At 39.2% G+C, this 126,036-nt stretch overlaps 1 protein-coding gene and 1 long non-coding RNA gene across 4 annotated transcripts; one reads left to right on the top strand and one right to left on the bottom strand.

The window, feature by feature from the left end:
- Positions 1–3,155: 3,155 nt before the first annotated feature.
- LOC134161159 (uncharacterized) lies at positions 3,156–20,272 on the bottom strand. 2 transcript variants are annotated; one of them, XR_009963850.1, is made up of 3 exons: positions 19,854–20,272; positions 10,875–11,008; positions 3,156–3,393 (listed from the first exon to the last, which is right to left on the bottom strand). It is a non-coding gene; the product is annotated as an uncharacterized LOC134161159 (long non-coding RNA). The 2 variants fall into 2 exon arrangements; XR_009963851.1 differs by lacking the exon at positions 3,156–3,393 and adding an exon at positions 8,630–10,762.
- Positions 20,273–20,485: 213 nt separating this feature from the next.
- LGR5 (leucine rich repeat containing G protein-coupled receptor 5) lies at positions 20,486–110,899 on the top strand. 2 transcript variants are annotated; one of them, XM_062613735.1, is made up of 18 exons: positions 20,487–20,958; positions 57,968–58,039; positions 73,706–73,777; positions 75,360–75,431; positions 87,075–87,290; positions 89,984–90,055; positions 92,616–92,684; positions 95,444–95,515; positions 96,308–96,379; positions 96,493–96,561; positions 96,702–96,773; positions 99,089–99,154; positions 99,368–99,439; positions 100,336–100,407; positions 102,246–102,371; positions 106,184–106,329; positions 107,304–107,387; positions 109,168–110,899. In XM_062613735.1, exons 1-18 carry the CDS (start codon positions 20,750–20,752, stop codon positions 110,256–110,258), a joined length of 2,724 nt encoding a protein of 907 aa, XP_062469719.1. In that variant the 5' UTR covers positions 20,487–20,749; the 3' UTR covers positions 110,259–110,899. The 2 variants fall into 2 exon arrangements, with proteins under 2 accessions (XP_062469720.1, XP_062469719.1); XM_062613736.1 differs by lacking the exon at positions 87,075–87,290 and having other exon boundaries at positions 20,486–20,958.
- Positions 110,900–126,036: the final 15,137 nt, after the last annotated feature.

Raw genomic sequence — 126,036 nt, forward strand, 5'->3', positions numbered from 1 at the left:
AGCTTGACCCAGACAAGATCCCAAGATTTAATAATGGCACGCCTAATTTCAGGACCATAGCCCCATTTCTGGATGATGACCCCTCCATGACTGCTACCTGTCTGGGAAACACTAACCTCGATTGTAGGATTCATAGGAGAATAAGCAGAAATATCTCCATCTTCAGAAAGAAATATATAGTCCATATACCGTTTGCTGTGAGTTCTCAGTATAAATACAAACACACCTAATCATATACACAGGTACACAAATGTCCATTCAGGCATGCTATAAACTAATGAAGATATTTTTCCTATGTCCTGGACAAAGAAAAAGGCAAAAAAACAAGAGAGGCAGATATTTCTATTTCTAAATACTCTGGAAGAATTTTGATACTTCAGTAACAGGCCATTTCCTAGACTGTACAAATAATTGTGCAAAGAATCATATGCAGAGCAACAGCATCAGGGTTTGATGTCTACATAAAGCAGTATTCTGGCACATGCAGCTGTTATGGTACACTTGAGAGTGGACATACGGATTTTCAGGGGAATAGCAAGCCAAAGCTGTTAAATAATAGACATGGTGTTGAAGCCAGTCATTCAGTCCCTACTAGTTCAAATGTTCTTCCATTCTGACAGGGCTTGGAACCCAAGTTGTACTGAAGAATGCCATTTAGCATCACTGATTAAATTAATGAAATTAAGACTGGAGCTGTAAAAGCAAATGGAAAAATGATGCAGACTAGGGTTGCCATGTGCTGTTTGTTGTGGAAAATACCTACAAAGCGACTTTGTGCATAAAATGGGCAATATATATATTTTGCCAGAAAGAAAAAAAGTAGCTCTAGATCAACAGGAACCACTGGGAAGGCTAGAACTTGGACTCTAGGAATTCAGCTCTTCAATGAGTTCTATTCTACAATTATTCTTGTTCAGAACAACTCCTTTCCTACAAGTCCAGACTATTAAAAAGAACAATCACTTCAAAAGACAGTCACCTGATTGCTGGGTGTTAGCTCCCCTATGGATAGTACAGTGCAAACACAGTAATATCTGCCCCGCCTAGAGAAATGCAGCTTAGCATAGATCTGTAAACAGATGTTAAAGGCAAAACCAATATATTGTTCCATCAAGCAGGTTATATTTCTAATTGTTTGCTTTCCACTTCTTTTCTCATTTCAAATTTTAAACTTCCTTTTAGAAAAGTAGAATCAGGATCTACTCAATGTTCATATTTTTGTACATTTAACAGAAAACAAAAGTTAAATCCTTCCATGACACAGCTGCATAGAACAGAGTAGAAGAAATCTTCAGTGTGCTTTGGAAGGCATGGGGGGAAGGGGAGGCAATAGACTTTCATTGCGTTGTTCCGGACAGGCAGGAAGAAAGACAAGATGCAAGGGATGTGGTTTATTTTGGCTGCAGCTTTATTAACTCAACTCCTCTGGGAACTACCATCAATAACTTGTACAGTATAGGTCGTCATTCTTTCCATAATCATTCCCACCTGCTGGAGAGCTGCAGTTGGCCTCCTTTCTCCCATCACTCCTCCTCCCCCCACCTTCCGCCTCCACAGCTGGTCACCAGCTCACTACTGACCACCCATATTCCCTAAAAAGGGTAAAGGGGCTGGAAGAAGCAATTGTCTCCTAGCTGTTAGAGACTCCAGCGATTCCTGCTCCCCCTCAGCTTCTTACCTTCCCCTAAGTTTTGGTTTATCGGATACTTAGATCTTCATGGAACAAACACTTGTATTGCACATCTGCCTTCTGGAGAAGACAGCAATTAGCTCATCTGAGCTTCTCCACCCCTCTGCCCTGTTTCCCAGAGAATTAACAGTTCATATTTGCTGCTAAGCACAAAGCTGTTATCAAATTCTGTGTCTACAGACTCAGCAAAGTGCCTCAAATAGAAATAAATGCCATTTATCCAGAATGCTGATTATCACGACGCTTAAGATTGCTGCAACAATGTTTACATAGATTAACATTTGAAAATACCTTTTAAAATAGCAAAGGAAGTGGGCTTTGCACTGGGCAGAGAAAGTGAGAAGCAGAGAGCACTCTAATTTCCAATTTTTTTATATATATGTATGTGTATCAGATGATCTCTCGACCTCACATTCTAATTTTCGTTCTTTAACCCTAAGAATGGGTATGATAACAGCAAAGAGAGAAAACTGAGGGCTTGGAATGACAGGGACAATGTGTTTCACAAGAGCCAAGACTGCATGGAAGTGGGGAAAAGCCTACTGACTGACTGTACACACAGTCAACCCTTTGGGTTGCTCACACATGAATTTTATATGAAATGTGTGTCTGCATCTCTACCTGCTCCCCGCCATCCCTGGCAGGAAGATGGGCTCTATGTGTGCAAATCACATGTGGAGGAATGAAGGATGAACAAATGCAAGAATTACACTCCTATCAAAAGTCTGTCCTTTAAGAAAATAGCAAATACACAATTGAAAGCATGCACAGAAGAGGTTTTCTGATATAATGCCATTTATCAGGTAAAAGACCAAAAATGTCTATGGAAAATTCCATCTGGTATTCCAATGGTACGACCACTGCATCTTAAAAAGCAATCAGTCTATTTTTATACTTCTGTTCTTCTAAGACTTTTTTATTTGTTTTGGCAATGTATCTACATTTTCTATGAATTATCAGTGAATGTAGGAAATGTTTTCTAGGATCTTCAGTGCAACAAATGTGTTTGGAAATACTTATATTGCCTAAACCATTAAAATGCGGCTACATGCAGTAGCTCTGCTATCACTGGCATGTCATTTTAGATAATTATCTCCCTTCTACAAGTAGCTAATGCAGACCCACTGACCCCTTCTCCCTTCTGAATTGATTCTCTTTCATCCTCTCTTACTGCTTCAGTAACCAAATTAAAATAATTAAAAGCTATACCAGTTGTAGATGCAGTGTAAGACCAGAAATGGGTCTGTTCCCATTGACTTCAGAGAAAATGGGTCATCGGAACGCACGATGATGGCTCCAGGAAAACAAAATTAGAAGGACCTTGCATTTCTGGTTTGGTATTTTATTTTTTTCACAGCCAATTAATAGCTAAAGTGCATAAAGGAAAAATGTGCATATTCAGATGGAACACATTTTCATCTGGCTTTTATATTTTCTAAATTAATTCCCTTGAACATGAAGTATATAATTGAAACAGAAATTATATATTCATTGCTCATAAAAATCTATCATGCGCAAGATGCTGAATGTTGAACTGCTTAGAGAAGTTTACTCCTGCATTTTTCACAAGAAGCTACATCATGGGAACTGATGAATCTTTTCTGGAATCAGGGACATTTGCCTCCATTCCCGAATGCAGAAGAATGGAAATATGGTATTCTATCATTTTGCTACACTTGGTCCAGGTCCATTCAATTTTTTTCCTGTTTTGGAAACATACAGACGTGGAAACCAATGTCTGCCTGGCCCAGCAGGAGATAGTAAAATACTTCACAAACACCAGATGGGATTTTAACAATGTTTGTAAAACATAAAATGCTCGAAGCACTCTCTGCAAACCTAAAACTGAACATGCTTCATCTCATTATAAGCCTTTTTTTTTCACCTAGTGAATTCCTTTACATTCTCTGTTAGAAGACTGACACTAACAGAACTCTGATGTCTAAAAGGAAACCCAAAAATCAACCTCTTTGGAAACTAATATTGATACATAGGATAAAATACTTGTGCGATGTCACCAGTATAAAACCTATGTAATCATTACAATGTGACTGCATGGTGTTAATGCTGGGGAAAAAAAAAAAAAAAAAGATTTTTTTTCTTCATTCTTTCTGTTAAATAACTAAGGCACTTGTGTTTTTTAAGATATTGTACTATGTTTATGTTTCTAACCATCAGATAATACTCTAAATGTGAAAAAGCAGACTGCCTATCCATCATCACATCAAAAGAAATAATAATGAGTCCTTACTCCTCCAGGATTCAGAACGTTGTTGAATGGAAAATTTTAAGATATCTCCTTTTGCCATGATACAAAATGATTTAAACTGAAACTGTAGGGGTGGGGGTGAGCCAGCCGCACTGAATTTCTTATAAAAAGGGAAGGATTTCAAAAGTACTGAGAAGAGTTACTTAGCCAATTTTCTGACTAATTTTCTGTTTGGTCAGTTTTCCTTTCAAAGCTTTACTCTCAAAATATAAGGCAGTAATAGCCCAAATAATACACCTTAAAAAATGAATTATATATTTAGAAACAATCAAAAAGAACAATACATGTCAAAGCAATACTTAAGTTCATAACCATTCTCAAATTTCAACATATTGCCCTGACAAGGGACGGACAGAATCATCAAAATCTTAAGTCTCCCAGGAAGGAAAACCATTTTAAACTGTATGAAACAATGAAGTTAATTTACAATCAATACAACATAATCCTCTAGAAGGAAACCTTGTCTATATACAACCAGCCTACCTGTTCTCTTAAATCCAAACAGTATTTGAATTAACTGAATATTTTAAAGTATAAAGGACAGAAGTATTCTTATTGCCCTTACTAAACATTTCTGCTTTTAAGATACCTGCACTTTCCCAAATGAAGGAAATACAACTCTCATATAATTTGATAATTTTCTGCCTCCATCAGAGAAAGCAGTTATTCTAAGGCTGTATCTGTAGCTAGGTGATAGGCATAGGTGTACGCTTTTGTGATTCAGAAGCCCTGGTCTCCCTGACTTGGTAAGTTGCAAAGTCAAACTTTACAGTTTCCTTCTGACAGCAGTCTTTTGCATTCCCAGAAGCACAGTGATCTGGGGAAATGACAGCCAGTGATTCAGGGCTCCTGGAGGTTCTACTTCTCTCTTCCTGACAGAATACTGTGATGTGAATGAGACAGTAGCACTGGTATTGCTCTAGAAGTCAGGGTTTGGCTGCTGAGTGCAAATACAAGGCTGGCTCTGGATGGGAGAGGCATTCCAAATTCCTGCAACCCAGCAGCAGAACCCACATAGGAGAAGAGGACTTTCTTACTCACCCTGAGGGCACTTTTTTGGTTGCTTCTTCAGGAATTAGGTACCTCATTTCAATGCAATTTCAGCAATCTTCAGCTTAGTGAGCTAAGTAGTGGTAATGAAAAATAGCTTAGTTGAGAAAGATTTAATTCCAGAAATGCCTATTGCCATCTGAAGTGCAGCAGTCTAGATATTTTTGCATCAGGTTTACCAGATTCTCTCAGTTGCAACTTATATTTACCATTTAATTTTAAAGAGGTGTCAAAGGAATTGTGGCATCTTAGAATATGCCCCTTTTAGTTGTGACTCTTGGATGACTTCATGCACAAAAGTGGAGGGTGTCAATTGAAATAAAGCCACAAATGAGTTATGCATGGTCATCTTTAAATCAGAAGAGTATTAAGTGCCTTCAAGTATCCTTATCCCTTCACATTGTAGACCAGATTTTCATAAGGTGAAGCCTGACAGTCATGTATTTTATGACTTTTGCACCAGCAAGTGCCGTAATTGCATCTTCAAACACAGCTTTTTTTCAGACAGGTATTTGGGTGATTGAGGGACCAGTGAGATCTTAGTCAAGTCACTGTGAACCTTTCCACCAATTTCAGTGGGATACATGTTAACATCAGAATCATATTTTTAAGAAATGAACGATTTCTGTAGATAGTTGCATAAAACAAGCAGCAAAAGGCTGGAGTCAGATATGTCACGACCTCTGGCTTGCTCTATGAAAATCCCACACTGAAGGTCATCCAAGAAAGAACGATTACAGGAGAGCCAGTGCTGGTATAATCTTTTTGCAAAGTTGCTTGTTCTATTAATTTAGTAGCAGATATTACTATAGCTACTGGAATGCTATGAATTATTAATCGATGGGATTTATTCTCTTCTCCTGTGGTGTATTATTGCACTTCCTGAGGGTCTCATGTGAAGTGCAGTTTGTGCTTTTTGGTTAAATATTTCTGAAATGGTAACACAGTCAGGATTAAGAAAAGCCAAAATAAATTCTACTTATGAAAATTTTATTTTGGTTAAGTAATGTATATGCATTGCCTACACATTTGGCTGCATCCATTTACAGACTAAATCTGCCTTCATGGAAATTTACGCGCAGAAACAAGGGACAAACTTTAAAAGCTGGAATGCTTCTATACAGATCTTTTTACAAGGGTTCCATAATTTGAGTTACTCAGTTTCACATGTGGCACCCCCTTGAAAACTACAGCAGTCGTGGGTCACAGAAGAATTGGGTCCTATGGATTCTGTAGTGAGAAAGATATAAACAGTCAGTGTCCTGAGCGAACGCGCAGAATAAAACCTATCTTACTATGCAGTTATGTTTTAAAATATGCCTTTGTAAAACTGTGGTCTTTCAGCATTTTTATTTCCCTGTGACCTCATAGATGTTGTATTAGTTTTATTCCATTTATAAATTAAAATATGCTTGTGCTTCCTTTTGTAAATGTCAGCCCTCCAAACTAGGCCTGAAATGTAAAAGTCAAAATAGGTTTTCTCAAGTTCCTACTCATCAGCATCACCAGTAAAAAACGGTCTGCAGCTTGAGCTCCATTAGAAATATTATTGTGCAAGACTGACAACAAATCTCATTAAATATGTTGGCTCTCTAGCAAGAGAAAAGCAGATAAAACATATTGGCAAGAGCTATGCCAGCTTTGGAAGAGCTGTAAGCACCATGTGCTCCAGCTCCTGCCTGCCTGCTGCTCACACATAAAGGACAGACCACAGGCTGCTTACTAAGGCCTGCCTGCTTGCGCACCACTTTGTATTTGGGCCTGCACTGGGTTCCTTTCTTGCTTTTATGCTTCAGGGTTCCTAACCCTGTGCCTTCATGAGACTTAAAGGAGTCCATAACTATAGACCATGAGCCTAGTGGCCTGCTGGATTACATGAGAACTGTCATCTAGAGAAGACACTCATCCCTAGAGTCAGGCACCGTAAGCTGGCAAAGTTCAGCACACAGTAGAAGCAAACAATAGGAGAAAAAATATATCATTTTTAGTGGGCACCTTTAATTCTTTCACAGTAATTGTCCTCAGAGCTGCCTGCAAGGTGAGGAGTAGGCTCTCAATTTCAGTGGGAAATGGGAAGCTGTATGTGCATTTGCCTCCTTTGAAAACGGCTATCTGTATGTTAGTTCTGATGCGGCAAGGAAAAAATAATTAAAAAAAAAAAAGAAAAGTGAGATTGAGATAATTTTCTTTTTTCCAATTTCTTTTTGGACATAGAACAAAACTGCCAATTATTTGTGCTAGTGCATGTATGTGACCAGATGCTGCTTCTCAAGTAACACATCCTACCCAAGCTCCACATTAAGGCTCCATCCATGTTTAGTGCCTTCAGCTGCATTAGGTTCTCATTCCTGTCTTCCCTTTCTCGTCCAAGGGAGAGTATATTAGGCTGAATGAGTTCTGAATTATACTGCTTTTAATGGGCCTAAATGCTAACTGCCCTTTCTGCGTTTCAAAATTTACATCTGGAAACAATAATAAGGCCACTTTAAGTATATGCTTATAAGTAACTTTATCCATGCTACTTGAAACTTAGAGAACATTTTCTTTGTATTTCTATTTAAATAATTTGACGAAAAGAGCTCTCAGACGCTGGCTGATCTCCTTATCTTGGCTAAAGGGTGCAGTGCACCCTTTCACCCTCCAAATGTGATGTTTCTGTCTCTTCTGGAAAAAAAATGTTTCCCTTTGAAGTTACTGAGGCAAGCCAGTGGTGTCGGCTCACCCGCCTGCTTGCATAAAGCCTATTATTCATAAATTGGAACACCTACTTGATGACTGTAAAGGCACAAGCTACAGGCTGGAATTCAGTCCATTTCAGCAAACATTCTCCCATGTTATTATTACAGCAAACATAACGTGCAGAACAAATTATTTTAAAAGAATGTATGCTTGTAAAGCAGATACACCTAATATAAAATGAAGTTAGGAAAAAATAGATTTCATAAAATATACACTGTATTTTAATGAACAGTGCGTGCTTCCCCCAGGATTTATTAGGCAACATATGGAAGACTTTTTCTCTTGCATTTTGTGATAGGATCAAATAAGCTAAAACTCAGATAGAACTGAGAGTAGGGTAATGATACTCATATTTTTACATCAATTCTTGAAAATCCAAGCATTCATATCAACAGCATAATCTGTTCTCTAGTACACCGAAAATGTGCTATAAAATAAAAAGCCAAATAAATCTAATTGCCCTTTTTTTGGTTTCAGAAAGCAATTTCTTTCAAGCAATGGCTTTGAATTTTCAAGTGCATCTGTGCTGTGCAGTACTATTTAATGCAGCCCCTTGGCTATTCACACAACCTTAGCTAACCCAGCATTATATTGTCCTGACAGATGTATCTACTGTCTCAAAGCCAGCTCAGGTATATCAATATAGATATACAGAGGCACATAAACACCCCTGTTCTGTGTCATGGTATAGCCATTTTGAGAAAAAATTCCCACTTACTTAAATTAAAAGTAGCAAAACAGAGTATGAACTGAAAGATTTGCCCCTATAGCTATAGAGTTAAGATAACTGTGGAAGGGAATGAGTACAGGAACTTACATTTGGCTCAAAGTGAGCTGACCTCTGCACTGCTCACAACTACATCTGAGCTCAATTAATAATGTTTTGGGTTTTTTTTTGTGGCATTAAAAAACAAGTCTTGAAACCTCACCCCTCAAATCCCAATAACGTCTGTCATGTCTCAAAGCCAGGTATAAGGGAAAGGGAAGTTCCTAATGTGAGGATGCTTCCAAAGCAGGTTTTTTACTCCATTCATTTGCTTGCATAGAGTTTAAAGCGGTAAATTGTGTTCACCAACAGTGCCTCGGTGGGTTGAATGCAAGTGAATTGTGCACAGCTACCTAATAAATGCTATTTATATGGGGCTTTTCTAAAGTTACCACATAAAAGCAGTGACTTCTAAAAATCTATATATGTATCATACAAAATATAACTGTATCTGCATTCTGTTGTCTTGGCAATGTCTGGGTGACAGCTGAAGCTGCAGATGGTTCACAAACCTGAAGGAATATTGTCCTTTCTCTGGGTACTACTATCATGCCCATTTAAGTATCAAAAGGATAAAAAAGTTACAGATAATATATAATAACTAAAATTATTTTAAGTAGATATATATCATGCTGCAAAGCAAATCTAAGAACTATTGTGACAAGTATTACAACAGCATCTGGAAAGAATGGCACTATTATCTACATACCTTCCTTCACTCTTTAGAAGACAGGCACAGTCAGGAGCACATGCATTACTGTGCTCCTGATGCCATACTGGCATTAATCCCTTGGAATACTTAGTAGGTTCAGCTTTTTCAGCAAGTATCACTGAACAAAACAACCTGTAAAACATACACCAACTTCAAAGACAGTTTTGCCAATGACATTTTCAATGCCTGTTTCTCCGGGTAAAATAGAGGCACAACTTGTAAAAAAGAATCACATGAGGCTTCTCCAGGTTATTTCTGTAGCTTCTGATTATGATTTTTTTCTATTTCCTTAAAACTGCCTAGTAAATCAAGGGTATTGTGACCTGGGAGTACTAATTTGGGACACAGTGTCCTCACTAGGACTATCATCAGAGATGAAACTACCAGGATGTTTTTTAACCTTTCTCCTCATATCTACTAACACTGTAGCTGAGTTCATCACTGCTCACGTGTGACTGATTTGGTCACCCTGTTTCTTAAAAATATCAGACTGTTCCTTCAGAATTGTCTTTTGTATATGGGGAAAAAGCCCATCTTAAAATATGTTTCATAATAATTCTGGTATAATGCTTGTAGAGGCAGTTTTCCTGAATATTAGTAGGAAAAAACATAGTCTTTTTTTTGACAGTTACCCTTAACTGAAATCACAACACAGGCCCAAACAAACCTTTCATCTGGCATGTTCATGGCAGGATGATGGAAATCTGTTGTGGCAAGTTGAACTCACCATTTTTTTCACATAGAATTCAGACTCATCAGATAAAAAAAAACCTCCATATCCATCCGTGGCCTAGAAAACTGAGAAAATCACACTGGGTACTGGAGTGAGGGAAGGGAAGGAAAGGAAGTATTCACAAAGGCTAAGTTTAGCCTTCAAAGACCAAACTTGCTACACTGCTTTCATTGTTGATAGAAGGAAATAAGGTGTACTGGGGGAAAAAATCAAGAATACTTAGATTATGGCTTCTACTCTGAATCAGCTTCTAAAAAAGCCTCTCTCTTGTAAATATTGTATTCCCCTTTTTCTTCTGGCACTGTAAGCTTCTCTTTCATCTAATCTGTGTACTACTATTCAGTACTTTGGGGAAGGATGGATAGTCACATTCATCCATTCTCTCCCCCATGCAGTGAATGGTTGTGTCAAACAGCTCTGGGGTAAACGTCGATCACAACCAAGACAGGGTGTTAAAAGCATTCCCTTACTTTCATACAGCTCTTCCCTCATGGCACAGGCATGTCACAGACTATCACTTGAGCCCTCAGTCTGAGAGATGGTGTCCAAGATTCCTCTTGAAATTAGCTGTATGCGGTTTTCCACAGCTTTTTTTAATAGCTATTAGTTGGCACAGGGGACATGCAGTCATTTTCTTTAATGCTGAGGAGCTCCCTAATCTGCAGCCTAGTATTCTGCACCTGTATTACACCTCTCCTCTTGAAAAGGCCTGCTGGCATACAAAGGGTGACAGTGTAGAAAATGGATCCAGGCTCCTCTCTACACCGGTAGAGTATCACTTTCTACCTTGGAATATAAAAGGCCTGTCAAAATGAACAAGGGATTAAAGGCTATATTATACAAAATCTTTTTCACAAGTTTAAACTTTCACATTTAGGACAGAAACACAGAACAATGTATGATGGGAGGACTTACTGAGGTTATCAGGTACAAGCTTCAGTTCACGGACCAACTTCAGGTCAGGTTGCTCAAGGCCTAATCCAGTTGAGATATGAAAAAAAAAAAATCAAAGCACCTTGCAAAAATCATGCCCTGGAGTCTGGGGGCAGCTGGAAAGAATGAGAAATGAAATATTGGTTCTCTGTTGAGTTTTACACAGAAGCTAGGATTGGGTAGATTGCACCCCTACTTCCCTATTCCCCAGCTCTTTTAGTACTTGAAATCACAAAAAGTAAAAACTTGTTTCTGTCCACTATATTCTCTCCTGGTTTATTCGACGCTGTTTCACTATGAAACTATTATTTCAGGGCATCTGTTCATTTCAAATGCAAGTTTTACATTGCCGTTGTATTTTAAGGGCTAGATTAAATCTATTTTAATATCCACCTGGCTTTTTTTTTTTTTGCTTTTTTTTTTTTTTTGTGTGTGTGTGTGTGTAAAGTGTAATCGTTTAAAATAAGCTACAACTCGCGTCTTCCCGAATCCATCGTGTGGAACGGAGTCTTGGAGGAGGGCCCCGAGCAACGTCGGCAGCCAGCAGAGGGCGCCCACGCTTTTAGCTTCGTCTCGTCCTACCGAAACCGGCGAGCAGCGCTTCAAGGCAACATCAGGAGCGGAGCTACAGCGCAGGTAAAGGCAAGAGGGTTTAAGAGATGGTAGCCAAGCCGGTTTTAGTCCAAGCAGAAGTACATGTATCTTGGGTGTGAGCGCTTTTGAGTGTGAGGCTTTTGGCAAAACAAAAAATAAAACCCACACCTTCCAATAGTAAGCAGTAAAAAAATTATTTGGTGTGAATACACAATTGCATGGGAATCCATTCAACTTCTTTACAGATCAACTTGTAGATACAGAAGGAATCTTTTAATTAACCCTTGGCCTCATATGCCTTTTTTTTTCTGCCACTACTTTTCCAAAAGTCAGAATAATGTCTTGATCTACTGCTTCATTTTCTCCAGTTCAACCATGGCTTTAGACTCCAGCCTTGCAAAAAAAAGTACATGCCCTCACCTTGTCCACATGAAAAGTCCTAAAGAAATTGTGCAATGTACAAGAAAGACATATATACCTATGACTTTTCCAAAAAGTAGTGTGTCCTTTTAATGTCTTACTGAAATCTAATTGTGTTGTTTGGGTTTTATTTGAAGTAGCTCTATTACACCTCATGTTAATTACTCTTTGTGTAAAAGCATTAATAAAAGGTACCATATTTTTCATGTGTTATGGGTCTGTTTTCACAGAAATTTCTCTGAACAGTGGCAATTCAGCTGAGCACAATTCTAAACTTGTTAGATTTTACTCTGGCAAGGTAGTGAGATAGAAATTCTCTGCTGTGAGGGTGGTGAGACATTGGCACAGGTTGCCCAGAGAAGCTGTGGCTGCCCCATCCGTGGCAGTGTTCAAGGCCAAGCTGGACGGGGCTTTGAGCAACCTGGTCTGGCAGAAGGTATCCCTGCTCATGGCAGGGGAGTTGGAATTGGATGATCTTTAAGGTCCCTTCCAACACAACCCATTCTATTATTCTATGAAATAGGAAGAATAGCCCTGCATGCTAAATGCACTGAAACTATCACAAAAGCCTCTATTATTCAGACAGACCACATTAAATAATAAGCTGTATTTAAGAAATATCTATATACTTGATGTTATGTTTTCTTTGTATCTATCAACCCACAGTAATAATAAGAGATTAGTCTCACAAGACTTAGTCTCACCAGACTATTCCAAAGTTCTACACCTCAAAATAATGTAATGATAAAAATTACATTAATGTTGAATTTAATGCTGTCTCTCAGATACGTATTTTCAAGAAATATTAAATGAGTTCTTACTGCATGGAAAAAGGTTGGTTTAAAAAACGCAGTGGGAAAAACTTCGCTGTTGTACTGCTGAACAACTGTAAAACCAGAGAAAATCCTAAGTATTAAAACTCCAGTGTAAAACATACAAGAAAAAATCTTTGATCACCACAGTAAATCTGAATTTAGGATTTAAAAATAGCTTATTTAGTCTAACTTTTCAAACTGTTTTAAAGTTGTTCTCAATTTGTAATTAAGTTGTGTGAAGTTAGGACAGCAAAAAAACTACTAGTCTCAAAATTAGTAGTTACATTTTGAAAATGTAAATAAATAGAAATACTGCATTCTAAAGGCTCCTGGGGACAAACAAGCTTAATAAAGAGTATCTGATTTGACTCAAATTCACCTGTGAATATGCTTCTGCCCTAAAAAAGTTGAATACAATGACAATGTATACACATATACGTATACATGTCAATTTAGTGTACAACTCTGACACTATGGAAGGGGCAGATTTTGTTTTCTGTTGCATATGGCTCAAGCTGCAAGGAGAGGATTGAAGGATTGAAGTCTGAAGCAAAGTAAGAGGACAACTGAATTCTGCATGGCCACCCATGAGAAACACAGCATCCTTTGTGAAGTCGTCTTCTCTCCCAAATAATTTCAATTGTATTATGTTTCCATGTTCAAAGAAAGATTGCCTAAAATCATCAGCAAACAGACCTGACACTTGTGACTTCTTCTCATAACATTTTCTAAAATTCTGCATAATTATTCTTAAGTGCATTAAGTATGTAATTGTTCTACAGATGAAAATGTCTTCCCTGAAAAGGAAAACCTAGAATGGAAATTAAAGTGAAAAAATACAAAGATTGCTTTTGACTTGGTGTTTTTGAAATCCATTCCAAGTGGTCAAACTTAAAAGTAATTATTTTTCAATACAATACAATGATTTCTCCTTTTGTCATTTTCTTTTTCTTTGTATTTTTTAAATTCCATCTGTTTTTACCATAGTTCACAGAAATGTTTCAGAGACAAATTAACCTTGAACAAATGCTGCTTTCTATACTGCTGCTGCTTCTGACAGATTCCAAGTGGCATTAAAGCAAAATTATTAGTACTGATTTACATTCAACCTTCTGTTTCACCTTCCTCAAGGGCTCATATATTGAGCCAAATGCCGACCAAAAAATGTATGCAAAGAGGATATACTAAATCTGGGCTTTTCATATTAGTCCTTGTTTGCCAAAGTTTCCTCTTTCCTGCATATAACATCTCAGGGCTCTGCTCTACTATAGCAGCATCCCTAACCACAATCAATGCAAGGATACTTTTGCATAACAACCTCGATTTAACTGTTCACAAATGCATAAAATAATTAATACAGATGCTTTGAACTACCTTTTGGAGGAGAATCTATCACTCTTAATCATCTTGGAGATTAAGTTTGGGTGGTACAAACACTCACTCCTCATCTCCTACTGTCTTCAGTAATTACTAAAGAAAAGTAGCCAAATCCTTAGAGGCCTGAGTTATTAACAGAAATACTGGCTTTCATGGTCCAGGATTATAAACTGGGAGCAGTATCTGTAGAAGAAAGGGCATAGAAACTTCAGAGTTGTGTATTTCAACTGGCTGAGTTCACTAGAGGTATCAAGAGTTCTTACCTCTTTCTCTTGTAAGTTTTTTTGTGGGCCACCTTCCCTCCTCTTATCTGTGAAGACCTCCATGTCATTCCCCTGCTCTAAACCTCCTGTTAGTCCCAAGTGTCCCTATTCTGTTTTTTCCAAATACAAGGGCTCTTTCAAATCATCCTCTCTCATCTTTCTATAAAAATCTGTGCTGCAATCATTCTTCCTCCCTTTGCTCCCCTGTCTAAAGCTCCTCCTATGTTCAACTCCTTGGCAGCTGTAGGCAACCACAAAACATCCCACTTCTTCTTCTTGCTGGTTGCTCTGTCCAAATTCTTGATCTGTTCCCTTCCTCCACCTATAGCAGAGACCCTGCATAATTGCTACCCATGCAGAAAAAAACAGCATTTCTTGTACATCTGTGACACAGGGGTCCTAGGGGTCCTGTGTCACTGGCAGGCTCTGGTGGAGACTTCGTGCATGTATTGAAGGTTGCAGACCTGTATTTTGCTTCTTCCCTCCTTTATGTCATTTTACATTACTGCAGATGGGACTGCATCAGCTTAAAAGAGTCAGAAGAGGTGGGTAATGTATCCTGCCAGTTTATCGCTGTTGTACAAAGTGAGGATGAAGCACGTAAGCCACAGAAACACAGACACTTCTCTAGTTAAGTATGTACTGAAAGGCTTTGTTGATTAATACTGCACTGGGAAATATGCAAACAGTTTTCAAAAACTTCTTGAAAAATTAAGTCTTATAAGGCATTACCTGTTTGTTTTCCCTAAATCAAGAATAGTAAAAGCACTGATGTTAGGATTATAGACATGTTTGAAATCTTTTGGTCTTGCTAATGAAAATTTACTTCCCTTCTCTCTGCAATCTGTGTTTACACCTCAGAAGACAAGCACAGAGAGACAGAAATCAAAATACAGACCTCTCCCACTTCTGGAGGGAGGAATTTGCAGGAAAACAAGGTATTACACCACATCTAAAGCCTTCTGACAATTTGTCACAATTACATACATCTTTCTTAGATACATTTCTTCCTTTTGCATGGCAGCTGATCCAAAAATGACTAAAACTATTACCACCACCACAAAAAAGAGAAAGAAGGAAAAAAAAAAACATTATTGTGACCTCCTTCAAACAACTAAAACCAATGTAATCTCTCATTATAAAGTATCATGCAAATATACTTCAAAAACCACAGGAACCCCAGGGTGTTTGCCACACAGACACAGTGAGAAGAGGAAGGACGAAAGAATTGGACAGAATTTCTATATGAGCTGCTAAATTAAGAAATGACTGCACGCATGCACATGGTATGTATCAACTCTTGTCTTTTACCCAGAGAAGAATGCAGATCACCACAGCACGCAGAGGACCCAGAAATACATCATGCATCTCCACATGCATATTCACATTTTGCAAGTGTTAAGGTAAAAAAAAAACAAACTGCAGCCCTCTATGAACTAGAGTTAACTTCCTCACTTTTGTGCAGTGAGAAAGTAGAGTCCCAAGACTATGCAATTCAGAAATGGTCAAAGGGATTCATTCATCACAACATAGCCTCCCAGAAGTCACATCCTTCTTTCATCATCTTTTCTGAGAGACATTTGAGCCCACTTGCCATTTGGGTTCAAACCTACTATGTGTTTTTCTGTTGTGTGTAAAACCAGGACATATCAGTTTAGAGACCTGTTGCAATGGTTTACCGACTCTCAAAAGGCACAGTTAAGACCACAGTATGAAAGACCTGACCATAGGAAGTCTACAGTCAACCTGACCTGCCTTGCTGCCACAATCCCACCTGGCATAGTTCTTAGGAAATTGTCACAGCTCTTGATATGATTCTTGAGACAAGCTTTGAATGGGCAGTTAGATATAGCTTGAGAAGAAAAGAAGAAAAAAAAAAAGACAGATGAGCCAAAAAGAGAGCTCTTGTCTGTTTTCAAGTATTAGTTGTCTTGATAAAAGCTATTACTCCTCATCCTTCAAGTACTGTTAGACATAGCTTACATGTCCTCTTTCTTCTCTTGGCTTTCCATGAGATATACAAGGATAAGATAACACATCACTAAATTTTAAGAGTTAAAAAGCATCATTTAAAATATTGCTTAAATCACACAGTCCCTGTGTTGGTAAAATACCCACTTAATGTTTTGCAGCCTGGCTGTAATTCCCTGAATGATGTCACATCCACCTAAACACAAAATAATAGAAGGGTCTCTTCATGCAGCTTATTTCCACATCTTCACTCTAACACATGGATTTTATTTCCTAAACAGAGAATTACTGTAATGATCAACTTCCATTCCCTCCAAACAAACATTCAGTAAATCTGCATCCTATGTATTTACATTTTTTCCTGATTTCTTTTCCCAAATGCCTTACTATTACAATGTGCCTGACTAATCCTGACTTTTCTACTGTTGTTGCAAGCTTTACAGTCAGATATTTTCAGCCTGAAAATAATGTTCATGTCAGCATTTGATTCAAAATTATACAGATAAGTCAACTGTCACTGTATGCATTGTAACAGTAATAATAATACTATCTTTATGCTTTTTTTGTTCTTCCCATCAGCAGACTTCAAACTACTGGAGAGTGAACCCAAGTAAATCTTAAACATCAAATGTTTTATCTTGGTCCTACTACTGCACCAATTCCGGAACTGCTGAGGGAAGGGTGCAGGGAGGTGGCAGTGTGCCAAACAAAAGAATCTACATAAAAAGATGATTTTTTAAGATGAATGACATCACATGCCTTAAATAGCATGAAAACCTCAACAAAACCAAGTTGATGTCAGTGTTGTGACTGACAAGCTGTAGCTGTGTGGTAAATTAAGCCAGGGTAATTAAAACTCCTGTATTTGTGTCTGGTTCTAGGCATGACCCTGCCCTAACCATCCTACATTTCAGGTACCGGCATTTACCACTACATAAAACTGAAATAGTGCTATCTGCCTTGGTTTGAAGAACACTGCGTGGCTTAACATGTGTTAGCTAAAGATTCTCAATAAAACATGATAGATACATTATGCAAATGAGTGTGAATCTATACTGGTAAATATGAAAACAAACAAACATAGTATATAAATAACCTTCTGTTTTATGTATAAAAGCCCTATAAAGATAAATCTTAAAAGACATAAACCGTTTCCCAGGACTAGCCAAAACAAAGGGACAAATCAGGTGTCCTGCAAAGAGGAAAGGATCCTTCTGCACAGGTCACTGGGCACTTGCAGTACTGCTCTACAGCAGCACAGCCTAAGGGCTAGTGGAGCTTAACACTTGCCTAATGAACCCTTTCAACATAATGACTTCAACACATCCAATGAAGAATTTTTTCTCCCAATGGGAAGAAAAAGAAATCCCACCCTGCACAAGAGCCTTATTCTCCCCACAGCCGAACCGCATGGTTCTACAGCTTTCTAGGAATATGCTCTTCATTCATAGACAGCAAAGGGAAAAACAAGCTATATTCAACTGTGAACTACCTTGTCTTTTGTTGCTGTACTTTGGCACTGTAGCGCACTCGCCTGAATATTTAAGTACTAGTTGCTACCTTTGGTAGTGCAGGACCTCTTCATATTTCTGCTTTAAACTCTATTTTGGCTGGGACAACCAATCGTTTCAGGATTAAACATAAGTTTCCATTGTTAAATGCTTTAGCCACTCTCTTTTTAAAATCAGTTCATCCAGTTTAAGCTTACAAAACAGAAATAAAGTACGTATTTTGGATACCAAATTTTCTTTTTACAGTCCTGTTATTTTAAAATCATATAAGGTCTAAAATCTGTCATGCTGTAAGTAACAATATAAAAGATGCATGTTAAATATATATCAGTGTATATATATTCCTGACATATGAATTGGTATGCTTTTTGTGTGCTAACAATATGTAATACAACACATCATTTTGTTTATTCGTAGGTAACATTCCATAAAGATATCTTTTATACTGATAAATTGGAGGGTTGTCACATTATACATCGATTCAGAAGACAGTTATTTTCACTTGAGTATCAGGAAGACAGGAAGATTTTCAAGAGAGCACTCTGCTGAGATCCTGAAAGGATTTGTTTACTACCTTGGTGAAAGCTAAAGATCGCTGGTGGCTGTACCATAGGTGTCAGTCCAAGTGATCAGGACATAATGCTGAGATGTCAGAACCTACAGGAAATTTTACCGTCCCAGTGGCCTTTTGGAACAGTAACAGCACCTCCAAGAGACATTACCAAACTGACAGATGTTTTTCCTTTTCTCTTTATGGAGATCCAGAGACCTATGAGAAATATGAAAAGGAAATAACTGTATGGCCTAATTTAAATGTACAAAGGTAGGAATTATCCATATCCATTCCTACCAAATCCTTCTAATCTTCAAGCTACTATTCTTTCAAAAAATCTTTAAGTAAAACTAGAAAGAAGTACATTAAATATTTCAAAGAAAGTCACCAGCTGAACAAATGTATTAGTGCAAAGTACACAACATTCAAAGGAATATTTTTACAGCTAAAACCTCACTACTAATTAATCTATGTCTAACTTCAGATATCTTGTGCAAGCTGATAAATCTTCAATATAAAATGAACAAACAGTATACACTTTCCTTCCTAGAACAAACAAAACATGCATGCAATAGGCTCAGGTTATATAAATACAATTTTACTACAGTTATGAAAAATATTTACTTATTTGTTAACTACAGCTATTCTGATGTCTTTTGGCAGTACATGTTAAGGACTCTAACAACAAGCAGTACAAATGCCTAATAGAAACTATTTCACCCCAGAAGAAAGTAAAAGTATTTACAATTTATTGAACCATTAGTATGTATCTATTCAACACAGGCCAGAACTTCTTGAAACCCATGAAATTTAGTGATGAAAGTATTGCTACTTCACAGTGATGTAAGATGTGTAAGAAACAATCAAAAGGTTTTAGTGGAACAGGTCTCCTGGACAGACACCATGGTACATAAAAACTGCTTCCTGCATAATTTTTCTCCTTAGGCGTTTATTTTGGACACTCTATGCTTTCACCCACTGTTTTTATTATCTTAGGATAAGGTGATGCTTGGGGAAAAGCTTCCCAGAAGCCACATAGGCCTAGATTTACAAAACATTCAGACAGCAGATTTCTTTATTATTTTAAATAAAGCACTTGAGCTCCCGTACAAGGTCCTTCTGCAGCTCAGATTGGATCAAATGATGATCCAGGGGTGGGAACAGGGGTTATGAAGTGGGTGGAATATAAAAGCATGCATTCTGCTGGTCTTTTCATTAAGCTCTCCCTCATTGCAGGCTTAATTGTAGATTCAAAGACGGTGTAGAAGAAACCTTTAACTAATGCTCTCCAACGCACACTGCGTAGCCTGACCAACAATTCTGTCACCGGTCTAAACAAGAATTGGGCTGGGACTGGGTTATTAAACAGGCTCAAGTCTGGAGCTTGTGGTCAACTTTGTTTGCACTGAGAACTGATTTGGAGGGGAAAAAAAGGTTTGAAAAACTGCCATCCTCACCTTTCCCTCACCAATGGCTTTGGCATACTCGGTCACAGAAGAGCAGCATGAAGGCCACTTTCCGCACAGCCTGAGGAGTGGAAACCTCTGGCAAGACGCCGGGTGAGGGACAGCTCAAGACCTCTCAAAGGCAGCCTCGCAGCAAAGTCAGTTTCCCTTGGCAGCCGGTCTCCTTTGGAAAACTGCAGCCTCTTGGCAAGCCTGCGAGGTAACCGAGCGGTGCGAGGGAAGCGAGTGATGAATCCCCATCTCCTCACAGAACCATCGAGCACTCAGCAGCTAGGACCGCTCACCAATGAGCGGGTTTCCTGCCCTGGGTTAGACCTCCTTTCCAGCCCAGAGCAGCACCCGAGCCTTTGCGCTACCCCCTCAGAGACCGCTCGCTAACCCCAATGCCTCAGCCCCATTGTCGCTTTGACTTCAAAGCGATAGGGTGAGGGGACACGCACTGCTCAACCGGCCGCCCCGCCGCCTTCCAGAAACGTCCACCGCGCTCACCCCTGCCCTGAGGGGCGATCCCCGAGGCTCGGCGGCCGCGGGCTGGCGAGAGAGAGCGAACGAGCGAGGGCGGGCTGAAGCCTCTCCCCCTCACACACACCCCCCTCCCGCCTCCCGCCCGCCGGGCCCGCGGCCGCCCCCACCCGCTAGCTCGTACGGCGGCGCGGGCAGGGCTCTCCGCGCTACGGCGGGCAAGGCTGGGGCGGCGTCAGCGGGCGCGCGGTGCCGGCTCGAGGGCTTTAAAGCAGCGTGTAAGCTGAGATGCTACTACAGACAGCGGCGCGGGAGCGGCCGCAGCAGCAGCTCCCCGAGCCTACGCGGCCGCCCGCGTTTCGCCCCCGCCGCATCGCGGGGCATGAGAGCCACCGACCCGCAGCTCTAGGTACCCCCCGAGCCCCATGGCGACGTCCCGCGCTGCCCTCCTCCTTCTGCTGCTCCTCTTCTGCCTGCCGGGGCTGCGGCGGGGAGCGCGGGGCAGCGGGCAGCGCCCGCGGGGCTGCCCGGCGCCGTGCCGCTGCGAGCAGGAGGGCATGCTCGTCCGCGCCGACTGCTCCGACCTGGGGCTCACGGCCGTGCCCGCCAACCTCAGCGTCTTCACCTCCTACCTGTAAGTGTGGGCAGCCAGCGCCGGCGGGTCGGGGAGGGGGCATCGGCAGCGGCGGGGCCACCCCGCGGGAGGGCCCGGACCGGCCCCCGGTGGTGACAGAAGGCGCGCGGGGTCGATGGACTGCCGAGCCTCTGCCCGAAAACACCCGACTTCAAATAAGTTTCAATCGGTTTTTAATCAGCGGGCGGGTTTGTAGGTATCTCGCTATCTCGGTGCCGGGTCCGGTGCCTGGAGGATCGCTGTATGATACGCCGTTTGGAGGGTAATTAAAAGCGATTGCAACAGCAGAAACTCGATTCGATCTGCAGGGACGTTATCTTCACCTTTGCTTCCCGGGACAGGGCTTTGAACTGCGGTTGCTGCTGATTTAATCTTTAACAGATCTCCCCTCGGGTTGAGGAAAGGCAATAAATAAAGCGGGCTCCCGGGAGGCGGGCAGCGCTCGGAGGCCGGTGCGGGCAGGTGCCTGTGTCCGTAGCCGGGCCGCAGCCCCCGACCTCGCCGGAGCTCTCCCTCAGTTTCCAAGTACCCGCCGCACTGTGCGGGGGGGCATCCCCGCTGCTCCGGCTGCGGTGCTTGCGGAGAAACTCCTCTGCATCTCGGGCGTGCCGAATTATAGCATGTAGGGACAGGGACAGTGAGAATGGAGGAGCTTTGGATTAATAAAAACACTGCCCCACAGTCCGGGGAAACTTTTCGTTTCTTTTATTCTTTTTGGCAGAAGGGTCCTCATTTAGCCTCTCTTGGTGTCAAAAGTGCTGGTGCGCTAAAAGTGTTTCTCTGGTGCTCTCCTTACTAGTTTCATGCACTTCATTGTGGTTGCATGTCCTATAGCTTGTTGAGCTAATGCTAATCCTCTGTGTCCAGCACACACGTCTGTTTCTGAATGTGTTTGTCCACCCGTGTATTTTGACGTGCTGTTGCCATGCTTGCTACTATGGTTACTGTAAAGATGCTTTCACAGTGCTGTGTGTCAGGCGTACTAAACTGGTAATTCTGAACTCACTTCTCTGTTAATGCCATACTCCAAAGGACCTAAAACATATGCTGCATCTGAGAAAGTAGATGAAACTAAACTAGAAACACCCCTTCTAAGACAAGTACAAACATGACGAGAAGGTAGAAATTAAGTGCAACCAAAAAAAATAAGGGTTAGAAAGCTTAGTTTAGTGAAAATAGCACTGGTTTAGAAAGAGGATGTGCAGCTAAAATACTTTTCTAAATATTATGCATGTAAATACTCTCCTGAAATTTACCTAGGTAGAACAGTTTTGGCTTATTTAACTATAAACATTTCAAAATCAAAGCTATTAGTAATGTTAAAAGGCAGGAGTCAGCATTACTGAATGACTAGTTACAGTAGAGCAAAATGTAGTGAAGATAAAATTTCTAAGACACATATGAAGTCTGCCAGAGGTTTCAAAAGCAGCAGGTCAGGATTTGGGGTATACACAAGACACAATGTGTTCTGGTGCTTTAGAAAGTCATATGCAGAAAGATAATGAAGGTATAAAGGCACACTTAAGTTGTACATACCCTGTGTCAAGAATTAGATGCCCTAAATTCTTGGTTGCTTAGAAAAATGCTAAAACTCGAAAGAAAAACATTAGAGAACCCACTGTTTGACTGTTTTATGAAGAAAAAGAGAACATAAATATGCACGATAATGTCAAAATACGACTGCTGTGGTCTTCTGCTGTTGAAAAGATACATACCTCCAGGAAGCTACTTCTCAGTAGGATTGTGATCTGGTCCTCACTTTTGTTTTTTACATCCTCTTGTCCTTCAGGAGAGGGATGTCTTTCTGTTGTCAAGAATTCATGCTGTTCAGTAGCATATGCCCAGAAGTAAAAAAACACCACTGGGACAGGCAGACTTTTAAATGACCAAGGCTGCATACAGGCAGTATTAACAGTATAAATGACTAGTTCATACACATAGGCAGTTACACTTACCCTCTTCCAAATTTACTAGGCTGTTATCCTTGGATTGATTAGTTATTGAGTAATTATGCAAAATTCTAGCTCCTGCCTGCCTTCCTAAAGAACTGTCAAGTTTCATTGTTTGTAGATGGCCAAGCAATAGCAAATCTTAAAACATGCCTGCTTCTTATAGAGATGTTTGCCTCCCTGAGACTGGTAGTGGCCCACCAGAAACTCCTTGGTTTTGTTTTTTTTTCTTTTGGTTTTTTTTTTCTTTTTGGTTGGTTTTGCGTTTGGGTTGGTTTTGTTTTGTTGTTTGTTTGGGTTTTTTTTCCAGAAAAAACAGAAATATCTTTTTGCACTAGGACAGTTTTTACTTCAGATCAAAGGAGGAGGTTAAAATTGTGTACTCACATTAACTCTCTAGTGAAAAACCGTATCTTCTTTAGTTGATTCCACTCTTACACAGTAGATATATGTGCAAAAGTGGTCTGTAGTATTACCTTGTGTTACATTTGGGCATTTAAAGATTTTTATTCTAAATTTCTGTCATTTTTATCTAATCTGGGTACTCACATAGAAAAAAAAAGTAAATGTTTTCTTGGCGTGCAGCGGAGATTTTGTGAAAAATTGAAATCCTGAGGCCATCAAGGTTTATGTTGGGACAAATGTGTGCAGAGCATGATATATTATGGTGACTGAATTTTGTATGTTTTTTATGATGGTGCTCTTGCAACAGAGCTAAATGTAGTCTACAGATGGACCTGATACACATTTCTCCATTCTCATTTATATTCCCAGGGAGCAAGTCATGCCTCTCATCAAAAATCTTTTAATTTATGATTGTATGTCTGCTGCCATGAACTGTTAGACTTTTTAAGAGCAGACAAGGAGAATCCAGGAGTTTCTTTCAATTCCTTTTTTTTTTTCTTTATTTTTAGGCTAAATAATGTGCTCAATGTATTTAATGCAATTCATGTTGACATAAATGAGAATTCCATGTGCTGGTGAAGGGCAGCACTGAGTCTCTGTTTCAGATTAAGAACATGTCACTTTCCTATCAGTGCACAGTGAGAAGAAGAAGTCAAGATCTACAGGTCTTTTGCACATGGGACCCTCATTAATTCTCAGAGCAAGCCTGTGAGTGACTGAAATACTGTTACCATTTACTGTGATGTGGAAAACTGAGGCAGAAGGGCTTGCTCAGAGTTAGAGGTAAAGTTTATGACAAAGCCAGTAATTAAAGACAGAATGCCTTATCCAAACACCATTCTTTAACCACAGGCTCACGCTACTTCTCCTAAATAATTACCCATTAAAGAACAGTGTAAAATCTGGCAACTCCTGCTCAAGAATATCTAGTATGATGAGTACAAAAAAAATCTGGTTTTGTATCTCATGTGATGGCACTATATAAGGTAGCTCTTAAAGATTCTGAGATGTTATGTGCCTGGATAGCACAGAAAAGTAAATTTATTATAAATTGCAGGAAAGATGCTCTATTCTTTGTGTTCAGAAACTCTCAGTAATAAACTCAGTGGAGTATTTTAAGGGGAATATTAAGCAGAACGTTTTCACAATGTTACCATCTTAGATTGACGTAGGCATGTATAAATATCGCAACATATGGTATGTTGTTTTTTACATTATAGTTTACTTAATGAGTTATTTTGGGATATGTGCTATTTGCATTTTGAAAGTTTAATTTTGAGTACAATGTAAATATTCATGAAACATTTAGGGAAAATCTGATTCATGTAATTTTAATTATTATTAGAAATAATTTGTTAAGAAAAATTGTATTTCAGAATTATGATAGTATTACAGCAAAACCTATGAAGAAGAAATCAGTGCATATTATCATGTTCCTAGCATATTAGTCTTCAAATAAATTTTGGCCTTGTGCTTCCTTTGTTGCCACAATATTGTGTCTGATGATAAATATTCCTGTATAGCACAGTCAAAGCTCTATTGGGTGTCTGAAAGTGTTTAAGACTACTAAACAGAAAAAGCAATATACAATTTGGAAGAAAAAAATTATTTACTTTTTGGTGGTGAAGAAGTACATTCCCAGAAATTAACAACACTTCTGAAATAAGATAGTTGTTTCTATGTTAGGAATACCCAAAAAGCATTAGGACCAATGCTTTGGGGTAAATTTGCAGTATTTTAGTCATTCTGATCTTGTTGCAAATGCAAATCTTGTCTGAATCTTCATCTAAGATGCTTTGGGAATGACTGTAGTTTTTCAGTGGGATCAAGCAGCAAGGTGACTTCCTACAGAGAAGTAAGCTTTATAAAGTCTTACAACTTCCATATCCCTTGACAAGATTTAGGTGTTTGGTAATTAGTAAAATGTCTGCCTTTCTTAGAAAGTACTTCTTTACATAGCTACAAACTTTATAAACCATTTTTGTGCCTTTCAGGGTGAAGTAAATAATTGCCATGTGGTTTCAGTTAAAATCTGAGTCTTGTACCAGTTGAGGATGAAGGTGAATCCAGGTTCTGGATTTAGAATTCAGTGTTAAATATCCCGTTTGAAAATAAAACAGCATTCCCTCTCTACTCATGGCAATAGTGGGTATATGAAGGTAAAATCTACGCACAGATAAATTAGAGGTTCCTAAAAACTGAAGAAATAACAAGCTATGTAAAGTTCATGTTTGCCAGTTTTCAAGGGATTTGCTTTGAATTTCAAAACATGACGTGTCAATTAAGAGTGACTTTGTGAAAAATTTGGATTTAAAAAGTAGTTAAGAGAGAGTATCACTCTTCCCACTTGAGAATACAGTGCTAAAAATAACTCTTTACACTGCTTCCTAAAGAGCCTTGTGCTGCTCAGAATGGGGGAAAAACAGCACTCGCACACTAGGTCTTTCCATTGTAGCATTTGCTCTGTAGAAACGCAACATAAATTGACAGGGAGAATTGGGAAGCTGGTAGAGTATAAGGAAGCTGGCAGCGTGAAGGCATCTTCAATTTGGTTTGGTATCCTAAGTGCACAGGACAATTGGCTGGGCAGAGGGAGCCTGACTCCAGCTGAGAACGCGTGCACTGAGCTGACCTCCCAGTCAGCATGCCAGCAGAGATTAGACTTTCCCCAAGTGCTCCCTTGTTAACCCGGTCTTTTCTCCAATGTCATTTGTCTTTCAAATGCTTAAAATTGCTACCAGTTCTGCAGCAGCCCAGATTGCTTTCTTTTATTCTATTTGTTGGCCAAAGTAATATTTCATCTGCATGCATTGCTTTCTTAATTCTCTGTTGGTTATTTAAATGGTCTCAATTAATACAGTTTATGGCATTTTATCTGACGTCCTTGAACTGTCCAGCAGATCTGATTCTTTTCCCAGTAAAAATCATGGTAAATAAGGTGTGGCTCCTTGGCTCCAAGTAAACTGACTAAGGGCAGAACATGATGTGGTGTTTTCAACATACCAAACCTGCGTCAGACTTCAGTTAGAAGAAAATACCCTTTAAAAAGAATGAGATGTGATCAAAGCATGCTTACTCCTCAGAGATTTAGCGAGTCATGTGGCAAATCCTTATGCTACATGCTCTGTACTGTTTACTGAGAAGACCTGGGAAACTTCTGTACAGTTTTACTGTTCAGATGTGAGAAATTTAATGCCTGGAGAATTATAAAAGAAATAAATGTTGTTGGGGAGGTGTAGGGCCTGAAACAATGTTGTTGTTACTTGTTGAAGTAGTGCTACCTTCTTGTCTCTCTTGGAATCGAGGTTTAAATAAAAAATGCATAAAGCTAAGACAGTGAAAAGCTTCAACTATACATGACAGTAACTCGAGGTACCCCTGATTTTAGTCCCAAGAAGCATGTTTTTTTTTCTAAAAACCTATAGACAACACCATGGAATTTTTCAATTGGAGACCTTGGAATGAATATTAAAGCAGCAGCACACAAATAGAAAGACTGTCCTGAAAGTCTTTGCCATTTAGATGAAAAAGACCCCGTAAGCTACTGCTTGGAGAGATGCGATCACTCAAGCTTAGAGAGCACAAGCCACTTAGTATTATGTTAGGCACCAGCAATACCTGGAACTCCAAGTGGAAATGAAATGGAATAGCAGTGGAGATCCCCAGGAATTGATAGAGTGTGTCCCCAGCTTAATAAGGCCTTTGCTTAGACACAGTCTGAGTACAGATACATTCTGTATCACCTTACAGTTTTCATATTTTGCTTTTAGCTATGAGCTTTGGGCTTTTGGTGTGGTGGACATAGCACTTAGCTCCGTCTGAGAAAGGACGAGCTGTATTTTCATGGCTAGACACTGCTGCAAGAAATAGCTATTCTGAAGTGCAACATTATCCAACAGTGACAATTACAGTAATCAACCACTCCAAAATAAGATTTTATTGGTAACAAATGGGCTCTTAGTTTGGGCCCAATTGTATGATTTGGCTCCAGACCTGCAAATACTTACCCAGATGCTTAACTTTAGTGTCAGGAATGGTTCCACTGTAATCACATGCACAAACGTTTGTTGGATCAAAGCCTTGAACAGCTCTAAAACGATTACCCCCTTCCGCAAATATCAACTCATTGTGTGGAATAGTTCCACTAAGATGCTCTGCTGCACTGTCTAATTACGCAGCCTAAAGCATTATGCATATCAAATTGCTTAAAAGCCGTTCTTTCAAAATTGTCCAAAATCGTACATAAAATGAATATTTACTTTAATCAGGAGCGTGCTGTTGTTCAACAGTGTTATGTAATTGCAATGAAGTGATTTTAAGGACATGTTTTTGGTAAAAAATTGCAACAACTTTTTGCATTACAGCATAGAAGTATTGTCTTTTTGTACAGGGGATACAGTATTTTGTGTGTGATATGTGTGTGTGTGGAGTTTGAGCAAATGAAAAACAAGCATCAGGCTAATGCAGTACAAACAAGTACAGCTCCCACCACAAAAAAATCTGTCCATCCTTTTGCAGACATTTGAATAAATGCTTGCTTTCTTACTGAAAGTACCCATGCTTATTGATGTTACCCAACTTAAGCATTAAGTGCCTAAGTAATGCTGAAGTATTTGCTGGGTTGTGACTTAATTTGTATAATGATTGTGTCTAAACTTAACCTTCTAAGTGTTATGATTTTTTTTGTGTGTGCTTGTTTCATGCAACTTTTCCCATGAAAAGTGTACAATAATTTGATGCTATATTTATGAAGGGGGTTAGGAGGTAGAAAAGTAAAGCTGGGGTTCAGGACTACTACTTCTTCCTTTTTTTCTTTTTTTTTTTTTTCCCCCTGTTAGTTCCTCTTAGTTAGTCTTAGTTAGTTAGTCTTCTCTGTTTGAGGGTGGAATAGTTACAGTTCTAGTATTACACAGAAACAAAACTCCCAGTTTCTGCAGCGGTAGGCAGCTTACGATGCCAGTTATACTATGTCTTCTGGATCCTGTGATAATATAAATGCTAATCTAAGTGAATGAGAGAACAGATGTGAGATGATGTCAGCATTAAGAGAAGTGTAACTGCACTGATTTGGCATTCAGTGAGTTTTGTAAATGAGTCTCTGTGTACCCTTAGGGGAGAAATAGGTCATAGCTGGCAACGGAAGCAAGTAAGAAAGGCAAAACTCTTTCTCACCCATCACTGAAAGTTACCTGTTCTGAACCACCTTGATGAGTAACTTGCCTTTGGGCTTGATCCTTGATCAGCTTGGCATGGAGGCTGCCTCAGAAATTAAATCTTTCTCCTGTGGTCTTGCAAATGATGAGGTTGCAGTATGTTTGTGTTGGGGCCAGATCAAATTGTCCAGTGTCCAGAAATGAGATTCATCCTTTTGAAGGCATAGAAACCAAAGTTTCTTAAACACCCTGGTTCACAGAAATTGCTATTTTGGAAGCATGAGGAAAGGGCAGGAACTGCTTCTGGGAGCAGGAAGTATGATCAGATAGCTATAGCTGGCATTCAGGTAGTGAGTTCTGCTCCTGGATAGTAATGAAGTAGTTTACAAATTAAAGCAAATCATGCAACATTTTTGTAGTCTTACTCTATATATGTGATGGCTGGAGCAACTACCTACATCTGAGTTTGACTAATTTGGTAGTGGCTGATAAATGCAGAAGATCTGTAGATTAAAAACACTTAATGAGGTTCTAATTATGATTACGGCATGGTAAAATAAGGTGAAATCCTGGCGGATTTTCTCTCTTCATAATGCTGTATATCTGTCTTTCAGTTTTGCTCATGGCTGTCTATGCGGCTGTGATACGTAAGATTCTTACAGGAAGAAGTGAAGTCTATGCAGACATCTGAAAGCAATATTTGACCTACTGACAAGGAAATAGAGGATCCATATGCTTCATGCAGTGTGGAAGTATTGTCTGCTATCATGCTGAAGTTGTGTAAAGACAAGGATTTGGAAGAGGGCTGAAAGAAGTGCAGGTTCAACCTTGTGACCTGACAAGGGTCTCAGGGAGTAAATTCCAGTCCTGCTGTCCTTGCATAAAGCCTCACTATACTGACTCTAACCTGCAGCAGGCACATACAATTACAGGAGGATTAACAAAGGAGCAAAAAATGCATTGTGACGAGAGATGGCAGGTAGCTTGGGAATCCATATGAATCAGTGCTATAGAGTAGTGAAATGGGGCTCTCATCAGGCAGCTCAAGCAATTGTAAACCCTCTGGAGAAGTGGCAGTAATGCAAATTGCAGTTTACGTTTGTGCCATGTGTCTGCAATGAGCCTTTGTAGGGTAAGTTACCATGGCATAGTTATTACCAGAAACATTTGTGACTAACTGGCTCTAGCAGAGATAACACCTCAGTATACGGTTGTGGTGGGGTGAAGAGTAAGGGTTTGCAGTACTGCTGTTGGGTGATCTTAAAAATTGAGTGTGGTGCACTGTGGAAGAGTAATTGGTAGCAGAATAAAGGGCTCATGTGGTGTTATTTAGGCCTAGCACTGAAAAGGGACAATGTGAAAGCTCATGGTCTGAAAATAGCATCTGGGAAGGCTAAAAATTCCTCAGCATATGGAGGCTTCACGTTGCCTCTTACCTGTTGCCTGTACATATGTAGAGTAGTGTGAAGTCCTGAGTGCCAGAACTTTACTTCTTTCTGGCCAAGACAGAAGATGTGAAAAGAAAGGGCAGGACGAGCATCTTGGAACACCCTATCTACCCAAAGGCCAGAGACAGTACAGAACAGAGTTGAACACATTCTTGAAATCTAGAAATACATGTTTTAGAATAAAACAAATGCTTACTGAATACTGATGAGACAAAAATCTTTCATCTGAAATAAAAAAAATTGTGTAGAAACAGATATATGTGGAAGAATATTGTAGCACAAGTATTTCAAGGATTATTTGGATGGAATATTTAAAATAAATCATTATAGGGAATGGAGAAAAAAAAGACCCAGTGACAGATTCATCTCTGCATGCCATTACATGTGTTTCATTCTAATTAATAGACTTACGCCAAGAAAGAGTTCAGGTAGTTTTTGCTCTGCTTATGCTAATGCAGCTAACTTAATTGTGTAGAATTGGTGCTGCTAAAATAAATTCAGTTAGAAAAATTTGAAGCTTTTGGAAAAGCATTAATTGATATAATTAAAATGAAGCATTCACTTCAGTTTTCATGTGCCAGTTCTTGACAGAAAAGTTTCTGTTACTTCTGCGCATTGTGTCTGCCTTTCCGAAATAAATAGAAGTCAAATTATTTTTTATAGGCATACAGCCAAGTGATCATTATTGTCTTGAGTCTGGATGTAGATTCTGGCAGGAGAGTTGTGTTGTGTCAGGGAGATATTGTCAACTGTACAGACTTCCCAGCAGTTTGAGGAAGGAGGGATTTTCTTTCCTTTTTCAGCCTTGTTGTTGATAGCACTCAATGAAAAGAGCAACAGATTTTTTTCAGAATGCTTGCATAGTGCTATGAATATGTTCATTCCATTTATCATAGACAGAAAGAACTGTCACACCAAATAGAGTTATCAAAATGTCATTTCTGTACATATTGGTGCCTCAGCTGTTCTAACTTCAATGGCTGTCTCTGGTCAATCTGGGAAGAATCCTGTAAACCTGAAGCCAGATGTGGTCTGCTTTCTACATTTATCATCAATCATGGACACAGCATCTTGTAGTCATGTTGCTTTGTGTTCCTGCCTGTCTGACCATAGAGCAGTGCTGCAAGAGCATCAGATTTCACAAGGAAATTGTAATATCCAGATTCACTGGATGGTATTATTTAGTGTTGTATGTCTGTGTATGAAGTATATAGGGAAATGCTGCGTGCTGTCAACATACTGCTAGTTTAATCTCTACTGATAAAGGCCTGTGAAGACTAATTATGAACCAGTTTGTTTCCCAATGAAACTAGAACTGAAACTCCTTTTAACGATACAGATTGAGCTCCTGCTATGTCACAGTTTTATTGTAGAAGTTTCTGTTGGGTCATGGTGAGTCTAATCTAAAGCAAATTACTGTTTATCCAAATATCACCATATATTGAATGAGCACACAAACAGATTTGTTTTTTACATTTGGTGAATGAATAATTACTTAAGTACACAATGATAATAATTAATTTGGAATGACATTCATTAGTGGTTTTGATTATCTCAGATTGGAAAGTTTCCATTAAAGTGTTCACAACTTTTATAAGACAGCATTAAGGTGGTTGTTCAATAAATATGTACTGATCAAGATTAGACCAAATGAAAATAAGCACTTTGTGCATCATCATGTAGCAATATGAATTTGGTAAACAGATGGATGTCCTAGCCACAGGAGAATAATAGCAGAAAGACATAAAGGAAAACAAAATACACCTTAGCAGCAAGGCTTTATGTCTATATTCTTTCAGTCAATAATACCACTACTAGCATTAAAGGCAAATTAAATATATGTATAGCTGTAACAGAGTGAAACAAAGTCAGACATTAAATAAGCCTTCTGTTTGGTCTCTGTCTTTAAAATGGTGTTTATCAAAAACAATTCCAGCAACTAAAACATTTGGTAATCTAACATTCATTATTAGGTTTAGACATTAATCTGACTTCTGCTAGCCTAGTCCATTCACAATGAAATTCCTTGGATCACTAGTAGCCAGTGTGACTCTTTAGAAGATGGGTCTAAAGAGCTGACAAAGCAACTGGTGTATTGTACACTGCTTCATTTGTGGAGCAGCTCCTGGCTTATTAGGCAAACTGAGGTCTTCAAAAAGTGTGACAGGTAAACGCCTGAGTCAGTCCACTTGGGTGCAATTAGAGCAGGCCTGTTGCTACTGCAGTGACCTTGGGTGCACTTTGGGAAGGCATGGTTCAAGACCTGAAAGAAACAGCTCTGGGCTGCACCAGGTGGGAAGAATGACACAGAACAAAGGGAACTCAAAGTTTTTCTTTATGCACTATGGCACCATTATTGACGAAGATGAAATATGATGTGGAATTTCTCAGTAGTTACAGTATGAGAAAGAGGCTTTGAAGTTGTATAGTAATTCTGATTCTACAGTGCTGCTTCAGAGCATGTAATTCTTGACTATTTTAATGATGTCATATGTATATGTTTTTCACTTCTAGTTAAACAGGACAGTTTTAAAATATTTTGCCATGTGTCAGGGCAAGTGTAAAGCAGTAACTGCTCACAGAGATTGATCTCAATGAACAGGGTTTTAAATGTGGAGAAAGAAACTGCAACAACATTCAGATAACCATCTTTCCTTTTACATAATCATCCACCAGGATAGATAATGCAGCGCAAGTAAAATCAAGAGTTTTATTTCCTTTGAGTATTATTTCTTTAATTTCTGTCATATTGGTAATAATCTTGTTGAAAGGGTTTCTCTGACTGACAAATTTCGTAAAACTGCATAATTAAATGTTCTGGTAGGCAAGATGATGGTTAGGTTTACTGCTGGCATGAGATCATAAACTAATTTTAAAATTGTAAAACACTTGCAGAACAGATTACATTGAAATCATATATTGAGTATTAACATGTTAACATAAGACACAATATTGATGGATAAAAATTCAAAGTAGGCAAACTAAAATACACATTAGACCATGGAATAAAGTCTTCAATCATGACATGAAATAGAGCTGCAGTTTGCTCTAAATAAATAACACAGTGCTCTAGAGAAACACGTTTGAAGTGTCACCATTTAAGTAATGTGTAAGGTTGAGTGATATTAAAATGAATAAAAGGTTGTTTTTAACACCAGTTCTGTACCTCGTGCTACTTTTTCAGTATTTTACAAAGCACATGATGCATTTGACTTGAAAAGATACTAATTAAGAAGAATGCAGTAAGGGATACTGGAGTAGAATTTATGCGGCTTCTAAAATCCAGGCCTGGCAGGGGTGGGTAGAGGTACATTTTGCCATTTTAAAATATTTTCCTTCTGAGGTTACTTAGGACAGCAGCACAGCTCACGAAGAAAGTAGAAAAGGCCTAAGGCTGCTTTTTAGAAAAGCAGTCAGCTCACAGATATCCTGGGAACCATTCCACTAGTCAGAGCTGTCAAGGAGCGAATGTAAAATGTCTTTCTCTGTCTTCTGAGGAGGTTTGCTATACACCATTATCTCATCCTGAGGGGGCTACTTAGAGACAAGTGAGCCCCATTCGAATTGGTGCACAGCTGTGTCAGTGAAGCTGTGTTCCCCAGTTCTGTTAAAAATAATGAACATCTGTCTTAACTATCATTTAGTTCAGTAGCAGAATCGTTGGCTCTTCTTGGATCTTAAAAACTTGTGTCTATGACAGTTCTTAAACTGCCACATGTAGAAGACCTCAGTATAACTACAAGCTTTGCTAGTTCTTGGTAAAGTTCTCTGGTAAAATGACTGGATTTATTATATGCATTATGTTTTCTGGAGACATAAATAAATGCAGACTAGCAAATGTATGCATCTTCAGGTTAATGATTTCAGCTGCAGTGCTTCTGTACAGTGCAGATCCTCCATGCCCTCATTAAGTCTTAAGCTTTAAGTGTAAAATATAAGAAAAAAAATAAAGAGAAATTAATGTATTTTTTATTCCAGTATCTGAATCCTTCATTCTGTCAAAGTGGAAATACTTTTGAAGTTCTGTTATGCATTCAGTTTTTCTTTGGTTACCAAGTTATCCTTTATTCATGGAAATGGCGGTTACACACTTTTGGATACAGTTGCAGATCTAGCTGTTATTATGTGCAGAAGGGAAGACAGATCATGGTGTAACTGGTGTGACATCCGGCAATCAGCTGGGGGGACTATTACCTCCATATTATCTACTCAGTGCCTGGTCCCTTCTTAGTAAGTCTGTGTTTGCTATTTGCATCTCTTAAGTGCCTATACAGCTTTTAAGATCTTTATCCTTACCATCTTTAAGCTATTAAAGTAGAAAAGAGATGTCTTAAAGCAGACAACAAACCTTTCAAGCTTCTCAGCTCATTATTCCAGAACTAGAAAGAGGCTTTTCTTAAGGTTTTTCTAACTGTTGAGTCTGAATTGCATCTCTCACTTTTTAAGACATTAACTAATAAGATGAAGAAGATTATTTGCTTCTAAACTGCAGTTGGTAGACTACGTACAGATGTTGTGTGTACAGGCTGGAAAGAGGTTCTGGTAAACATTTTAATATTTATTTTTACATTCATTTTTATATGCTCTATCATCTAAACATGCCTGGCAGTCACTGTGGAAATCTACAAACATATACAACTACATTGATAACAAGCAAAGGTATGACTGCAAATGTATGGACAGCGGAGAATAAGACAGCTGCCTAAATTTGATCCTCAGATCACTGACTATATTTCTGTCATGTTCCTAGGTCCATCCTCTTTGTGAAAGTAGCTATTGACAAGTAAATCTGAAAATAGAGTGGTCTTGTTATCACAGTGAACTGTGTAAGCTCTTATAAAACTATGGAAGAGTCTACAAATTATAAAGCAATTAAACCAGGGGTAATCAGAATTGAATTACTAAGCAATCTGTATTCTGAAGGACAAAATAAAAGATTGCAGAATGGATGAGACCAAGGTAATTAAATCCATATCTCATTCGAACAGCAGCCACACCTAGTTGCTTTGGAAGATATTTAACTGTTACCTTGTAAGTGAAAACAAATCCCTGCCCTATTGTATTTTCATATAGTTGGGAACATTCTTATTCCTGAGAGCGAACTGACCCTTTCTAAATGCTGTCAAAATACTCATTTCAGCTACCTCAAGACAACAGGGTTTTTAGATACAGATAGAGGGTTTTTTAAAGTATTAAATATTGATAGCTTTATTATTACAGGAGTCTATCATGAAGAGGTTTGTTTCTCATTTTGAAGAGGAGATTGTATTCATCTTCTCTCTAAACAAAAGAGCCTTTTTTTTTTTTTTTTGTATGCTCTTATGTTGTTTTTTAAAATTCCTTTAGAGTTCTTAAAATAAATGTTGAATGTTCAGTGAATAGAAAATTTGTGGGGGGGTTTTGCAATTATTTGCTTACCAAAGTAGAAAAATCCAGAGTAATCAAAAATCAGTTCCATTGCAGAAGCCAACTTTGAGCGCAAGTTTTGTTTTTCACTATCATGACTGGGCCTGGAAGGCAACTGAATGAGAATATCGTGGACATTTTAGATTCGGTCCAAAGATTATACTTGAGGATAAGTAATGAAATCTTGTAACATTAGTGCTCTAGTGAAAAAGATGAGAAAGATGTCAGGAAAAGTTTGATTTACATGCTTTATTTGCTGGTATGTTTTGTCTATATACTTCTGGTCCTATCAGCACAGAATCTTCTCATACAAAAGTGTTAAGAAACCAAAATGGACTTTTTCTTCAAGCTGTGAAAGGTAACAGGTTTAGGAATTGCTGGATCTATGTGGAAAAACAGTTCAGGAAAAGTAGACTACCAAAAATGAACTTCCAAGGTGCCAGCGTGTGCGTGCACTGACTCCTGACACTTGCTGCTGAAGCTCAGTTGCCGGTTTCACTTAGCCGGGCAGGGCACTGCAAAAAGAACCTGCTTTCTGCAGCTGAATTCCTTGAGTAGGAGCTGCTTGTCTTTCCTAGTTAAGGTCCTGAATTTACAGAATTGGAGGAAGATAGCGCTCAGAATTTTCTGGAAGATTTGAGTTGGAATAGAAAACTCAGACAAAATGAGTCTGCAGCAGAGACAGTTTTAGATGCTGCCCATGTTAGCTTCCCCCTGATGAAGTTAGTTGTTCCCACTCTGCTGCTCTACGCTTCATCTTCTGGCTGTGCTGATTCAGCTGTTTGCTGGGCTGTGCTCCTAAGCAGACCTGTGAAATAATCCAGTTTAAAAAGAAACACATTTCTAGTCTTTGAAAAATATATATCTCATTTCACTGATCTGTTTTAGAATGTAGCCACAGAAACAGCCAAACCAGCACAGCTGAAGGGGCAGGGACACCTGACTGGGAGGTCAGTGAGCAACTGAAGGGAACTGGAAAACTTTTCTAGTACCCTTGTACCACTGCAGTTTCCAATGCAAAAATGAGCATACAAAAAACCATAGGGATGAGATTTTCTTGTCTTTGATTTAGTTGTAGTCGTGTGTTCATTAGCAAAAGTCTTTTGCCTTCTTTGATTGTGTATTGTTGATAAACATAGCACTTCGTAAAAGTTCCATTTGAGATGCTCAAAATAGGAAGAATATAAATTATTCAGACTATTCCAGATGAGTCTAGAATTCAGCAAAACTGAACAGGAAAACATTCTCAGAGAACTTGAGTTCATTTGCATTATTAGTCAACCCAGAGTAAATATTTCACCCAGGCATTGCTCAATAAAAGCAGCCACATAGAGCAGTTCTTGAATTTGTGAGTCAAATAAATACGAAGTTTATACACCAAATAATTTCAAAATAATGACTGGGTAAAAAACTTTTCCAAAACTAGAGGAAGAAAAATAAAATCCTTTCTACTCCATATTGAAGTACCCACGGCTAAAATGTTTTGTGTGCTTAATGGCAGACTTCACCCAAGACACATATATCCTCAGCCTGTACACCACACAAGACCATGTTTAAGAGGGTGAGCTTACAACTGAAAATTCCAGCTTACTGTGAAATAGCTATGAAAGATATCAGTCAGAGCAGAACTTCACCAAATTATTAGCAACAAGCCTCTAATAATTGTTATTAACCCTATGGAGAGCAGTGTGTCTTGTGTTTATATACTTGACATCTTTCTGCAAGAATAATTGAATTCCTTTAGACACCGTGTCACTATTATGGTGCAATAACAGAAAAAAAACCGCATTGTAAGAAATGATTACAGCAGCCAATTTCAAATATATTTGCTTGTTTTCCTTTAATCCGTATGCAGAATGGGAATATTCTTTTCTGCCTTCCAGCTGCCATTGCACTTCACATGAGATACAGAACATGACAGCATTGATCAAACTTAGTTGTTACTAAGGTTTGTATTGTAACATTTTCAAACCAGTTTTGCATTTCTTGGTTACCGAACAGCAAATAACATTCTAAGGAATTATATTAAACTTATAACAAGATAAGTGGAATTGTAGTTTAAAACCTTGCTTCTCCTACCTAGTGTTTAAAGCAAAGAAAACTGGTTATATATACTTCTGTAAAAAGCATTTCTTAAAATTGACTTTATTTGTTTTACAGTTCAGAAAACTCTGCAGGTAGCCTTAAGAGCCTGTTCAATTCATTATCATTAAATCAACAACCAGAGCTTCTTTCTGCCATTCCTTGGCAGGATTAATGGATTTTGGCATGATTTGTGCATTTAACAGTGAAAGCTCTTGCTGGGTAAGCCAGCAAGCTTGACTAATTCTCAGTTGTGCTAACTTCATAAACCTATTTTCAGGTTTTAACTTTGACTAAAGATTAAAGGTAATGACTTCACGCTGCTACCTTTGAATATATGATACTCTAATACAATTACGGTTAATTTATAAATAAAATGTTGAATATATATTGGATGGTATACATATGAAAATATGTCATGGATTTTTTTACAACGTCTGTAAACTGTCATTTTTGTGGTTTAAAATGAGATTCCACAAAGCAGTGTATTAATATTAAAACACTTGCATATCTTTAAATTCTTAAAATAATAAATGCTACACAGGATTCTTACACTCTATAACAGGAACAGATCTTTGTATTTCAAAACAACTTCCACTTGAATTAGAAAAGTGAACAATTATGATTTGATTTGATTTGATTTGACTTGATTTGATTTGATTTAAAGTTGGCTTGCTCAGCAAAGCCTTTTTAACCTGTAAAGCATTCCAGTTACGATCGGGTTTTTCACCTTTCCAGACAACCCTAGAATCAGTATTTAGAAAAGCCAAAAGAAAGGAGAAAAGAGAGGAAAAAATATTTTCAGCCTGTCTGACAAGACTACGTAAAAAGCTCGTGATCAAAGGGTCTTAAATACACGTTACTGGTGTGACAAACAACATTTTTGTCCCTTTATTAGATTTATTTTTCTTCTGAAAACTGCAGTGGCCAGTGTATAGTTTGTGAAAGAAAGCTGGCAGGGTTGTATTCTTTGATTCCTAATTAACACCTTCAGTCTCAAAAGAGAACTAACAGAAATACCATAAAATGTTGCAGCTGCATTGTTATTCCGCTTGGTTGGTTTGTTAAAAGTCGGCTGGGCATTGGCAGCTGCAATAAAGGAAAAGCTCAATGGATGTTTTGTATTGTGCCCACTCAAGTGAAAGAAGGCAACCATTTTATTTTCAAATGGGCAGCTGCATAGTGATGTTTAAATGGAGCTAAATGTGAGATTTACTGTTAATTTATAGTAATTGGTTATAAATAAAGTAGCAGCATAGCTTGGCTTTCATCTATTAAAGCCATAGAATGCAAATTGAAGGGAAATGAGTTATTAAGGGTAAAAAGTGAACAGTAAAATACTTGAGTGATAGAAAATGCTGCTTGAAGCAGCTACTTAGAAGGAGTAATGGTATGCAGTTTTGCAATGTAGTGCAGCAGCCACCTTGGAAGCAACTAGCCAAGTCTTCTTTAGACTGTGTTTTCAGAAGTAAAGGTAGGCATTGCTTTGTCCCACTATAGTGAAAACAAAATTTTAATGCTGGGATCATAACCAAATGCAACTCTGCCTGGAGAGCATAGGTTTGTATTTTGGGTAGTAGAATAAAGGGGTCATTTAACTCTGGTCAGATAAATCTCACTCACATTCAAAAAATGCAATTAGGGAAATGTGTAAATCTAGATGTTTCATCAAATGCTAGCTAAGGGGTTACCAGTTCTTTCCTTGCACAATGACTGAACTAAAGAACTTCAGTGTCTGTGTAAGAACCATTGTCCCAGCCCCAGAGCCTGTTGGAAGCAGAGTCCAGACTGGCCGTGGGAAATACCTACATATTTGACACAGGCCCCATTTCTGAGAGAAAAGGGGGTGGAATAGAAAGTATGGAGATTTTACTGTTGCATTCTAATCAGCCATGATCTGCCTAATTTGCTTTGATCAGGAAGATAAACTAATTTTCCTATAGGCTGGATAAAAGTAATTAGCAATCCAATGCTTTCATGTTTTTTGAAAAGGGTAAAGAAAAGAGCAGAAATTGTAGTGGTGGGAGCAAAGTACCCCTTTTTGGCTCATCTGAAACCATTGTGAGTTGAAAATAGGATGGTGCCGTAAGAGAGAGGCCCTGATTAAGGTGGTTTTATGGGCTGAGATGTCATTGTACACCATGATCTATAATGGTACGCAGCTAAACGTTTCTGAAGATTAATTTCCCATGAGTTTCAGTATATTTAGATTCTGTTCTCTTTTATGGAAAAAGCATATCCCATGTAGACAGTATGTCTGCTGTTCTCTGAGGATGCTGTTTGATTTCCCAAGGCATTTGGTGTCTTTCTCCACAATTGCGTTAGAATAATTCAGTAGTTGATTAAGTCTGGATCTGCTGCTACCATAAGGCTTTAGGGTGAGGGTTTCTAAGGCCACATAGTGAAATCAGAACTGCCATAGCCAAAGCCAAATCAACTGCATATCCCTGTCTCCTGATTCTGTTGGGTAACAGCTGTGAGATTCTGTGGGCTGAAAAGGTGACTGTTAGCTTGACACATGTGCTCTCATGTAGTATACTTCAGCCAGGTTTTCTGGGAGCTGTTACTCCTTGGCTTTTCTTTTGAAGTATAAATCAAGATGCCCAGAAAGACACTAAGATTCACTGTAAACCCCTTAATATGCAGGCATAATGAAATGCCAGAATACAGAACTGCTCTCTTTACCCAGACAAACAGTACTCATTCAGCTAATCTCACTGAAGTCCATGGGCTGCGGAATCCCCCATTTTTAATTCCTGTCTTTAATATGAAGATTGTTTGGGAAATATGTATTAGCCATGTTAACCAGTATTAAAGTAAGAAGCTTCCAAAGAATATGTGTTCCCGTAATTTTTTGTGTTTGCTGCCAGTCAGGAGTCTGGTGCCCTGTCAGTAATTTGCATATTATCATAAGCAAACAAATCTCTAAATAGTCCATGAAAAGAATTCTATTCAGCTATTAGTTATCTCACTTTCACAAACTTGATTTACAAGGGTATAGAAGCTATTTCAGGGGGCATTAGGGGCCTAAAACATCCATTCTTCTAGAGGGCAGACAGGCCTTCCATAGGCATTAAGGCTTCACATTTCTACATACTTCTGTGCTATGCAATAATGCAGAGGAGAATCATGTAACCTTAGACTGTACTAAATGAAGGTTAAGGATTTCATCTTCCCCCAGGTTTCCCCATCTTCTGTATTAATTCAGTAGTTCAGCAGGCAGTTACAGCCAACATGCTTAATAGTTTTGTCTACCTACCTCTTTGTATTTTGGAAGTTATAGTTGAAGAATTAGATAAGCATAAGGACCCTATTTATCATTTGTGTTATGGTGGTATTGCAGTCCACAGCCATATGAGGTTGTAGATCCACTGTTTCAGGAAGGCAGGCTCTATAAAAGCTTTCACAGTAAAACAAAAAAACCTGCTATTTGTGATGAATGGGAAAAACATTTTATGGTGTGGATAGAGAAACAGGGGCATATGTTCTATCTCAAAGGCGCTTCTATTAAAAAAATAATATCCTTTAAAGACTGAGTTTGGAAAATTAATTTCCCCTGCCAGCAAGATGCATTGAATAGTATTTTTTTGGGGGGGAAACCCTATGTTCCCATATGATAGCAGTCTTAAACTAAAGTAGATAATAGATTTTTCTGTCTTTCTGTGTCCTAAAATCTGTTGGCATTGTGAACATCTGCAGTCTTCGTATTCCAAAACCTGTGATGTCAGATGCAAAGGGTATGTTAGTTTGAATGTGAGAACATGGTCACAAAAATAAAAATTGATGGAATAGTCGTAAAGAAAAGTAGAAGCATTCATTGAAATACCACTGAGAGTTGTGGTTAGCCTGGGAATATTTATTTGTTTTGCTTAAGGAGGCAGCACCACCTTATGGATACGAGATTCAGACCTATATTTTCTTACGTTTCCTTATTGCATTGCTTAGTGCCACAGCAAAATTGGTTCATCTCCCACCCTGTGGTCTCCTCAACTTCTAATAGTAGTTAATTCCTTATATTGTTCTTTGTAAAGTATTGCATAATTGAATATTGCTGTACAAAAAGAGCAGGAGGAAGGAGCCAGCAAATGCATAATTACATCAGCCCAGAAAATTCTTCCCTACCTTCCTGCCAGTACATATCCATCATGGGTATGGGTGGGCAGAAGTTGCTCCCCTGGCACTCCCAAGAGACCTTTAAATTGCATCCCATTTTCTGTAGGGTGTGTGCTAGAGTGCAGATTCCTACAGCTGCTGTTCACAAACCTGAGGAAGGGTGGGGAATTGCTTTTGTCCATCTTTTTGAGTTTCATGGAAATCTGTTTCCTAAATTCTTAGAGTTTTTCAGAGCCATGAGGAAATCAGAGGATCTGTGTCTCTTACAGGAGGAAAACACTGACCCTAATTATGAAAGCTGGCCAAGGGTTTTAAAAGTAACATTCTCATGACGATATGGAAATGCAGAACTCTGATATCACTTTTGTGATATCAGTTGTATCTAGTCCCAAAGGATTCAACACACATATGAAGTCACATCTACATAGAATTTTTTTGAAGATGTGTGTGAGCTCTGCCCATGTTCTGAGCCATCTGGAAACCATCAGCAAAGTGCTGACCTTACATGAGCACTAACCTTACCAAAATGGATGGCTTGTATCTAGATCTAGAGACACCTAAGAATCTGCATAGAAGAGAAAGCTTCTCCATCTCATGGTACCTAGAGGAGTCTAACTGCAAGACAGAGACTTGTGTGAAGCTCAGCACCCTGTGCTCTACTTTCATGAAACACATGCTGCGTTACAGAGAAAAATTTCAAAAGTCTTTAAGTGTTGTTACAGCCTACTTTGCATTCACATTTGTTAGCGTTTTCCTAATTTGTATTAAGTCATCCTTAGTGAGTATTCTGTATTTCTAGGAAGACCTACCTATTGAAATTATTATAAAAAGAAAGCCCAGCAATCAAGTTACAGGTCCTAATGAATACTGATGAAAGTAAAGACTCATAAAGACTCTCCCTTTCCTGCAAAAGAAAACTAATTTCTTTCATCAAAAGAAAAGCTTGAATAAGCAACCAGGCATTAGAGTATGCTTCAGATGTCAGAAAACTTAAGTCGTATGGGTGCAGAGAAGTAATGAAAGCAGCAGATTTCTTCATCTAATTTCCTTGCACCACCACTAGTGTAAATATTGTGCATACATTTTGTTATGTAATTTAGTTGCTCTTGGAGTCAACTGAACTGCTGTTCAGCTCCAGATTCACAAGCTTATCTAAAATGCACCTGTCTAGAGCATGCAGTGTCTCACTTCCCTAACAGTCAGTGTAGTCCTAGTCACTGGACTAAAATAAGTCACTTATCAGAAGATGACAAATCCTTCTAGATTTCACTGACTACACCAGGAACCCAGAAGCTTGTTACACATGCAGACAGCTAACTTAGGGGTGTTTGGAGCTGAATCTCAGTCTCAGAGGTCAATGCAATTGCCTAAGCACAGGTAGATATCGAGTGACTTGATATGTCTTACAGTATCTGAGCTGGCCTTCAGTTGTCTGTTCAAAAGGCAGTAGGTTGTGTTGTAATGTTGTATTTGCAGGCCCATGTGGATGTCTCAGGTAACTGAGGATAGTTTTGCGTTGCTCTAGATGGCTGTGTTTAGCAAACTAGATGGGGTCTCCATTCTTTAATATATGTGATTTAATATGTGATATAAATCCTTGACTAAGCTTCTCCCTTTCAACAGTACTAGAAGGAAGGATAATTTCTGTGTATCCTTGTAAGGGATTTCCAGTGAACTTCACTGATCCCAGGCTGGGCGCTCTTGACATTCACAGTAAATTGTCCAGTGTGAGGGAAAGGTCAATTTGTTCAAATAATGAGATCTATCTGGGCAAAATCTGACGTGGTCCAATTTATTTATATTTTTTTAATAAAAAATCTGATTGCATTGTGTCACTGGCTCTTCAGTATTTGCCTGGAGACTCCAGTGTGTGATCTTGTTCTGTTTTTCTTCTTCTCTGTGATGCATAAACATCTTGACCTGATTATTTTGAGAATAATAATAATGGTGAAATCCTTTGTGCCCATCTAAAGAGCTCATACCTTGGCTTTGGTATTACTTATTGGATGCAAAATGAAAAAGAAAAATAGAAAGAAGAGTTCACAAACATTATTGAGATGTAAGAACAGACTGAAAAAAAAAAGGTTTGTATGTGTAAGGGACAGAGGTCCTGAGGGTTTAAAGTCTGTCCATTTGTTTTATTTGGAGAAAGGTATATTAATGCAGTATTATTGCAAAATGCAAACACAAAGCAGTATGTAATATGTTATAAATTATTAGGCATTGTAAATGTATAAAACTTTTCTAAAACATCATAAAGTTAAAATGTTGAATAATGATTTTTATAAAGTTCTTGTCTTTAATTTCAATAAAAAACAAAGTCTTCTGACAGCTGATTAAGGGAAATCTTAGATTGTTTCATTAGATAAAGCAATCAGGTTGTGCTTTAATCAGTTTCATTGTTGAATTAGAAGAAAACATAGCTTCCAGTCTTAAAATAGTAACATAATTGTAAAGTTGTCAGTCTGGGGTTCCTATTTGAACTGATTACACTTGATAAAAATAACAAGCCATGACAAATAATGGGGCTAGGTTTCAGTAATTCAATGAAGAATGTCTCTACCAAGTCTTTGTGGCAAAATGTCTTGTTTGCAGGACAAATGCAGAGTTGAAATAACAACCCATGAATACCACTGGTGAAATGGCTATGTACACAAGGTGAATGCTAAAGTTTTCCCTTCTGAATGGACCTTTTAATCCAGGCATTATCTAGGCTCTGAAAAAGTCTTCAGTGGCCTTACGTACAGATTAATGGGAAAAGCTGAGACTCAGAGTTAGGCTATTTGCAGAAACAGTTTTCAAGATTTACTGATGGTTGACAAATGCCATTTAAGCTTTCAAAGCCATCAATATGCTATTGAAAGGGATTTAGAGGGAAATCCTCCCACTATAGAAGACGAGGACTTTGAAGGAGCTCGGTGGAAGCCCTTGGTCTCCCCACCCCTTCAAACCTTTCACTGGCTTCCTTCAGCATATAGAGCCCTGAAACGCGTGGCTGTGGAAAAGGGGGGGGAAGTCCCTTTCAAAGGCGTTTGTATATAACTGAATGTGCTAATCTGCTTTTGTTCAAGCATGAGAACTGAATGGAAGTGTTTCCAGAAAAAGTCTCTTGTGCTCATGGTCAGCTTTTCAATAGGCTTTCTGCTAATAGATTTTTAATATGGGAGCTGGAAATGGCAAAATACAAGTTTGAAATTTTATTTAATGGAAAAGTTGTCCAGAAAAGACTTTCTGCCCTATAGCATTTGTTAGCGATCCTACCATTTCCTTCTTTTAACACTGACTTCTAAAAAATGTAACCTCATACATTATACATATGACAAGACAAATCACCTGAGCTTTGAATTTAATTATTTAAAATAACGCCTTGTCTTTTTTCCACAGACATTTAAAAGCCTGTTTCTTTGTTCTTTCTTTTCTATGGTTATTTACAAGCTCATTTTCAAACCACATGCCTTTATTAAAAACTGTTCATTGTGGGATTAGGTCAGAAGAAAAGACACCTTAGATGCTCCTGTTTTTGTTAAAGGGGTTTTAATTTAAGATCACAGTGGCTTGAAGTCCTCGTTTCTTCTTGTGCTGTGCTGAATCTGCAGATGGAAATTCTGAAGAGCTTAATAAAACTGCATAAATAAAAAAAGGAGCAGCATCCTCTGGACAGTTCTAGAAAAAGAATCCCTCTGGAATCTCTAGTGGATCATGCAAAGATATATTGGGACTTTATTCAGGAAGTTTCTGACAGGTTTGTGTTTTTCAGTCCAAAGTAGTGCCCACAAAACCCCCTTTGCGGTCCTTCTGATAGCAACAGTATTAATGCATGGAGAGCCATGTGGTGCTGTCTTCTTCAGTCTGCCACAAGTACATGAAAGTTGAGACCCAAATGCCACCTCTCTAAATCTTCACACAGCTCCCCACATGGGATGGTTAAATGAAGCCAGCATGTGGGCTGAGGCAGTCTCTGAGTGTGGTCTGAATCCCACCAACTCCAAACACCTCATTAAAGGGAAGAGAAGGCTGACTGGATTCTGAGGAGTGTGTAAAATAGGATGACACCTCTTAGCAGAAGACCTGCTTCTTCTGTGAGTGCCTTGACTTTATTTCTGTTCTGTATTTCATTTCTACCTGCACCATTTTCAAGCTGGCATCTATTTTGTCACCATTTTGGGGAGGAGTGCAGCAATAGCAGTATGTGGCAGGTACTGTCTTGTGAACTCTTCTGCAAGGTGGGACCAGTGGTCATTAGCAGTTGCTGTCATGTAGGAGGTGGGTGTTGCTGTGTTCATTTGTGCTGTTTGTTCATCACAAGGCAAATTAAGCCTCTAAGAGATCTCCCAGAGTGTTTTAAGCCTATTAGTTCCAAAATGTTGATTCATCTTCACCCAGAAAGAACCAGAAAGGTTATTCCAGGTAATCCTGTTTTCCTGGTGGAGCTGACTGGAAAGCTGAACTTCACTGAAAGAAAAATTGAGCAAAGGCTATGGAGAAGAAAGGGTGAGAAACAGAAAATGAGGAGAATTCACACATCACTTTGGAAGTAGAACATCAGGAATGGAAAGTAAAGTAGTCAAATAATTGGAGCAGGTATGACAACCAAACAGAAAAGAAAGAAAGGCTGTAACAATGAACAGTGCAGAAGTGAAAGAAACCGAATAAACCATTTCCTTAGATTTTTTAAACCTCCGCTCTTGAAAAACAGGTATAAGGATTATTTTGTTAGCAGAAAATGTTACATTTTCCTCTCTTTGGTGACCCAAACCAGCAGCATCCCACCTTTGACTCAGTTGATTTTAGGAACAAAAAAGGGCTGGAAAAGTACATAGAAGTTTTCCCAGTGAGCCCAGTGGTACTATATTTACTACTTCAGGCAAAGTGAAGTGCTGTTGCATCATTTCTACAACTGTGAAATACTGCCTATTGGGTAGAACCTGGTATTAGGCACTCGTAGGCCTGGGATGACATCCTTCTCCCATGGGAGTCAGTGGAATTTTTGCTGCCAGTGTCAGTGGAGCCAGGTGTTTACCCACAGGAAATGTTCTAGTGCTGACATTGACTTGCTGTGTTACAAGTTTTAAGACATGTAAATAATAGGGTGACTGATTCTTTCCAGCATTTTTATAGCATTTGAAATAACTAAAGAAAGATCTTGGAAAGTTCATTTCATGTGCAAGAAAAGCAAAACAGGTGCAGTATAGGGGACACACTCCCCATACGCACATAGGTGCAATACAGTTGGCAGCAACAGTTTACATTTGTTAAAGGTTTGTTTTGACTACAGATGGTTTGTAATATTGTTCAATATTGTCTCCAGGAGACCCAAACCTGATGTTTGAAACCTGAAATTCATGCACAGCAGTGTATTTGAGTGATCAGCACCAGTTAATTGCTTGCCCTGAAGAGATTTTCTGTTGATCATCATAACAATCACAAGAAGTGGTGGGTCACTGGCCTCAGAGTGAAGTTGCCAAAAAGTGACTCTGTAAACACTATGAATAAACGGAAGGAAAAAAAATCATTTATTCTGTCTGGATCAGCCTCTGCTGCCTCTACTCATACTAAATATTAGCTTACCTCTGAACAGCCCAGCCGATCTCAGTAGAAATAGTCCTGAAGTATTTTGCCTCCATGTATTAATTGTATAGCTCTGATACCAGTAATTTAAATTACTGGAAAGGGAAATAATTTATCCAAAAAGAAGACACTTTTATACTAGAAGGAGCACAGCCCTTTTCCCTGAAGATTGTGCTGGTAAAACCACATAAGAAGTACATACCAGCTTGATCAAACAAGTGAGGTCTCTGCCAGAGATTTCTCCTTGGTAGGGTAAATTAGTGCATCTCAACCCTGCTCCTTTGCCTGGATTGTTTAAAGCTAGATTGGGTATTTCAGTACTCTGCTTATCTCAAAGCAGCTGTTCAGTTACAAGCAAAAAAAAATGTGTGGAGACCAGGTACATGTGACTTCAGTATAAGATTAAGGACCTGGTCTTTATGTATATTCAGATTATTTTATGCCAACCTATGGAAAGGTGTCTCATGATGAAAGTGAGTTTTGACCATTTAAACAAAAGAAAAATAGTCCTGATGGAGAAATACAGTGGTTTTAAGTGCATTATCTTTGTAAGAATCAAACGATACATATTTTCTGGCACTTACAATTGCAGTTTGGGTGTTCAACCTGTCAGGGAAATATCTGACAGCTCTGTCATTCCTCTGAGCTTTGTAGGAGGTGTTGGAAGAGGCTGTCAGCCAGATCTGGAGGCCCATTGTATTTCAGTGAACAAGCTCTGTCAGACATAAAGGGAAGATGCATGTATAAATAAAATCCACAACTTTGTACATCTGAAGATTTACAATCCTTGCATCCTAGGTATAGGATCACCCTGCATTACTCTAATTCAACACTGCCAAGTGAAAAAAAAAAACAGTTCTGCTTCACCTTCCATATTTGTTTTTCCTCTATACTTTCGCTTGTGGTAGCACAAGCTGCAACAATGTGGTTCAACAGCATCCTCAAAAGGAATGGGCAATGCTGGGCTGATGGAGAGATAAGGAGAAATTCTTTTGGCAGCAACATCAGATGAAAATGAGTATGCTGGTAATATGACCTCAGTTGGGTTGTCCACACAATAAAGAGAAGATTCTGCTAAAAATTATTTCAGCTAAGCAACAACACAAAAATGATCAAATAAGTAATTCAGTGTGGAACTCTAGTAGTTGTGATATAAAGAAGCATCATTTTCTCTGTGAAACTCTTCAATTACTCTTCAACAAAACAAGGTACATCTAAATTATGATTGACTGATGACTTGACTTTGCGAGCGAAGATTTGGGAAGGGCTTTACCCACGCTTACTACAAGCACGATGACCAAGGGCATGTGAGATAGGCAAATCTGGTTGGAAAAAAGGGTGTTTAAGCAATCAGGAAGTTTCCGACCAGGACTGTCATCTCCTGAGGCAATATCAAGCGACCAAAGTCCTGATACGCCCACATGCAAGGTTGGATCTTCAGCTTCCAATGCACCTTGTCACCTGCCGTTTTGACCCTCACCTGTCCATTACAGACCCTTGCCTGTCCATTACAGACAAGTGAGAGGAAACCCTTCCAGCCTGCGCAGTGAATTTTTTAGGTGAGGTGCAGAACTGGCCCCACCCTTTACACCTGAGGTTTATCTGCCACGTCCTAGCTAGCTGCCCAGTTTGAAGTTAGGAGTTTTCCTCATAGGAGAAGGAAAACTCCTAACTTCAAACCCGGGCAGATGGAGCTCGTCTAGCCTTGTAAGGTCTTCCATCTAAGAGAAGGGCACTCTTACAAAACCTGCAACCTGAGGACTTTGCTGTCACATCTAAATTATAATAAAAGCGGAAGTGACAATGCGGTGTTAAGACAAGTCCCATCATTCAGGAGGGTTGAACTGCTCAAGGATAGGAAGGCTCTACACAGGGATCTGGACAGGCTGGATCAATGGGCTGAGATCAATTGCATGGGGTTCAACATGGCTCGGTGCTGTCTGCAGCACTTGCGTCACAAAAATCCCATGTAACAGGTGAGGGGAAGAGTGGCTGGAAGGGTGGCTGGTGGAAAAAATCCTGGGGGTTTCAGTTGAAAGATGGCTGAACATTAGCCAGTTTCTGCCCAGGTGGACAAGAAGGCCAGTAGCATCCTGGTTTGTATCACAAGTAGTGTGGCCAGCAGGACTAGGGAAATGATTGTCCCCTGTATGTGGCACCGGTGAGGCTGCACCTCAAATCATGTGTTCAGTTTGGGGTCTCTCACTACAAGAGAGATAGTGAGGTGCTGGAACATATCCAGAGAAGGGCAAAGAAGCTGGTGAAGGATCTGGAGAGCAAGTCTGATGAAGAGCGGCTGAGGGAGCTGGAGTTGTTTAGTCTGGAAAAAAAGGAGGCTCAGGGAAGACCTGAATGGAGGTTGTAGCAAGGTGGGTGTTGGGTCTGTTCTCCCAAGTAGCAAACAATAGGACAAGAGGAATTGGCCTCAAGCTCCGCCAAGTAAGGTTTAAATTGGATATTAGAAAAAAAATTTCTTTCACAAAAGGGCTGTCAAGCACTGGAACAGGCTGCCCATGGAAGTGGTGGAATCACTCTCTCCGGAAGTGTTTAAAAGGTGTGTAGATGTGACACCAAGGGACATGGTCTAATGGTGGACTTGGCAGTGTCAGGTTAATAGCTGGAGTCAGTGACTCAAAAGATCTTCAAGTTTTTTTCCAACCCAAATGATTCTATGATTCAACACCAGTGCATAGGAAAATAGGAATCTGTAGAGTAAGAGTAGTGAAGAAGCTAACCAGAATTTTACTGAAAACTCCTCTGAAGTTAAAAAGAGCAGTTGGGATCAAAGAGGTGGACTCTTGTCTTTGCTGAATGACATTTTTGCCATTTCCTTCTCCAGTCCAGAATTTCACCCAGTCCAGAGTATGTGTATTTTGCAGGGACACACTCTGGGAATACAGAGCTGATATAAATGACAACTGCTAAATTACATCACACAAAGGAGCATTGTGCAGAGACCCTGCATTGTGAAATTTTGAAGTTAGTCATAGCATCATCCTTCTGTACCTGGGATAATTAGTCGTTCCGAGAGCACCTGATGTGGTAATGTAACTTCCAGCACTGGACCCAGCTCACTCGTCAGTACCTCAGGGAACTTTGCACTGTGTAATGTAGGATATATATTTCCTGCTCTAAATGCAGGTGTGTTGTGCACAGATTTCCAGATACCCAGACTTACACCATCACTGTTAGAATGTGTTAGTAACAGATGCTCTCAAAGCTGTTTGCATTTTCATTTTTCCAGTCCATGCTGTGGAACTTAGTTGAGGCAAATTAAGATGAGCAAAATAATTAGCTTACTGTGTATCTTGTTATGAATGAAATCAGGGTAATCCTGGTTCATTTCTACGCTAAGCAGTCTCACTGAAGTAATATTGGATATTTTGGTGACGATGAGTTTTAAAATGTCTTGTGTAACATGTAATCTATGCTGTGCGTAACTTCCAGTTGAGCCCACAATACTTGATTTGGGAAGTCTGTACTTTATGATTTTAGGATTGTATTTGTAGTCTGCCTACACTGAGATATATTTTGAATTAGACTCTGCTGTAGTGAAGGTGTAGTATGCTAACAAGCAAACTATGCTGTGCTTTTTGTGAATGCTCTCCTCACATATAAATTACTGTAATTTAGGAACAACTTCATTGAATTCACAGGAATGAAATTATAGACCTGGAATTAGAAGAAAATTGGACTTCCAGTTTAAAATGGATGAATGTGTCCATCCAGGGGAAAAAAAAAAAAAAAAGAAAATAAGGTGCTTTCCTGTTTTGTAATTTTTTTAACAAATAGTTGTAAAAGCTATTTACAGCTTCTAGAATTGCAGAAAACATCCTGAAACTAAGAGAGACCAAGGTTTGGGTTTTTCTCCCGGACTTGGTCACTTCTAATAAATATTTCTCAATTTAACTCTACTGTTCTTCATCAAAAATAAGATAAGCAGTATGTGATAAACAAACAGGTAATGATGAAAAACAGAACAAACATTCTAGTAGTTGTCCTCATAATTTACAATAAAAATGGATATTTTTTTCTGTTATGTATTCAGTATTTGAACAAGATGAATTGTGTCTGCAGTACTTGCATAGTTCATTTGAATTAGTGCAGCAGAAAGAAGTAATAACTCACAAAGTTAAATAATACTAATGCAATCTGTGGGCATGGGAGAAAGAGGAATTCCATTCAGTCCTCTTTTAATTGCTCCTGCTGGCTTCTGTATTATGAAATATTTTTTTAGTTATTTAAGCTTTAAAATATGTGAGTTGAGTACAGTAAATGATTGACATGTTGGAATGTTTTTGTTACTTACCCTGGTAATTATTACTTAGCAAACTGAGTCTTCATGCCAAATGGACAGCCATGAATCAGCTTTGAAAGTAAATGGATAATTTCATGTAGGGAGCATCGTGAATTTGACATACAAAAAAAGCAGAGAGCCAGAATCTTTGTACCTAAAATGAAATGTCAGGTACTTGCCAGATTAATTCAGCACTGTGTGTGTTTGATCTGATCTTTGATCTTTACTTTCTTTTTGACCTTAATTGTTTGCTCTGCCCTGCTCCCTCTGCTGGAGTCTTGGATAAACTGAATGGCAAAATTGTTTCCTGAAAAGATTAATCATGCACGTACTTGTTTGCTTTACAAATGTTCTGCAGCCTAGATTTAAGTAAGTCTTTGATGGCTGTTTATATGACAGAATTGCCTACTAGGTTCAGGAATAATGCATGCTGTTTAAAATGACTTTGTTACAGAGCTTCTGCAATAATAAGCCATATTTTTCCATCTGTGACATTAGAAGAACCCACTGGCCGGTGCTGGGAGTGCAGAATTTTGGTCAGAGCATTTTGTTAGCTCGTGTTGAATCCAGACATGGTTATCAGCCTGGTTTGCTAGGATCTGATGTTTAGTATTCTCCCAGTGGGTTATGGGCCAGTACACAACAGACAGAGACAGAGCCCTGCTGACCTTTTGAAGCTTCCCTACATTCAAGGCACCTGATCCTTCCCGTCAATATGTATTTGCAGTTGCAGTGTAAGCAAAATGCGCTGCTGGAACAAGCACCACTGGTGTGCCAAGGAAAGGAAGGACAGTGTTATGAGGTAATGGGACTACTTTACATTTACTTGCGTAAAGCATTTTGTGAAGTGCACAGGCGCGCATAATTTCACTGCAGGGTCTATTCTCATGTGACCACCCAACATCATTTGCTTTTTGCAGGGCATGTTTTAGTACAAGGTGTAGGATCTCTAGAAACAATAAACTTCAATGTCAAGTAACAGAAATCTTCTGTAAAAAATGTGTAAGAAGTAATCCTGGTTTAGCCTTGCATCACTTCTATATTAATTTTTAAAAATAGTGGAACAGGATACATTGATGATAATTTGCTGTTACAAATAATATTACATGGGATAATTGATTTTTAAATATTTAATTTAGCGTTTGTCTTTATGAACGTGAAGAAGGGCAGAAATATCCATGCTATTGCCACTTGTTATTTACTGTGAATACCTTGATAGAGGGATTGCCTACTCCGTATAATGTCTATTATAACTCTCTTTACTGCTTCTTCCTGCAAATCTACCACTTTTTTCCTGGAAATTTTCCAAACACAAAGATGCAGTGCTTCAAATATGAATCATTTAGTGGAAATGTACATATTATTCATAGTTTTCTAGAGACCTTCAAAGAACCACAGATGAAGTTTGAAGCTAGTTGTGAGAAGAAATACTATGATTTAATTGTCAGGAAGCACTTAAATGCTTATTTATGCATGCTTATACTCTGCCCTGTGCTGCTCTGCATGGGTGTACTAAGCATACAAATTCATGACTACCAACTTTCATATTGATTTTGGAAGATAATATAATCTAGGACCATTAAAATGAAAATAGAAAATATGGTCATTGTTTTCTGAGGCTATTGGCAGTTTTTAAATCACCATTTGGAAAACCAATGTAAATGCCACGGGGCGAACAGTGTGAGCTAATGAAAAGGGTACTGCACAAGTCATCAGCATTTGGTTTCTCCATGGTGTGTAACCCGCTATTTGACTGTGAGCATGTCACTTTGCCATTAGGTGTCTTAGTTTCCCTTCTGTAAAATGATGGTAATTATTATTCTGTTTATGTACTGAGACCATTGAATGAAAACATGCTATAGGAATTTATTTGTAAGAAATAGGAATTGCTACTACAGTGTTGGCAAATAGATCTCTCTACTTGAAGTAGCTGTAGCAGATGAAGTTATTTTTAATATCCATAGTGAATCATTTGTGTTACTAGATGGCGTGCATTCAATAGCTAGCATAGTCATCCATCACAGAGTAAATTATTCTACAAAATTCATTGTCTTTAAAACTGTATTATTATATTAGTCCTGCAATGGGCAGACAGTTTGTACAATTCAGTATAATAGAAGTTGAGCATAGTAGTAGATTAACAGGTTGGTGAAAGCCAATAGAAGCCTTGTGTATATCCCAAGATAGATTTTTGTTCTCCTTTAAAAGGCATAAATATAATATGGAAAACGGATCCTCCAAGATGAATAGTCACTGAAACATCTCTTGCAATAACAGCTAATAACAGGTTAGTAACTTGGCCTGCAGACTCATCTACTGTATGTTAAGAGCTAGTTCACTTAATTTTTTTTTCTGGCTTTTGAGAATTCATTGTGAACTACTAACTCTTCAGATGGTAACTGAACATTTTCCCAGCATGTATGTGCACGGACAACAAAATTGGAGAGGAGAGAGCCCTGTTGTATTTGCCTTCTTGGACTCTGTTTTGCAAGTGCTTAGAAATTGCCCATATAGTCATGAAGAAAAAACAGATGCGTGGTGCACTTTGCAATATTTCCTGTTCTTCAAAGATTTCATCGCACATAGGATTCCCTTTGCAAGTCACCAGAGGGATGGCATGGTGATTGATGGGCACAGAGTATAATTGAGATATTATTATAGTGAGCTATGTTGGCATTGCAATCATTGAAGCAAAACTTTTTATCTTTTGAAAAGGTATAAGTTTCATTTGCAGTTATGTTACTTTTACAGCCAGCAGTTGGAGAGAGGCTGCAGGAGTGCCGGTGGGAGAACAGGTAGTGTGTTCATGTGGCTGTTCAAAATAGTGTATCACCTGTCCAGCACAGTATGTCAGCTTGTGGTGCAGGTAGCTTTCATAAAAGTAGATCTGGTACTATTGCTGTTTACATTGGGAGCATTTTAAAACTCAGAATATACTCTTACAGTGCTGCTCTTACTGATTTCAGTGGTGTTTGCATGTGCTGTGGTACTGTGATATAGGAGTAGTTCTGTTACACTAGTTTATTTAAAGATTTTCATTATGCTAATAACCGTTCAGTTTTTCATCACTGTAGCTTGTAAGAGTCTACCAAATTTGACTAGAAATGTTTGCAGTTTCAGCTGGTTTCTTCCAAGTATACATGTACAGGCACACAAAGGAAATTGAGGAATGGATCTGATATAAAATCAGAACCATTCCACTGAGGATAGTTAAAGATCTAGTACTTTGGTTTTAACATTTTTCAGCATTACACTACAAATTCTGATGTGCAAGCAATTGCAATCAGCAGATTGCTGATTTTGACAGGCTAACACTGAAAGGAGAAATCAGAATACCCATTCGATGCACTTTTTGAAAAGAAACCATTGCAGGTACATGACAAAAGACATACCCATTACAGTTGTTACTGTTCTTCATAGTAGTAATATGTAAGCCTAGAATTTACCAACTAGCTCTTCCTGGCTGTTAGCTATGCTTGATCAAGGTAAGAGCCATAAATCTCATTCTAGCTATGTCTTCTTAGCAATATGGTCCAAAGGCTGGCATGTTTGCCGAGAATCACCTTTATTTGAAGAACTGCAAGGAATGTCTGCTCAGCAGCCTGAACTTGCAGTATTGCTCACATGAGACCCAGCAACTGATTTCATTCCATTAACTTTTTGTTTCACTTCTTTGAACATCCCCTCAGAATATCTGTGTTTCATGAAACTTCTCTCATAAATCCCTTAGTTACTCCAGTGAACAAAAATTGGATTAAATGCATCCATGGTGATTGTGACCCAAAAGCGTATTCTGAATCTATAACCTATAAGCACAGATGAACTGCTTTGCCAGTGAAAGCAATGTGAGGTTTTTAGGGAGAAATAATGTCACCTCTTTAGCCAACTGGTACAGCTGGAAGAATTAGAGAGTTTTGATTTTTTGTGCCTGAAAGTTACTTAGCTTTTCCAGCTGCATCAGCTAGCCTCATCAGAGGTATTGCCTCTCTCTACAGTATTCTCCCTTATATTCTTAAACCCTTCTAGCTACAATAGTAACACATCACTGATATAGACTGGAATGGCCTGTGTATTAGTTACCAGTGTGTTAAAAACTAATTTGGATAGATGTTATTGAACAAATTTGACATAATCCCTGAGCATATTTAAAAGACGTGATGGTGTAGTGGTGGACTTGATAGTGTTAGGTTAATGGTTGGACTTGAGGATCGTGTGGGTGTTTTCCAACCTAAATGATTCTGTGATTCTATGAAATATGCATAGGTAATGTTTAGTAGTTCTGTTGCATAAAAACAACCTTGTACTTTATATCCCAATAAAAGAATAATCTGGAAAAAAAAGGAACCTGTCTAAGAGAATTAGATTATTTAACTGGTAGGTATAGAAAGAGCTAGCACTTGCTAGCTGAGGGGGGAGAAAAGAGGTTCTCCTCCATCACATGTTGTGGAACACATACTTTACCACGAGTGGAGTCCAAAAAGGACACTAGGATTTGGAGTTCACTATTGGCCCCCACCTGTGGGGTCTAAAGATGTTTTTGAGAAAAGTGTGTGTGATTTTCTCATTGTACATCAAAGCGCATAATGAAAGCCACCTTCTCTTCTTCAGATCCTTTTAGGCTATTGGGGTCTGGTCTGTATATTGTTTGTGACTTGGTGTCATCATGGGGTCCTGTGGGTGATACAAGCAGACAAGTACTACCTACTAGAAATTCATATGCAAGAAAAAGGCTTAAGGTTTCCCTGGTCAGGCAGAGCAGTGGTTGGTGCTGCCTTGAGCAGTGGTTAATGCTGGCTATGTAGAATGACCTAAATGTCTGTCTCTCTAAAGATAAATCACTCCCATCTTCCACCAAGGCTGTTTTTTTAAGTCTAAAATGTGATTTGGTATGTTTACAAAAAAACCTTTAAGACATGTTGAAAATCTCACAATTAAAATGATACTGTTAAAATATTGAGCTTATCTTAATACTCAGTAGTATATGATTCACTACGTGGATGAGGGTTTTTTTTGCCAAATAAATCCATGGGTTTGTTCCTTTGCCAGAATAAGTCCTTTGAGCCTTTATCAAAGTGAAATGGTAATAACCTGCTAAACAGTATGAAAGAATTTGGGTGATAAAATAAAGACTGAATTTAATAAGTACACGGTTCTCAAATTATACCTTGATTTTGAAGTGAATGTGGAGACCTTACCCAACAGTGATTTGATAATTGTTGTAAAGTATTAACACATTTCCTTTATTTCAGAATCTCTATGTGAAGCATGTTTTTAAATTATATATTTTAAAATTCAGCAAAAGATCAAACATCAAAATTAACTATGCTGACTAAAAGCATATATTCTGTAATGTGAAACAGACTGTGAGTAATAAGAACTAGATGGAATAGGAATAAGATGTCTACCCACCACCATACAGATAACTTATTTACCTTGTAAGCTCTCAACAGCTGGAAGAAATAAAGTTATCTAAATACTACCCAAAGTAGCTGGAAGCTGTAAGCACCACTACAAATATATATATATATATACACACACACACATATATATGTTTAAATAGTGGAGAGTTTTAAATTATCACATAATGTCTGCATAAAATATGCAGGTCTAATACTTTTATTGTAACGGTCTACTGGAATTTTGATGTAGTTGCGTAAATCATATCTTCCACACAATTTTATTATGCAGTCTGTTTACAGTTTTTACACTTAATGCAAAGCAATTATAGTGATACTGTGGGGCATGGGGAAGATAATGGAAAACAATGAAAAAGCATGTTAAGAATAAAAAGGTATTATATGAAATTTAGTCTAAAACATAGCTTGAATGAACCCTGACAGAGCTGATATGGCTGCCTGTTTCCTGTGCCAGGAACTACCAAGGAACCCCACCAGGAAGTGTGCTACAGAGCAGGATCACATTACACCCTTGTTTTATGGTTCATTTCACTTATTTAATGCAATTTGAGTACCTGCAAAAAAAGAGCACTCTAAAAAGGGGATGTTTATTATTTGAAAATATGTGATTTCTTTGACTCAAGTAACTTGGGTTCTGGGGACAGCTGATGTGCCTAATGTAAGGCAAGGCAAATCAGTACAACCGTGCCGCAGGTTGTACATCAAAAGAAACATGTTTCTGTATTCATGAAATGTAAAGAATGATGAAGGTAGTTTGTATCTGTGCACTTCTGCCTCTGTGCTTTCATCAATGAACTGTGCTACAGTACTACAACAACAAAAATCATAGTAGTTTTTCTTTACTACTCCAAGTAAATTTTAATACAGAACAGTGGTTTATTAAAGTTATGTAGAATAAAAGGGTTGTTTAGTGTTCCAGCTGATTTATAGGTCATGATGAAACATTCCAAAATCCTTGGAAACACGGAACACGCTACAGCCTATATTTGGTTTGACAAAGCTGTGTTCATATGAAGGAAAAATGTTTAATGTGCTAACTAGATAATGATTCATCAGTTCTGGCAGAGGAACTAATTTTTGTTAATGTAGTACTTAAAAATGTGTGGAATGAACAGCTGGATACCACAGTTGTGGCATGCTGTATTAAGTCTCTGTCTGTTTTCCCCTATAGTGATCTCAGTATGAACAACATTACTAAGCTGCCCTCAAACCCCGTGCACAATCTCCGCTTCCTGGAAGAGCTGTAAGTATCATTGTATCCTTGATGAGCATAGTTAGCACTAGACACATTCCTGTGTTTGTCTCTAATACTTACTGTGGGAACCAGATAAAACAGTGCAGGAAAGCTGTCAGCTTGATACTTCTGGCACATGCGGAAACACTTAGTTGAAAAAAAAAACAATTGCTTGTGATTCTGGAAATGAACTTATAAAAGAGTTACCGTGAGGCTACAACTTCTCTAAGCAGAGACAGAGCCAAACAAATTAAAATTTTTAAACAAGGGCAGTTTAAAAGAACTGGATTGCTTTTTGGAAATAGTTAAGCAGCAGGATATTAAAAGTTTGAATACTGGCTCATGTTTATTAAAATCGCAAGTAAAGCTATAATCAAAACCAAAACCTGCTGCCTCGTTCTGCTTGTGTCAAGGACAATTGAGTCCACATTTCATAGTATCAAGGCTTGTTGTCCTAATCGCTTTTAATTACTGTTTCCTTACCCTTAAATTTAGCATCCCTGAAGGCTGACTGTAAAATGCAGAATCCTGCAAAAAGCTTAGTTAAGCTATCTATCTAGTACATTCACTGAGGGGAAAAAGTACACTGCAAAAACTAGCTAATCAAGCGCAACATCAAAAGGGGAATGCTCGTTTGAAGTGATGGTGACTAATCAAAAGTGAAAAGTATTGTGCATTCATGAGACCTGGATTTGGCTGTGACCCTAGTTATAATGGCCCAGGCTTAAGAGAAAATTCAGATTCCTGAGGAGTGATGGAGACTCTGTAACTGATGCACCATAGGTTGTGTGGGAAAAAGCTGGTACCCACAATTTGCATGTATATCTCTAAAAGTTGATTAAAAGAATTGTCTAGGCATCCAGCCTCTTATGAAATGTGGTTTATAAGCTTTTAAAAGCAAAAGCCTCCTTTTTTTATAACATGTTTGGCTCCTAACATGCCATAAAACCCATGTAAGATATGCAAAGTCATGGTGCTGCCCTTCTTGCAAAACCATGGTGTATTTTAAGCAATGAAGTTTGTACCGTCCTCTGTAATTTAGGTGGGTATTGCACTGACAACTTTTGGTGTCCTTGTCAACACTCATTTGAATTTTGCTATCTGGTCTATGAAAAAGAAAAAAATTAGAAAAAAAAAAAATCTATTTGTAATGCTGTCTTTGAACTGTACTCTGTCCGCAGGCTGATTTTCCTTTCCTGTCTTTCTTCCTTTTTTTACTGGCATCACTTGTATTAGAAAGCATTATTGCTTTGAGATCTCTCTCTTCCTTTAATTCCTAGTTTTCTTTGGTTGTCATTGTCTGTATTGCTGTTGGTGCAACTTTCAAGTATCATACAGATATGGACATAACATAACATTACACACAAGTACTAACAGTATCAAGTGCTTATGAAATGAATTCTGCCACAAAGACCTTGCTTATGGATTTTTGCATCATGTTCATGTTTGCTTGTCTAATCTCTTGTCAACTGTAATAACCCTACTAAAAACTTCCAAAGAAAGATTTCTCTCCAGCCATTAAAGAGGGAAAAAAAAAAAGAAAAACTAAAGTGTGATCTTTTCCTGCAAGGAAATTCTAATACATTAAGCCAAGTTACCTTCACTCCTTCATTTTACAGCCTAAAGTTAGATGACCCAAATAAGTAAGACTCATGTCGCTGTTTGAGAAACTGTTCAGCAGTCAACTTCATCTTACTGATCAAGACCTTTGGTAGTGTTCTTACCTTATTCTTGGTTTGGGCCTATGTTTTCCACCAGAAATATGAAACTGCAATCCTTATAACCCTCCTCCAATTTAAGTAATTCCATTCCTTCATTACTGGTAGTACCAAAAAAATATTTATTTATTCACTATGTTCTGTTTTACATATATGCAGTCAGCTTCTCCATTCATTTCACACAAGCCAATAATTCCCATTTCTCATTAATTGTGATGCTGTTTTATGAAACCCTTACAGTTTATATTCACTTTTCAAATAAGCATAGGAAAAGTAAGCCTTTGAAGAGTTGAGGCAACTGATTACCTTGATGCTGATTCAAACCCATTGTGCTGAGAGAGTCTTTGGTGCTCAGAGGCATGTAATACATTTCAGTCTAGTATTACATAGAAAAAGGTATAGACAATAGAAAGAGAACTGGATATTGAATTTTTAAGGAGGGGGTAACAGTCATTTGTAGTTCCTATGCTCCCCTGTGTTAATTTCTGAGCAGCGATTGTAAGCATGAAAATTATTTTGCCACATAATTTTTATTCCCGGCTTAATCTGGGAATTCATAGGACTACAGAACAGTTTAGATTGGAAGGGATCTTAAGATCATCCACTTCCAACCCCCATGCCACAGGCAGGGACACCCTCCATTATATCAGGTTGCTCAAAGTCCCATTCAACCTGACCTTGAACACTGACAGGGATGGGGCAGCCACAGCTTCTCTGGGCAACTTGTGCAAGTGCCTCACCACCCTCACAGTAAAGAATTTCTTCCTAATACCTAGTCTAAATCTCCCCTCTTTCAGTTTAAAGCCATTCCCCCTTGTCCTATCCCTACATTCCCTTTTAAATTCCCTCTCTGGCTTTCTCGTAGGCCCCCTTTAGCTGCTGGAAGGTTGCTAAAGGGTCTCTCCAAAGCCTTCTCTTTCCAGGCTGAACAACCCAACTCAGCCTGTCTTCATAGGAAAGGTGCTCCATCCCTCTGATCATCTTTCTGGCCCTCCTCTGGACTCTCTCCAAAAATTTGTGTTTTGGTTATGTGTTTTAGTTAAAGGCACCTATTGTAAAAGATAACTTAGCCCATACTACAGACATTGTAAAATAAGATTTTACGAGATCTTTATACCAAAGCAATGTTTCCATGAAATTAAAATGCATCTTAGAAATGTCTATCTGCTTTTTGAAATATAACTGCACTGGGAGCTTAAAATGCTTTTTTTTGGGGGGCGGGGTTTTTTAGTGCAGAAAAAAAGAGTTAATTAATCCTTTTATTGGAGGTCTGGTTCAGAAACCTGATAAAAGTTAACAATTGATCCCACTGAGTTTTAGCTTAGATCTTACGTCCTACATGCTTGGTTTGGCAATAATTATAAGTCATTACCCCAAAATAACTGGGGTAATGGGCAGTTATTTTGACAGTTAAATGACAGTTAAACCAGTTGTTTTGACTCTAAAGCAAGGATGTATAAGCCAGGTTCAGCCACTTCTGATCTTCTAGGCTCAATTTGATCCACTCTTCTAGGCAAGGTTAGACACTTTTGCAAGCAGCATTCTTGCAATCCTGATGATCATGCTCTTTATTTATCCTTAACCAAAGACTTTGATCACTGAAGTGCAACGCACTGAAACTATGCTGTATTTTTGAAGTGCAAGTTCCTCTAAAAACTTTGGAAAACCTCATGGTACTTTGCATACTGAACTGTTCTAGCTCCTAAAATGTTTAGTTTGGAGCAAGATCTTCTATTTGTGAAAATGATGGTCATTTCAGGCCTCATTTTTTCTTGAAGTGCATATGATGGAACTCCCAGCAAGAAAGAAATATGCTTCAGCTGCTTGATTATCAGCAAGTTGCTCTGCATGAACTTGTACAAGACCATTAAGTCAAATTCTTCATTATAAATTCAAAATAACTGCAGATATTTATCAGTATGCCTGAATCCAAGACTCAGTCTCATATGGAGGATTTGTAAATGCATGTCATTCTACAATATGTGTAGAATGGCTGTATTAATAGATCAGTAAATTAGCGTAATCCATGAAAAAAAGGGTTTTTAAAAAAGTGTGAGGAATTACCGAGGGTGGGAATTCTAAGCTTTTAAGAGGCAGCTACATATGAGTGTAGACATATCATCTTATGATTAGTAACACTTCAAAGCAGTGCCTGAAACTGTTTTATTTGCTAGATTAATGTCTCTATGAGGAGCGAGGAAGAAAGCCAATAATAATTTCAAACTATTTGAGTCAGACCAAACTGCAGATATCTCCAACTAGATATATTTCTACACATACATGCATATGCACATGGATAAATATATGCACACACCCCCACACATGCACATATATAAGGCTTTAGTTTTCATTTTAAACACAGAAAAATTCTACAGATAAGGAAAACTCCAAGTGATTTTTAGTACTTTGCTATTTTTCAGCAACTTAAAATAGGCATTTTAGTAAAACAGCAACAAAGGACTTTTTTCTTACAATTATTTTACCTACAGAGTAAACCAGTTCCAAATAAATTTCACTTCACAAAAGCAAGCAATGAAGCCACCTTCAATTAATTGTAACCTACCTACAGGTGCAAGAAAGTTTACTGACGACCATGTTATTTCCTTAAAGAACCTTGAAGGCAATTAAATGTATATACAAAGTTTTTCAGATTGATCATGGTATTTTTATAGCAGTTACCTAGGCAGTGTCTTTAAAAGTGCATCTTACTACAATACTGAAGTGCAGAATTACAGATACAATATGTATGAGATATATCATGTAAATCTTACCATGATTTGTGTGGAAATCCCTTTACACCACAGAAGTGGTCAATAGGCTGCTATATACATGAAAATGAAGTCCTAAATTACCAGGCATAATCCATTACCATCTGTTCTTATTTATTGTTTTCCCTTTACTTCTCTCTCTGCTTGCTCTTTCTTCTTACAAAGTTTTCAAAGCTGTTAATGGGAATTAGATGTTCTTTTCCCCACTGACTTTGAGCAGTAGGACTGAGCTCTGATCATTTACATCTTTGAAAACCAAGAGCATTATCTCCTGCCGTCTTGTACAGTCTTTATTTTTGTGCTGGTGCAGGCACATTATGGCTAGCACTGAAAACTCACTCTGTACTTTTTACTATTATGTAGGCTAGTAGAAAACATGAGAGTACTGCAGCCATAGTCTAAAACTTTTTGGAGAAAGACAGGAAATATTATAAGTTACTTCAACAACCTTTAGACAGGATGCTTGGTAACTAAAATCTTTCACAAAGTTTAAGCTGTGTAGGTTTAAAAACCTCCAAGGCAAAAAAGTAAAACTGCCTGCAACTGACATGCACAACAAAAGTAAAAATAGAGTATCATCTAGTGCTCTCAGACTGTCCGCACATGCTTCCTTCCTATGTCGCTTAAATACCCTTTTACAGTGCCTGCACAGCAGGTTTTAGTGGAGCTGCTCTCAGTGGAAATTTGCCTGTGCCATGTCAGCTAAAGTTTCAAGAACTTTCACTGCTAAATGACTTACAGCTCCATAGGGAATTTCAGAGCTGGGCACAATGTAACAAATAACTTGTGAATTTGATTTCTTCACCTCATACACGTAGAGATGGTGTGTTCAGACTATGCCACACTTGGTGTTTGTCAGTGTGAGGTACCCACCAGGAAAGGGGCCCAGCGTACGTTATCAATTCTGTTGCTGTAAGACGGACTTCGTTGATAAAACAGGGCTGTGACTCCTCAACTTTGCTTCAATACACCCAGGAAGGCACTGGAAGTCCAAACAGCAGGAAGGACACCGGTCTTCTTGAAGTTAACCATTTGTCCATAAAAACAGTGAGAAGATGTTTGTCTTGTTAATCAGTTGGAAGCAATGAAGGTATTTTTCTCCCTTAGTTTTTACATACACAGTTAGGTTTACTAGAAAGGAATAAACCCAAATGTAGAAGACTTCTACTGTACAAGATAACAACTTGTAACCTTTACATTAACAAAACAAAGGCCGTGATGTTCTGGAACTGTCATTGCCTTTGTTGCTGTTCCTTTTTGCCACCAAAGCAAGTAACAACAAAGAACTCTCCCATGTGGATGTGTCAGCCTAACACCCTCTAAACTGCCCTTTTTGCTGCCTTATCAAGAATGACAAGATGAGGAACCAAAAGAAAGGAGAAACAACAGAGCAAGTGCCTTACTAAACCAGGCATGCTTGCATTGTTTGTTGAATAACTTGCGCTGACAGATAATTATTCTGGAAATGTTAATGCAGATTGCATGGAGCAGCCTTAACACTGGAACTGCTGTGCATCTGTGGTATAAAGTGGCAGAAGGGGAGAACATGGGGGAAGGAAAAAGATAGAAGTGAAAAGAGTAAGATACGCTTGCAAGCGGAATCAGTAAATGTTCTAGGTTGATATCCAAGAAGCCTTGTCACTGCTGCTGTGTTGCTCTTACTGAGCGTGTGTTGAAGTTTATTTTTGGCTTGTAGCTTGTAAGTGCTTTTTGGAACTTGTAATATATAATCCAGCAATATTCACTATGAACTAGTTTAGAATGTCAAAGGAAGAAGTTCTTTTTTTTTGTGATCAATCAGATAGTGACATTATACTTAATTAAACTAAGGCGAAACGACACTTTATTAAATGTGCTATATATCTGTAGATCCTGAGCAGGATTTTAATTGGTCTCACACACTCTGTGTGCACAGCAGTAGCAAGTACACAGAAATAATTTCCTTTTTTGTCAGTGGAAGTTCAGCCTATTTGTAGACTGCGTGATCGCAGGGCAGTGAGCACTTCTGATCCCTACACTATTCAATTTTCCACTTGCTTAGGATTACGCGCAATGAATTTAACCAATATCACATTGCTTTCTAGTAGGTTCACATGCAAATAAACCCAACACCTTCTCTTTAAGTTGTTTTATGGATTTCCAAACATGGGTGGCAGTAATTTCTCCCCTACTTCTTTGATCCTGCTTCATTGTACCACTCAAAAAACCAGCAGTAACCTTGAAACTTGTTATCTGCACAATTTATGTCCTTTGCATATCACGCAAGAATGACAAAACAGCTGTCACATTTTTCATTATTGACAGTTTGATCAAGATGTGTTGTACTGCCGTGCACTTCAGCTGGCCTGTTACTATTGTTTTTAGTTCTTACCCTTTCTGGTAAGAACCAGGAAGGCTCTTACCCTTTACTGGCACTTCTGGGATAAAACCAAATCCAGCATCAGAAGCATAAATGTTGCTTGGAAGACCCAGCCTAAGAAATGTGATGCACAGAATCCAGCATTTGTTGCTCCATCTTGCTGTAGCATTTAAACACTGAGAAAGGAATATTAGCAAATTTCAGATTTTTCTGGGAGTAGTGATTTGGTGACAGCATTCTTTAAGCACAGGAGTAAAGTTATGTCTCTTACTGGTTACATCCTCGGGATGCACTGCTGGGAATCAGAGTGGGATCTCCTGGCCAGTGTTGGAGAACTTCCTGAGAGCCAGCCTTGCTGCAGTCAGAAGGCAGGTACCTGGATGTCTGTGTAGCAGAAAGGCCTGTTGGAGCCCTATAGAAGGGTGCTGCCTTCTGCAGTGCTGAGAACAAAACGGCTTGTTCTCAGCGCTGGCAGTGGACAGCTTCACCAAAGGAGAGATCAATTGGCTTTAGCAGTTACTGGATCACACTCATGCCATGTGCAGAAAGAGTCTCTGCCTTTTATAAGTAGAGAAAGAAATAGTACATTTTAGACCATATCCTTAACTGACAAAAATCTGTGATCTGTTCTATCAAAGCCAGCTGAAGATCAAATGCACACTGATTTCATTCCAACTGCTTGAGGTCAGTTGAAGTTATTTCAGTTTACACCCTATGAGAATTAGGCACATGCATTTTAAAAGGCAGTTAGGCCCTAAAGCAAGATCAGAGTGTGTTATATTTTAATTTCCAACTAAACTGTAAGTAGCAATAAATATAATATACAGCACAATTACGACTTGCACACTCCCCCCCCTTTTTTAAAGAAAGGATAGTATCTTTACATTTTCTTCTTTGATCTCTCTGAGCATCAGAGTTATTAGTATGTCATTTGACCCACATTTCTTTTTATGTTATTATAATGATTACAGTTTTGATTAACATGACAAATTGAAATATAAAAAGATAATTAAAATACAGAATAACACTTAAATTCCTAGTCTAATAAAGTAATTCCTAACAAAACATTTTGAAATATATATGTTGATATGATCCATTAGTTAACTAATAATTAAACAGTAATTAACCACCCATTCATACATTTATATTGCATTGGCTCAAGAATAATTGCTAATAAGTATCACATTAAACTCTTATCTCAAAATTTTAGTTGACTTTGGGAGAGTGCTTTATGAGTATCTGCATTGTCAAAGCTTTTCTGATATGCAAGGACATTTTGTGTAACCTATTTATAGATATATATGTAAGCTGAAAAAAATTATGGTCGTAGAAATATATAAATTATATATCAGCTATATATTTATATAGCTGGACTAAATATATGTGTAGCTGTGTGCTTGTGTATCTTTGATTAAGCTTGATAGAAAAGAAAATTGAGCTAAAATTTCAAGACTGGTTATTCTTCCTTGAACAGAGGTGCTCTTTTATATCCACAAGTTGTTTTAGAAAGAGATTTGTAGATTTATGTTTTCCTGCTCTATTTCCATGTTGTTACTCCTGAAACAGCCATTTCCTTTATTAGAAATTGAGATAATAGTTTTAGGATTGGTACTAGTGCTATTAGTACAATGCCTCAGAGAAAAGGTGGTAAGATGAGAAGAGTTGAGGTTGGATGCAAATGAAAGCCCTATTTCTACTTGTGTCAGCACAAATATTTCCACAGACATCAATGAGACTAAGATTTCACCGTGGATCTTTATCAGTTATGAAGAACAATTATGGCAGTTGTAGAGGTAGATCAGGCTTTTAAGAAACAAGTTTCAAATTACGAAAGAGAATTAGTGATCTGTACCTGAGGTATAGAAGACACAATCTATGATTACATCAATTTTAATGGAGTTTTCTACATGGCACGCTAGTGGTTTAGCACCAAATGCAGGAAGGTTAGTGCTATGTAGGAGCAGAACTGTCCCTGCTGTTGGGGTTTTTCACTATCTCAGGCCTTCTGTACTTTCAATTTCTATTCACAAATGCAAAGATTTTTTCACTGGTTTCTAGGTTCTTCTGTGTAATTCCTTTCCAACTATCTGTCTGGAGAAGTTTGTTAGTTGCAGGATATAATGTAGAAAATTAAGAATAAAGCATCTGTTTTCCAAGAAAATAGGCAAATATAAAACTGACTGAGTTGTGGCATTGATGTTAACCTACTCACCTTTAAACCTGCATATATATATGCATATTCAAATTCATTCATGATAGCATTCCCTTAACATGTGCTGTCTTTGCTCTCATTCCTTAAATAAAATCAGCAAACCAGTGAGTGAGCAGAAATAAAATGCAGAGTCAAAGGGACAACAAGGCAAGATAGTAGTTCAGGGAATTATTTTTGTAGAAATCCCTCAGTATCTTTGTGCTGTTGAAGCGTGAATTCAAATTGCACTTACAGTTACATTCTGTATAGGATACATGTGGACTGATTAAATATAATGCAACATACGTGATGCAATGATATATAACCTAATCTGTATTAAAGGGCATGCCCTGGCACTAGCCTAGAAACACTGAGTCACTCTCATATTGCTGTTATAGTTTACTGGCATTATAATAAGGGTCCAATATATTAACCATAATTTTGAGTGTAATGAAATTCTACTTAACTGTATCTGTTCTGAAATAGAATTACAACAGATTTCACTGGATTTCCACTTCTCAGTAGTGGAGCTTGACTCCTTTCACACTTCTTATTCCTGTCATATGTTGAGCTACACCAAGATCCAGAGTGTCATCTGTTCTCCTACATTACAGCACCTTGCAAGATATAATCAGTAACTTGTTCCAGAAATTTCCATTGTGCTAATCCTGTTAGAACATGGTGTGAATATTAATGAATATAAACATGTTTTTCCCAAGGAGACTATTATCTTCCTTTCATGTCCTTCCTATAGGTTTGATGCTACCAGATTTTGAAATACATTTTACAGATGCTTATTCAGCATTTACTGGATCTTGCTCAAGCAAAGGAAAGCAGCCAGTACCCATATAGTACAGATACTGCCCACTGCAGATAATGAGGAGTAGCTGGGATAGATTTACCACAGGTTGTTTCCACAGATAGTGGAGAGATGCTTTCTTTATTAAATGCCACAGTTTTTTAGCTGTAGAGAGAAGACTTTTTAGTGTTTCAAGTTCACCTTCCATTCCAGCAGTAATGAGGGGAGGCATGGTACAAGGCAAGGCTTGTCCTGATGCAGAAAAAAAATACATGCACAAAGCAGTTTTGAGTTGGTGAAGAAAAACTGTTGTATTAAAAATGTAAAGGAAATAGTTGACTGTGCTCAGTCACAACTTCATGTTTATTTGCTTTTCTCTGAGGAATGAAGTTTTTCTTTTCAGACATAAAACAATCAAAGTAAAGCAAAACTCTCTGATCATTTTCAGAGCTTTCAGTGGGTGTCTCATTAGTTGTGTTGTCTTTGAGAATGTTCTTCTGATTTGTTGACTACAATTTCTCAGAACTATTGCACTGCAGGAGAGGTCAGAATACGCCCAAAGGGTAAACGCGGAATCACACAGTCACAGGATGTTTTGGGTTGGAAGGGACCTCTGGAGATCAGCTAGTCCAACACCCTTGCTAAAGCAGGTTCACCTGAAGCAGGTTGCACAGGATTGTATCCAGGTGAGATTTGAATATCTCAAGGGAAAGAGACTCCACAACCTCTATGGGTGGCCTGTTCCAGTGCTCTGTCATCCTCAAAGTAAGGAAGTTCCTCCTTATATTCGGATGAACTTTCTGTGTTCCAGTTTGTAGCCATTGCCCCTTACCCTGTCACTGGGCACCTACAAAAAGAGCCTGGTCTTGTCCTCTTGACACCTATCCTTAAACTAATTGTATGTATTGATAAGATCCCCTCTCAGTTGTCTCTCTTAGCCCTTCCTCATAAGACAGATGGTCACGTTCCTTAATCATTTTCATAGCCCCCACAAGAACCAGGGCCTGCGATCATGAGGCTACTTCTAGCTGTCCATATAAGGTCTCATCGACTTCCTCCTTCTGATCAGGGTGTAGTAAACACCCACAACAGTGTCACACACGTTAGCCTGCCCCTGAACTCTTACCCATAAACTCTCAACTCAGTCTTCATCCACTCCTAGGCAGAGCTTGGTATATTCCACTTGCTGTCTCACATGAAGAGCAGCTCCACCGCCTTGCCTTGCTGCACTGCCTTTACCAAAAAATACGTAGCCATAAACAGGTGGGCAGGACTCAAAGGAGAGCCAAGACACACCTTTTCTTAGATCTGACCATCTTCATAAATTGCTGTCATTTCAAAGGATGGAGGCAGCATGCTTTTCTCTCAGCTCATTTATTTTACATCTTTTAGAAAGAAACATGCACTAGTATAAAAACTTAGCCTATGCTTAAGCCAAAAGTGTCCTAGTCTCTTGACTGGTGGCAGGTAAGTGAGTACAGAGGGAAACATGTGATAACACTTCCCCATAAACTTCTCCAGCCTCCGTTAATTTGCAAGATTATATGAAGCAGCATAAGTAAAATCTAATTCTAAAATGATAGAGCTCAAAAGATATGATCTAAAATCAATGGTGCTGTGTACTTTTGATTACTAAAGAGATATGATACATTTGAGCTTAAATGTACTTAATGAGATACTTCTAAAATAGTTGGAAATGCTGGAAATCAATAACCTTTAAAAATTGAAGTTGATCAAGCAATAAAAGCCAACCATTTGGTTATGTAAGCACTATAAACAAGCTAGTTCACTCCTGCCCTCAGAAATCATTAATTAAATGCTGATTTACAGAGACAGATAGTATATTTGCCTTCATCTGTTTGGGGAGCCTTCATCTGTTTGGGGAAAGCAATATTTACCCATCCAGACTAAAATCACTACCAAAAGTCCATACAAAGTTCAGTAAAATACTGGGCAGTTTCCCTTAAATAATTTAGGGTAATGGAAAACAAAATCTTTGAAGTGGAGAAGAGTAAACCCTGATAGATATTTGACAGTTACTGTAGTGTCAACAAGGGGATTAATGTGCCCCTATGCCAAGACTTGAATAGAACATAGTAGCAGCACAAAAAAAAAAACCACAAGGAGGCATTAAAAATGGTCAGGAACAAATAAACCAAACTTAATGAGCTTTACAGCATGCCTTAAATAACTGATGTGTTAACTTTCATCCAAGAATATTGAAATAATTAAACAACAATCCCAATGAATCATTTTTGCTGACTTTTACCAAATACCACAATGCTGGGGAATTCTAAAGGCCTGGGAAGACGCTACTGTTATGCTGTTGTTCAGAAGTGGTCTCACGGAGTGTCTTGGGAATAGATAGGTGGTTTCCCTGAAGTCAGTCCCACAAAAAGTCACAAAAAGGACATCATGAGAAAGAATATTTTAACTGAAGGGCAGACAACATCATTACATGAAAAATAATTGTTGCCAGAAGTCTATCTTTTCTGATGTTGCCAGTTTACTTGGTATGAGTACTACGTGGACGTACACGTATTTTGGCATTTATGATACGTTTGATGTAGCCCTCTGCTGAAATATGTAGGGCTGTATCTGATGACCATGATCTTCTGCTACATAAGAAGAGGAATATGGTATAAAATAGCATTAATCACTGGCTGCAAAATTAGCGAGGGCTCTTTCCAAACAGAAAAATATTCAAAGCAGAATTTCAAGAATGACCTGAGGTTTGAAAAACTCATAAGAAGTAAATGCAGAAGATGCATCTACCAAAAAGAAGATTGACTTGTGGTTCCTTCTCTCTGAAGTGTTTGTACAAGGTGTATTTAATAATTGAGAAGTTGGGATCTAAAAGGAAAAGAAGCAGAATATAAAACAAGGGTTGGAATCTGAAACAAAACAAAAGAGAAAAAAAATACATCCCAGTTTAACAGTACTGGTAACTGTCACTTAGAACAGCTCAGGAACATGGCTCAACATCCCTCGCTTACAACTAACCATCTGTCAGCTTTGGATATTCCTCTAAAAGGTGTTGAAACTGGGGCCATGCAGGGGGATCAGGCTTTAAGGTGGTATATTGTGTGTGGCCAGATGTTCCAAGTGGACCTTACAGTCAGAATGACAGTAGTTTAATCTGGCAAGTCTTCTCCTGAAATCACTTTGACAGAAAACCTGGCCAGAAAAGGAAACGGGAAAAAATTACATGGAAAAGTTTTTGCCATCAGAGACTAGCTCAGATACAGCCCATTGCAGTACAGCCTCACTGAAACCAGGTTCAGTGTCAGTGAGATGTGTAGCATGTATATGTATAGGTGTGTCTCTGTGCTTAGGTATTTCGTTCTAAATATATTAGATGTAGATTACAGGTACGACAAAAATGTCTTAAAATTATGGCACTCCATTCTCAAAAAAATGCCAAACATTAAGGCTTACCACAGAAAGCCACGATGATGCTCTGAACCTGGGAAAAATGAGTATTACATCTTGACAAAAAAACTTGAAAGCTGCATAGTGTCCCAATTAAATTACTGCAGTCCCGTCTTTGCAACAAGGAGGAGCATCCTTGGTAATTGCCAAAGCCTTTCTCAGGAGCTCTTAAAACAGGTCTGATTTTCTCAGCTAGCCCATTTTATGCATAGCATTCCAGTTCAAACAGGCGGTATGAACATGTGGTGTGTTAGGCAGTTTGCATGGTGACAATTACGAAAATTGCCACAACACAGCCACTCTTAAGAAGGTCTGGTGGCCTGAAAGAGCACCAACTTACGTCTTTAGATGTGTGAGCTTAGTTCTCTGCTCTTTATCAAGCTTTCTATACCTCAATACCTGTACCCACCTTTTTCCAGTAAAGTTTTGCAGACTCCTCACTTTCTGGTTCATGCCAGGCTCATGTCCAGTCATGTAATTAAAATAAGAGAGCAAAAGGGTTCTGTGGGGATGAAGCAGTCACGGGTCTTTTCAAAAAACTCTTATCGTAAACTCAGATCAGGTTAGATAGGTCCTGACCCTCTGCTAGTCAGCAACCCACAAGTGGCATTTGCTTTCAGGGACCCAGTGTGGTGTACATAATCAACACACACCGGCTTGATCCAGCAACAACCCAAAAGTTACTGTGATTTGCATCCAGAATGAAAGCTGAAGCTGGAGAAGCCCCTCAAACAAATATAAGCTCAGCCTGTGAGTTCCTCACCTTGGAGCAAGAGCAAGCCAGGTTTGGTTCACTCATTTGCCTGCAGGAATTCAGGTACCTATGCCCAGTTCTCGGATGTCTCAACATCAGAGTGCAGTGTACTCCAAAATAAGAGACAAGTTCGGCAGCTCTGTCTGTAGTCAAGTGCTTCTGCAGAGCGCAATTAAAATAATTGAACAGAGATAGGAAGAGCCACTTGCTCAGTTATAGGTCACAACACCCAGGAGGTGTGTGTACAGGAAGAGTCTTTTCCACACACTGAAAATGGCCTGAAAAGTCTTTGGAGCTGGGATCTAGAATCATGTTTTCTTCTTTATGGCTCTATTTTTTGCTTTTATTTTCTGTATGAAAGAGGTATCTAATGAGGAGGTGTGCTCAGGACTCTGTACTTAGCCTGGGGAAACTAAACTCCAAAGAAAGATGTTTAAGGCCAGTCACTGCTGGATCTATGGGACTGCAGTCATTAGCAGGTGGCCTGTTTCACAAACAGTATTGGCAACTGGTGCCTTCTTCAGTGGTGCAGATTCTTCTCTGGCAGCTTGGTACCTAAGACATTTTCTGGGTATAGTCCTGTGGTCTTCCCTAAGGGGCCAGAGGCCAAATCAGATGTCAGGTCTTTCGACATCAGCTTAACTGTCTGCAGCTTTGGTGTGCAATGCTTTACCTGATGGGAAGTATCAGTTCTGCCTAGCTTGATTTACTGTCAAGGAGGGTTACATCATATCCACCCACCCACATTTGCTGCCAGCTACCCCCAGACACTGTATCTCTAGTGACGCAAAGTAACTTTACTGGTAATCTGACCCCAGCAGTCGGTTTCCTGCTGCACGTTCACCCTAAACTGGGATGTCAGTAGGCTAAATGCAAGATTCTCTGCAGTTCCACTGTGCCATTATGTTCCAATAATGTGCTTTTATTTCAAATAAACACAAAACCTCTTTCCTAGGCACAAACCTTACAGAATGTGCTCTTTGTCAGAGTAAGACGCTTTACAGAGGTATTCGTTGTACTCACCTAGGTCTCTGAAGTACGTTCAGGTATTCTCTGAAGGAAGATGCAATAGAAGTAGGGAAAAAAGCACTACAGATTTTAGCAAATACATTTTATGCCAACCTTATGAACCTTACCTGTTCACAGGAAAAACTATGATTCCACCAGTGCAGCAGTTTTCTGTGTAGTTAGTTTAAAATAGACTATGGTCATGACTATGTGGATATATTTCAGTGCAAATTAGTTAAATGTTAACAAACATCATACATGCACAATTCCAACAGTGGATTCCTGTAAACCCAATGATGCTAACTGTTGTCAGTACGTATGTATTTTAGTTCCTGAGATTGCTGTAATCTTTAAAAAGAACAATATGAAGAATTCAGTGTGCATTCTAACCTATAAACTCAATTTGCAGTGAAATTGCATTTTTGCTCTGCAGTCTAGCTGTCAGTAAATCAACTGTACAGTTAAGGACTTCTCTTTTTTTTTCTGCTTTTAAAAGTGTATTAATGACAAAACAAGGCTCTTAAACTACTGCCTCTGGCATCAGTCGCTCAAACATAGCTGTGTTGCACTTTTTAACAACCAAATTAATTCCACATGAAGAGAAAAAGTATTCACTCTTTTTCTTTTCCTTTTTCAAACTTTGCAGACGTCTTGCAGGAAATGGCTTGACATACATTCCTAAGGGAGCATTTGCTGGCCTTTTCAGTCTTAAAGTGCTGTAAGTAAACTGTGTGTTGTTTGATATATTTCTGATTTCCTAAATGCTCCAGGGAACTAATTAGCCAGTGAAGTTTTGATCAAGTAAATTACATATTTTGATCAGCTCATTTTGAACAATTCAATTGAAGATACATATGAACATCATTAAATCTGTTTTTTCATTTAGAAAATATCCCAAACAAAAAGGTTAGAAAGCATTAATAACATTCTAAAAACAACTTGCTCACCAAATAGATGTCTCTGTATAATATCAAAGGTAAAAATAGGTTCGGTTAATAGTTTCTTTAAGTGTCTCAAAAGTTCTGATTTCAAGTGTAGTAATCTTAGTGAACTTTCCATCATCACACAGAACTGGGGGTAGATTGCCTTCTTTTCTTGAGAGCCAGGGGAAAGAAACATTGTTGTAGAACACCATGAAAGTAAAATCCAGTTTGTATTTCATATCTTGTTCTTTGCCGTGTAATTACTGAGAAGTAAATTAAAAAAATATGACACTGTATTATTTGGGGTAATAGGACAGCACATACAGTTACTGAAATTATTAGCAGGCCACATCTCACAATATTTATACTAGAGGGGATCTTTGCCTATCACAGAAACTGTATTGTTAGCACCAGTCTCCCTGGCAGCATCAAGTCAAGCCAGATGCTACTGTAAGAGTATACAAAGCTCTACAGAAAAAATACCTAAGTGGGAAAGAAGTATGAAGAGGTTCCCACTCCATTTATTCTTAAGTTGGCCAGCTGTAGCGCTTGTTGGCCTAAGGAGATTAAGGCCTGCCAAAAATGATTTCATTTCCAATGTCCCACCAAGTATGCCTCATTTTGAAGGTACATTGTACTAGTTCAGTTTTACCCACATAGAATCCTTTTGTATATGTAGGAGTCGGTTCAAACTGGGATATTAGGCAGTGTAAATGACAAAGGGAGGAAAATATTATTTTGGAATGAAAGGTCATTTTTTAATCTTTGAAATTTAAATGGTGTGATATTTCAGAAAAGAGATTTGTCAGGTCATTGCTAGCAACCTTCTGTTTGAGAAAATCAATTTCATTGGGAAAAAATCAGCGATTTTTACAGAGATAAATTTTTATTCAAATCAAATCATGAACTCCTCATATTGTTATAAGTCCCAATTGCCATAGTAGCGTTTTCCTGAGGAAGGATTTCAAGAGTCCGTCTTCTCAGCTTTATCAGAATAAGAAACTGAAGCACTTCAGAAGGAAAACAAAATCAGTACATGAGGATGACAATTTCAGAATCACTGGAGGCAATTAGGCGCTCAAGCCCTATTGAAAGTGAATTGCATTTATTCTTTTAACTTTCTCAGCTGTTTTGAAAATCCTTCTCAAAGCTGATGTGTAGCTGTTAACAAAGCTAATATGCTTCAGGTATTTGTTTGCTTTGAAAAGAGCTGGCATTTGACAGGGGCAGGGGAACAGAGTATTTGTGTAGCTTTCCTTTGTTTGTAATCTTGCAGTAGAACCAGTACAAAGGAGGTAAGCTTGGAAAAAAATTTTTGAGAGGAAGAAATCATCTTTACTGTGTTGATTCTGGTTTTTTGTACTACTGAAAATGTAGGATGCTGCAGAATAACCAACTGCGCCAGGTCCCTACTGAAGCACTCCAGAACTTGCGCAGCCTGCAGTCTCTGTGAGTATACTTGACAAATCAACTTGTAACCTTGCATGAACAAGAATATATGAGTACCTGTTAACTACCTGTTATTATCACTTAATAATGTGCTGAATCAACTTTTTCTTTTAACTCTCTTTGAGCTGTTTTTCAGCAGAATTGTACACTCAAACATCAAAAGTGACTGATTTCATTCCAGTAATTTCAAGACACCGGCAGCTTCTCTGCAGCACTATAAACTGGTTCGCTGTCTGAGAAGACACACCTTGCCCTGCAGTGCTTTCTGTCTGTCCAGAAGAATATGGTCCCTTGAGCACTGGTCTTTCCCATGGTTTCTTGCTGAGGTTCTTTACCAGGGAAAAGAAAGAATCTCAAATGACTCCCTTGTTTTTTTTCATTTGGTGTAATTTTTTTTATTTCTTTTTAAGCAGTATGGAAAACAATATTAACTCATGAAACAAAGTGTACTAGAGGATGCTTTATTACGATCTGTGCTTCAGGCAGGTCTCCATATTTATACTTCTTGACTGTGCTATGCTGACTCAGTCCATGAGCTTCAGTTTTAACAGAACTGCCAGAACTGCTAGACCAGGAGTGAGGATTGGCTGCTTCATGGTATGAATGAAATTATTTTTATGTGCTTCTGCCCCATAACGTAAGGATGGTTGTACCAGGTTGTGCTAAAAGCTGACCTAGCCCAGTATCCAGTCTTCAACAGCAGGAAAACTAGAAGGTCTGGCAAGGAATATAAAACACTCCTTTGGTAAACTGTCCCAGCTGCTGGAAATTTTCACTCAGGGACTCACTGAGCCTATTGTGGCTTCTTTGAATTTAATAGCTCTTAAAGAATTTTATTCTATGTTTTTGTACAATTGCTTTTTGAGCCACTGTAACACTCATGATTTTTTTTTGTGGCAGTATATCTGCTTATTGGCTAGCTCTGCATAGCATGGGGAAGTACCTCCTGTTATTTACTTGTAACACACATTTGGTGTCCCTTAAGTGCAGCATCAGGAGAAAGTGAAATCAGCAGATCCTTATTGATATATGCCAGATTCATAGACCTCTGTTTTATCTCCATGAGTCATGTTTTTCAGGCATAGGCTGTTAGGATTGTTTTTCATCTGGGAGCTATTCCCTTCCTCTGGTCATCCTTGTCACTCTTACTGAACTTTTTTTCAGTTCTCATATATTTGATATGGAAAAGTCAAGGAGCAATCAGGCCTTCACAGCATGTTTAAAGTTTTTGCACATTATGGATTTATAGAGTGGAATTATAAATGCTTTTTTGTTCGCTTTCCTCCTAATTCCCACAAATTTTATTTTGATGAATTATTTTAACCTTTACTGAAAATTGAGCTTTTATTTTCATACTTATTACGACTGCTGGACTTCTGTCTAGCATATTAGTAGCTACTCATGAGTTTGTCGTGTAAAGTTTGTATTGCCATTTCCCTAAGTGCCTCAATTGATGCCTGTCGACACTGAAACTCATCTGCCATATTCTTGTGAGTCAGTTGAGTATCATGAGTTCTTTCTGCTGTACTTGCAGTTAACAGTTTGCAACCACAAGGCCACTCTTGCTGTCTGCATGCCAGACATAATAAATAGAGTATGTTTCCAAGTTATCCACAGAATTTTATTGTCACCCAATTAAAAAAAATAAAAGTAAAAAGATTATTTTCTAAAGGATCTACTAATTTTGATGAGCAGCATAAAATATTTAGATTCTTTAAGATAGGCATGCGGATTCTCTGAGCAGAGGAGCCTTCTGTCTTTAGTTGACCACTTTATGTTTTCACAGAATTACTCTGAAGTAAAGCTGTTTTTCCTAAAAAGTTCCAATATCCAATGTGGAAGTAAATCTGGAAGTTCAAATATTAAATCATAAACAATTGCTGCAGTGTGCACTGATCACCAGCATCACTGGTAAAAGTCTAACAAAGGCAGAGTGAGTGTCTGTACCAGTCTATCCAGTCTGGTTAGAGTTAAGTTGTATTGGTTGAGAAATAACTGTGTTGAACACAGTCTTCTTTTTTTGTGCATAAAGAAGTTCCACCAAAAGGTTAACATCTTTTGCATACATTCAATTCATCCAAAATCTGAAGAACAGAATTAATTAAAGGAATTGATTTTCAGCAGAATTATGTCATCTGTGTATAACTTGCCGCTACACAGACACACTTTATATTTCATTAGCTCCCAGTTTCTTTTGTCCAGCTTGAACATTTACTGCCTTAATATACAAAGCATTTGTTAAGGTTTCTAAAGGTGAAACAGCCCTAGGAATTAATTATCTTATAATTGTTATTTGGTCAGTACCTTTTTTCTTTATTGACCAGACACAGACTGCAATATCTCAGCCATATACTTTTGAGGTTACAGTTCTTTCCTTTGATCTTTGAAAAAGTCATGAGAAAATGCTGGTCTAGTGACTGTATTAGATTTTCTTTCTGCTAAACAAACAAAAACAATCTTGCTGAGATCAGATCGCTCTATACACGTTCTGAACCAAAACATGATAAGCCAAGCAAACAAGAGTTCTTTTGTTGCTCTGAAAGAGACTGTTGAATTTTCATCACAGTTTCTAAACAAAATGACAGTCTCACTCAGGCTTTTTTGCAAATATTTTTTCCTTGGGTGAACAATTTGAAGTAAACCAAACATCATTTGTGCATTTGTCTATGTAAAGGATGGATATTTTGTGACAGAATTAAAACAGAAGGAGAATAGGAGAGGTCAGTAGAAACCTTTAGACAGCTGTGTAGCAGGACAAGATGATATGATATGGGTTTGTACAGAAGAGCTACTATCACCTGAAAGATGATCATCAGCAAAAGAGACCTCTTTGAGGAAAAGAAAACTATTATTCTTTTGTTTGCTTAAACAAGGTTGTGACTGTCGGATAAAGGTGTGCACAGATTCAATTTCTTGTTTCATATAGTCTAGGAATTTTCTGTCCTCAAGGTGGTTCTTGCATTGATTTCTGATTTCCAATAGGAATTGTTTCTTGAAACCTTTGAACTAACAGGAGTCTTTTCAAGAGTGTAATTAAGAGGTTAAAAGCCTTCACAAAGGCAATTCCTGTAAGATAGCAGCTTCTTGTATTTAACTACCTTTAACTATGCACATGGTGTGATTTCTGAAAGCCTCATTAACGCTTTGCTTTCGCTTAGGATGGATGCAGAAAACTGATGACAGGACTCAAATCTCTGCCTTTTGTGGTTTTACACAAGAAAGGCAGTCATATAGAGTGGTCAGCCATACTAACTGCCTTGCTGCCTTAGTCAGTGTGAGGAGAATTATGTTACAATCATTTTTTTATCAGTATACATATACAATTGTATGCATACACATGAACAATATATGTATATATATATGCAGAAGCAAGTTCTCCGTGTTCACTTGTAATACAAATTCATCACAAATATTTTGCACAAAAGGGTATTTCTAGATTACATGCTTTTCTTATTATCTAGTTCCAAGCTAAAAAATGACAGTGCAAGCATCAGTATTGATAGATATATTAACTGATGTTAAATGGCCTGTGGCCCACAAAAAAAGAGCTGATGTACTGCAGGAACAAGCAACAATTTGTTCCACTAACTTGTCGAAGTCTGTCATGCAGAATAGCATAACAAGTTTGAGTGATATATATTCCTAAATTTCTTAAGGGTTGACCTGTTTCTGGAATAGATCAGTCTCCTTCAGACAGCAGATGTTAATCAGTAAATACTATGACATAAGAAGTGGACAACAAAAAGAACCCTGAGATTTTAGCATTCCAGCTTCAACAGCAAATATCTGTGAGAAAATATATTCACAGGTACCATGACTGAAAAGGAGGAACATGACTGAAAGGAGTCAGTGACATGTTCCAACTTGGATCTTGGCAGCAGGGTTTGGTGTCACTTGTGTTCTGTCTTCTCTGTTTTGCACCTTGTGCAAATATATTTGTTTAGAACCAACTATAAGCAGATGGTCTCTGGGTTTTGTTTTTCTGCAGCATCAGTATCTCCAGAATGCTTTTAAATCCAGCAGCCTTTTAGTGATTTTGAATATAACTGTATGGTCTAAAAACCTTTTACATATGTGTATCGGTTTGTTCTGTAAGCACCATTTTCAGAGGCCGAAATTTTCAAAATCAAGAACAGACCGGGCACTGTCTCACTGCCCATGCCAAACCAGTCATGAAGGACATTGAAAAGCAAGTCTTTTTTACTGTATCACCTGCTTTCCTTCCTGTAAAATTTAAGAGGACTTCTACTTTAGTAGCACAAAATAGGGCAGAAGACAGCATAGCCCATCTTCCAAAGCACCAGAAATGGTAGAGAAAAAAATAAACCATCTTTTCTCCCTTGACAACCTGCAAACTTGAAATTCAGTGAAGCAAATTAATTTGGCTTTACAAGTAACAATGAGATAACATCAATTACATTTGTTTATTTTTCCTAACAGAATTTGTAAATTGTGTAAACTTTATTTTTAAGAAATTTCAGTATTTGTGGAGCATCTGATGGTTACACCGAGTTTTACATGAAAGGTTATCTAGAAATCATCTTAGATATTCTTAATAATCAGCTGGTTGGAACAGGTCTGCAAATGGATTTTTAATCTTCTCCCTACTCCTCTAAATATTTGACATTTCAAGAGAAGTTTCCATTCTTAATCCAGAGAAAGAGTTGAAGACTTTGAGGGCTCAGTGTTCTGAAATGCTTCCAGTTTAAGTCTGAAATTAAAAAGCCTTTTCTTCAGAAATGTTGACTTCAAACATTTTTTTTCTTTTCCAGTTTGATGGTTGTGTTACTAATCCTGATTTTTTGTTAAGAGGCAAAACAACTTTGATGAAATCACATTCTCCCTAGAGAACTGTTTTCATGAAAAGACAGGAGCTTTAGTTGTGGTTTTCCATGTCACACCCCATGATAATGAAGCCTACAGAAAGTATTATCCTCTTAGGAAACCTAGTACCTCAAAAGGTACCCACAAACTCCCTGGGGAGGAATTTCCCACAGTTTAAATCAAGTTTGTGTGTACCCATGCAGCTGTATGTACACATACACAAAGACGGCTCAAAACTCACCACTGCAGTCTTCTCATTTTATTGCACATCTTAGTCATCTGAGCTACTGGAGCCCTGGGATGGGCTAGATAACAGAAGAGTGGCTGAACATGAAGCAAGTAGTAGTACAGTATCAGGCCACCCCTCTCAGTCACAGACGCTTTTCTATCTTGATAAGCAGCTGGGAGGAAGATAGAGGCTCAAGGTTGTCTAAAATGCATGTGCTACTGTTTTTTTGAGATGCAGTCCCTAAATCAACCAGCCACAAGGCAGTTGCTTTCAAAGTTTGGTGCAAATAGAGTGAACTAGATGAGCAGTTCAAGGCCACTGGATGATGGGGTTTTTCATCCAGTAGAAGCTACTGGGCATCTGACTCTTTTCTGTCTTCTGAGTAATTTCAAAAGAGAGGGTTTTAACCACGTTTTGTAAAGGACAGGCAAATTTCTCAACTTCAGAACTGCTAGCCAAAAATCATCCTGCATGGCTAAAGCCCACCAGTATGTACACCACATGTGGGAGGAGAGCAAGAAGCCACTGTTGGAGTGACTGTCAGTACAGGGGCTCACACTAGACTTCTGAGATCCTTTTGGGCACCATAGTGACAGAGTGCTGCTACTATCAGCCAAGCAAAGTGCTTTAGTGCTCCAGGCACTGGCCATGACCATCTGTCCTGCTGCACTGTTAACAGGGTCCTTGGCACCCTTTTGACCTGTGCCAACTAACACATGCCTGAGCTGTTTCCCGGGGCCATCTGGGAGTTCCCACACCCCTGGGACTGTGCCTGTTAGGAGCTCTGCATACAGCCACCTCGCTTGGGAGGCTAGGAGAGGTCACTCAGAGCCAGCTGGCTGCGGGACCTGGGAGCATTCCCAGCCACACCAAACGTGCTAGTCTAGCTGGGGACTGGTAACCTGAGTGCAGGCAGATTCCTAGGATAACCCAACCACTGCTGCTGGCCCCCACTTTTTCCCAGCTGTGGGGATTTAGGGTACCCAGTATCAGGGCCAATCTTTGCATAAATACAGCATTGCACTTGGCTGTTTTGCTTTATGCAGTTATCTGGCATCCTGGCCCACTTGATCTTGGAGGAAGTATGTTTGGGTATGAAGAGAAACACTAAAGATTGAAAATCCCAGAGCTGCAGATACCTCCTCCTGGAAGACTGAGCAGTGGGACAGAAACAAATGCTCCTCAACTGTGACTAGTGACTTTTTTTGTCTTGCTGCTGCCACACAGGGTTCTTTATATCAGTCCTGTAGAAACCCATATGAGGGCAGAGCTGAAAGTGAGCTGTGGGAACTGCTGTGCTGGTGTGTTGTACTTAATCTTTTACAATAGTCCTAGCATTTTCCCCTGTGGACTGAAGGGGATATCCTGCGTAAAAGGCCATGTTTGAAAAACATGACTCATGATAGCCAGCTATATTTTCATTACATTCACTTTTCAGACCCAGATTCAGTGTCGCTTGCCATTACTTAAATGAGGATTTAGTCAAACTTACGTGAACAAACCCTTGAAAGGACCTGTTACCACACACTAGCACAGATGTTGGGGCTGGAGGTGATCCCCTCCTGCCTGTTATACCCTCCACAGACAGGCCCCATCCCAATACCTTGTGGTGAGGCTTGGCTGTGTCTCCCTGTATAACAGAGCCAGGTCAGGAGAAGAGGAGGGTGGAAACAGAGGGAGGAGCACACCACTTCTGTAATCTGCCAAGCCCAACGTGTGCTCTCAGTTCTCTGCCTCCCCTACCTGTTACATACAGCCATGTTCAGTTTACCTTTCCTGTTTAAAACTTAAATGTCAGAAGAATAATTTTTAACTTGACTTCTTTATCTGTCTTTGTGGCTCTCCTCTTCTCTGGTCCCTTCATTGTATCCAGGCATTCATCCATTGCAAAAGAGGCAATCCATGTAATAGCTGTTCATTTCAGAGGGAGAAATCTCCTTCCTGATCCCATATCTAGCATTTCATTTACCTCTGAATGGATAAGCAAGGCACTCCTACAAGACATTAAGGAATTTCTTGATCACTGGGTACATCCTGGTTGTAGCTGGGCTTGCTCTTGAAAGAAGATTCAGAACGGGAAAAAAAGTAAATATTACTTTAGAAACCTACCAGTGGCATAAAACTAAGTATCCAGTCATTGGATACTTAGTGAATTGATCAAAAAAATGCAAATCAAGTCTTTTTCACCTGTTTTAGAGTACTAATAAATGAGTCCTGTTTACAATGACTTTTCCTATCTTTTCATAATTGATGCACATGGTTGTAGCATTCACAGGAAGCACCAGTGGGATACCGTCCACTTAGCTCAAGCATTTGCTTTGAAAGTTTTAAACATTTTAAGTGAGCTCATGGTGAATTTCATACTGGCTGCTTTATTTACATGCTGCCTATCAGAAGAGATCAAGTATTTGTTTCCCTAAATTGGCCCTCTCTGGAATATAATAGCAGCTTTCAAACTCGCCACATGTTATCTATATATTTTCAATTGTAAGTAGGGTCATGTTTGTGAGTTAATGGGTTTAGGTCTTGAAGTGCCAAAACTTTGATCAACACATGTAAAACAATTGGCTGAAAACAGCGATTTTGATTAATGCTTTATACATCAGTGTGCATTGCCTACAGTATAACAGGAAACTTTACCACTGCTGAAACCTTTTAATATCTGCAAGAGGGAAAATGGCACTTGGAAATTTTAAAAATATTAGATAACAAAAGAGCACTTGAGGCAGTACTTCTTACAAGCTCTTGCAGGATATGTAATCCAGTTACAGGACCTGACACAGGAATAATTGTAGCTTCCTGATTTCTTCCAAGCTTTATTTAAACAATAATTCATAGAATCATAGAACCATAGAATGGTTTGTGTTGGAAAGGACATTAGAGATCATCCAGTTCCAGCCCCTGTGCCACAGGCAGGGACACCTTCCACTAGACCAGGTTGCTCCAAGTCCCATCCTACCTGGCCTTGAACACTGACAGGGATGGGGCAGCCACAGCTTCTCTGGGCACCCTGTGCCAGTGCCTCAGCACCCTCACAGTAAAGAATTTCTTCCTAATACCTAGTCTAAGTCTCCCCTCTTTCACTTTAAGGCCATTACCCCTTGACCTATCCCTACATTCCCTTGTAAAAGTCCCTCTCTGGCTTTCTTGTAGACTGCCTTTAGGCACTGGAAGGCTGCTTGAAGATCTCCCTGGAGCCTTCTCTTCTCCAGGTTGAACAGCCCCAACTCTCTCAACCTGTCTTCATACATCTTCAGAAGTGCTCCATCCCTCTAATCATCTTCATGGCCCTCCTCTGTATTTATTCCAATAGCTCCATATTCTTACGTTGGGGGCCCCAGAGCTGCATGCAGTACTTCAGGGTTCGGTCTTGAGAGCAGAGTAGAGGGGCAGGATCACCTCCTTCAACCTGCTGGTCACGCTTCTTTTGATGCAGCCCAGGATACGGTTGGCTTTCTGGGCTGTGAGCGCACACTGAAGCTGCCTCATGTTGAGCTTCTTATCACCCAGTGCCTCCAAGGCCTTCTCCGCAGGGCTGCTCTGAATCTCTTCCCTCCCCAACCTGTAGCTGTGCCGGGGATTGACCTGACTCAGGTGTAGGATCTTGCACTTTGCTTTGTTGACCTTCATGAGGTTGGCATTGGCCCATCTCTCAAGCATGTCAAGGTCCCTCTGGATGGCATTCCTTCCCTCCAGCGTATCAACTGAACCACACAGCTTGGTGTCATCGGCAAACTTGCTGAGGGCGCACTCAATCCCACTGTCCATGCTGGTGACAAAGATGTTAAACAGCACTGATCCCAATACTGACCCCTGAAGAATGTCTCTCATCACTGGTCTCCACTTAGACATCAAACTGTTGACTGCAACACTTTGAGTGCAACCATCCATCTCATTGCTTATCCGCTGGGTAGTCCATCCATCAAATTGATGTCTCTCCAATTTAGAGACAAGGATGTCATGTGGGACAGTGTCATATGCTTTGCACAAGTCCAGGTAGATGACATCAGTCGCTCTTCCCTTATCCGCCAACACTGTAACCCTGTTGTAGAAGGCCACTGAATCAGTCAGGCAAAATTTGCCACTAGTGAAGCTATGTTGGCTGTCACCAGTCACCCCCTTACTGTTCATGTGCCTTAGCGTAGTTTCCAGGAAGATCTGCTCCATGATCTTGGCAGGCACCAACTGGCTCATAGTGCCCTAGGTTCTCCTTTTTTCCCTTTTTAAAAATGAGAGTTATGTTTCCCTTTTTTCCAGTCAGTGGGAACTTCACTGGACTGCCAGGACTTCCCAAATATGATGGATGCTGGCTTAGTCACTTCACATGACAGCTGTCTCAGGACCCACAGATGCATGGATTTGTGCACCTTCAGGTTCCTTAGATGGTCTTGAACTTGATCTTCTCCTACAGTGGGGAATTCTTCATTCTCCCAGTCCCTGCCTTTGCCTTTTGTGACTTGGGTGGTATGGCTGGAGCACTTGCTGGTGGAGCTTGAGGCAAAAACAGTTTTTGAATACCTCAGCCTTGTCCATATCCTGGGTAACATGGTCTCTGTTTTCTTTCCAGAGAGGGCCCATATTTTCCCTATTTTCAAGTACCTAGAATTTCATGTATATTACAGCACTCGTGTTTTATTTTTTGTGTATTTTGTTTACATAGCCAGTGCTGGGTTTGTATTTGGAAGCCTCAGGTATTAAAAAAGTCAGTCCCTTGATTTGCTACCAAATACTGGGAAGACAAAAATCTTGGTCCCCCTGATGACAGCAGAAACATTGCCATTTCAACCTGCTTTCAGCTTCACCATGCAGCCAGGCATCCTGTGGGTAACTCCTGTGGAGTCAACAGGGACATTAGAGCTGCACAGGCAGGTTTCGTATTGAACAAGATGTTAACTGTAATACAGTAAGAGTATAAGCTGAATAAAGCCTCCATTCTTTAATCAGTGTAACTGTCAAACTAAGGCAACTCTAATTTCTTAGTTTACATACCAGCATCACACAGGGAAGAAATTTACTTATTATGACTAAACACAAAGAAACCTCATCTACTCATTTGAATTCTACCTTCTTTGAAAACACAGGCATAGCATGGCTGTTGCCTGGGGAAGAGGGGAGGTACAGCATGAGTATTTGTAACCATTTCCAGCCTCACCCATTTGTTGACAGACCCCTGAGTTGTTTTGGAAGCTCCGTCTCTGCTGCCAGCCATGTCAGTTATTATATCAAAAATTTAATTGTACAAGGGCTTTGACACTGAACTTTATAAATTTGTTCCGACTGACCTTGTCTCAGTTATTTGTCAGCCTGGCACAGAGCCTTAGCAGTCATTATTTGTTCTCATGCAGTAGGTAGGAGCAGCATGGAGCAGGAGATAGAATGGACCTGACGTTTTACATGACTGTAAATGAGGAAACAGCTTTAAATAAAGAGATTAGCATGCTTGCCACAAAAGGTATTGCACTTCTCTCAAACAGACCGAATTTAGGTTGTACAGAATTACTTCTTTGTACCCTGGATGTGGTTGGTTGTTCTGTTGTGTTTTCAAACATCTATTTACATTTATTTCTGTTTCACCATTCACTTAATTACTGCCCTGTACAGACATCTTCAAGGAGAGTTTAAGAACATGGCTTTCATGTTCTGACCAAGGTACAAGTCACTACAACACATTAAAAGCAGAAAGTGTTTCGGAGTACAGATCACTGGCTGAATGCTTTGCAAAGTTTCAGAAAGGTGAAGCACACTTTTAAATATTTCCCTGAAAGCATCACAATGGGAAAGCAAAACAGAGCAGACGGAGAAGCCACTGAATACATGACATAATATTTCTAGCACCACATCTGCAAAAGGTTCAGTAGATTTAATCCTTATTTACACAAGTATGAGAGCAAGATATCACCTGCAGACTCTGAAGAGGTACGATGCGCAGTTGGGCTCCCTCTCTTGGCTCTGCAGCAACTGAAGAGTATTTAATGACTTCTTTCTCAAAATAAGTATATTGCATTAGCAGCACTAAACTATTTTTTAAAACGTTTTGTTCCACTACAAAAAATGTGAACTTCAGTGCTCTTTATAATCATTGGAATAAACATTTTACATGAAAGGTAAAACAGGAACAGAGACTCAGAAGTGAGTTTTATTTTTGGCTCTTAGAATGAGAGAGCATATGGAAACCTATCTTGCAGGTCAGTGATCTATAGGTTCTGAAAGAGAATCTCTTGCTTGGTTTCTTGCACTTTTTTTTATTCCATACTTTCAAATGATTGGGAAGGGAAACAAATTCATACCTGGTCTGTAACAGAGAGTCTGCTCAGAAATGATCAGTGTGTGCTCTCTGTGAGCTGATGGTTCCAAAGGAGAGCTGTCTGTGGAGAGCCAGCTGACAAGGAGAATTGTAAACATAATGTGAGGTCTCAGGGCTGAGGCTGCAAGCAAGATGGAAATGTAGGATCTCCAGAAAATGAAAAATGGATGTGGCAACACATGTGCATCCTTTGGGGTTGTGTTGTTGGTGATAACTTCTGATAGTCATTGTGGAAATCCACTGTTCTTTTCTCAGAGTCAATTTTCTCTATTTCTTTTTCTCCTAGACGTCTGGATGCCAACCACATCAACTATGTGCCCCCCAACTGCTTCAATGGCTTGGTCTCCCTTAGGCACCTGTGGCTAGATGATAATTCTTTGACAGAAATTCCTGTCCAAGCTTTTAGAAGTTTACCAGCACTTCAGGCAATGACACTGGCACTGAATAAAATCCATTATATACCAGACTATGCTTTTGGAAACCTCTCTAGTTTGGTAGTTCTGTAAGTTTTATTGATTGCTTTTTTAGACACAATATCAGCTTCTTTGCAGGTCTGTTCTCTTTGTGATAAAGAACTTGAAGATACTGCGTTTAATTTTGATGTTGCTTGAGATAAATGGCAAATGATAGATAAATAGGTATATATCTGGGTTAATTAAACATCCGTTTTGTCTTACAGTCTTAATATTAAATTGTTATCTTCAGGCTATGAATCTGCAGTTTCCCTTCTACATTTGCACTCGGCTTAGTGATATTTCTTTACCAAGAGGTCAGTTTTGTTTGCTGCAGAGAATGTTCTTTTTGAAATATAAATTCCTTTTTCTGAATTGCAACAAACCATAATATTTAAAAATTAGCTTGGAGAAGCAGATTTTTACATCTTCCTGCAGTTAAACTGGCATTTGCTGCATCACTTGTTTTGATCTAGCTTACAAGTTTCCGTCACCAATAAAGAGCTACATAAGGGAATTAAACAATCACCCTATCTGGTCAGCAAAGCAAACAGGAAGAGATGAATTGTGTGTCCTCTAAGACTCTAAGGGCTAAATTAGGGAAGATTAGAAACAGGAAATGAACTGAAAGCTTTCTGGATGACTTGGAAAAAGAATGCTGTCCAGTAGAAAAAGTATGCACTTCCCTTCATAGAAAGTATATGTAATTTTGTAGTTGCTTATGTTTGCATAAGAATTCAACTAAATGAAATATGCATAGCTCGCAGCAAAATCCAGAAGGTATACTGTGAAGCACAGTTTCATCTTTTTTTCTTCTGGGAATGTACCAGATGGAAAAAAAAATCTGGACTGGCTGGAGAAACTGAGGTGGAAAAGTTATGTCAGGGTACTTTGGAAAATGTTGTCATTATTAAAGAGAGAATAATATATTCAAGCTTTACAAGCTGTCCAAAACCGTAGTCACTAAGCTAAGACTCTTAGCATATTTTAGCATATACTAACCCTAATGTAAGCATTGAACCTGGCACATGCTTGGGTTCTTTTGTTGACGTTTATAATCACCATCTCTGCCTAGTGCTTATATAAGCATATAGGGCACGAAAAATGAGGGATAACAGCAGCCTTGTGCTGCAAAACTTTTGTCTTTTGTTTTTTTACATTAAGTATCAAACCAAATCAAGTTAAAGACTGGATGAACTTGTTATTTGACTGAGCTTCTAGGCTTAGTAGTGCTAAAGGCAAGAGACTTCCTTGAACATTGTGCTCTAGATCCCAACCAAAAACGTAGTGATAAGAGACGGGTTAAGAAATTCATGAGAAAATTACCTGTTTTCATGCCTTGATTACTTCTGCTCAGTTAGGTTTCCTTGGTTTAGATCTGCCTTGCTTATTTCTAATCTTCTGGTCTTCATATTGATTAATAATGGAATCATTCTTCATGATCTACAACATCTAGTATTTTTGGCTCATCAGAATCTTTGTGTGTGGTTCTGCTGTCTTTTGTTTGCTACTCTGTACCGTCTGGCAAAGTTTCAACTCAGTGCAAAAAAGCATGGTCAATTGGAGCAGGTTTGAAGCTCTATCATTAAATATCCAAACATAATTGCAAGTTGGAGATGCGCTTTCCATGCTAACTAAAGTATTAAAGGTCAGTGTAGTCATTAAGAAAAATAGCTGATTAGCTTTCTTCCTGGGAAAGTAAAAACTCATGGAAGATCTGCATTTTGCCATCAGAATCCCTGCCTTTTGTGGACAAGTAGACTCAATTTCTGCAGGTTCTGCAGAACATTCAGAGAGGCTCTGATCTTCAACAGTATTTTTAGAGCAGAATAAAGCATTGAAGGGAAAGTGCCTGGCAGACCCTTATTTACAGCCCTTCTTTTCTTTTAAAGGGCTACTCCCATAGTTTCTCCCCACTTTAGGTGTAGAGTGTCAAGAATAAAATAAAAAACTGCTGGGAAAAAAAAGGCATCTTTTTTAAAAAACAACATGAAGTGGCTTCAAGTTGTATCTGCTCACATTAATGAGCTTCACTGGGAGTGGGGTTTTATCACGTTAGTCTAAAAATCTCAGAAATAGCACTCTGTGTGAGAAGCTGATTGAAATACATAACAAAATTACTTTCAACTGCTAAACGTCTGAGAAAGCAGCTGTTGATTCTTACAGTTTCAAAGGAAGGCAAGTTACAGCACTTTTGAGATGGGTTAGTTTACTCATATCAGTGGAGGTACGACTTCTTGACCTATGGCCCTGTGTCTTCTTTCATTCTGCAAGCCTAATGCTCCTTTCCTGTCTGCTGTGTTATCCATCTCCTTACCTGCTCCTGTTCTGTGCCATATCCTCTGACACCCTTTGAATATACATCTTCCTTATACACCTCATGCCCTATACATGGTTTTTAAGACAACATGTTATTAACCACCACTGTGAATATCTCTACAATTTCTCTATATTTGATGTGCAACCCCCAACCTGGAACTCTGGGATATGCCCTTTTTAAACAATCTAGGTGATTTAAAACAAATCCCTTCTAAATGGAAGCCTTTCATGGGTGGGGACATGGGGTGGGGGGGAGAAAGGCAGTCGGTGTGCCTTCTATACATGCTTTTGCAAAAGCATGACTTGCATATAATCAGTACATGCCTGGAAATAAATTTCTTTTGATTTAACTATCAAAATGTTTTGCTTAAGTCCACTCTGTGCAGTGTACTTTCCTGACTGTGTGCTTAATGTTCCCCTCCAGACATCTCCATAACAATAGAATCTACTCCCTGGGAAAGAAATGCTTTGATGGGCTCCACAGCCTAGAGACTTTGTGAGTTGACCTCTTATTTGTTTCCCTTTTTTTAGAGTGTTTTCATTAATATTCTGAAAGAATAAAAATAGCCTAAAAGCCAAATGTGGGTTTTGGCCTGCCTAATCGCTACAGGATCTAAGTGGTGGCTTACAATGACTCTACGTAGCAAATCCTATTTTTGACTATAAAATTAGTTTGCCTTTTTAATAAGCATTGTCTATCGATAAATCGTTTGAAGAACAGTTGAAAACTATTGAGCATTGAGAAAGAAGTGGCTATTCATGAACAGATATGTTTGCCTAGTTTAGTACTATTTATTTGTCTTGTTTAATCAATAAAGCAAATAATAGGTAGATTGGGTAATTGTCACAATGAAAAGTCTTAACATTAGAAAACTGTCTCACCGTAGTGTTATAAAATTAGATGGGGTTTTATATCCCTGGAAAAGATGAAAGTGCCAGGTAGCCAAATTATGCATGTATTTTACAAAGGGAGAAGAAGAGTGTTTCAGTTGTATCCAAGTTTTTGTATTTAAAGAACTCTGATAAAGAATAGCACTGGTACAGATTGACGCTTCCTCGGGTTTCCACTGTAGTTTGTTCAGACCTATTCAAATTTTCTTGAGTTTTCTGGCAAAAAGTAATTCTACAGAAGAATGCCAAACAGGAATGCAGTGCTGATGGTTAGCTCAAGGTATTTCACTCCAGAGTTACTCAAATAAAAGTGGTGTCCGCTGGAGTAGCCCCAACCCCCCAAAATGCTACAAGTAGAGTAGACGCTTCCACATCCTTCCCCTGGCACCTGCCACAGTCAGCTGCATCATTTTCAGAGATTTACAGTATTTCACCCAACCATGCCAGAGGCTAAAAGGCCTGTTATACAAAGAACAAATAGACAGTTTCAAACATGAATAGTGCTAGTCTAAAGGTGACTGCTTTCTCATCCACAGAACAATGTACTGCCCACTTTCATGTTTCATTAAGACCAGAGAGCAAGAAGGTTGGGGCCTTTTTTTTTTTTTATCACTAGTTTTGATTACATTGATCCCTTGCCACTGAATTGCAGTTTTACAATTTTGACTTTTAGCTGGCTGTGAGTTGAGAGGAAGTCCCTTAAAGCAGCACCGGAAAGGGGCACAGGAAAGGGAGAAGGAAAATGTAATTGTTTGTTTTGGTTTTTTACATGAGATTCACATGGCACTTGGTCAAAAATTGTGAAAAACAGAACAATGGAATAAGTAATTGCAAAGCCAGTCCCAGCCACCTGGCATGAGAGAGATGAAAACACAGAGGACAGTCAGGAACCTGGGAATAAGTGTAGGTGCAGCCACTTGACTGTAATAACAGAATGTAGTACTTGCCTGAAGCACGGTAACTGTGTCCTGTATAGACCAGTTTCCAGATAGTTTCAAAATAATCTAAAGAGATCTCAGCATAAATGATGGACACCAGCTTTAAGATAATTTGTTTGCATCAACGCATAGGTCTGGAAATCACATGTCACTGGAGGGCAAAACCAAACTGTACATGTCTGTAATCTCTTTTTGTCAATAAGCAAGAGAGGTTTACAAGCAGGAAGGAAAGCCTTGTTGAGTTCAGACAGCAGTTTCCTGCCTGCATTACTTCAGCCTGATACTATTTCAATTTCAATCTATTGTAAACTGTGATTTGTATTTTGCTTGTTCAAAAAGGCTTTTGCTCAAGTTTTTCAGACTATATTCTTCACAAAGCAGTGCCAGAGAGTATCACAGTAACCTAGCATATCTTGGTTTTAGTTTCATGTGTCTCCTGAATGCTAGAGGATGCACACGTCAATCTGAGGGCAAAAGAAGGCTTATAGTCCATTCAATCTACATGAATAAAGTCTAATTACCACTGCAGCATGAGCATTTCTTAAAGCAGAAGTCCGTGCCCTAGCTAAACTACTGGCTTTACAATTTGTGTGATTAGAAACATTCTCTGTATGAACATTGACAAATCTTGAAATTAACAATACAGATAATGGTAACATTGAACTTACTGTATGTTTTCCCACTTATTTTAGCTAGAGGAAGATTTCCACCAATCATTTTTACCCTCCAAACTCCAGTGTCTCTTATTTTTACCACTTAACCATTGTGAAAAATCTCTTTAGAGATTTTTCATCAGAAAAAGTAAAACAAACAGGGAACTAATATGACTAGACAGTGAATCAGAGAAATACATCATAGTGAGATGTATTAGCCATGTGAAACACAGCTCACTATATAAAGTTGCTGAATATTCTGTTTGAAAGATTTTTTCCCCATTAATACTTTCAAGTAATGATTCGGATGGGCAATTTGAAAAACAGCAAATCTGTGTCTGAATCCACTTATGTTTTCTTCATCTCAGAATAGCTAAGATATAACTAAAAATAGGATGCTGATAAAAAATATAAATTATAATGTGCCCTAAATAGAGTTTGTTGAAAAACATCCATATACTTTCAAGGATATCCTGGCTTTTGTCTGTATGTATTTATTCAATGCATGGAAGGTGATACTTCATTACTTCATATGCAGTGCATAACCTAAATAATAAAATCCATTTTCACACAGAGATTTAAATTACAACAGTCTGGACGAGTTCCCCACTGCTATCAGGACACTAACAAACCTAAAAGAACTGTAAGTACAGAGCTGCTATTAGGAAGGAGGATGTTTTGTCTAGTATGTGATTTTTTTTTTAATGCTGGTGATTTTATCAGTAATCCTTAAAAACTGATATCCTAGGAAAAACTAATAAACATGCCAACTTGCATAAAAGATCATTTTCAACACTGAGTTTAGAGCATTGAAGTTCTGACAACTTTTACTTGTATACTGCATTGTGCAGTGGGGTTTTTTTGAGGAACTTTCTCCCTGGAATGCAGTAAATAAACACAATGAATTCACTTTGAATCCCAAACACAACAGCTGGATTTTGCAAACAGTCCAATAAGTCACGGTCTTCTAGTGTCAGAAGATGTTAGTCCATCAGGTTTAAAGGTTTAACCTTCTTCCCTCCCTACCCCGCATTAAATTAAAGCATTTTCTTTTCAACGTAAATAGTCCCTTGTAATGCTGTAAATAAAACACTTATGGATACACAGACATAGCTTGCATTAAAAAATAATCAAAAATTAAATGAGCCAAGTTTATTGTAAGAAAGAGCTGAATTATTAAAAACTAATGAAATTCGATTCACACATCATGCACACAATTGTACACATCAATGCATATGTTGAGAATTTTTTCCCTTTGAATTATTTAACATGTTACTTGTACCATCAGAATAGGTTTTTGAAAACAACAGGTAGTCATATACAAGTTGGACGTGGTTGTACCCCTGCTGCATCACAAACTGATCTTAAAGCCCCTTTAAATAGCTACCTGGCCTTTTTCCAAAGCAGGGACCCTCAGGCAGTGCTGCTTCCAGCTCAGTGCTGGGACAGTGCTGGCACAGTGCAGCTCTGGAGGAGGAACTGGGGCTAGGAGTTTTGCAGCCCAGTTGTTCTCAGCTGCTATTATGTCATCTTGTTGGCTAAAATAATTGGTATGAAATCCAGTGGCTGTTAAGGATTGTCTTTTTGCTGACCTCTGGTGCCAGTAGCCAAACATGGATAACCCAGCAAAGTGCCTCATGTGATTGAGATTACTTGCTGGCCCCTGATACCTCTGAGTATCACACTTATGTTTCAGATAAGCTCATAGGTGCAAGAAATCTCTGTGGTGTAAAATTGCAACCTGACATCCCAAATCCAGCACAGACCATGAGACCATGTGCTTCAGTGCATTGTTTGGGCTCTGGAAAGCTTATCTTGCATGCATAAGGTGTTCCCACAAGGTTGTGCATGCCCTACTGTCCCCACCCAAGTAGGAGCCTAAGCCCACAGAGGTTCAGCTCATTGCAGGGCCACCTTAGTAAGGGTATTTCTTAGTGGGATGTCATTTTTCTCTCAGAAGTTATGCCTGGGCTGAAAACACAGACTATGGCATTTGTCTCCAGCTTGGAGGCATCCAAGGCAGCCAGTCAGAGCTCGATCTCTGCTGGCAAGTGGCCAGCGAGTCAGGGCCATATCTGTTTGATGCTACAGAGACCCCGTTGTCCCAGATGCTCTGCATTTCAAGGTCTCAGCTGTAGGAGCAGTTACCTCTCCAAAGTAAGTGGATATAGCTGTTACCCAAAGTTCATGTATATATAATGTTTTACAGACTGGGTTTTGAAGGTAACTGTAGAAGCATTTTTCCCAGTGTGGCATTAATATAGTCTTTTTACCTGGGGAGGCACATAGATTTCACTGTTCTTTTGTTCATTGTGTGAATCAACAGGCTATAAAGTGCCTTAAATTCAGACAGTTTGTGTCACCTGGGTACAGTGTCCATGACACAGGCTACAGCTGTGAGCACACTCTCTTCTGACCAGCTCAGAAGTGTTTCAGGCTTTTCTGTGCATAAATGCATTGGAGTCTGCTCTGATGGGGTGCTCTCTGACTCAAGTCAGAATAATGACGAGGGCCAGAATTGTGCTGGGAAATTGTCATGCCATTTCCTTAGCTTTTTTGTCATGTATTGAATCCTATTCAATACAGCCACAAAACTGTTCTGGATGAAATGGCATCCTCATATTGCTTAGAGTCTGCATCTGCATAGATGCAGTTCTTACTGCGTGCAAAAGAGCTAGGGATTTACAGCCTTGCTGTGTAGCTCATCAGCAGTAGCACAATGCCTAAACAAGTAAAACCAATAATGTAGGACCTGTTCAAGTAATGGCCAAGTGTGCTTGCATCAGTGAACAATTTGAGGCTTTCTAAATGCATAAATTTAAGCTGGAAAGCCTTTTTCATACCCGACTGAACTAATGGGAGTTTCCCACACAAATCATCATTGTTCTTTTGAAATCTTAGTTGTGTCTTTTGTTTTTCACAATGGAGAATTACTCATATGAATAAAATCCAGTAATTAATGATGAGACAAAAATTGCGCCTTCTGAGTACATTGGAGAGTTTGTTCACATCCACATTTAAAATATTTCAACAGAAAGATGGTTGTGGGAGGCTCAATGGATTACAATATAATGTAAAAACCATTTACTTGATAAGCTTGTGCGATCCATTATTATCCCAGCAAAAGAAATACTTGCAGTTTAACAAGTACAGGAGGAAATATATACAGATATATATACACACACTATTGTGTTTGTATGGTTCATTTAGAAAAGAGCAGAATTCCACCTATTTCATTGTTTTTCTTTTCTTTTGCCTTTTTCAGTTCTTATTCCAGAAAACAAGGACATATCTTTACATACAGATGCTTTTCTTATAATAAGCAAAAAAAACTGTACATTGTGAATACGGATTGTGCCTTCACTTTTTTCCTTACTGTGTTAATCATTTTTCCTTTTGCAGGGGATTTCATAGCAATAACATCAAGTCAATACCTGAGCGTGCATTTGTAGGTAATCCATCGCTTATTACAATGTAAGTGATAAGAGTGTTTTCCATGACTCTTCTGATTAGAGAACGTGGAACTAAGTGTCATATTTGTGGCTAATTGTCAAATAGCCCTTCTTGTGAACGTACTCTGTAGCACATCATTATATAAGCAAATAAGCTCATATCTTTCCAGTTTTGTGGAAAGAATGGCAGTTTACATGCCCTGTTTAAGGGAAGCGAGTAGCGGTCTCTGGCCTTTGACCTTTGATTTGAACTGTTTCTTCCAAGCCTCTTGGCATTACTGGCAATGTAGAAGCTAGCAGAGTTACTCTTGATGGATTCCAGTCTGAGTTCCCATTGTCTTACATGACAATGCATTTAATGGGTAAACCTCAGAATTAGATCTTGTAAAATAAATGTTAAAAAAAAATAGTCACTCGTCGTGAGCAATGTTATTCTATGAACAAAAGCAACATGACTTTAAAGCTGCTCTTCTGAGTAGGTGAAGTTCTGACTTCTTCATCCACTAACATTAAATTTGTCCCGGGTCATAACAAAGTTCTTCATATATGGATTTCTATCTTTGTTTTCTTGGTTTTAAAGCCAGAAGCCAGTCCCAAAATATTCCCTCTTCCTCCCAAGTTTGCAATGACTACTTCAGTGTTCAAAGTGTGAAGTGGGGTTGGTGGGTATAAATTAGTGGGTGCTACAACCAGAGGTGCACAGTCTGGGGTTCATCGTAGGGAGTTTACTCATTTACTTTTAGCATAATCATGTAATATATTTAGAATTTTTTAAAATACTTTTCATAAAATGTCCTTTATCCTCTATTTTCAGACATTTTTATGACAACCCTATACAGCTTGTTGGAAAATCTGCTTTTCAACACTTACCAGAACTCAGAACTCTGTATGTGCTTACTTTTTTATCTTAATTGTCTTTATATAATTGTCTTTATATACTGCAATATTAGAGTTGTCCTGCACTTACCACAACTGTATTGAAATGTTTTTATCTTCTAGAACTTTAAATGGTGCTTCACAGATAACAGAGTTTCCTGATCTGACAGGGACTACAAGTCTGGAGAGTTTGTAAGTGAGAAAAATATTTGTGCTCTGTTTTATTTTTTGGATACTTACTCTAAAGAATGTCTTAAAATTATATTTGTTTTGCAATCTTTAATAAGAAATCTTTTTGGTTTTCTTTTTTTTGAAATCAATACTTTCAACAGGACACTCACAGGAGCACAGATCACCTCTCTCCCCAGATCAGCTTGTGACCAGTTACCTAATCTCCAAGTGCTGTACGTTTCAGTAAGATTACTAATGTTACATTAATGCAAGAGATTAATGGACAAATGAATCATTCTGATTTCAAAATTACCCAGTTGCTGCTATTACTGTGTATCCTGTTAATTCTTAGGAATTCAGCTCAGGGAGCAGGCCCCTGTGTTCCTCAAAAAGTTTACAACCCCCTTATCGATCAGGATTTCCCATACATTGGTGAAAAAAGATAATTACTTTACATATTTTTAGGAAAGGATAAAATGGTTTTTAATTTGTTTAAAACACAACAGAACTACCATACTTCCATTCATTCTGTCTCTGCTACAGCAGTCTGGGGGTTTTTAACTCAGTGAGGCAGATAATTCAGTGAAGTGAATGGAAAATATAACTAAGGAGTGTAGTATTGAGTCCTTGTTATGCTCCTCTTTTAGTTTCTTTTCTGACCAGACATAAGTAGCTGGCTGAAATTTTAACAGACTATTGCTTGGCATAGTTGGGGCATAGTTTTTATACTACATACCCAATGTTATTTTAGCCTGAAAATTTCCTTGGAGTTTGCTTAATCACTGATGAAAGTAATCATTGTGTCTGCTTCTTTGAGAAAGAGCCAGCAGCACTTTCCTCTATGTATTACATCACAAGGAATGTATTTGGTATTAGTCCTTTGGCCAGCATTGAAATAGCGCTAATTATAACACATTATTTGAATACCAGCATGGATGTCATGAACATTTCCAGAAAAAGTTAAGTTTTAGTTGATGGAATCAATATAATCATTTCCAGAGTGATAAAAGACAGAAACAGACTCTGTTGCCACAGGGAAGTCTGCATGCAGTTTAAATATGTCCTGCATTCATAGAATCGTAGAGTGATTAGGGTTGGAAAGGACCTCATGATCATCCAGTTCCAGCCTCCCTGCCGTCAGCAGGGACGCCTCACACTAGACCGTGTTACCCAAGGGGTCTGTCCAACCTGGCCTTGAACACTGCCAGGGTTAGGGCAACCACAGCTTCCTTGGGCAACCTGTTCCAGTGTCTCACCACCCTCACAGTGAAGAACTTCTTCCATGTATCTAACCTGAATCTCCCCTGTTTAAATTTGAACACATTGCCCCTTACCCTCTACAGTCCCAGATGAAGAGTCCCTCTCCAGCACCCTTGTACTCCCCCTTCAGATTATTCAAAACCAATAAATAACCTCAAAACAGAAGGCAAATAAATACTATAGTAATTAATAACTTATACATTTCATAGTAGAGTTAGACTGTTCATTGGAAATTCACATTTTTTTATTTTATGTAGAACAGTCTAAAAGCCCCTGTTGGGATAGAAACAGTGAAAATAAAATTTTACCAAGGAAGGAAATGGGTGCATATGAACCAGATTTGAAGAATTTAAAGCAGGTTTGAAAAGAGATTACTCTTTTACATGGTCATATTGGATAGCTGTGGAAAAGGATATTTTTCCTAATTGTAGGAATAAGCTTTTTTGTGTATTTCTTCACAAGCATATTGCCCATTCATTTTTCCCTGAGCAACACGTATATATAGGATGAGACTGTTGCATGGTGGGGGTGAGTGTTTGGTCCTTTAATTTTTTTTTTCTTCCAATTTCTGCAAATTGCCTGGGCTTGGTTTTGATTAGCTACATTATGCTATAAATCAGTCCAGATGTTTCAGTTATTCTGTAATTTGTTGAGTTTTGGCTCAAGTCTGTTAAAGAGGTTTTTTCCCCCGTGTAGTGATTGGTTTCAATGTTAGTTAGTTCCAATACCTTTTTTTTTACTATTTCCCTCAGTTACAAGATCTAAAGATCAGGGAGGCATAGTGCTTAATTAAAAGTGTAGAATGGACAGCTGATTGCAGTCCCTTGTGATTATTACCAGAAAGATACAGGATCTTCTCTGAAGAAGTATGAATGTATAGCTATTTAGCACATTATTTTAAATGGTTCAAATATTCCTCAGAATTTAAGCATGATGGATATGAAGTCTGTGATGTAAATCGAATATTTCCTATAAGCAGATGGCCAATATCATTGCTACAAAACTCTCAGCAGAAGTCTGTACTTTAGGCAGGAAATCTTCAGACAATGAAAGGAATTTGCAAACATAGGATATGGAGTTAATACATCGTGCTTTTCCTTTTCTCTCTCCTCCTCAGTCAGAAATGAAAATCTGACAGATGAGAGATAAGTGAGTTTGCACATTTCTATTCTTTTGTGAGTGGAATGAAAACAAGTTATTTTAAATTGAGCATGAAGGTAGACAATGAAAGATCTTTTTCTTTTAGTGTTACTTTGATGTTAATCTTTTATTTTCTTCTGTATTACAGGGATTTGTCTTATAACCTGCTGCAAGAGTTACCTTGTTTTACTGCCTGTAAAAAACTTCAAAAAATGTAAGTGCCAAACTACCCTAAAAAGCCTAAAAAGAAGCATCTATATACAAATTTGTTGGAGCATCATTAACTTGAATTATTGCTGGGTGATTTGACATATCCCAAACACATACCCTTACACTATATTGAAGTGTATCATAAACACAATCCAAAACACCCTGAAGTGTCCTGCAAGTGCCTTTGAAACTGAAGAGATTCTTATTGCTGTTTCAGTGACTTGCATCATAATGAAATCGGTGAAATCAAAGCAGACACATTTCGGCAGCTGGCTGCTCTTCGGTCTCTGTGAGTACAGCCCTAACAGCCATTCACCCAGGTTCTCAAAAGCATGGGGTCTATGCTGTCTGCTCACTGTATGCCCCAAAACATCCTTGTTTCCATTTTATCTCACTTTGATCTTCCACCCATTAGGTCATAACTGCGAAAGGAGGACAAACATTGTGAATTTTAGCATCTGCAGCAACGAATTCAAAGTCATCAATTTATAGCTATAAAAGCTGTTGCTTTCAAATGTTTCTGATAGAGGTAGAGAGAGATACTGAGCTATAGCTGGTGTCTGTTGGCAGGTTCACCTAATAGTGAGCTCTAGGGAGCATGAAATCCCTTTATAGAGAACAGTGTCTTAAGAAATACAGTCCAGTTATGTGTGGGTTTCTAGTTTTCACATAGGCACATGTGCTAACAGAGTAATTTTGTCAAGAAATTATTCATGGTTGTAAGTTTTGGAACTTGCAGAATCAAACCCATACATTCTTTTAAGAGTTGTTTTCAGTCTTTTTGACTTTTCAGTGGCAGTGAAGATTGAGATTAGGAAATTAAGCCTATTGGCAATGGATTTTCTATTCTTAGTCACATGAGGACTTCTTAGAAGTAGTCTGTATACCCCACCCTTCTTTCTGCTGCCTTGGGAAGCTATGAAGGAGACTGAAAATACCTGCCTTAGACTGTATAAGGCACTATGACATTTTTTAGAAGTTGTCAGTTTAATAACTAATACCATGAATGGACTAACATAATTTAAAAATGGAAAAAAGATTTTGCACTATAAGATATGCAGAAGTTTATTGAAAATATCCGCATGTAAATAATACCTTTTCTATATTTAGGCGCCCTAATCAAGTGTATGAAAACTTCCACATTCACTCAGTGGGTATGTAATTTTCCACTCACTTTTCTTGTAGGGATTTAGCTTGGAACAAAATTAAAATTATTCACCCCAATGCCTTCTCCTCTTTACCATCTCTGATCAAACTGTAAGTATTTGTGTATCTTTTACATTCAAATGTTCACATTTGTCTTGCAAGAGCATACAAGAATTTAATAACTTAGTGCCCCAGCAGAAATCAAAGCTTTCTTTTTTCTCATCTTCTGGTCTGTTGAATCCATATCTAAATGCCTGCTTTGTTGTACTTCACCATCCCCCACAGGTATTATGGCAAAGCTGCATATAACACTGTGTAATCAGAATGATTTGGGGTTCATGAAGTTGTCGATGCATCTGCATCTTTGTTTAATTTGTTAGCATTTTAGTCTCTTGTAGCAGCGGGGAATATTTCATTTTAGTTGTGTTTCAGGACTAAGGAATGGGATTAAAATTTAAATAAGAAGCGTTTTTCAGTACACATCTTTATTTCATCATTCCTTATTTGATGGAATAGTTTTTCTTCTGTAGTAAATTCAAAACATCAGCCATCAGTTTTGCAGGCCTTGATCACAGCACTTCTCAGTCCTTACTAACTTTTTCCTATTTCCCATTGTCATTGTAATGCCTCTTTAAAAAATGAGTCCCAGGGAAAAAAAAATCCCCTGGAGTCATCCTGCTGCAAGATTGTCACAAAAGTACACTGCTAGGCATTTGTTCATAGGTAATCCAGTTGCTGCTGGGAAACCTAAACTTTAAAGGGGTACTAATTTCTGTTGATGTGCAAAGCCACCTGAATAGTCCATAAAGACAATATTGTCTATGACATCCCTTTTGGAGCCCTCCTCAAACTTTCCTACTTTGTGAGGGGAGTAGTAAGTCGTGCCTTTGGTCAGTAGCATAGAACAGTCAGAAAGAGTTAAAGAAAAAAGCCCTTTAACACACACACTGTAACAGTGCAGTAGTGTTCCCTAAAATGCTAGTCTCTAACCCTGGTTTGGCTCAAGTCAGGGGTCATTTTTAGCATTGCAGTAGGACCAGAATTTTACCTTTTGTATTTAACTGTCTTGTGAGCAAGAGGACACACACTAAATCAGATAGGTAGAACACCAGTTCATCAACATACCTTTTTTATGTCTAGCCCTTAGATTTCAGTAGACAGTCCAAGAGACAGGAACTTTGATGTTCAGCCTTGGGCATAAAAGGATTTCAGTAACATCAGACTCCCCTTCTTCCTTGTTCTTGACTGTTGACCATTTGAAGTATTGCAGTGTAGGTAATTGTGAAGAGGACTGAAAAGGCTCATAGAATAAATGAAAGAAAAAGGGAAAAATAGAGAAAAGAGTACCTCTGGGCTCCCCCCTGTTTGAATACTATATCACTTTTTTTTTCTCCTGTTTTACTTTTCTGAAGTTATATATACATGTTCATCAGCGCTGTCTTCCCTCAGCTCCTCAGGCAAACCTCAGCTAAGAACTGTCACCTTCATCTGCTCCAGCCCAGACCCATCCTACCCTGAAACACGTCTTCCTCATACACCTGACTTGCTCCCTCTGGAGCTTTCAGGGCAGCCATGCCCTCTAGCATCCCACTGAATCTTTTAAACTGGGAAGCTGTTCTGGTACCGGCTTTCTTTAATTCAAACAATGTAATGAACAGATTTTAAATTCATTTGCTCATCTCAAAACTGCCACTATGAATGTTTGGAGTCAAAATTTGGCAGCAGAGACTTAGCTAAATGCTAGATGCTACTGTTAGCATTCTGCTGGACGCATAGGTGCATACTCCTGAGTGGTGCTGCAGCTTTGCTCTGCTGACTGAGGCCTCTGTTTAATGTAGTCATTTTTGATTGAGTTAGAAAAGTCTAATCTGTTTTTCCAACATGACGCTTCTAGAGTTAAAGAAAAAAGATGAAAACCCATAAGCTGATTTTTATTTGCTGTTATGCAGGGATGTGTCATCCAACCTTTTGTCCTCTTTTCCTGTGACGGGGCTACATGGTTTAACTCATTTAAAATTAACAGGAAATCATGCCCTACAAAGTTTGATATCATCTGAAAATTTTCCAGAACTCAAGTGAGTATATCATTAAAACTAATAAGCCACATTTGTGTTCGTGTGCAATGGAAGGTGTGTCAGTGTGTAATGCATGTTACTTTGTATTGTCAGTCTTTGATCTGTGCTATTAAAACTAAAGCAAATATGATAAAAATGATAGACTTCTTTTATTATGCTCACTTTTAACTGAAGAAACTATGAAGAGTTTTGAAATATTAACCCCAGTACTTGCTTAATATGAGCCACATCTGCTTCCTGGTGATATGTTTCGAAAGCTGTTAAAACAATATTGCTAGCAGCTTAGTGATATGTCTGTCTACTGGATTGTGCTTACAGGACATATATTTGGTCAGAACACAGCAAATACCAAGGGAAGAATATACTTCTGGAGTTCCAAAATATTTGACCTCACTTGTTTGACCATGGTTTTTTTCTGTTATCTTTTGATTAAGATTCAGATAATACTTTGCCATTATTACTAAAACATTTTGATGCTCATAATTTTCTGCTGGATGCTCTGTGATACGGGAAGGAAATGTTCTCTAGAGATCATCTGCAGCTCTGCCTGTCACTGGATGACCACAGAGAAATCACCATGACTTCAGGGCATTAGGGAGTGTCCCCTAATTCTCTCTTGATTTTTACATTTTAATTAGAGATTGCCAAATGCAACATATATTTTTTTCTATGTTTTACTGTAAAATGCTTGCTACCATAAAATCTGAAACAATGAGTGTGCACATAGTTACAGAATCACAGAATGGTTGATGTCGGAAGGGAACTCTGGAAGTCGTCTTGTGCAACCCACACTACTCAGGCAGGGTCACCTGGAACCAGTTGCCCAGGACCATGTCCAAACAACTTCTGAATGTCTCCAAGGAGGGAAACTCCATTCTTATGTCTTCACTAGGTTTGCCTTTTGCACTGGCAAAGTCCTATGAGTCTTAGTAGCCAGACAACTCAAGATTTTACCACTAATGAAAAGAACTGAATTGTTTGGAATTATCAGTAAGGGAGTCATGAGTAGGAGTGCGGAGCAGATTAAAACTGCAATGGCACGAGAATGCTCTACGAGCTGAGCCCAGCCTGTTGTGGCAAGTTTTGAGGAAGTAAAGTCAGGCTGCCATCCACTCCCTCCTTCTTGATCTGATACTTTGATTCAGCACTGTAAAGAACTCAGTGTTTGCTTCATTCATCATAACTGTAACTTCTCATTCACCAGCAACCCCACACCTTTGCAATGCAGAAAATAACCTTGTGTTCCCTGCTGCTTAATCAAAAATCAGAAATAAAAGGCATTCCTTGCTGTGGAAGAATTATCAAGGATACAGATGTCATCAGAAAGATAAGCAATAGAGAGAAATAGATTCAGCCAGTGTTTCTAAAAGAGTTTAGTTCAACAAAGTCCAAATCTAATCACCCACATCAAATAAGCACCAGCCATTAAAAGGATCGCTTCCAGCACTTTATGGCTGAGAGGTTTTGTTTTTTGTTGTTTGTTTTTTGGTTAGGGATTTTTATTTCTTTTTTGTTGAATATATTTTTCATGAGAAATTCCACTCTCACCAAGAAAAGCTGATACTTATTTCTCTGCCATGCAAAGTATGTTTTGTCCTCTGTGTTCTGGGTACCAGTCCTTCTGTGCAATTACGCTTTGCACACACATTAGCAGCACTCACCAATTTTAGGCCTATCTGTATATCCTAGTAACCCGGGGGGGGGTGGAAAGACCTAAAACTAGAGAGGATAGGAAACAGAAGTCTTGCTCTTTAAAGATAATTTAAAAGCAGTTGGGGTTTTTTGCCTACTTCATCAAAGTAGTGGACTGGTACAATGTGAGAGGTCCACATTTTCAATGTATGACAGGCTAGCAGGCTGGTAGAAGCACAACAGCTTCTGGAAATCTGCCATTATTAAGCACACAGATCTATTTGAATGATAAGAGAATACATTTATTAGTCCCTTGAGCCCAAAATATCTACTATGGCTGATCATTTCTGCAGTTGTATCAATGACTTCTAAAAGGTCAGAAGCCACAAGTTACAGTGATCACCTTGCACAACTGTCAGTGTTTCTTTTGAGAAGTTTTTGTTTTCTTGTTTTTTGTGGGGAATATTTTTTTTTTAATATCCAGAAAAGGGGAATTTCTAGTTGGAGACTGAGGTTGGATTTAGCCCACCTGACTAGCTATGGAGCTATGGGTTAGTCTAGTCATCTATGAGTTTAATTATAGTTTATTTAAGAAGGGCTTCTGGGAAATGTGTTAAAAAATGTTCAGTTGAGATCATCTTATTTTAAAAGATGGCATGCATGGAAATGAATTAGAAATTAAGTATTTAAATATGCTGGCATGAGGTTGCTTAATAGTTGGATCTTGGTTATCTTAAATTTCCTTGGAGTACCTTAAAAACACCTTATGAAGCTTTTTGCATTTGGGTACAAGGGTACACATTTTTGTTGCTAATTCACAACAAAAATGTAAGTATATAGAATCTAAATGCCCCAAAATGCACTAATTTGAAATCACTTTAGAGTTTTAGAGTTTAGATTTCTCTCCTTTGTACCAGGCTTTTGGCTAGTGCACAAGTTTAAGTCCTGTTGGCACTGCGCCTGATTCCGACTGATTTCTTTGCAGATTTCCCAGGGGGTTAGAGGTTGCTTGGAATGCTCATTATGATAATTTACATGATTAACCTGTTGAAAGTAATCTGATAGGAGGATCTAATTCTGTTTTATTCCTTTTAAGTTAAGTCAGAATAACTTTGCCTCTTTAGCTTTGATTTTTTTTTCATTTATTGGGCTTTTGGAATTCAGGTGACCTGTTAGGTTTTACTTTGTACTATTGGCAAACTGTGCAAATTAAATATCTCTGCTTCCAAAGCATAGAATTATCTGAGGAATAGAAGAAATAGTTTATAGAACCTGAGTGTATTCAGTGCTTCCATGTTACACCAGATTTTGCATATCCCCAAAGGAATTGGATTCAAAACATACCAGAAATGAGCAATTTTCTGACAAAAGAAGCCCTCAGAATCATTTGAAACTCAGACCTATCCTCAGTGATGTGTTAGGGATGACCTTCAAAGAGTTAGGAATAAACATCCAGTGTCTTGCAGTGACCATGTTCATTTATAAGACAATTAATAAAGTAAAACCTGTTCTTCAGTGACATTTGTTTTCACCCACAGGGCCTTTCTAACTCGTTCACCTCTTGGTTTACAGCAGTGCTTTCATGATTTGTATGCAAAACACAATCTCCTTTTTTCCATTTTACTGAGAAAAGAGTTGGGTATGGGAAGAGATGGATAAAATTTAAATTCCAAAAGGTCTCGTTGTCCCCAAAGTAGAGAAATTCCATTTGAGAAGTAATGTTTTAGTTTTGTCTGTTAGGCAGGTAGACGCAGCTGTGATCTGTGGATCCACTTTTTTTAAAGAAACCATTAAGAAAGTAACATGGAGAAACTGTTGGGTTACACTGTAAAATCATTCAAAATCATAAAATAGTAATACAGCTCTAAGAGAAACATTCACGCAGTGGCAAGGCGGATATCTCCCAGTTTCATATCTCCCATGAAAATGCATAAGCGCTTTTAAATGTTTCATTGTGCCTTTACTAAAATTAGCCTAGAAATCATTTGCATTTCTGTTGTGGAATTTTATTTGTGAGTCCTCATTTTGTATTATCATGACTGATTTTTACCCACAGATATTTTTGCTTTCAGTCCTGGCTATTTAAACATGTTCCTCTGTGCTAATAGCAGAGGAGCAGTACAATCCAGTAACCCTGCTGCTAAACCGCTATCTTGGCATGCTTCCTTATTCTTCTACAGGGTTATGGAAATGCCTTATGCTTACCAGTGCTGTGCCTTTGGAGCTTGTGAGAGCCACTACAAAATCTCCAGCCAGTGGAGCAAAGATGAGAATAGCAGCATTGACGATTTCCACAGGAAGGATGTGGGGTTGTTACAGATTCAAGGTAATCGCCATCTTTGGCTTTTAAATCTGCCTGAAATCTATGAGCAGTCTCTGATGTCAAACAAATCCAATACTCTTACAGTCACAGATGCAGCCTCTCACTGTCTCTTGCCCAGCGTTATGCTGTTGAGGCATTCCTGTGCTTAGCAAACTCATTTTTTTCAGGTCTGTCTGTCAGAAATCTCACTCGCTCATCTTTCTGTCCAAATAACAATGTAATAACGTGGGAAGTGAAATCTTCCCTTTATGTGTGAGACAGGGAAGCGATGCTGGTATGTAACTTCATACAAGAGCAGCCCAGCAAAGATCAGGTTTCTCGCCAGCCTTGGAAGTAGCAACGCATCCTTGGCTCTCCTGCTGTGCACATGCTTCAGGATGACTCACAGAGCTTATGTGGCTACTTTGGCATACCTGCTGATATATTTTCCAGCACTTCCTGTGTACCAGAGAGTGCATCTGCTCTCCAGGACAGCAGACTACTGTATTTTTCTTCCCCTTCAGCCCAAGGTCTGTTACTTGACCTGTTACCTGCTATGTAGGTGCACGTATACATGTTACACCATCCTGCTGCTTTCTGTCCTATCTCCACTCTGCAGACCAGTAAGTCTCCAAGTTCAGGCTATCCCCAGTAAGAATACACCCAAGAACACACAGTGATGACTTAAGAAACAGAAAAACTCAAGTTAATTCTTAGTAGCCTGGCACAGCAGCAGAATTCATGTTTTGAACTCCTCCCTAGGCAGTCATCACACTGGCAATTGGGTAACAAGAATGTGATCATTTTCACAGCACTGATTGTGCCAACTTTTTAAATAATCCTGAGTACAGTAATTCAAAACCAAGTAGGCATGTGTCTGCTTCTGCTCACAGTTTGGCAGGGAGAAGGGCAAGAGCAGGCCTTAAATACCACAGACAGGATTGCAATTTGTACTAAAAGAAGTTTTCCTGAAAATCTGGGTATTTTCTCCCCCACAGATGAGCGTGACTTTGAAGACTTTTTTCTTGACTTTGAAGAAGATTTGAAAGCTCATCATTCAGTGCAATGCTCACCTTCTCCAGGTATGACACTGCCAGACAGACAGGAATCCAAGCACAATATTACCAGATACTCTAGGTGCAGAACAAACTGTATCTGACACTAGTAGAGTAAGGTGGTATTTTCCAATAAAGTGGTGAGATTAATACAAATACATTGCACAATAATATAAAAGTTTGCACTGAAATGCAGAAAACTATTCAGGTATTAAATTCATCTATTAGTGTAACAAAAGTTCTACCCAGTCCTGAATCAGATCCTCACTCCTAGTCCTTTCTGGGGAGTGAGAGAGCAAAGACTCTGTTCTACCAAGACACAGATGATAAAAGGCAGCAGAATCTTTGCTCACTCAGTCTTTTGTAAAGCTGAAGTAATTCTTCTGAACTTTTCTGAGTTACTCTACACGAGCTTCTTGAACAACACACAGTTTAGTTGAATGTCTAGAAAATACCAAACAGTACTATATTGCTGCACACAGTCCATTGCAAAGAACTCTCTGCATAACTCCTGTTATTTCCTTTATAGAATAGTGCATCTCTGGCTTCTCAGTGTGGCAGAAAGGAAAAATAAATACACTGGTTGAATTGCAAGCGTACAGGCCACTAGTTCCACTGAAAGTTTCCCTTAAGGCAAGGAAAGAAACATGTCTCCCTGGAAGGTTGCTCCTAGCTTAAAGATCTGTGGTTATAAGGTTTGCTTGCTTGATTCAGCATTTTCCCTAACCATTCTTTCATTGTGAAACATAAACAAAAATACCCAAGTGACAACCTAGGACTTTAGCGTATATTCCAAGCCAAGATTCCTTTTTGGAACAGCAAATAATAATAGGTTTTTTTAAGTTATGTAGTAGGAAAGGCAGGGAGCCAAAGAATTTAGAACCATTTGACCATCACGTACTCTCCTATGGCCTAAATGTAATTACTGCTTTCACAAAAATGTCGCTGTCTTCAAGGTAAGGTATCACCAGACTCAAGAGAAAACTTGGCTTCCATGTTGATCTTTCAAATGGTATCTTAGAAAAACTTGACACAATAGATGCTTATGTCTACTTGATGGCAACAGCTGTAGTCATATGGAGCGCATCTGAGCTGCAGGGACTGTGTCTTCATGGAGAAGCACAGACCATTGTAAAGGACTTCCTTTGAGAGAAGATAACTGGCTTGTACCAAGATAAATAATGTTTCTCAGGCTGCAGAACATTCAGCTTCAACTGCACAGCATATGAACCTCAGTTTATGAGAATATACACCAGGCTTCGATCATAATGACCTGAATTCAGCCACAGCTCATTAGAAGCTCCTCTGAAAAGGCAGCACTTTGAAATGAAAGGACAATCTCAATTTTCGTCATCCATGTAACAACATGTTATAAGACAACCAAAGTGCATCTGTTGATATCCACTACACCACACTTCACCAGGATTCAATAGCAGCCTGCCCTAGTTTAGTGAGGGGTATCTTTTTCAGCTTTTTTCACACACTGACAAACTTTACAGCATTTCTTGAAACTACTGACTGAACATTGACATTGCAGTTGTACTGCTAGGCACAAAAGGAAACCCATACACTATTTGACTTAAGGGACACAGGCTCATGTAACACAACATGCAACATGCATGTTATCAAGGTCTCAAATTACTGCAAAGGAAGAGCAAATTCACAGGTCCCCTTCTGGACTGAAACTCATTGCTTGGCTGTGCTGAGAATCTGCACGAAGCAGTGAAATCTTTGCACTTTAGAAAGTGCAAAATTGATGTTTGCTTCACATGGGTTTTCCATGATCTTTTTCGTTTTGTCATTTCAGGTCCCTTCAAACCATGTGACCATCTGTTTGGTAGCTGGCTGATCCGAATTGGAGTGTGGACCATAGTGGGTTTGACCTTTATTTGCAATGCACTGGTGTCTGCTACAGTTTTCAGATCTCCATTGTATATGTCCTCCATAAAACTGTTGATCAGTTTAATAGCTATTGTAAATGCCTTGATGGGTCTGGCCAGCGGAGTTCTGGCTAGTGTGGATGCCTCAACTTTTGGTAGCTTTGCTCAGTACGGAGCACGGTGGGAAAGTGGAATTGGTTGCCAAATAACTGGGCTTCTCTCCATTTTTGCCTCAGAGGCTTCCATTTTCCTCCTTACCATAGCTGCACTTGAACGTGCATTCTCTGTAAAACACGCTACAAAGTTTGAAACAAAATCTTCCATTGCTAGCATAAAAATTGCCATTTTCTTTTGCTTTATGTTGGCACTAATCATTGCAATGATACCCCTCCTCACTGGGAGTGAGTATGGGGTTTCTCCACTATGTTTACCGCTACCATTTGGAGAACCCACTGCTATGGGCTACATGGTAGCGCTGGTATTGTTGAACTCCCTTTGTTTTCTGGTAATGACTATTGCTTATACAAAGCTCTACTGTAGTTTAGAAAAGGGAGAACTAGACAACATGTGGGATTGCTCTATGGTCAAACATATAGCCTTGTTACTTTTTACTAATTGCATTCTTTATTGCCCTGTGGCCTTCTTATCTTTTTCCTCCTTACTAAACCTTACTTTTATCAGCCCAGAAGTGATTAAGTCAATACTGCTGGTGATTGTCCCACTGCCTGCATGTCTAAACCCACTCCTTTATATACTTTTCAATCCACACTTTAAGGAGGACTTGGGAAGCCTTCGGAAGCAAACTTTGTTATGGAGGAGATCAAAACATGCTAGTCTGATCTCTGTGAATTCAGAAGACATAGAAAAACAATCTTGTGACTCAACACAAGCATTGGTAACCTTCACAAGTGCCAGCATATCATATGATATGCCTAGCAGCAATTCACTAATGCCATCATCTTATCAAATGACAGAAAGCTGCAATCTTTCATCAGTTGCATTTGTTCCATGTCACTAGTTTCAGTGGCATTCCAGAAAATATCTATGTTTACAAAATTTTTAATCCCAAAAGTAGGTATGGATGTGTGTATACACGCTGGAGAGTGCCTCTGAGTTACTGTTACACACATCAGAAAACAGACAGTGACAAAACTTGCAGCAGGCTGAAAATCAAATACTTGAGCCTTCTCAGCCTGCTTCCAAAATGCTGGGATGAAGAGAGAAACTGAAAGTTGCTGCAGTGTGCGCAGTTGTATCAGCTGCTCTCTTTTGAAGTAGCACTACTCAGAAAGGCATCAGTTGTTCAAGAGCAAAATTAGCATGTTAACTTGGTAAGCTGTTTTCTCAAAGCATCACCTGGGGCAGTTTTATGAGCTTGGGTTCTCTCCCCTTCCCCTCTTCCCTACTATTGTAATTTGGGTTTAATAATAGTTTTTAAGTGCCATGATAGTTTTTATAAGCATCCTTGTATGGCCCTTATTCAGCAAGGTATCTAAATGGAAGAGCAGTCCTATTAAGCTAATAAAGGATATTAATATCATAAATTTAAAGCAGCTTAAGAAAGAAGTGATTTGGTCACATTTTGTAAGTAGCTACTTCTGTGAAACAGAAGTTTGAGAGCAGAGGACTGCTCATTCAAGAGCGAAGAATCTGGTAGGATCAACTTTTAGAAATAAAGGTGCGCATTGTTGACAATGGTGGTAATAGTACCATCTGTCACCAAAAATCTCTAAATTCAAATTGGATATATTGCCAAAAAAGGTATTGGATCAGCTACTGGAATTCAGGGACTTGTGATGGCTGTGGTTCAGGAAAAGATTAGGTTAGATTAATAAAGAGTTCCTCTATGGCTCTAAATCTGTTAACACTTTGCTGAATCAAGGCATGTATGTTTACACATTAGAAGCATCCCAGTTAGAGATGAAAGGCTTCAGGCCTTCCTTTGCCAAGTCTACTGTGAAAATAGACCACAGAGCCACCTTCACTTCCCTAGAATATCAGTCTTTGACCTTGGCCAAGCCATCAGGGTATATTCCAGTATCCTTTTCTCAGAGCTGGCACCTTTTGCTTGAGTGAGCTGATCATTTAAGACATACAAGTGCACAAATCTAATCTTTTTTTTGTTGTTAAAAATAGCTCCCCAAGGAGTAACATTTAATAGCCCAGTGCTCACTGCTCAGTTAATGGCCACTCAACCTCCAGGTGAATTAGACTAATTTTTAACATTACCAAGGTTAGGCTAGCCCGGTAATTATGGTAATCAGTTACAGATGATCTCTGTTTTTCATCTGTTACTGTATATAAAACTTGCTGGGACTCAAAGGACAGATTTTTCACAATGAAGAATTTGTTGCCAACAATGGATATGCCTTGATTTTCTTGTCCATTCACACTGGCATGTTTTCAGTTTTGCAGCTACAGATGGCATCAGTTGACTTTGGCTGACATGTTCATCCTTCAGGAAAAAACATGAACCAATGCTAAAATTATGTATGACAAAGTCAGCTGAGAACTTATCTTAATCCTTTATCTCTTGTGGGTTTTGAAGCAGTGCAGCATACAGCTGCAGAAGGATGCCTGAAACCACTTTGGATTAAACAGAGGATCAGTCAACCATTGCACAATACCTATTACCATGTTTACTTAGCTTTAATTTAACTGGGGTCCATCTGTGCTGCTCTGCTTAATGTCAGTGAAATTCCTTTCAGCTCGCTATATTTAAGAAGTTTGTAAAGTGATTTGAGAAGCAAAATAAGGTTATAATTCTAAAGGCTAGTTAAAGAAAGCTTCTTTTATCAGAACTTTTCTAGCTTGCAGAAAGTCCTAAAGGCTTTGTGTCTTATTTTTATAAGCATGTTTGAAATATTTTGATCAGATATTTTAAACTTGAAATTGTTAACATTCATTTAATAGATTTTTAAAGGAAAATGTGTAAATATAGAACTGTATTTATTATTAGAGTGAAATGCAACCACAGTAAAGGACATGAGATTAAGCCCTGTACAGTTTCATATTGATATTTGCTATATTTTCTGCTCATATATATTACTAAATTCATTATCTGTAAATAATATAATGTAAATGTGTAGTGATTGTAAATAGGTGACATGGTTTCTTTTCTATCAGTGTTCCAACATATGTAAGTTGTAATAAAATGTGACTACACAGTAAAGAGCATTTAATCAGGACCTAACACCTCACAAAATTGCATTCATTCTCAATTAATCCTTCCCAAGTCTTAAGCTAACCTCCCGAATGTCCGAAATTCTTGGCAAACTATAAATGACTGGTTGTGTGCTCTCATTAGGAGCCCAGGGAGGGGAAAAAAAGAGAAAAATGTTTCATTTCAACACAAAGTCTTTGACCAAAACTTCCCTCACGGACCCTTACGAACAGATCCTGCTCCCTGTGCACACTGTCCACATCTCAGTGATGACCTCTCACAATTGCTATGTGCAAGATTGGCTTCTCCAGCTGTGTGACAAGGGCATGCATCAGGTCAGGTGATGAATGTTACCAGCAGGCTTCAGACCATACTGGACCACATGAGGGAGGAGGTTCTACTGCACTAGGCTGCTGCTTCTGCTGAGACAGCAAATTCTCCCATATGCGTCCTGATTTTCATTCCAGTCCCTTATGTGGCAGATGAAACAGGCCAGGGGATTACAAAACAGCTGGAAATTTATCTGATACATACAAAGAGGCCATCACTTTTTCAGCTTTACAGGAGTGGGCTTCACTTACTTCCTCTGACTGTTGTATGAAACACTGGAACAATCATCTCATTATCAGCTGTTTCTCTGTCATCAGTTTAGGATGCTATCTGAAAGTTAAGGTCTTGTTGAAATCCTCATTACACAGCCACTTGAGAGAGGCTTAAATGATTAAAAATGTTTGTAGCAAAATTAATGTTCTTCCTGTAGGACGACATGGAAGTGGAGACAGAAGAGTAAGTTAAACATGAATACAGGAAAGCTAATAATAAAAGACCAGAACTAGGATCACAGCAGCAACAACAGTGTTAGAAAATCCTTTCCAGATCCATGAGGCACAGTGATTGTGCAGAAGCTCTCGGGTGCTGCCGGAGAGCACAGCTCAAACTCCAGCAGAGCTGCACTGCTTCCACCAGCAAAAGGACCAGCCATATTAAGCACCTCATGTTCTCTTTCAATAACACGTGCCAACCAGGGGACAAATCTGTCATTCTGCAATGGTGTTATTTTAAAATACGTAGGTACTATTGTATGTTACCTAATCTAAGCTTAGGAAATTGATTCCATCAGGTCTTTATTTGTCTTTGCTTGAAGAGTCCCAGCTATGTGAGATTAGAAATTTTAAAGAAAAATAGAGATTTACCCATGCTAATAAAGTAGAAGCAACTCCATGTGTTACACCTAACACTTGCAAGCATACTGGAAAGAAAAGGCAGTATCAACATTACAAACATCTTGTTCACATAATGACTATCACAGGCTCGTGCTCCAGTGACTCTGGAGACATAGGAAATATGAATGCGTTCTCTTCATAAAACAATTTGTTGTGGCATTGTCAGAATTATCTAAGGATCCAATCTCAGTCATAGGAAAAAAACAAACATTAAGAATATTCCTCTTGAGAGCTGGCCCACAGCCAGGATCTCTGAAAGTCTCAGTCACAGACAGAGTCCACTCAAAATCCCTATTTAATCTTTTCACACGTGGCAATGTTTTCCGCTTGTCAAGTAAAAAAAATGCTTCATTAACAAGGGAAAAAACTGCCCACCTGTGAACCCAAAGACTTGCACTAAGTATTATGCATCGATGTACCATGAGTCTTCTCCAACTGGCCCTGAAAGTCTCAGGACTCTTAACACTCCAAGGAAATTTCAAACATCTCCTTTTTCATCTGGTGTCATTCTTGATATGTAATCACTGTTTTGACAGGTGTCTGCAGTTACTAGTTTGGTTCCATGCTAACGACAGCTTCTCAGGACTATCTGCAGATGTCACTGCAGTGATTATCAGCACTTCCAGTTTATGACGTTTCCTGAAGAGCTCTCCCAGCCTTCTAAGAAAAAAGTAACTGGGGAGATTGTTCTACTAGAAACAGGTTTTGTCTCCTGTAGGAAGTACCACAGCTGCCTGTGAAACTCTCCTAGGCCTCTTTTCTGGTTAACTATGAAAATGAATCCAGAAAGTTTTGTGTGGCCAGAGAGTGAATTCTAGGATATGAAATCAGTCTTAAATCTGCAGTGTTAACAAGTTAACAGCGCTCCTCTGCCTGAACATCATCATCAGTCAGCAGACGAAAGAGGATCCAAGACCATTGTTCCAGGGAAGTACATAGAAGAGATGATTGATGAGAACATGTCTAAACCATGGCAAACTAACCTAGTGGAAAAACCAGACATCGGCATCTTAATTCATGAACTGGGAAAATAGCTCCCTGACTGAATGCCCTACTGTGAATGCAAAGTATGAGGAGTTTTGCTTTATTTGATCTACCCTTGTCCCAGTATACTGACAATTCTTCATACTGTTGGATTTTCCAGTGGGTTGGTTGGTTGGCTCTGTTGGGGGGGGGGTAAGGTTTGGGCAGCTGTTCAGCCACAGATTCACCCAAAAGCTGTTACCTTCCTGTTCATACAAAACCTGCTTCTCTGGATGATGCTGATACTCAATGCCATCCCTCCATGCCTCTCTGTCCCATTGTCATCCTGCTTCTGGCTTATACTCAAGATGTGCCTCTGGGATTCCAGAAAGCTTTGCAGTTTTGGGGACATGTGCTCTCACTCACATTTGTCTGATTAAGAGATCACCTCCTAGTTTCAAGTAACCTTCTTCTCAAATTAGAGAATCAACAATATGAGTTATTAAAGCTGTTGATGTTATAGGCTATATACCATATAGCTAGGTCTGTATTACCAAGTCGTGTCCTTCACTTATGGAAATCGTGCTATCAAGTCAGCAGAGGCTGATGCGGAGGCAGTGACAGGAACTGCCAGTCACGCATTGCACTAATATGCAATAACTGCAGAAACAAAGCATTCCCATGAAAAGAAAATAATTTTAAAAGCACCTTTATACAAGGGTCAGTAGCAAACAAACAATAAATGATTGTGTTTTATTGGCTTCAGCAAGTGTTAGGTTTGATGAGCTGACAAGCTATTCATAAGTCAAATACTTTTCTTCTTCTATTCACTCCACTTAAATAGGAATCGATGATCCTCCCATGTACAGAAGTAAAATAAAGGTCAAAGAAAACTACCAGTATTAATTATTTAGTTCTGTCCCTGAATACTGATATCAATTCTTTCTATCTACACGAATTGATAGGCTTTCCCTTGAAATGGATCCTCTCTCCTTTTCCCATCCTCTTGACATTATTCTTTACACAACACTGCTGGTGTACGCAGGCCTTTCCAGGTCTTAAAACATTTTTTCCTTCCCTGGAGGGTTTTACAGCAGTAAGAAATCCATTTTGAGAGCCATAGGTGAGCTGTTCTCAGTATCGATCTCTCTCTACTTTTGTTATTATCTGTGTTGGGAGAACACTTTAGAGCTTTGGTCATGGACCAGCATTCCCACTGCTGTAAGCGCAGTATAAATACAAAAGGAAAAACACTGCTTGAAAGCTCTCAGAGTTAACTCTGAATCCATATAAAGAAACGGGAAAAAAATGGGTAAGAAAACCCAAAGGCCTTTCCGGAAAGGAATTCAGTCTTTGCAAGAAGCCTTTTGCACTTCAGTGGATTTCAGCAAGTTTTTATTTCCATAGCAAATACTCCTTTTTGCATAGTGGAACTTGTCACATTTGTAGCCACTGAAACTGCAGCGTAGTCCTAAAAACTATTGCTTTATAGCAGAATGAAGCATTTCTCATCAAATCAGACCTCATAAATGATACACTAGGTCTGATGGGTTTTGTTAGAAGGTAAATAAGTGACACACAATAGAGCTGTTGTCCACTGAGCACCATTCTTACACCAAGAGCCTTTCAGAATGACAGCAGCATCATAAAAGTGCTTTGATCTGTGAAGGATCAAATATCTTTGTTTCCTATTAACATAACTTTCTTTCCCAACAGAGCACAGAGCATTTCTGATAATGGCACTCTATTACGATAATTAGAAAAAGATTGTCCAGTTCTGTTTCCCCCTTAGAGCTCCCTGGCAAATCTCTCCCTTTGTGTCATTCCGATTTTCTACCCCAAATACCTCTGTCATAAGGAAAAAATTTAAAAGTTTCACATTTTATGGCTCCGAAGTTTCGGCTGCCAAGGTGATGTTGAGCAGCCATTAAAGGATTCTGAAGGAGGACCCAGGCTGAAAATTAAGCCATCACCTTTTAAACAACCAATATTTTTCTTTAATGTGAGCAAGATTTTCAGTAACTGTGCCACAGATCGCTTAATAAGCCAGCAGGAATGTGCCCTGGGTTTGTGTGCAAAGGAGCCATGAGAAAGCATTGCAGGAAAAGCTTGTCTCAAGGGATGTGCGGGTGTAATATGAACAGAAGCAGAATTCGGATGACAGATGACAGACGGAGGAAGGCACTTGCTAAGGGAGTATTCCCAGACATCCTACTGCAGACCTATGTTCCTTACTCTGCCATGCAGTGCCCTGGCTTTTGCCCCTTCCATCAGGGATGTACATCTGAGGTGGCTCGTTTTGCCATACACCTAGTGCCACCACGTGCCCAAGTGAGCCTCACCGCCGCTGTGAAAGAGTGATTCTGTGAGTCATCCCTCTTCCGCAAGGCTCAGAAAGGCAATTTGAGGAAACTCCCTGTGCACATTTGGGGAGTTCTGGTGGAAGGAATGCTCCCAGGCTTCCCCTCACTAGTGGTGGTGGAGACAGGCACAAGGCAGGCAGTGGGAGCCCTTAAGCTTCAATGGTTTTCCATACAAAACACAGCATCCTTGATCAGTGAGATGGTTGCCAGGCAAAGCAAAACACTTAACTGCAGAAAGGAAATCATCAATGAAGAGATCAACTGATAAAAATGATCAAAGGGCTCCAGCTTTGTAAGAGAAAAGGATCTCATCAGCCACACTGAGGAAAATTACAGCGGGAAAGCCAAAGGCACAGAAAACAGACCCCAACCAAGCAGGTCTGGGAAAAAGCATGTACAGAGGACTCTCATGTCCATACAGAAGAATGGTCAGGAAATCAAGGAAACTAAGTGTATTGGGACTTTCTTTTGTTCATACCTATACTCATATATATACTTTTGTTCGTATCTATCTATAACATATGGTATGTTCACATCATATGTTATTCTATATAAAGCACATTTTCCTGTTTGCTTCAGCTGTCTGAAAAAGTAAGCTTTAAACCCAGAGTATTTGGAAGGCTGGGGATGGGACAGGGATGTCGTGAACCTGTGGAAGTGTTACAGTTCCTGATTCCAAACTCTTAAGGCAGGTGGAACATAAGTAACTGTGCTGGAGAAGCCAAGAAAATGGTCAGTACTGCAGCCAGTTTTGACAACCCATGTGAGTAACCTAAATGCTTTGACCCCAAAGCATAATCCAGACCTACACTCTTACACTCCCTTCAGTCCCTTTTTCCCTCAAGTCAGAGTGGTCTTGTCCATAAAACATAAAAAGAACAGTGTCTGACCTACATTAATTCACCAAACAAGACCTGTATGGGCCAAAACCATGCCAGAGAGCTTGCTAACAGCAGGTTGATCTGTTAGCCTGTGCTTGAGTCCGTATCTTGCTCAATCCCATTAAAACAAGCAACGTTTCTGGAGTACAAATCAGATGGTTCAGAGGGACAGAGTCCGGAGTTTAGACTTAGCATCTTGTCATTGTGTCCAGCAGAGCTGGAAGCATTATATCCCAGGCAACTGGGTGGACTTCCGACTTTGCTTAAAGACTTCCCAATCTGCTCCATTGTCCAATTGCCTGTGATCTAGCAAACACAAAAACCAGTTTTGGATAAACCCACATAGCCCCCCATAGCCAGCATCAGTGGGTGCTTTGTGGCTGTATCAAGGCTTCTTGACTCACGTTTCTATGGACAATTCTCTCTATAAATGTTTGTCCCACTTATGATTTAGGACCTCCACTGCATCAGAAATCAGTGTGGACCACACAGGGAGTGAGCTCAGGGCCTGGTGGCTTATCTCCGTGTTCTCCACCCATCTACATATTGGGTGAGAGAAGGCCAGGATGAAACAGCTTTCATTGCTCCATTTCGACAAACGCTTGGCATAACTTAAAGCCTGTGGACTGCCAAGTAGAATGGGACAGAAAAAAAAAGGCAGAAATATACACAAATATACTATCAAGCCTAACCTTTGATCTAGGTTGATCTGATAAGGCCCTGGCACGGGGCCTTCAAAAACAACTCAACATAGCACTCTAAAAGGATAATGCTGAACAACTGATAAAAGCAGAGTGTTTGTGTTCTTTGGCACTTCACAGACACTGACCCACTCACCTGCTGACTTCAGACACAAACTTTGACTTTTCACCTCCCAGATGAATTCTGCTGGTCATTTCCCATCTCCCATTATACAATTATAAATCCACTTACATTATTTTTGGTGCGATTATGTTCTCTCTCCACATTGTTCTCCAGACAATCCATTGGATTATACTGGGGCTTTACAACCAGAATACACATGGAAGCAGGATTTCCTAATTACTAATTATCCTAATTATCAAGTTAAACGACTCAATTCAGAGCTGGTGCAGAAGCACCACATGCCAGTCCCATTGCTCAGCTGGAGCAAACAGACATACTGTAAAAACGAGGAGCAGGAGTTCTTTGCCATCTAAAGATTGCTGCCTGTAATTCAGTCTTTGGCTTTATCCAAGCCTCCACATTTGGCTTCTGACAATTTAGCAGAAAACATGCCCTGGGTTGCTGGCCGAAAATCATTTTACAGGCAAGAGAGTCCTGACTCCTTTTCTGTATCCGGGGAAGGTAAGAAAAAGAAAGGGGAAAAATAAAACCCAAAAGCCTAATCTCCTTGGAGAGAATAACTGACACCAACCCATGTACGTCAAAGCCCTAGTCTGTGTACTAGGAAGTTTATTGTGGGTTTCTGAGTCCATACTGGGTGATTCTGTCAAAGACAGCACAGACTGTGCTATTGACTGATGACAGCAAAGGCATGGATGCTGACCTCTCCAAGCTCCTTCTGCAGTAACAGACTTAGGGAGTTCTTTAATGAGTGCCTCAGAGTACCCAGGCACATCAGAGTTCTCTACCCACTACCTTCTATGGGACACTTTTGCTTAGGAGGTGAAAAGGTCTCGGTGAAAAGGTCCACATGGTGCTGGGGTATGCCTCTGCCGCAGAATCTGGTCTTGCTATACACCATCTCCTGCATCCATCGTCAAACCTTCAGCATGCCCTGCACTGGTGTCTCTAAGCAAAACCTCAGCTATCCGAAGGCTTTTGTGAATATCATTTTCTAAACCTCTGACCTTGCCATCTGTGAGGCAATTTTCAGGTGATCCTCCCTATGTAACTTCACAGGAACGACGGTCTCATACCTGCAATCACACATTTCAGACTCACTGCTCTTTTGAAAGCACACTTCAGACTTGTTGGTCTGTCTATGGCCGTGTAAGGGATGCACTGCCAGTCCTTCCTGCTGTCCCAACAAGAGATGTTAGACAAAGTTGGGCTTTTTGTGACCTTCCTATCAAAATTTATCCAACCCCTCCCGGCAGAAAAAGTTGCCTTAACATCTCTTCTAGAAGAGAAAGGAAGTTCACAGAAGGTTTCAGGGGGAGAAGGAAGCCTCAGGGGAAAGGGGAAAGCAAATAAGAAAGGCAGATGTGATTATGAGGGGTAAGGGATGAAAAGTATGGGCTATTCCCGCATCACACCACCATAACTGAAACTTCCTCATGCAGGCTTGTAGGACCCATTCTTATGCCTTCCTACTCATGTTGTATTAACTCTGGTCAATACAAGAGAAAATATTGTTGCCCTTAAGACTTGCAGTTAGACGTTCCACAGCCATTTTTCCCCAGCCACAGAGTTTTCTCAAACAGACGAGAAAAGGGACTGACCTAACTACAAGGGTCACAGATGAGAACCAGATCAACAGTTGTCACGAAAATAGACAGCAAATACAGTAATCAATGAGGATTGTCATCTCGAAGAGCAAACGCTCCCCACAGATCACCTGTGGCCATCCCATGCTGTGGGAGCAGTGAGAAATCAGTTTAAAATTATTCCCTTTTCCAAATACGCAGTTTTCCCCAGCTCAGGCTCTTTGAAGCAAGTCACTGATACAACAGCATCACTATTTTCTATGCTAACTTCTGCTCAATGAGGCCCTCCTGCCTGCAGCAAAAGGCTTCTCCCCATTTACTGTGCCAACGTTTTACTAAGCCATGATACAGTCACTCCTGCCAGTAGCCCAGGTGCAGCACCACAAGCTTTATGACTGGATTTTATGCTCCTGCTAACAGACAGCAAACAGACACATAGATAATGCATTGCCAGTGCATAGATAATTTCACAAGGTTAAGTTTCGGTTACAGGCCATGCTCTGATTTATTATCTGCTACTCAGGTGGGACAACAACAAATAGTGTTTGCAATAAGAAAGAAAAGCAGCAGTTAACGTCTATATCCTCTCTTCAGGCAAATTTTGATCTTGGGTTGTTTGCAAACATTAAGTCACCTTAGAGATAAGGATAAGATAACACCCCTGCTCTGTTCTTAGAGCAACAGATATCCTCTGCATGAAATACTGGCCGACTGTACAAAACAGACTTTTCTACTCTCATCTCATTCCTGGCCGCTCCCTAAAACCAATGGTAGGATGACCCCCGGGCTCAGGCGAAACAGCAGGACACGTAAGGACATCCTCACCTGAGGACAGGTAAGATACAGTGCATTTCTGTGCACTCGAACTACCTCAGTAACTGGCTTCAAGTTCATAAAGGTTTTGAAAGATGCTGAAAAAAGGAGAAGTCAATGCTGCTACCTCTTTGTACACCCTCCAAGCTCACCACATCTACAATTACACTCCCATTACAGGACAGAGATGTAGCTAGTAGATCTTGTATGTTAGATAAATAGGTATTCAGCTAACAGTCTTTCCACTAGATACCACTGAGATACAGATGCTTACATTTAACTCACTTAGAAACTATCTTTGAAATCTTTCAGCTGCAAAGATATGACACGGCATGTAGCAAAATTATACAGATTATTTCCATTTGAGATTGGGAAGTTCAGGTTAGATATAAGGAAGAAGTTCTTTACTGTGAGGGCGGTGAGGCACTGGAATGGGTTGTCCAGGGAAGTTGTGAATGCTCCATCCCTGGCGGTGCTCAAGGCCAGGTTGGACAGAGCCTTGGGTGGCATGGTTTAGTGTGAGGTGTCCCTGCCCATGGCAGGAGGGTTGGAACTTGATGATCTTAAGGTCCTTTCCAACCCTAACTATTCTGTGATTCTATGATTCCCAGCACCGAGGAAATTAATAACTTTAGTAGCCAGATGCTGAAAACTGGTTTTAAGAAACAACTGGCAAGTAAGCTCCAGAAACATAAAATGGGCTTGATTACACGCAGTTTGGTGAAAATTCTGCATTCCTAAACCATGCATTCTCCCTGCTCCACCAGAATCAGTGTTTGTAAAACAGCCTGTGATTTTCTGTGGATGTACAAATGGTGGTGACCTTCAAACCACGAGGATGGAGCTTAATTTGTTCCACAACAGCTCAAGAAGCTAATGGCTATCATGGGGAAAAAAAAGGAAGATAAACCAAAGCACAGGAAGGTATCTAGCAGAGATGTGACCAGAGTCAGGCAACATAAAACTGCAAAGGGAAATGGGTTTGCAATTGCTGTGACTATCTGCCCATCTCTTGGGAACCTTATATTCAAAATCTGAAAAAATATCACTAGTGGGGAGAAATGACACCATTAATCAGATTGTGCTGCCATGTCCATATGGAAGACATCTGCTCATAACCTAAAAAGCTGATCAGATAACTGATGCACTCATTTCTCAGCTGAATTGGTCGCTGACATAGATTTGGGTGATCAGACTTCTCATTTATTCACATAAACTGGAAACTTTGCTCCCTGTGATTCTGAATAACAGTTTATGGGACACAAACTCAAATTACCTGTGAGGAGGGAGGAGAACCCATCCACAGATCTAGTGCTGGGCAAGGCAAGAATTATTCTCCTATCAGAAAATTGATTCAAGTTGATCCCATTAAATGATTAAATCAATAAATATAATCTGGTTTTACAATTTCAAAAATCTTGAGGTGGTCCTTATGGTCCAAAGGAAAAACAAAACCAGGCAACATCCCAAACTGCTGTAAGAGAGCAGAGCTAACAGAGGGCCAGGCCAAGTGGTTCTCAGGAACACAGAAACAAACTTCTGCAAGGAAGATGTTTTTGTTTTGTGATAGTTTTCTTCTTTCACTCATGATTAACCTGCTTCCAAGGGGCAGCTTTCTGTTATTTGTGCTTGTTTATGGAGCGTGTTTCCTACTGCTCCTCCTCACTGAAGGCCCGAGTCTCTGACAGTTCTCCCTGCGTGAAGGACTCCCCCATATTAATCATCCCATGAGTATCTCAGAGGGGACAATTTCTCCAGAGATCTGCAGCTTCCAGATTTTGAAGAGTACAACCATGACAGCAGCTGACAATGTATATATCTTAAGGCAACATCAGGACAACCAAACATGTTACAAGTCGGTTTTCCTTGATCACGGAAATTTCAGCTCACCCGTACATTGCCATCCAAACATCCCTAGGAGAAACACTCATGATCATTAACTGTACTGGGATAATCACATCTCTGTAACAGTCATGGTTTGCAGTTTTCAAACAGTCCAGCTCAAGAGTGCTGTGAGTCCCATCACCTCTGCTTGTCTCAGGAAGGCTTTCTTTGACACTTGAGTTTGGGGTGAAGGGAGTGTGTTCAATTTGCCACAGTTAGTAAGGATGGTGGGTAGTTCATCAGTTTTCTCTGATAAATAAAGACTATGCCATCAGCAACATGTGGCATGGAACTCTCACCTAATTGTGCCTGGCACAGATAATCTCTCCAGCAGTAAGGGCTGAAGGAAGAGGCAGAAGTCACAGACTATTTTGACATCTGCTTACAGAGATTTGGCCATTGTATTTATCAAATACTAGAGTAGAAGGTTATCAGCAGCAGATAAGAACAGCAGAAGGAGGAAGAAACAGCAGCAAGGATGATCTCTGCTGTTCCTCATTGGCTTTATTGCTCACCACATAGTTGTTGTTCAGCCCTTGGGACTGGGAAACAATGATTAACCCTTCAAAGGATTTTAATCCCGGGCCGTAGGTGCCAATTACAGAGAACCTACACCTGACCCTCACAGATCTGAGGCAGGGTCTTGGCCACCTGCTGTACAAGATCAACAAGTGTCCTTATTCTTCTCAATTTAAACCACTCGATTTTGTTTCTGCCAATCACCTAAACAAAAACTAAAACCACATCTTTCATTGCAGGCCGTGACAGTACAAGCACTAAGGAACTGTAAATTCATAGCTAGCTTTTAATCTCCTGTATACATAAGAAGTACTTACAAAGTTAGTCGAGTGCAGGAGACCACATGCTCACAGCTCCCACAGCCAGGGATGGCAGGAAAGAACCTGGATTGCTGGCCTGGTGCCATGCTTTTTGCCCTTGACTAAAGGAGCATGAAGGCAATTAAGGGCCAGGTGCAGTGGATTAGACAAAGGTGGTGAAATCACACAGATTTAATGTACACCAGGCACATGACAGCCACAGAATGGTTGAGGTTGAAAGGGATCTCGGAGGTCACCTTGTCGCACTCCCCTGCTCCAGCAGGGCCACCCAGAGCTGGTTGCCCAGGACTGTGCCCAGATGGCTTTGAATGTCTCCAAGGATGAGAGAATGTCATTCTTCCAAATGCTTCCAAGGATGGAGAATCCACAACCTCCCTGGCCAAACTGTGTCAGTGCTTGACCACTTTCACACTAAAAAAGTGTTCCCTTATGTTCCCTTATGTTCAGATGAAATGTTCTGTTTCAGTTTGTGCCTGCTGCTTCCAGCCCTGCCACTGGGCACCACTAAGAAGAGCTTGGCTCCATCCTCTACACACCCTCCTTTCGTACACATTGATAAGATCTTCCCCCAAGCCTTCTTCAGGCAGAAGAGTCCCAGCTCTTGCAGCCTTTCATTAGAAGCGAGATGCTCCAGCCTCATTCTCCTTGTGGCAGCTCTGGGCTCTCTCCAGTAGCTCCACACCTCTCCTGTGCTGGGGAACCAGACCTGGACACAGGTGTGGCCTCATCAGTGATGAGGAGAAGGACCAGCTCCCTCAACCTACTGGCAGTATTCATCCCAATGGAGTACAGGAGGCTCTTGGCCACCCTTGCTGCAGGGGAACATTGCTGACTCATGTTCAGAACTTGGTATGAGTGACAACATCACAGTGGCCATTAAGTGGGCTATTAGATACAAAACTGGCTATGAAATCTGTAATATCAGCATCCACTTACACACTTAAGACAGGTTAGGTTCTGATGGACAGCTCTCACATCTCTTGTACTGTCCAAATCAGTACTCCAAAAAAAAAACCAGGTAGCAGGCTACTCATAGTCAGCATGGATGAATCACTGAAGTTAAGGGAAAGGGACATCACAGGGTTCTGCCTCACAATCCCAGGCAATAAGAGCAGCTTGGTACTTTTCTTTTTTATGCTTTGGGTAATGGGAGGCACCAGGGCCCCAAACACAAGCAGCGTGACAGAAATGAGATTAATACGATTCAGCAGAAACCAGTTATTTCTAGCAGCACACAGAAGGACAGTTTGTGAGTCACAGTGTGAGAACTTTGGTTTGTCTCATTTGCAGACGGCCAAGGAGAACCCTAGGTAGTGACCTCTAATTATAAGAACGTAAGAGTAATGTGTCCAGGAGAGCAACGCTTAGGGGAGGTAGCAGGGCAGCTGGCAAGAACTAAAGATAACAGCAAGCTGGACAGTGCATCAAGCTTGCAAACCTCGAGGCTCTTTTGAAGGGCTTCCAAGAGCTCAGCAGCAGAACAAGAGGTGCCCAGGCAGCGCCTACAGCACGCTAAGTATGGACTGTTGATACAGCAGGGCTGAAGTTTGCTGGCTGCTCTTGTTCCATTAAAGCAGCTATTTTGTGTCATGTTCTCAGCTTCCTGTGTACTTGCACATTTCTTTAGTTCTACCAAACTCTTCATACCCCTCTTGAAAGGTTTGTAGCTCTGCTGCTATTGAGATCAGGCAAACCTGCACACTTGTTCATTTTAGGTCACATTCCTGTAACATCAAAATTTCCTGGGTATTTTACAAGTTTTACATACAAACACAAAACACCACTATGAGTTTTCGAATCTTTCACCTGAAACAGGGCCTGCGGAACATGAAAAGGGATCTACATCTGCTTTTAAGAGCTGCTAATTCCCACTGACTATTGCTATATAAACCGCAATTAACCACTGGGCCTAGAAGAATGAACAGGCTCATCCCTTGACCCAAGTGAGATGTCTTGTGGAAAAACACTGCTTATCCCAAAACTTAAAAAAAAAATTACAGAAAAAGGCAAGTCCCAGTTATCGCAGAAGGGTTAAGACCTCAGTAACCCTTTCTATCTAAATGTCTTAACAGTTCTCCAAAACCTTTCTGCTTACCCCCTTATTGCTTCCCTCTGCACTCACTTTCCTACATGCCTTGTGGAGAGAGAGCGTGTTTGTTTCTAACAAAGCTAGGTTAAAACTTAAGTTTTGTGAAAAGTGAACAGCACACCAGCCCATAACATGATCATTGCCTTGATGAGCACTAGAATGGCCAA

Source organism: Pezoporus occidentalis, unplaced genomic scaffold (assembly GCF_034315485.1).
Source record: "Pezoporus occidentalis ecotype Australia unplaced genomic scaffold, CSIRO_AGI_Poc_V1 ctg17, whole genome shotgun sequence".
Taxonomy (NCBI): Eukaryota; Metazoa; Chordata; class Aves; order Psittaciformes; family Psittacidae; genus Pezoporus; species Pezoporus occidentalis.

Coding starts and splice junctions, on each gene's coding strand:
- LGR5 (XM_062613735.1), top strand. CDS start 20,750: ATGGCGACGTCCCGCGCTGCCCTCCTCCTTCTGCTGCTCCTCTTCTGC. Junction 87,291..89,983: donor CTCTCTAGTTTGGTAGTTCT/GTAAGTTTTATT, acceptor GTTCCCCTCCAG/ACATCTCCATAACAATAGAA. Junction 100,408..102,245: donor TTACCATCTCTGATCAAACT/GTAAGTATTTGT, acceptor GCTGTTATGCAG/GGATGTGTCATCCAACCTTT.